The 144,179-nt window shown below is 38.4% G+C and overlaps 2 protein-coding genes, 2 long non-coding RNA genes and 1 pseudogene across 8 annotated transcripts in view; 2 read left to right on the top strand and 3 right to left on the bottom strand.

Annotated features, from left to right (window-relative positions):
- LOC118238626 overlaps positions 1–3,916 on the bottom strand; it is a 5,310-nt gene extending 1,394 nt beyond the window's left edge. The window contains exons 1-2 of the long non-coding RNA XR_004769445.1: positions 3,789–3,916; positions 822–899 (exon numbers count right to left, since the gene is read on the bottom strand). This is a non-coding gene — a long non-coding RNA (uncharacterized LOC118238626). The remainder of the gene's footprint in view (positions 1–821; positions 900–3,788) is intronic.
- A 70-nt stretch (positions 3,917–3,986) lies between these two features.
- LOC100752674 (zinc finger protein 431) lies at positions 3,987–34,072 on the top strand. 4 transcript variants are annotated; one of them, XM_035443046.1, is made up of 6 exons: positions 3,987–4,408; positions 4,615–4,821; positions 25,013–25,139; positions 25,337–25,397; positions 31,696–31,829; positions 32,586–34,072. In XM_035443046.1, exons 1-6 carry the CDS (start codon positions 4,295–4,297, stop codon positions 33,074–33,076), a joined length of 1,134 nt encoding a protein of 377 aa, XP_035298937.1. In that variant the 5' UTR covers positions 3,987–4,294; the 3' UTR covers positions 33,077–34,072. The 4 variants fall into 4 exon arrangements, with proteins under 4 accessions (XP_035298937.1, XP_035298936.1, XP_027265414.1 ...); XM_035443045.1 differs by having other exon boundaries at positions 31,696–31,841; positions 32,598–34,072; XM_027409613.2 differs by having other exon boundaries at positions 3,992–4,408; positions 31,696–34,072.
- Positions 34,073–55,927: 21,855 nt separating this feature from the next.
- Positions 55,928–58,404, bottom strand: LOC107977287 (annotated as a pseudogene).
- Positions 58,405–75,413: 17,009 nt separating this feature from the next.
- Positions 75,414–94,539, bottom strand: LOC100752373. Its single transcript, XR_004769444.1, has 5 exons — positions 94,223–94,539; positions 91,580–91,657; positions 89,689–89,777; positions 83,064–83,233; positions 75,414–76,330 (listed from the first exon to the last, which is right to left on the bottom strand). It is a non-coding gene; the product is annotated as an olfactory receptor 14J1 (long non-coding RNA).
- An 18-nt stretch (positions 94,540–94,557) lies between these two features.
- On the top strand, positions 94,558–136,134 carry Mfsd14b (major facilitator superfamily domain containing 14B). Of its 2 annotated transcripts, XM_027409614.2 has the most exons (12): positions 94,558–94,988; positions 110,877–110,972; positions 119,430–119,492; positions 119,860–119,987; positions 121,024–121,138; positions 125,240–125,458; positions 126,839–126,952; positions 128,413–128,484; positions 129,920–130,032; positions 131,570–131,667; positions 133,220–133,362; positions 134,333–136,134. In XM_027409614.2, the coding sequence occupies exons 1-12, from the start codon at positions 94,875–94,877 to the stop codon at positions 134,579–134,581; spliced, it is 1,524 nt and encodes a 507-aa protein (XP_027265415.1). In that variant the 5' UTR covers positions 94,558–94,874; the 3' UTR covers positions 134,582–136,134. The 2 variants fall into 2 exon arrangements, with proteins under 2 accessions (XP_027265415.1, XP_027265416.1); XM_027409615.2 differs by lacking the exons at positions 94,558–94,988; positions 110,877–110,972 and adding an exon at positions 111,444–111,530.
- Positions 136,135–144,179: the final 8,045 nt, after the last annotated feature.

The raw sequence follows: 144,179 nt of genomic DNA, 5'->3' as shown, positions 1-144,179 counted from the left end.
TCTAACTGTTACATTTATATTAACCCATATTACTTACCTCTGATTTGTCACATGTCTAGGACACTTTTCTCAGTGTGACATGTGTTAGGATGGACACCAGGATGACCCCACTCCTTGACAACAGGAGGGGTAAGCACAGGGACTGCTATGCCATCACCATGTCACCCATCATGTATTATGGGCCTGTGTGAGGACTCTTCATATGTGTGGAACCTCAGTGCACATGCACAGTCTTCACTTTAAAAATTCTAATCCCCCCCGTCTCTTCTTGGGTTGGCTGACAATCCACTCCCATCCCCCCCCCTTTTCAATAAAAACTCCATCTAGATTGTTGATCCAATGTTTTGTATTTCTTCACCAATAGCTGCAGCAGAAGTCTAACACCATGTCCATCTTGCTTCTCTCTGCATCTCTCACTAGTCCAGACTCTACCCTCCTTCTTCCTAAAGGCCTTCTAGTCTGGCTCTCCCACCCAATGTTTTCCAGTCCAGCTATAGGACAGTCAGTTCTTTCTTAACCAATGAGAGTAATACATATTCACAATGTATGGAAGGATTATTTTACAGCAATCAGGTCCACAGGATTCTAGGTAAGTCCTCTACTGTGTATGTTACTTTGAGTTTGGACAGTGAAAATGTCCTGAGATCCTCTCTAAGCTGTGATTGACTACTTCCTGTCTCTCTATCTGTCCTCAGTCCTCTAAAACGTCTGTGGTTAATTTTGGTCAGCTAGTGACTAGCTCTGCCCACCTATTTAAATCCAGCTTTATTGTCAGAATACAATCAAAATATCCTACAACTGTTGGCTGTTTTGGCACATACCTGTACACAAAGTAATTGGATGGATGAAGCAAGAGGATTTCCATGAGTTTCAGGGCAACATGTGATATATAGTGAATTCTATTTCAAAAAGAAAAAAAGGAGGAAAAAAAGCACAGTGCTAAGATTAATTACAAATTTAGGAATAAAATAAAGATGTCATTTCATTAGTGTCATGTTAGAAGATAATTTTCTAACAAGCTATCTAAATATCTTTAGAAAACTTTTATAACAATTTATCTTTACCAATATATTATTCATTAGGCCTTGGTATTTAGCATCCATGAATATTTTGAAGTTAGTCAGAATTGATGTGTTAATTGATTGTCTTTTCTGTGGTAAAATCTTAGGTGGTAAATTCTACAGTTTAGTCAACTAGGACTGCATCTAATATGGCAGTCATTTCTTAGATTTCAAATCTTGGGCTGGAGATGTAGCTTAGTGGTAGAGCACCTACCTAACATGCAGGTACCTATGTGTTGAAATTACATCATCACAGATTGAATTCAATTCAATTATGCAATATGCTTTTCTATCATGTTTGTATTAACTTTAACAATCTTAGCTTTCAAACTTCTTTCTCTCCAAATTTTAAACCAGCTTAATGGGTTCTTTTGTTTTTTGTTTTGTTCATTATTTTTGTTTGTGTTGAGACTAGGTCTCACTATCTAGTTCTGGATGTCGGAACTCACTATGTAGATCAGGCTATTTTCAATTCCACAGATATATGTCTGCATCTGCAGTGCTAGGACTATAGGCATGAGCCACTACACCTGGCCTGGATTCCTTTATTAATGAGATAAATTTAGTGTAGGAATATGCTCAGTCTTTTTATGTGCATTTTTCTACCAAGATGTAATTATATTAACGTTAATGAAAAATCTTATAAAAAGTACACGGAATATGCAAGCATAGGGAAGGTGATACTGAGTGCTATTGTTCAAAGATCTGGTAGGAAGGTACATGAGTCAAGTACATGTAACAGGAGTTGTAGCCAGGGTATAGAGGAAGAGAGAAGGAGGATTTAAAGTGAAAAAGCATCATAGGGCAAGGAAACAAAATGGCATAGTTACAGAGAGTGTCAAATGAGGCTGAGAATCTGGAAGAAGTCAGATTCTAAGCTGCACAGGTCATAATGATGAGCATCCCTATTTTGCATGAAAGCATAGATGTGACACAATAAGATACCTTTGTTTTAGGAAGACCTAGTTTGTCTGGAGAGTGCATGCTTATGTGGAAGTGAATGTAAAGATAAAGACACTACATAGGTAAGTAATAATGCCATGAATTAAGACAATGCTGTAGTGAAGATTAGGCACAGAATGATTTGTAATAAATAGGGCACTGTGGTTGCTTGTATATAGTATCATGGGGAAAATGGGATAGGAGGTGAATGAGGTGTATGCAAGATTTGATGAGTAATCATGAGGGGTGGCTAAGGAGGGGTTGACCTACATTAGCACCCATTCCTGCTTTGGGCATAGAGATAGTATCTCTCCTATTGTAAATAATGCAGGGACAACAATTAGCAGCTGCATCTATTTCCAAGATAATAAACTAGGACTATAGCAAGAATTTCCTAGCTCTTTACACAGTTTGCACAATTGGAATATTAACTCTTTGTTTACCTGGGCAATTCAAACTTCTGTCTTTCCTTTCTTTAACATAGGGTCTCAGTATGTGGCCCTGGCTTTCCTGGAACAACCTAAATTTACCAGGATAGCCTTCCTTGACCTGCCTCTGCCTCCAGAGTACTGGAATAAAAGCCATGTATCACCAAGCACAACCTATCTTCTCTTTGTTTGTTTGTTTGTTTTTCGAGACAGGGTTTCTCTGTATTGCTTTGGAGGTTGTCCTGGAACTTGCAATGTAAACCAGGCAGGCCTCAAACTCAGAGATCCACCTGCCTCTGCTTCCCAATTGCTGGGATTAAAGGTGTGTGCCACCGATGCCCAGCTAAACTATCTTCTCTTATGAAATGCTAATTCACTCACTCTAGGAATCTCCCCAGCCCTTTTATGCTGTAACTGTAAATAAGTATATTTCTATAGCTTCACACCCATCCTTAAAAAATAAATGTAATCATTGCTTTCCATACCATGTCCTACACATTCTGGAAGATATTAATCAGTGTGGCTTAGGGCTGGTATCATGAACCCCACCTTAGGGAGAGACAGCTGCTGATTTGGCTCTGATTTGTGCCCAAATACATCTCGATTTAATGTGGCCACAATTTGGATGGGTGGTCTTTCTCCTCACATCCGTGAGATTTAAAATATAATTTAAAAAACTGTCATGTGCCCACACAATAATATAATTTACAAAAAATGTGCCTGAGTTCTTTAACATATCATCTCCAGTTATATTTAAGAGTTGAGAACAATGTCCTGTGTGGTGGCTGAAACCTACACCCAGCAAATGGGGAGAATGAGGCAGGGTCATCATCATATATTTAAGAACTGCCTGGCCTGTATATGGGGAATATCTAGGGTTTTTTGTTTGTTTAATTGCTCTCTCTCTCTCTCTCTGGGGAATATCTAGGGTTTTTGGTTTGTTTAATTGCTCTCTCTCTCTCTCTCTCTCTCTCTCACTCTCTCTCTCTCTCTCTCTCTCTCTCTCTCTCTCTTCTCTCTCTCTCTCTCTCTCTCTCTGTGTGTGTGTGTGTGTGTGTGTGTGTGTGTGTGTGTCTTGTGTGGGTTTACCGATGGCTGAACCCATAGCCTAGAGAACCTGCAAATGCTCTACCACTGAGCAATATACACTGTGGAATTTTCTCTTAATCAGCACAAGGTTGGAGGCTTTTGAAATCCTCCTTTTGCATATCACTTTCCCATTTCAGGATTCGAGATCCAGGGTTTGTGTATCCGGTTGTGCAGTTTTATAGTTATTATCGATTATCATTTCATGCTGGAGGGAAACAACTCACTTCCTAAGGTGCCTGAGGACCCAAGCAAGATCCCTAAAACCCACACAATAAGGAAGGCGTGCACTTGGAATCCTAGTCCTGGATAGAAGGAAACAGGCGATCTCTCACGTTCACTGTCCACTCTAGCCAAATCAGGAGGCCTTGGGTCTTTTCAGTCTCGGGAAAAGCAACAGGCCTGCAGTCCCTAAGAGATGACGTATTTTCGATGCGCTACGCAGACGGGGCGGAGCTTGGTTGCGCTACTTGGGAGGGGTGGGCGTTCTAGGCGGGAGCCGCCTTAGCTTAGTGCTTTGGGGGGTCGCAGTCCCCAGACTGATCCGGAGCTGCCGGTGTCGGGGATCTGTGTTCACGGACCACGATCGCATAGTTACGGGTCCTGTTCGCTTCCTGCACGGCTGCAGGCTCGGCGTGGCCACTGGCGCCGCCGCCTGAGTGTCAGGCCGCCGCGGACCGCTGAGCCCATGAAGACGCGGGCGCCGCCGCAGCCGCCGCCGTTGCGGCGTCACCATTGTCTTGGAGCGACCCCAACCTGCTCGGACATGACAGCGGCATGAGCACGGACAGGGAGTCTCCGGAGGAGCCGGGGTGGAAGGCGGTGGCCTCATCCAAGGCGTCAGCCATGCCTGAGAAGCGCGGAGGCGCTCAGGCCGCCAGCGGCAGCTGGGTAAGTTTTGCCTGGGCTCGGGCGGGGGCTCAGGAATTTCGGCCTTTTCGAGGAGAACCCAGGTTCATTGAAAAGCTAGCTCTCCTAGTAACTTCCCTAGAAGCTCTGGGAGAGTTTGGTATTGATTCAAAAGCCACCAGACATGGGACAGGAAACGTAAGTAATTTTAATATCTCAAGAGCTCTCCGTTCTGTGTCACTTGACAGAATCTTCTGGGCGCAGATTTTGTCCCAAGCAATTTGGACAAATGGATCGGGAGGTCTTTAGAAACATTATTTGGCTCAGTCTCCCCAGTAGCCTACAGGGATGCTGGAGGTAGACGTGGGAGGCGCCTTTCTCAACCTTCCTCTTCTGAGCTGCAGAACAGAGTGTGGTCTACTGAGAGTAAGCTGATGGTATCTGCAACTGAAGGAGTAAGTTCAGCCTAATCTCCTCTAGGGATACTTATGTGGAGATGACTTTGACAGCAACATGGGAAAGCTTATTTTCGTTTGCATGGATTCACAGGACAGGCCTAGATCAGTGTCATCTTGACTTTCTATGGTGGGAAAATAAACAGAGAAATGTCATTTCTTTAGTCCTAAGTATAAAAAGAGATTTGGGGGAAAGGATATATTTAGGGCCTAAAACATAAAAATGAGTTGCAGCGAACTGAGTTCAAACTCTCACTACCATAGGAAAGTTTGTGCAATGAGAAATAGGAATTTCAAGAACGATATATGCAATCAATTTTGTCAATTTTTAATGTTTAAGCTTGCACATTTAATTTCTGTGAAAGAATACTAAGTGGTGACAAGTAAATATTTGGTTTATGTGAATTCACCTTTGGTAGAGTTGGGAGGGTGAAGAATTAGGAGCAATATGAGGAATGAAATTTTAGGGCATTATTGAAACATGGAAAAATATGGAGGTAAAGGACAGCTGTTTATTACTTAGTAAGGGTTTACAAGTCTGCAAGGTACAGGTCTTAGAGTTTCGTTTTGTCTGCAGTCTTGTGATTCATTTCGTTGATGTGTTAGACCTAGACTAGAGCTGGTTTCTAGGCTAATTCTACAGAGTGTTGCCACTCAGTGCCTAGTGTGTAAATAAGAGTGTATTTAAGAAGAATGGAGGGATCTTGTTTTTTTTTTTCACATCTAAGGCCTTTCTAATGTGGAAAGCTTACCCGGTAGAGTGAGCTGTATAAAATTGGTATTTCTCATTAAGTATGTAATACATCTTCCTACCCTTTAAATGAAACTAAATCACCAGTTCCCCTTTTTGTTCTCCACCAGTGGATTGACAGTAATTACTAACTAGTGGCCAAGCCAGTAGCCTAAGAATCGTCTTCAGCTTCCCAGATTTACAACTTTGCAACTATGTCTACAAAGTTTAGCTTCTTGTTCTCTCCTTTGTGTCTCTAGGATTCAGTTCCTTAGCTGTTGGGCCTAAGGCTCCTGTGCCAGGCCCAATGTAACCTCCTGTGCCTGTTTAGAGTTTGGTGACCTGTCTCTGGCCTGTAACCTCCTCGTGGGGTGACTCAGCAAGGCCTGATGTAAGACTGCCCCCTGTCTAGCTACCTGCCAGCTTGGTGGAATGTTATTGGCCCCTGCTCACATCACCTTACCTCATCCTAAGGTCTCAGCCCTATATAAGTTCCTTCTTGTTTGAATAAAGCTAGATCTTGCTTTGGCAAGTCTCCAGACTCAGTGTATATTTTCTGCCTGGTAACTAGTAGCAGGGAGTTTTTGAGTCCTCCACTCACCATCCTGGTCAGCCACAGAAAGGACCTGCCCTTCCACTGCTCTACCTGCAGGAGGACCCAGCCCTCAGCACTTTTTGCCCCTGTTGCTTGAGACTTAAGTGTGCCCTCCTCCATATTGCTGGTTAGTGAGAATTTATCATGACCCAGTATGTTTCAGCCTTAATCCATGAGGTTCTTCCGAGTGAGGGTTTGTGGACCTGGAAGCTCCTAGCAACCCAGTGGTGATAAAGACCAAACACAGGCATCTTGTCATCTTTAGAGAGCTCTCAATTCGATGTTGTCGAACTAGAGTAATTTCTTTATTAGCCATCTTTTCTGGTGTTTCTTAACTGTTCTGTCATGACCACGAGGGAACCATTTCTGTCCTTGTTCTCTCTGCTCTGGTCCTTCATCCCTAACCTCTGTCTTCCCTGGTCACTCACACACCTTGCACCTCCCCCCAGTTCTGGGCCTATTCAGGTGCTTAGGCTAACAGAGATGCAAATAGGAGGCATATTACCCTGAGGCCATGGTAAACAATAGTAGCCCTACAGGCAATTAACAATACAATAGTGGGCAGGAGCTTTCTGGTGCCCCTGTTTGCTGAAGCTGGAGGCTGGGCCCCAAAATATTTCATAACAGAATTGTTTGGTCCCCCACAAGAATTAGCATGTTAATATGATTGGTAGTGATATTTCCCAGTCCTGTCTCCATTTGATATTCTGTAGCCCTTTGGAATACAGAATAGGAAGGAAACTTCCAAGGGGAAGAATCTTATAGGTGACCATGGTTGGAATTCCAGTTTCCATCTTTATTGCCCATGTTACTTTGGTTGAATTACATAACTTGTAGTGTGTACCTAATAGTGTGTACCTCATAGGTTGTGAGAGTTACTGTGACCTAGTACCTGATGAGGCCAGAATAAATTTTCAGGGATATTCTTGGTATTTCTTATGTGTAATTTTTTTTTAAGTTTATAGTGCATTGGTATGTGTATGGTTATGTGTGTGCACATGAGTGCCAGCCAGGATCTTTTGTAGGATATTTACTCTGTTCCCTCTTAATCTTTCTTTGGATCCTAATGCTTATCCTATTTTGAGCAAAGGTAAATTCTTCCTGATCTCTCCTCATCTCTGGGTAAAGTCTATTGATTGATGAGAATACTGCTTCTTCTTGCTTTTTGTTTTCCTATAGCAAATGAGATGACTAGCATATGCAGTGCATGAGTAATTTTCTTTTTCTTTTACTCCTGTATGCTCATACTTTTGGATTCTTTGGTATTACTACTAATCATAGGAAAGACTGCCTGGGCACAGAACTCTTATTCCACCAGCATCTTTTTTCTCTCATTTGGCCGAAAGATATGTGAACTTGGAAAACATTGTCAATAAGACATCTGAGAAATAGATGAGATCCTTTTTCTAAAAGAGAGGTCAGTTAAGCTCACATTTTATTATTCTTTCTATCCTCTTCTTGCTATGAAGTCACACACAATTTGAGGTGCTTTATCAAGCTATTTTAATTATTGAATGTAGACTTTTATATACTTTCATAGCCAAGTAGAGGAAGTTGTTTTGCAATCATTTAATATTTTTATTTTATTTATTTTATGTGTGTGAGTGTTTTGCTTGCATACATGCATGTATGTAAGTGTTTATGCACCACATGAGGGCCTGGTGCTTGCAGAGGTAGAGGAAGGCATTGGATCCCTTGGAGCTGGACGCATAGATAGTTGTGCATCATCAGATCAGGGTATTCTGGAAGAGCATCAGTGCTCTTCACAGCTCAAGCCATCTCTCCAGTTTGTTTTGCAGTCATTTATTGTGGGGCATCTGATGACAAGTAATGATTTATTCGAGAGAAAGTATACTGTTGAGTGTAATATTTCAAGATGTTCATAGAATGGACTTCAGAAGCCAATATTGGATTTCAGTAAAGAGCACTGTTGAGGAGATTCAGAAAATCAGTAATATTCTGGTGACAATTGTTGTTTCTTAAGGTGGCTCAGTAGGAAAGCGTGTTTGCTGCCCAAGCATGCAGACCTGAATTTGTGTTCTTCAGCCTAGGCATTGACAATAATAAAGTCAATATATAAATCAACTCTGCATAATGGAATATCATATTCAGCCAATATTTAATACTTTAAGTATAAGTAAAGCATATAGTAAAATTATATATATATATATATATATATATATACATATGTATGATGTACAAATTATATATTTCTACAAATTATATATTTGTACATCAAAGGTTGGTTTTACAATAAAATTATTTATGATTTATTGTCAGTAATATTTGATTTTACTCTTTTCTTTTTTTTACACTTGTGTAACAGTTCATCATGCCAAGAGGTGTCTATATATCATCTCTGGATTTAGTAATAGTTAATGCAATATGAATTCTATATAAATAGTTGCTATATCTCATTATTTAGAGAATAATGATTAAAGGTTTTTGAATTTCTGATATTTTCTAAACATTTTCAATTCATATTTAGTTGAGTCTACAAATGCATATGGAACTTACCAAGTTATGGAAGGTTGGCTATATATTAAATACAATATTAGCTATAGGCAACTAGCTTAGAATAGATTTATATAACTTTATATTCCTATAGTTTAATTTTTTTATTTTATATTACAAAACTGGCAATCAAACAAAATTCAGATTTCTGGGGACAGGTTTTTTTTTTCCTTTCCTTAAATTAATATAGGCTACTTCAAGGGACTATAACATTTCATCTAGCATTAACAACACATTTGTACCCTCCTACCACCTTTAAAAAAGAATAACCTTTTATCTCATAAAATGCATATAATTTATTCTCTAACTGATGTGGCCATGCTATCTGCCCTTTAGTGTTGGGCACCCTGTAAAGAAAGAAAGCAGGCTCTGACATGGAGGACAAATAGCTGTTGGCACATGCTGCAGAAATGACAGCATCTCTCTTGTCTTCCATGCTGGTAGGGATTGGTATTTGCTGTATACTTTTATCTTAAGTTGGGGATCATGGGTGAAACAATAGTCTTTTCCCAAAAGACAGATAAGATTGAGAAAAGTCAATGCCCCACATCTTCTGAACTTTTCAGGTTATATTGAGAAAGGTATAAAAGCATTGTTGGGGGCTGATCTTTTGCCCATTTTCACAGTAGCCAGGCCAGACTTCTTAGTGTAAGAAACAAGGTTGAATGGTAAGTGGAGATCTGAATTTCTCTTTACTTGAGAAGCTGATTAATATTGATTTCTGACAGTTCTTGCTCAGGTTTCTGGGGTGCAGGTTACCTGCCACTGTGTATGCTGAATGTATTTGTAGATAATCAAGCTGTATAAAGAAAGCAGCATACTGTAACTGAAAGGAACACACACTCTGCAGGTGCATGACTATCTTCATTGAGTGCCAGCTCATTTATTGTTTACACCTGAGTTTTCTCATCTGTAAAATGCAGGTAATTGCTTCCATTTCAAAAGGGTAAGATAATTGCATATATTATGTGATTTGTTTAGGGCAAGGTCTGTCTCTTTTGCCTGGATTTTTTTCAGTGCCTTTCGTTAATACTGTCACTATCCTATATTTCTTTTACTTCAGTGAGTATATATGCTTGTTAACTTTACCTCCCAGGAAGTGAGAGCTCGGATCATTTGTTTCTTTGTGCACCTTTGTCCCCCTATGTCTAGCTAGTACTGTTTGAGCTCAACAAATAGGTGTTGGGTTAGTCACTTGCAGGTGACTATTTTTACTGGTAATGAAAGTTCGTAGAGAGGGAATATTGCCGAAAGTAATCTTGATATGGTTTGCTTAAGTTTTTGGTTGTTGGTAAATGGTTGGTTTGAAATGTTGTGATGATTATAAGTATTTAAGGAATACATTGTCTATCCAACTTTATAAGTACATCTAACCAAATACAGTGTGAGAAAATGTTTGTAGAAAAGATAATTAATTTGGACAGATAACCAGTAAAATTTCTTTCCTTCTTTTGTTTCTGTTAATCTCATGGCAATTCTATCTAACTGTGGAGTACCTAGTTTCTGTCAGAATATACTTACATATTTCTTAATGTCAGAAGGACAATAGCAGTACTATACCACAATCGGGATATCCTTCTGACCCCCTAAATGTCCTTTCTTCTTTTTAATTGGAAACCCAAAGTTCAAAACTTAGATGACTTTGCCACAAAATTCTTCCTTTTTGGACAAAGCTAAGGCATGTCAGCAGTTTTGTAAACCTAATCTACTTTAAATTTACATTGTAGCAGCTATATGCATTAGTTGAATTGTTTAACATGAAATATATGGCATAAATAAATAATCTTCACCATAGGTCAATTAAAGATAAAAATATTAATATATTATAAAGAAAGGAGATTCATTTGATGTGTCTTTCGGTGTGTTTTGGATGGAACCTGGTTTATAGAGTGCCAGCCTATCTTACCAGAAGACCTGGGTTCAATCCTAAAATAGGGTGATGGAAATATTCTGGTCTATAATGTAATATTGGCCACAGAGGAACAGGTGTTCAAACTCATCTTTGGCCAGCTTGAGGCCTGCCTGTACTTACATGAGGCCCTGTCTCAAAACAGCAAAAGTAAACTTAGATGGTTGTGCCTACATTTGGAGGAAGAACAGATAAACAGGTCTTGTGTCCCTCTTATCTATTTTCATTTCCTGACATGAATTTTAAGTTTAAATAAAAGCAAAAGTTATCTGGAAACAAGCAGTCCTGGTCAAGGTGCAGTCCTGGTCAAGTTATAGTCCTGCCCATCATTGTCTAATTTCAATTATTCCTACAGGGTATTCTGACAAGTCTTATCTTTATGCAATCTCTTCCTGAGTGACAAGTTCCTCCTGTGGTTGGCCACAGACTTTATTTCCTTCCCCCCCCCAAAAGATATTTGTGCAGACATTTTGATCTCTTTCGAACCATTGTTTCAACAGCCAAAAGGAGGAGCCAAACTGTCTCAGAATAAATTCGTTCCTTCTAGGTTGGTTACAGTACTTGGGTAGCTTGAGCACCTGTAGAGAACATTTCTCCGAGAAACTTCTATGATGAGTGACTTGGTTATATGTTCCAGGTAGGGTTTCTGTTTCTCTGATAAAACCTTAACAACAATAGAACCCAACTTGGGAAATGTCTTAGTTTTCTATTGCAGGGACAGAAAGAACACCATGACAAGGCAGCCTGTCAAATAAAGTGTTTAACTTGGCTTATGGTTTTTGAGGATTAGAGTCTATGATAGTAGAATGAAGGCATGATGAGAGGAACTCCTGAAAGCCTACATCTCAGTCCAAAAGCAGGAGTCCAAGAGAACACATTGGAAATGGCATGGAATTTTAAAATATCAAAAACTGCCCCCAGTGACTTACCTCCTAATCCTTTCCAAATAGTTCCACCAACTGGGGACCACGTGTTCAATTATCTGAACCTGTGGGGTCATTCTCATTCAAATCACCACAAGAACAAAAAATTTTATTTGGTTTGCACATTTCAATCACAGCCCATCATTTTGAGAAGGCAAAAACTCCAGCAGGCCATAAACTTGTTCTCAGGAACTGAGGCACTGACTATGAGGAATGCTGCCTAATGAATTGCTCTCCCTGGCTTCCTAAACTTGAGTTTTATGTAGGCCAATACTCCCTGCTCAGTGTGGCACCATCCATAGTGCTGTGGCCTTTCATGTCAATCATTAATTAAGAAAATGTCCTGTAGACCTACCTACAGACCAGGGTTTTGGAGGCATTTTCTCAACTGAGATTCTGTCTTCCCAGATGATCCTAGCTTGGGTCACGTTTATAAAAAATTAAAAAGCATATTATGGTACCTGGTTTATCCAGTCTACCTCCAAACCAGACTATATGTTGACATAAATTTCTGCTTTGAACTAAAATTGCTTACACTCAAACTTAATGTAGGTGGAAAGCAACTCAGATTCTGTGAACTGTCCTGTTCTGAGGCTGCCCTTCTGTGGACTTGGAATATTTGTACTGATCGTAATCATGACATTGAGTGGTATCTTGCAGAAACACAGGACATTTCAGCAACAGCAGCATAGAAGTAAGGAGGTACAAATGGAATACTCTCATGCCTTCTATAAACCTTCTTTCTTCTCTCTGTAGTCTAGTTTTTCATTGTTTATTAAATTTTATTGGAAATTGTTGGTGTCACAACTGCAGGTGCTTCCCAGTCCCGCTGAGAACTCTTATACAGTCAGCCTTATTTGCAGAACCCTGAACTGTATAATTCGTTGTCACATTAATAGTGTTTAGGGGGTATTTCCCTAAGAATTATGTGACCCTACTACCTTGAGGGAATAACCATCCTATATCACCAGAATCAGTGTTAGTCGATCTCAGTGTCTGTGCTACTGGTGTTGTGTTCTGGAAGTTGTCTCCTGTGACAATGCATTCAAGGCTGTTTCCTAAGCTTTCTCTTCTATGAGGTTCAGTATAACTAAATTTATGCTATAGTATTTGATTCACATGGTCTTGAGTTTTGTGCAGAGTGATAGATATGGATCTATTTGCATTGTTCTACGAGCCAAATCCAGTTATGCCAGCATCATTTGTTGAAGGTGTTCTCTTTTCATTGTATAATTTTGGCTTCCTTGTCAAAAATCAGGTGTTCATAGGTTTGTGGATTTATATCAGGGTCTTTAATTTTGTTGGTCTACCTTTCTGTTTTTATGCTAATACCATGTTGCTATAGCTCTTTAGTAGAGCTTGAAATCATGGATGGTAATACCTCTGGAAGTTCCTTTATCTTACACAATTGCTTTAGCTATCCTCGGCTTTTTGTGTTTCCATATAAAGTTGAGTATTGTTCTTTCAAGGTCTGTAAAGAATCAGGTTAGAATTTTGATGGAGATTCCTATGAACCTGTAGATTGCTTTCAGTAAGATGGCCATTTTTATTATGTTGATCCTACTGATCTATGAGCAGGGGAAGTCTTTCTATCTTCTGATATCTTCTCCAATTCCTCTTTTCAAGGACTTGAATTATTTTCCATACATGTTTTTCAATTGTTTGGTTAAAGTTGCCTGAGATATTTATATTATTTGGGGCTACTGCCAAGGGTGTTATTTTGCTGATTTCTTTGTCAGCCCACTTATCCTTTGTGTACAAGAGGACTACTGTTTTGTTTTTTGTCAGTTAATCTTGTCTTGAGCCCGTTTTATAAAGGTGTTTATCAACCTTAGGAGTACCCTGATATAATTTTTGGGGTCATTTATGTATTACGTCATATCATGTGCAAATAGCTATCCTTTGACGTCTTCCTTTATGATTTGTATCCTCTTGATTTCCTTTAGTTATTAGTTTATTAGTTATTACTCTAGCTAGAACTTCAAGTACAATATTGAATAGATATACAGATATATATCTATATCTATATATCTATATGTATAGATATAGATATATAGATATACAAGACAACAAGCCTTGTCTTGTTCCTGATTTAAGTGGAATTGCTTTGAGTTTCTGTCCATTTAATTTGAGCTCGTCTCTCAGCTTCCTGTATATTGCTTTTATTATGTTTGTGTATATTCTTTGTATCCCTGATCTCACCAAGACTTGTATCATCAAGCGGTAGCAGGCTTTTTCAGTATTTATTAAGATGAGAGATGATCATGTGGGTTTTTTGCTGTTTTTGTTCAGTTTGTTTATGTAGTGGATTACATTGATAGATTTTGGTATGTTGAATTATCTCAGCATTTCTGGGATAAAACCTGCTCGATCATGGTGGATGATCTTTGTGATGTGTTGCTTTTGTTTTGGGAATTATTTTGAGTATTTTTGCATCAGTGTTCATGAGGGAAATTGGTCTGTAATATCCTTTCTGTGTTCAGTTTTTGTGTGGTTTGTGTATCAGGGTGACTGGCCTCATAAAAACAATTTGACCGCATTCCTTCTGTTTCTATTTTATAGAATAATTTGAGGAGTATTGATATTAGTAGAATTTGTGGCTGAAATCATCTGGCCCTGGGTTGGTAATTTTTTGATGGGGATGGGGAGACGTTTAGTGACTGCTTCTATTTCTTTGGGGTTAAATTATTTATTTGGTCTTGATTTAACTTTGGTATCTGGTACCTATCACAAAAGTTGCCCATTTCTTTTACATTTTCCAATTTTGTAGAGTACAGGTTTTTGAAGTGTGATGTCAATTTCCACAGTGTCTCTTGTTATGTCCCCCTTTTTATTTCTGATTTTATTAATTTGAATATTCTTTCTCTGCCTTGTAGTTAGTTTGGATAAGGGTTTAAAACTTATTTAAAAGTTTCATCTTTATCATGATGACAGAGATAGGATTATAATAGTTAATAATTGTTGCACAAACTATGCTTTGACTTAGCTGCTTAAATCAACCTCCCTTTTAAATTGTTCTTTTGGAGGTACCAATTTGAGTGGATTTCCGATCAGGATTCTGCTGTTTCATGTGATTCTGCATTATCTGGAAGCTTGATAGGAATGAGTTGTTACGATAAATCTTTCCACCAAAAGCCGCCGAACCCCACCACCACGTGTGTGCTTTACACCAGCCACCCACATGAGTTAGGGCCCAAATTAATACACAGAAACTTGTATTGGGTTCAAATGCTGCTTCGTCAATGATTAGGATTCTCAAGTGTTAGCTCAGTCTTAATTATCATAAATCTGTATATTTTATAAGACTTATCTTATAGAGGATGCCTTTCACTGGTGCCTTCTCTTGCCGGTGGCTCTCTTCCCACTGCTGGAGGATGCGAAGGGGAAAAGGGACATTTCCTGTTTCTCCTTGCTTAAATATGAGTCTCCTTGCTATGTCATTTCCTGCCCGGATCACCACTTCTCTACTACATTTCCTGTGATCTTCTTTGACTCCTAGTCCTGTCTAACTTGCTGTCTCTTTGGCCAAACAGAACTTTATTTAAAAATCAATAAGACAAACATACACGGTACATTCCCCATCAATGAGCCATTTTAGATCACCACCTCTAAAATATGACAACTTGATGGTTGCTAATGTAAGCTTTAATGGGAAAAGTCTTCTGTGCCTTCACCTTCCTGTGACTACAAGACATTTTTTCTTCATGATGGTCTTGAAGTAAACATGTTTAAGTTCATAAGCCTATGTTATTTCCCTTAACTTATGTTGGTCACAACATGTTGCTGAGCCAGCCTCTATCTAAGGTAGTAGAAATACAGACTTCCACAGTGTAATTTTCTCTTTTAAGTTATGCTGGAGATGGAAACAAAGGTCTCATTCCAGGTTAAGTATTTGCTTTGCCACTTTGTTACATACATCGCCAGCCTTAGATGTCCTTTTAATGGAATCAGCCAGAGTCATTTTGTAAAAAGGTCCATGGATGGCAGTAAGTTGTAGATTATTTTTTAAGCTATTCAGTGGAGAATAGGTTGAGTGGAAATATCAATGAGTGAATGTTTAAGAAAGATATGAAGGATAAGGAGGGGGAGGAGTCAGCTGACCCAGAGAGGCTGCCCTAGATCAGGCTCAGCTGATAAAATTGGCTAATTAGCTCCATGGAAAATGAGAGTCCACTTTGTTTTCGGTATGGCATCTGGTAGCTTGACCACAGTCCAGTGTTAGGCTTCATGCTTGTGATCATATCTGTAGCACATTTCTTTTTTTGAAGAATGACAAAAAGGAACACATTGTAATTGAGTAGGATAGGTCCTTAGTCTGCTGGGAGGCACTGGTCAGTGGGCAGGCCAGTGCTGTTCCAATTTGCACTGCTTGCCCTTCTGGGGGAAAGAGAGCATGGCACTATGGACTGGTGTTAGGTTGCAGGTGCAAAAGAACACATCAGAGAACACACTGGAGAGAAACTCTTTGTGTGTAAACAATGCGATAAAGCTTTTTCACACCAAGGCAATCTCATAACTCATAAAAGAATGGATACTAGAGAGAAACCCTATGAATGTAATCAATGTGGCAAAGCCATTTCACAACACTGCAGTCTCGTAAATCATTAAAGAACACATACTTGAGAGAGACCCTGTGAATGTAACCAATGTGGTAAAGCATTTGCATTTATCATCAGTCTTTAAAGTCATGAAAAAAATCATACTGCAGAGAAACCCTATAAATGTAAGTAGTGTGGTAAAGTTGTACACATGGTATATCACAGTAATCATTGAGGGCATGAGAAAATTGGTACTGAAGGGAATCTTACTATAAAGGATATGGTAAGATCTTCAGCCAACACAAATTTAGTTACACTAGATTCTGGAGAGAAAAATATCTGGGAAATGTGAACAATCTGTTCAAGCATTGTGATGTCTCCATTTTGTTTGTACCTGCAAACTCGTAGGGACAAATGTCCTTGGTATTCATTGATAAGGTAACCCTTTTGATTTCATGCTTTTCTTTAATTACATAAAACCCTCATTCATATCTGTCGATTTTTCTAAATTCAATCCTACATGCTTGCTTTCTGTTTGTTACATGAACAAAGTCATGATGAAGGGAAACTGCTAAGACATTAAATGCTTCAACACCTGGTTTACAGGAATGAGTGCTTATAAGAGAAAATATTCATGTGTGAAAATCTGTTTGGTTAGAGATTTGATTTTAATTATGTGATGTCTGTGTGTGGGTTTGTGACTGGTGATGCTTGTTCCCAAGAAGGTTAGACCCTCGAATATTCCTGTAGCAGGAACTCTTAAAAGTTCTCAGAAACATGACGTGGGTCCTGGCAGTGAAGTTGTTATAATTTTGCTCATCCCTCTCTAATGCTGTACATTTTTTAAATCCTTTTTATATCATATTGATATCAGATATGAGGGAAGAACTCATGGAAGAGAATGTGCAATTCATGTAAACAACTGGTAAAGACTTTATACATAATATTTGTCTTTAGTTTAGGATCAAGGTCAACTGCTATATAATTGATAGGTAAAATAAGATTGTTTCGAATTTAAATAAAATTTATAAAATAAAAAATAGGAAAAAACTGCTGGTGCCATGGAAGATTATGGACACTGTCCCGAACCAGTCACACTCTCCCTTTATTCTGTGGTCCTCCAACCATAACCCATTGACCATTTTCATCTTGGATGATTTTGAAATCCTAAAATTCCTATCTCCACTTTCCAAGTACCATGATTACAGGCCTCTGCCACCATGCCTCACTTAGGTGGCTTTAACTTCACTTAATGAGGCATTAGAATGATAGGATGAGTAATATGAATTGTTGTACTTAATTATATTCAAAATCTACTTATCTCGGTGATCCTGGGTTTCACTATCTGTAGAATAAGGCAGAACTCTTCCCAGGTTCTTTGATGAGTTATAACAGACTCAATGCTAAGGAAAAATAACATTTGTCATAAGTGGAAGACAGTGGACTTTAAGGCAGAAAGGCTGCATTTGATGGGTACCTACTTCTGTTACTGGAGTTAGGACCAGAGCCTGTGTCCTGGCTACCCTAACCAGCCAGGCTCAGTCACTCATCCTCAGTAATCCAATTAAGTGAGCCAACTTATCTAGTGACATGCCCAACTGTAATGCAGGCTCTCTGGAGTCAAGATGGACAGATCTCTCTTATGACTTAGGACAGCCTTGTCTATACTGTGAGTTCCAGGCCAGACAGGGAGTCACAGTAATACTATTCTTAAAAGAGGAAAAAAATTACAAAAGTGAAAGTTTAAAATTAATTAAAATTTAATTCATATTTATTCAGGTTGACTAATTCAGATCATTTAAGAATATATAAAGTAATCTATCCCTTGGGTCCTAACAGGCTTTTTACCAGGCAAATATATGGAAAACTAATAATCTAATGATGCTAAATAATGAATTTTCCCCATCTCTAAAATTCTCCCGCATTCTCAGTTCCTGTTTATCCTGTAAGGTGGTCAGATTTGAAGTAACTGTTTCTTCAATGGAGACATTCTCATTTGCAAGTATTTTCTCACAATGAGATTCCCAGGGAAATTAGAATTTTATGTGTCTACTGTTACACTAGTTGTAGTTCAAAAGGAGACCCCTCAAAGTTGACTTCTGGTGTCCACATAACTGTATTGGTCTAAAACCTATAATCACATTACACACACACACACACACACACACACACACAGAGAGAGAGAGAGAGAGAGAGAGAGAGAGAGAGAGAGAGATTGTTTCAATTTGTTTTTGATAAATCTCATTGCCATTATCTTATAAAGCATCTCTGGATAATCCCCTTTGAAGGCATTACTTCAAGATGAAGTGCCCCATGGGAAAATATTGGCAACATGAAGAAGCATGGAGTTTCACATAATAATTACTTATATACATATCAATAGTGAAGCGAAAGTGGAAATGCCAAGAGTGGCAATTTGGACAGGTATTTTTTTCAGTCCCAAAAGTCTCATTATAGGAGTCCCTCCTGACATCTGGTCTTCCATGTTGTAAGACGATCAACTCATGGAGGCAATTGCCAACTTGAGCCCAATTTATCTCACTTATGGTCCCTTCTTGAGGAAACCAGGAACAAAGATCCCCAATAGAAAGGAAGAATTTTCTCAGTTGTTTTTTCTTAACCCAAGTTACCCGTGTCTTGAGGGATTCCTTAATCCCAGAAAGATATAAATCTTTCTCGCTAAATGCTTGTCCCATTACTTACCTTTTCTACATAGGTTGTGCTCATGAACCAAACCCAAACGCTGAAGAGGCTGCTGGGTCATCCTCCAACTGAGGCTCACTATTGACCTTGTCGTGAACACCTCACTGCATGGATGGGCCCGTCCCTCTAATGATTACTGAAGCTCCCAGATCCCCAACTATGTCGAGCCCCACATTGGGCGCCAGTTGTCCGGACCTGCAGAACATCAACCTGGGGCAAGAGAGTCAGGGATAGGGTATGGGGACAAGAGATGCAGAAAGAACGACCACAAGACAGGATTCTGATCAAGTGGCAAACTTTATTTTTCTCAGGCTAGCTTATATAGTCACCAGAGCAGGATATGGGGAGGGGTAGAATGGGTTGTTTGTGCACCAGGTGTTAGTGTAGGCAGGATATTAGGAAACCACAAAGAGAGGATGTCTGGTAGGGTAAAGAGTTCATGAGTAAGAGGAACAGGAAGTATTGCCTAGGTGTCTGAGTCTGTGGTTGGAACGTAGGGTGGAGTACTGGGTCAAGTTTTTTCTTTTCTTGAGCTGAGGTTCTAAGGAACTGCTATGTAAAGGTTAATATATAACTATGTGGCCGGCCAAGCATGGCCTAGGATCTCATGCCAAGCCCTGATATCTTTGGCTCCCAACAATAAAGGACATTGAAAGAGGGAGCTCTGTCTCTCTTTGGCTGGTTACCTTAGCTCTGGGTACAAGTCCATTCATTTACTAGCATTAGAGTCTACTACTTTGGAATTTTGGCATATAATAAAGACCAGCTTAGACATCCAACCTAATGAACTAAAGAACTACTGGACTCTTCAAATTTCCATTGGTAGTCAGCCATTGTTGGACTAGCTAGGCCAGAACCTGTGAGACATTCTAATCCACTTTCTACATACATGGAGAGATTCATTCTACCAGTCCTGTTCATGTAAACAATCACAGTTGTTTTTGTTTTCTTATCATGCTCACTGAGGAAGATTTGCTGGCTAACAATAGTGATCATAAACACAGTTTTCCTAGCTCCATTACTCTATAAATATTCAGCTTTCCATGAAGACTACTCTTTTTATTATTATGCATTTGCCAAGAGTTTGCTCTGAATCTCAGAAATAAAACTCCTATAGCAATGGAGCCATCATCCAGTTAGCTGATGGAAGAAAGACCTATATCTTGTTTGTGATCTGGTTCCTACTTGTCTTTCCTGGTTGTCTGTAGTTGCTGTGAAAACCAGGTAAAAAGCACCTTCAGTTTACCTGACTTCAGTGTAAAACCACATAACAAACATCTCCTTTTGTATCCTTAAATGTCTCTTTATTAATTAATATTCTGGGCACCCTTCTGGTTTTTTTTTGTTTTTTTTTTTTTTTTTCGTTTTTTTGACAGAGAATGACAGTCTAGTCGGCTGTACAAGAAAGTTAGTTACATTGTGTCCAGGAGGAAGAAGGGGAAATGCCTATGGAGGGCAAGAAGATAGCAGGGTCTGCTATTAGAGCCAAAGGCAAGTGCTATAGAAATGCCTATCTCTGCTAATCTAGAAAAGGTCTTTGTCTGGAGTGGAAGGCAGGGTCAGGAACCATTGGGCTGTGTCTTTAAACAAGCTGTAACCCCCTTGGAGGTGCTCTTGTCACTCAGGCCTTACTAGTCAATCAGGGCCTATGGGCCATTACAGCCAGTTTACCAATCAACACAGGGCAGGTCGTACAAGCATGGAAGTACACCAATCCTGAGACTGTTGCTTACCCCTAGACACTCCCCTTATGCTATCTGATATATTCTCTGCCTTGTGGTTTCTTGGGGTCTATCTCCTTCCATCAGGTGTGGTGTATGGATGAAAAGCCCAAGCTAATGGGGTTAGCTCTTTAAACAACTATAATAAGAGACTCTTTGCTCTTTATCAAAAAGGGTCTCTTGATGATTTTGGGGTTCAGAACATGGGTGCAACAGTATACAAGATGCTATTCTTCTTAAGAAGCTTACTCGGCATGGGACGTATCTTGTGCAAGACCTCCCCATGCCAGCTTTTAAAAATCTTTTCTACCTTCTGCATTTCCTATCTGTCTCATCCACCACCACGTTCACCTCAGGATCCTGTCAGTGAAGGTTCCCATCTGCTGAAGTAGCTAGACATGCTGTCTCCTGTCTCTAAATTGTTCAAAGTGTAATCTGGAACATGAACCTAAAGGACACTTAAGGATGACAGCGTATATGAAATGCAAAATGTGTCTAGGCTGTCTCCTCTTTGAGTATTAGCCATAACATTCCATGCATGTTATCGTGGAATGTATTTTTCTTTCTGAATCTCCTAAGTGTGAAGTGATTTCTTCCTGTAAGGCATATTAATATTAGAACATTGGCCATTACATTCTTTTAGAAAACTTTTTCTGAGGCAGGCTTTTTTTTTTTTTTTTTTTTTTGGTGTTTTGAGACAGGGTTTCTCTGTGTAGCTTTGGAGCCTATCCTGGCACCCGCTCTGGAGACCAGGCTGGCCTCGAACTCACCGAGATCCGCCTGCCTCTGCCTCCCGAGTGCTGGGATTAAAGGCGTGCGCCACCAACGCCCGGCTGAGGCAGGCTTTCTTATGTTGACTCAGGTGGCCTTGATTCTAGTGTGTTGCTCTCCAGGGCAATGACCTTGCTGTCCTCTGTACTACACCTTCAAGATTCTTAAATGAATTACCATCTCAAAGATTTCAAATTGTCCATCTGAGTCATGTAGTGGACTCTCCAGTGCAGTCACACGATAAGGATTCCCATGAGAAGCATTGCTTCTGCTTTCAGACCAAAATAGGAAGCATAGTTTATACTGTAGGAAGATACAGGGTAGGCAGCTAGCTGCTGGAGTCACCATTATGAAAAGGGACCTGATTGTGGTGGTGGGAATGATTTTGTAATTTCCCAGATTGTTTTATTTCATGTCATGTGAATAAACACAGACTAGATTGTGTACAGTTTGAGAAGGTTATCTTGAGCCAATGAATATTGAATTTGCAATTAGGTAATTGCCCGGTGCAGATATGTTCTGTCCTGCTTGACAGTTATGTCAGTTCAGAGGTTTGAGAAGCAGGTCATTGACTGTAACTATGTGTCAGATTACAGTGCTCAGTAGCCAACATATGCATATAGGCACCATCAATCTATCTCTTAGTAATGGCTGTAGTAACATTTTGTTTGTAATGTAACAAATAAGGCTTGCCTGAAGATCAGAGTACAGAGCTAAGTCACTAGTTAGCTACACACCTGGTTAAGTGCCAAGCCAGTAATTAGGCACATACACTAAGTCACTAGTTAGCCACACACCTAAGCCACTAGTTAGCAATAGAGGCAGTACAATCTCCTAGTAGTACTCAACTAACTAGTACTCAAGTACTCAAGGTCATCCCCGACCAGGCAGTGCTAGGGCACAACTTTAATCCTAGCACTTAGAAGTCAGAGGCAGATGGATCTTAGTGAGTTCAAGGCCACTCTGGGCTGAGAGAGAGAGAGAGAGAGAGAGAGAGAGAGAGAGAGAGAGAGACTAAAAGAGAAACAACTCACACAAAGGTTATCCCAGGACTTGGGATCAAAAGCCTTTAATCGAAGCACAGGTTGGTGGGAACAGGAGTGGCATGGCTGGAAAGAGAGAGGAATATAAGGTGGGAAGAGACAGGAGGACATGCGGTGAAAGGAGTCATTCTGAGCATTCAGTGTGAGGTTTGGTAGAGACAGCAGTCAGTCTGAGGAGGCAGTTTGAGGACAGGATCGCTCCTTGGTCTGAGCATTGGTTGAGGTAAGAACTCTAGTGGCTGGGCACTCTGCTTCTGTGATCCTTCAGCTTTCATCCCCTGATAGCTGACTCCAAGTTTTTATTATTAAGATGTGTAAGTTGTGCTGCAAATAATGCTCTCTCTAGGGAAGTGCCTTTTTTTCTAAGTCAATATAGCTAAATTTTTTTAATATTAAAAATACATTATTTTAATTTTTAACAAATCACTTATTGGTATCTTTTTAAATGTTTTAAGTGTATTACTGCTTCTATCCCTATTCATTTCTGTTCTCCAATGTTTGTAGGCCTTAACTAGTTTCATTACTTTTCTCTCAAGAGATTCTGATTATTGATTTCTGTGTAGAGCAAAGTATCCTGTGGCTCAGGCTTGCCTCATGCTGTGTAATTGAGAATTGCTTTGCACTCCTAATTCTGCTTCTCCTGCACAGTGCTGGGAAGACACTCCTGCACCTCCTTCCAGTCTGGGCCTTGACTGGTCAGTGAGAAGGAAAAATAGACCAGTTAATGAGTATACTCCAAGCTCTCTGATTTTAAGTGGGGACTTATAAAGAGGGACCTGTGCAAGAATTGAGTTCGTTGACCAACTTTGAAACGGGTGGAGTCACAGAGTAGAAGGGGAGAGGCAGGATGGAGGTTGAGCTTTCCTACTTCAACAGTAGTTGAGATTATCAATGTGGAATTAAGGTAATCAATTCTAGATGATCAATAATTATCGTGATTGGCCATTTCTTAGGGTCCACAGATGATGGGAATCAAAAATTTGGATAAATGACAGTTCCCAATGATTATTTACTTCTTTATTTATGTAGGCTCTAGTATTCTTGTTGTTTTTAATCTATGAAAGACTTTTAGTGTTTTGCCTAAAAAGTACTATGGGGCTTGGGAGGTTGCTCAGCACATACTCTTCTAGGAGATGACCTGAGTTCATATCCCAGCACCCAAATTTGGAGGCTCATAACTACCTGTTACTCCAGATCCAGGGTGTCCAACAACTAACTGCCTTCTCTGGTATGTCACATGTGCACACATGGAAAACCTCTCTCATAGACAGTATATACAAAACATTGAGATAAACTTGTTTTCAAAATTCTTGTTACATATAGAGGAAATAAGAGCAAAACCAGTCACTTTGGATGCATAATACAAATCATACATTGTTACTTTTTAAATATATTTAAAAAATTTAATTTTCATTTTACATACCAACCCCAGTTCCCCTCCTTCCCCATCTCCTGCCCTCTATCTCTCTGCCTTCCCATCCCACAGTCATTCCTCAGAGGGGGTGAGGCCTTCTTTTGGAAGTCAACAAAGTCTGGTATACCAAGTTGAGGAAGTATCAAGCTACTCCATGCTGTATCTGAACATAGGAAGTGGGCCAGTTCATGCACCTGGGATATGTGCTGGTTTCACTGCCAGGGACCCCCCTTCATATCAGGTAACATTCAGAGATTCTTCTTTGGTGCCATGAAGTTTCCCCATCTATCAGTCCGTAGTTTGTGAGCTGCCACTAGTGACAGTAATAGGAAGTGTGGCTTTATTGGAGTGGACATTTCTTTGTTAGAGGAAGTATGTCACTGTGGGGTCATGCATTGAGGTTTCTTACATTCGGGATGCTGCCCATTGTATCAGTCAACTTCCTGTTGCCTCTGAGTCAAGATGTAGGACTCTAACCTTTAGTAACCACATCTTTGAGTATGCTGCCATGCCCCCTATAATGAAGATGATTAACTGAACCTCTGAAATTTTAAGTGAACACCTAAATTAAATGTTTTCTTTGTAAGAGGTGCTATAATCTTGGTGTTGCATTACAGCAATGAAAACCTAACAAAGACATTGGTACTAGGGATGGGGTATTGCTGTGATAGGCTGTGTTAGGTTTTTATTTAAATTAGAAATGAAGAAGATGGGCACAGGATGAGACATGAGACAAAGAGACATGTTAATGAGTTTATTATAGGGCAGGGAAGCTAGCGAGAGAGAAAAGAAGAACAGAATAGGACAGAGAGTGAGGAAGAGAGAGAGGCAGAGAGAGAGCAAAGCAGGGAAGTTGGAACTTTTAAAGGGAAGACTGTGCATGCTCACTGAGGTTCAACGCATGGCCAGAGTCCTCACGCAGGGTGTAATGCATGGTGAGTGACATGGTGATGGCATGTCGCTGTGCATGCCCCAAGTGTTGTCAGGGGGCTGGGTCTGTCTCTTAAAGCCTAAACCTTTCAGGCTATCCCTATCACAAAATTTCTCTGATGTTTCTCAGTAGTGTTGATCTGCAAGCTTGCCTCTCTCTTTATGTCTAGTCACTCAGATTTCTTCCTCAAGGATATATGCTACTTAAAGGGCCAAGAAATGGGTCATGTGAACCTCCTATTCTTTTTCCTTCTTATGTGACTAGGTGAAAATATTATAATATCCTTGTCGTGAAATAAGTATGGGAAGCACCAGAATTATGTGATTACATTGTCAAAGAAACATACATATACACTGTGTGATCACACTTTATGTTTTTCACATGTATGGATTATTTTAGAATGCAGTGACCTATGATGATGTGCATATCAACTTCACTCAGAAAGAGTGGGCTTTGCTGGATTTTTCTCAGAAAAGTCTCTACAAAGATGTGATGCTGGAGACCTACAGGAACCTCATTGCTGTAGGTAAGACTGAATTTTCCTTCGTGTTTTAAAATAAGGGGACAACTGTTTCTTGGTTATTGATACTCTTCTCTAAATCAATTAAGAACAGGGAAATTTAGGTGAATAAGGCATTGTTCTAATGTTCATTGAAAATATTAACTTAAGTTTTGTACAGTTTCAAGTAATATATCATATATTTTCTGGTATTGTTTTTTTAGGTTACAGTTGGGAAGACCATAACATTGAAGAACATTGTCAAAGTTCTAGAAGACCTAGAAGGTAATTTTCCTGTGCAAGTTTATACAGATTTGGCTCTGAAGAAATTCTAGTGTGTCATGGAAATTTTAAAGAAAAGCAACAATGCAAATAAGCACAGCTTAAAGTATATTCGTGATTCTTTTTTTTCTTTTTTTTAATTTTTATTTTATTTTATTAGTTCAAATTAGAAACAAGCTTGCTTCAGATGTTAATCCCTTCTCCCCCGCCTTCCCTCCCCCCAACATCCCACTTGCCCCTAGCCATCTCCCCTCCATCCCCAGGCAGGGTAAGGCTCTCAAAAGGGGCTCCCCAAAGTCTACCATGTCACCCTGGGCCACGCCTAGTCCCTTCCCCATGTGTCCAGATCAAGAGAGTACCCTTCTTATTGGATGGGCTCTCAAAATCCCTTCTTTTTTTTTTTTTAGATCTTACATATTTAATACATTGCGTTACTCCTGTACAAATGGAAAAATATTAAGTTCAACATTTCTAGGACAATATGGCTGTTAATATTTGTACAATGCCAACTGAACGCGGTAAACTGGAATAGTTTTTTCAATGTTGACAGCACAGCTAAAGTTTCCAAAAATTCAAATTATATATATGTATATATATATACATATATATATATACATATATATATATATTTATATTTATATAAAAAGACCAATTATGGCAGTATGTTATGCATCAATTGCAGCAACAGGTTTTCCAGGTTCTGCAGTCATTTAAACAAAATTGTAGAGACATCCAGCACTCTCCATTTAAGAAAAAAAAAAGGTAAAAAACAAAATGCCAGAAAAATAGCACAGTTCTGTTACCCTTGTGGTACCTGGCACCATTTTTTTTTTTCTGCAAACTGCATTAGGCTTTATTGTTTTTTTTAACGAGCTAACCCCATGTTAGCTCGGGTCTTTCACCCACCCTCCATGGCTGATTGCTTGCAAAAGACAGCTCGAACCGCTGTAGAAAGAGATCTTGTAGGGCAGCGTAAGGGGAGTGTATAGGGGTACGCAGAGGCTCATGATTTGTGTGCCTCCAGGCTTGGAGGGCTTGCCCTGTGTTGTTTGGACAACTGGTTGTTATGGCCCATAGACCCTCCCAGGGTGGTTTCCATGCTCTGTGCGTTAATGCTGTGTGCTTGTCCGTAAAGTACATCCAGGGTCATAAAGCATAGCGCCACCAGCTAACTTCTGATTGGTTCCTTGTCACAAGGCAGGCATCTGACTTTCTAGTGTCTAGGACAAGGTCAGACAAGCACATGTTTGGCTCCTGAAAGGTGAGCTGGTCCCTTCATTCCCCCATTTTCTTTTTTGGAAGTTTTAATCATGGAATTGCTGTCTCTCAAGCATCCCCATCAGGTAGTGAGAGATATTGGCATCCCCATGCAAGGGAGTCCCTCCTGACTTAGCATTTTAACCAGGGAAAATGGGTGGCGAATTCTTTCCCAAGCTACTTCCAGCTGACTTTGGGACGAAGTTAGGGACCCCAGAAGGTTGAAATGCTAGTCAAAAGCAAAAAAGGAATTTAGGCAATGGGGAATCCATCAGGGGCTCTTGGCAGACTCTGTTGCTGAGACAGGGGTGTCCACATCAGCTGGACTGGTTCACGTACACAGCAAATCCATGGTTTGCTGTCTTAGAACAGCCTGTAGTCAGCAACTGATACTCAGATGTCTGCCAGAAGCAGAAACCTGTTTAAGACATGTAGGAACAGAAGTTAAAACTTATTTATTGAAGCCCACAATGCAGAAAAAGCAGATATCTGGATATCTGTTCAAACAGCTGGAACATATTTATAACTTTGAGTCCTAGCAAAATCTACAGATTTGGGCTATAAGCATGTCCATTTTTCTTCTGTCCAGAGAGGGATTGTATAGAGGTGCCTTTTGCCTAATGAAAAGCCCTTTAAGTTTGTACTTAGATGACAACCAAAATAAACTTAAAAGCCTTGAGCTTGTGCCTGAACAGTAGATAGTCATTATTTTACTAGCTAACATGCTGACTATAGTCTATATTGGATCTGACTGTCTGATGCTGTCAAGCTGACAACCATTAATACTTTAGAGATCTAAGAAGGGTATAGTCTATCTGAATCTATTAAAAAGTGACAGAAGCCAGTCCATATACAGTTAGCCATACCCAAGTTTCTCCATTACCACTGGAGGCAGATGTCTCAAAGAATGACAATCTTTGCCAGGCCTATAAGGTGAGAGGTTTTTTTTTCCTCTCTGTGGAAGAGGGGCATGAAAAACACTCACCTTGTTTTGTCTAGGCAAAGGGGGTGCAATCAATTTTCCAGTGTCCAGCAGATTTGTCCACAGTCTCGGCCAGGTCCTGGCAGGCGGCAGGTATCACATCTGAGCATCTCGCTCACTGGTCCAGGTGCAGGAACAGAGGTGCCTCACAATCTTCTTTGGAGAGTTTGGGTCACTGTCAGGATTTGGCAGTCTGTCTGACATTATAAACTTTAAAGATAACAATTTAAATGCCATATTCTGAAGATCTCTGAAGCATTAGAGGTCCTTTGTCTGTTTTAATTACTTGCCTTCAGCACACAAGAAGCATAATGTGGCTAGGTAAGGTCTTATTTCTGTAATTAATTTTCAGCCTGACTGTAACTGGTTTTAACTTAGTAAAATATTTGAAACTTAGCACAGCTGAATTTAAGACTGCATAGGGTTACCTTATAGTCCTTAAATAGTAGCTACATGTACACATTTTAGCTGGTTTGTTTAAAATTATTTGTGAGACAAGGTCTCTCTGTGTAACAGTCCTGGCTGTCCTGGAACTAATTCTGTAGACCAGGCTGGTCTCAAATTCACAGAGATCCACCCGCCTCTGCCTCCAAGTGGTGGGATTAAAGGTGTGTGCCACCAACACCCTAAACTTAACTTCTGAAAACATAAACTGTAACATCTTATAATAGATTAGCAGCTTTTATAAAACAAGAACTTTACATTGTCAGGCTTTGCCTAAAAATGATTCTAAATTGAAGCTCTTTAAGTACAAACATTAAAAAAAAAAAACTGGTTTTAAAATGAAATTTAAATTCCCTTAATGTCTTTCTGTAATATATAGAAGCATTAACATTTTAAATCTTAACTGAAAAACTTGTTTCTAAGATGGTACCTCTAATTTCCATGTGGTCACCTTTAGTCAGGATGGTGGTTTAAGTATTTTTTTTTTTAACTTTAGCTAAATGGCTACCAGTCAGCCATGTGACCAGTTTGCCATGTGGCTGGCTACAAAATGGCAGTAGCTTGAACCATTTGTTAAGCTACATGCTTGTAACAGAACTTAGGTTATGCCAGGAAACAGAACATTTAAAAATAAGTATACATAAATTATTTGAGAAATAAACAGGACTTTTTAAACAAAATTAGCTTAATATGGCTAAAATTTTAATTTATATTACGATTTTTAAATTTATTATTTGTAGACATGAGAAACCATAGCAGTTTACATTTTTTTCTTTTAACAACTTTTTTTCTGACCTTTTACAACTTGCTTTAACTCTCTATAATTTTTTATATATCTTTAGTTCATTTCTCTGATTTTCTAAGACATTCTTAGACAAATTTCTCCTTCCCTTTCTCTCTTTATTATTCATGTCTCCTACATTTTTTCTCATTTTTCAGTCAACATAAAAATTTTTATCAAAGTCCCTTTTATAGTTTTCAATAACTTTAAGGCCGTTTTGTTTTTTTGTTTGTTTGTTTGTTTGTTTGTTTTAACATCTAAATCAGACCAGATAGTTCACCCGCTCGAGCTCCACATACTCAGGGAAGAGACCTGGGGTGGGGGTGCTGCTGGTAACCCCAGACCCTCAGCCAATGCATGGGTGGGGAAGAAAAAAAAAAGAAAAAAATACCCGTGGTTTCCCTGCATACCATGTGTGTGGAGCACAGAGAAGGCTGGGCAGCTAGGCAGATGGCGCCCCTGCAGCCATGTTTCCGCAGAGCAGGGAAACCCCTGCCTCAAGCCAGGACCCATGGCAGAACGGCAGCTGGGGCAGAAACAGCCCCACTTGGCATGCCTCAGAGACCTGCTGGTGGGGATAGAAAGAGGGTGGCGTGTTGGATCCTGAATTGAAAACCAATGATGATAACACAGAATTGACAAGAAAGAACAGATGCCCACCCAATCCGACCGCGCCGCTTATAAGGCAATGGCGCCGGGAAGACGGGCGGCAGAACCCGGCAGCTACAATAACTGCTAACTGAGGCGGGTCCAAGTGTCCTTGGCCCCCGTCCGTACCTCCTGGGTCCTGGGTGTCCTCAGGGCAGCAGTCTGAGATCCTTTGAACACATCTGCCAATCACAGTTGAGGTGGAATCCGGGGATGAGAGTGGTTAGTATGGAGACAGTCACAAACAGCAAAAACAGGACAGACATCAGACAGGACAAACCGCGCAGAAAAGAAATGGTGCCCCAAACCAAAATTACAAACAACCCTTGGACTTTCGTCCAGGGCAGAAACAAGGGTTCCAGACACACCTGTTTTCTGGGCACGTCTGCTTTCCCTATGGTCCAAATTACAAATTCCAAATACCAGTACAAATTACAAATAAAAGTCAAGAGTCCTGCACAGGCTCAGGTCAAATTCAAGTCACCAAACCAACAAAATAGCAAATTCAAGTGGCACCAAAACAACAAAACAGCAAGAGACATAACAAGCAAACATAGAACATTGAACATATAAGTTGCGAGCTCGAATAATCTTATCTCCAAGATCCAATCCACTCAGGTGAGGGTGGTCGCAAATCACGGACAGGCCCCCAAATGTTAGACCCCAGGAAAACTCAGGTATCCGGGGTCCCAGGCCACGACCTCGGGCACCCCAGTCACCAGGTGGATTCGAGAGCTTGCTGCAAACTGCATGAGGCTTTATTGTTTTTTTTAAACGAGCTAACCCCATGTTAGCTCGGGTCTTTCACCCACCTGCCATGGAGGATTACTCGAAAAAGACCCCCCCTTTTTTTTTTTTAAATTAGCTTCTCAATCATCATCTGGAAGGAAACCATTCTGTTCAACATCATTAATTTTTTCACAAAATCATGTACCTTAGTTTCAGGTAGCTATTCTGTGTTTACAAGGCGTTCCTGTGAAAAACAAGACAAGGAAACAATGCCTTAACAGATACTACCATTTAAATTAAAGCCCCATTAGAGCTATGTTGTAGAAATGCCAAGCCCTTTTGTTTCACACCACTCAGATATTTTAAACAGTATACACATTTATATGTATATATAATGTGATACATATATGTCCAAGACTTTCTACGATAAAAGTGTCCGTAGTAAAGCTGGCATTACTCACATACTTGTGTCTTTGCTGAGTATATTGAATGGGTCAATTTATGAAAGTCAAGATCGTTGTTGTGGAGAAACATTAATCCATATTCCTAATGTCTGTGAGGAAAAGAAAGGAAAACTGTGTGAATGCAATGTGGAAACTTTATTTGTTATTATTCCTTTAATAAGAATATCATGTGTAGCTGGGTTGTGGAAGTGCACGCCTTTAATCCCAGCACTCCATGGGCATAGGCAGTTGGATCTCTGTGAGTTGGAGGCCATCCTGGTCTACAGAGTAAGTTCCAGACAGGATCCAAAGCAACACAGAGGAAACTGTCACAAAAAAAAAAAGAAAAAGAAAAAAAGAGTATCACATGTAACTACAAATACAAGCCAAGTGAGCATAAAATAAGGAAAGAAGCAATGTATCTTTCTTCCTCTCTCTGTGAACAATTGTAAGATATGAAAGTTCTTTGTAGTTCTCACTTTGAATAGATTTGTTGAATGTGATACAAGTTTACAATTAGTCAGTTTTCCAACATCATTTGAAAGACATAAACAAAGTCACATTGCAGAAAAGTCCTATGAATATTGGAATACTGCCATTTGTTCTGGTACATTCTGCCAATGCAGTATGAATCACACTATAGGAAAACTTATGCATTCGATAAGTATGGCAAAGCTCTTATTTCCCCCAGTTCTTTTGATGTGAGAAAAATCTCATAGCAAATGATGTAATAAATGTGGGCCATGAAATAAAGGGTTTTACTATCACAGGTATCTTCAAAGTCACAAAACAATCCCTCATGAAATGAAGCATCATGAATGTAAAACTTAAGGTCTGATTCCTCTTTATACTTAGTCCATATTATGAAATTAATTTGTAGACATATAAGATTCTTCAGTATAATCCATGTGGTAAAGCTTTTACATGTGCCAGTTATCTTTCCAGGAATGAAAGAAGCCATATAGGTTACAAAACCTCTGAATATACTCAATGTGTGAAAACCTTTGTGTGTTACAGGCATCTTCAAAGTCATGAAACAATTCATACTGGAGAGAAACCTTATGAAACTATTCAATATGGTGAAGTCTTTCCATGTCACATTTGTCTCCGACTCCATAAAACAACACATACTGGAGTGAACCCGTATGAATGTAATCAGTGTGGTAAAGCCTTTGCAAATGTCAATAGTCTCCGAAAACATAAAAGAACACATACTGTAGAGAAACACTATGAATGTAATGAATGTGGGAAAGCTTTTTCAACTCCTGGTCAGCTTGAAGTACATAAAAGAACACATTCCGGAGAGAAACCCTATGTATGTAATCAATGTGGTAAAGCCTTTTCACAAGTCAGTAATCTCTACACACATAAAAGAATACATACTGGAGAGAAACCCTATGAATGTAATCAGTGTGGTAAAGCTTTTTCACAAGTCAATAAACTCCAAAAACATTATAGAACGCATACTGGAGAGAAACCCTATGTATGTAATCAATGTGGTAAAGCCTTTTCACAAGTCAGTCATCTCTACACCCATAAAAGAACACATACTGGAGAGAAACCCTATGTATGTAATCAATGTAGTAAAGCTTTCTCAACTCACATTCAGCTTAAAGAACATAGAAGAACACATACTGGAGAGAGACCCTATGAATGCAATCAATGTGGTAAAGCCTTTTCAAAACCCTGTGGTCTCGTAAGTCATAAAAGAACACATACTGGAGAGAAACCCTATGAATGTAATCAATGTGGTAAGGCCTTTGCAAACCCCAGCGGTTTCAAGAGACATAAAAGAACACATACTGGAGAGAAACCCTATGAATGTGATCAATGTGGGAAAACCTTTACAAATGTCAGTAGTCTCAACACACATAAAACAACACATACTGGAGTGAAACCGTTTGAATGTAATCAATGTGGTAAAGCCTTTGCAAATGTCAATAGTCTCCGAAAACATAAAAGAACGAATACTAGAGAGAAACACCATGAATGTAATGAATGTGGGAAAGCTTTTTCAACTCCTGGTCAGCTTCAAGTACATAAAAGAACACATACCGGAGAGAAACCGTATGTATGTAATCAATGTGGTAAAGCCTTTTCACAGGTCAGTAATCTCTACACACATAAAAGACTACATACTGGAGAGAAACCCTATGAATGTAATCAATGTGGTAAAGCTTTTTCAGAAGTCAGTAAACTCCAAAAACATAATAGAACACATACTGGAGAGAAACCCTATGTATGTAATCAATGTGGTAAAGCCTTTTCACAAGTCAGTAGTCTCTACATCCATAAAAGAACACATACTGGAGAGAAACCCTATGTATGTAATCAATGTGGTAAAGCCTTTTCACAAGCCCGTAGTCTACAAACTCATAAAAGCACACATAATGTATAGAAACCCTATGAATGTAATCAATGTGTTATAGTCTTTGTATGTGTTATCAGTATTTAAAATCATCAAAAAAGTTATACTTGAGAGAAATCGTATAAATGTAAGCAGTGTGGTAAATGTGTGCACTTTGTGTATCACAGTACCCTTTGAGGAGCTGAAAAAAATTCATACTGAATCTTACTATAAAGGATTTGTTACAATTTCTGCCAACACACATTTAGTTACACAAGGTTCTGGAGAAAAAAATCTGTCAAGTGTCAATAATCTGTTCACTATCTGATGTCACTATTTTCATGTACCTGCAAACTCATATGGACAAAAATCCTAGGAATTCATTGATAAGGTAACCCTTTTTGATTTCACAGTTTTCTTTAATTACATAAAAACCCTTATTAACATTGATTCCTATGTGCTTGCTTTCTGTTACATGAACCTACTTATGATGAAGGAAATCAGTTAACATTTTACATGATTCAACACCTGGGTTACAGGAATGAATGCTTACAACAGAAAATATTCATGTGTGGAAATCTGCTTGGTTACAGATTTCATTCAATTTTAGTTATGTTTTGTCAGTGTGTGTGTTTGTGAATGTTCATCCTTGTTCTCAAGATGATTAGACCCTTGTGTTTTCCTGTAACAGGAACTAAAGAAAGTTCTCAAAAACCTGACCTGGGTCCTGGCAATGAACTTGTCATAACTTTTCTCATCCATATCTGTAACTTTGTATGTATTTTAAATCTTTTTTTTTTTTTTTTGGTATCACTTTGTTATCAGGGAATGGGGAAGAACTCCTGGAAGACAAAGCCCTATTAATGTAAACAATTTTGTGAAAACTTTTCTTTAGTTTCAATAAAAAGATTGATTCATATCTTTTTTTTCATAAAAGATGTTAATTATTTACAATGGTCATTGAAGACTGATGTTGGAGATTACTGCATTGTGGTTTCTATTTTGCAACATTTGAGGTAGATATTAAAGTGAGGTATGTTTGGCAAATCCATCTTATGAAGTTTATTTTGTGGTCTTTATATTTCTTCTGAGGCTTTTGTAAATTTTCTATTGTGTTTGACTTTGTGATAGATATTTTTTCTGCCAAAATGTTAGAGTGAGGTGGCCATTTTTTTAAGTGGTTTTTTGTTTGTTTAAATTTCAGGCATTGTGTGATCATGCTTTTCAAATAAGTATGTCTGTGAAAGTATGGTGGGTTGCTGTTCCTGGTTTTGTTTTTCATATTTTCACAAATTCCAATGAGATGTTTCTTATCCAGCCTGGCATGCATGTCAGTTTTTAGTTAGAGGTGCTTTTGAACTCAATCCTCATCCATCAGCCTGTTGAGTATAAGTCCTAGGCTAGATGATATATCCCAACATTTGCTGTTTTGTCAAAACATTTTAACAAAGTTAATTGTTAAGCTGGGTGGTGAAAGCCTTTAATCCTGTCCCGACCTGCAGGACATCAACCCAGGGCAAGAGAGTCAGGGACAGGGAATTGGGACAAGAGATGCAGAAAGAACAACCACAAGACAGGATTCTGATCAACTGGCAATCTTTACTTTTCTCAGGCTAGCTTATATAGTCAGGATATGGGGATGGTTAGAATGGGTTTGTTTATGTACCAGGTGTAAGTATAGGCAGGATATTAGGAAGCAACAAAGATGCTTGGTAGGGTAAAGAGTTCATGAATAAGAGGTCCAGGAAGGGGTTACCTAGGTGACTGAGCCTGTGGGTGGAATACTAGGTTAAGTTGTTTCTTTTCTTGAGCTGAGGTTCTAAGGAGCTGCTATGTAAAGGTTAACTATGTGGCCTGCCAAGCATGGCCTAGGATCTCATGCCAAGCCCTGAGATTTGGCTCCCAACACTCGGGATGCAGAGACAGATGAATCTCTGTGAGTTCGAGGCCAGCCTAATCTACAGAGTTAGTTCCAGGACAGGCTCCAAAAACAATACAGAGAAGCCCTGTCTCAAATAAATAAATTAATTAATTAATAAAAAGTTAATTGTTGCTGGAATTTCTTTTCAGCCTGTTTCAGTAGCCATTTGTCCTCAAATAAATACACAGAGATATATTAATTATTAAATTGTTGGCTGATGGCCAGAGCTACTGGCAAGCTCTGCTTTGATGACATGTCTGCCAGACACACTATGGCAAATGGGCTGGAGATGAATGCTCCATTGTTACAGAGGATCTTTGGGTGACTCACTGTCCAGGCAGTGAGTTTTTATATTGTCCTGTGGTCTTTGATGTAGTTGAAGACAGATAGTTATAATTTGCCTTTGTTATGATAAAGTATACGTCACTTAGAAAACTTTAGACTCACAAAGATAGGCTAGACAATAGAATATTTTCTTTAAATTTTGTCAAATATTAATGGACGACATATTGTTAACTGATAACTGTTTTGTTATATGTTATTTTACTGTTAAAGTTAAAACCTTTCTTTTTATGTAGACAGAAAAGAGGATGAACATGATGGGTAATGTCCTTCTGTATATATGGTTCTCTTATTGGTTATTGAATAAAAGAGTGATTGGCCAGTAGATGCAGAAAGAAAGGCAGGTCTCCTCTAAGACAGGAGGAGAATGCTGGAGAGACAGAGAGAAGCGGCCAAGGAGAGATGCCATGTAGCGCAGAAAGGAGTAACAGGTCTGGACACTTCTGTAGTAAGACAAGACCACGTGGAAATATTTGGATTAATTTAAATGGGTTAACAATTAAGAGAGAGCTAGCCAATAAGAAGCCCAGCCATTGGCCAACTCTTTTATAATTAATATAGAGTTGGTGTGTTTATTTGGGACAAATTGGCTGTGGGACCAGGCAGGACAGGAACTATCCATCTTCAGAGTATATCTCCTCAGAGGTTATAGGTCTATTTACTTTCTTTTGTTTATGTGGTCTTGATTTAAGTTTGATGTGTGGTACTTGATTTACTTTTGATACTTCCAAAACCTGTGAGGAATGACAGAAACAGCTGGCAGCCTGAACAGTCACCCAAGGTTCTTCTGCAACTTTGAGGCATCCTTCTTTGACCTACAGGCCTAGCATATTTGATAGACTTTTCTGTGAAGCAGGATTTTCTAAAGGGCTGTTCCTCCTTGTCTTGGAAAGGTTTTGCAGTCACTATCTTTTGTGTCCTGCTTGTCCAATTTGGACAGAATGCTGTCATTATGTCAAGGTAAATGTACTTTCTTGCCCAGTGGCTTACTTTTGCCACAAAGAAAATAAACTCCATGTGAGTCTCTTGAATATCCTCCATCTTTTCTCAAGCAAATATGGGTCATTGTCATCAAAAAATTACTTATGTTATTTAAACATCTTAAATGCTATATTCTTTCTAAAATATATCTGTTTGACTTTGAAATGATACATAATGTGATTACAAGTTTGATTGTAAGTGACTTATAGCTTATTCTCTTATATATTTGGTAATAATAACTTTCAAACACTAGAAATTTATTACATTGTCAAATGAGATGTATAGGTATAGTAATTAGTATCAATATACAATATTTGTCTACAATATACAAAAGTCCAAATCAATGTAAAATATGTAAAACTAGTAGTTGCTTCATAAGAGTTGATTCAGTAATCTACTCTTTTAATCCTATCATATCTCTATCCCCTACAGTTTTTTCAAAGCAAAAGCCATGAGTCCAATCCCCTTTGTTTGACTTTCTTCCTGACCATAACCAACAACATTTTGTAACCAATTCCTCTAATGAATGACAAATATCCATAACACAATGTGAAAAGTCCAGGCATTATGGTGGCCTGGACCTTTACCTGGCAGTATCCACTCAGGAAGTACCCTGGTTAGTCCAGGGTTCCATGGGAACTAAGTCTGCATGAGGCGTAAAGGACCCCTTTAAAAGTCAGAACCTCTGCCCACTTACGTTCTTTTTCCTCTCTTAGATTCTTTTCTCTTTACTCTCTATTACCTCCTCCCTGCTCTGTGCTCTCTCTCTCTTCCTCTTCTGCTTCTCATCTCATCCTCCCTCTCTGTTATTGTGACCAGTAACAGTATCCATAAAAAGTGGATGGATATTTACATCATAATCTCCAACAGCCCTGGTTAACATACTACATATCTTTGAGTTATTTTAGAGACAGCCCTCCCTTAACTAAACTCTGCTTTGTGTGACTATGGCCTAATCATTGGTAAATCATTTATGTTACCAGTCTACTCTTCTACATCACAGCTTAGTAGTGAATTAGTACCCAGTATATGAGATGCCACTTACAAACTCCACAAAGTTAACTCCAAATGAGTCTTATGTCTAAAAAATGTTAAATTCAAAATGCAGACTTTTTAGAAGACACTTGAACCTAGGCCCCTATGCAATGTGCATAGGGCTTGAAAATTTTCTCTAAGGCCCTGATACATTGGAAAAAAAACAGAGATCCTTCTCTAAAACCAGGAACTTGCTTGATAGAGCTGGAAAAGTCTGGAGCCATGATCTTTGGGCAGGGTTGTATTCAGATCCTGAGAACGCACCTCTTTCTACACATGGTGCTGTGGGGTCTGGAGCCAGGATCTTTGGGGAGGGATATATTCAGATCCTGAGAACCCACCTCTTTCTACACATGGTGCTGTGGTTATCAGTCTCAAGGTCACTGTGGACTTTGTTTGTAATGTCCTTGAATTACTCTGTGTTCCTCTAACCCTAACCTACCCATAACCTGAAATTACCGTATAACAGTGCTAAAATGTAGACAACTAGTACTCAAAGCCTGTATCTCCAATCCTATTAGGTATAAATAAAACACTACATAGAACAGTGATGTTAAAAGAACACAAAATTTAAGAATTTAAGAATTACCAGTTTCCAAACATATAATGCTTTATTGTATGTTAGTTGTGCCATAGGTCTACACAGCTAACTCATTTTATATGAAGATATGTTGAATTAAATCATGTGATATAATGCCTCAGCCAACAGGGCACCACAATAGCTCACACCCGCATGTGCCATAGCACTAGAGAACCTGGAATGAAAGGGTCAAAAGACACAAAGAAGACAGCAAGACAGGTTTTCTGATCAAGCTGCAAATTTTTATTTTCCATAGAGACCTTATATAGGGGTTGGGCGGGAAGCTTGGCAAGGAGGGAGAGGCCATTTGCCTGATAACCAAACTGCAGAATGTCCCTGTGCGTGAGTCCTTGAAGGCAAAAGGAGAGTGCAGGATGCTGGCAAGGTCAGAGAGTGCAGGTGTTAGATAAGGCAGAAAGCTAGTTGGGTTAGAGAGGGAGGGTTGCTAGGTAACCTGACAGTGAAATGTTTCTTTCTTTTCTGTTAGCTAGTTCTGTGAGCCCAGATGCTATTTATCAGGAAGTTGGGGACAGAAGGATTGATTGGGACTGAAGGGAGCCATTCTTTTAACATAATGGGTTACTCTTAAAATGCTAGCAATCTTCTCTGAAGCAGCACAAGTAGCTTACAGGTCTAAGGTTATTTTTGCATGGCTCCTGGCAATATAAAATTTATAACTACAATCTATAAAAGGCTTAAAACAGTCATATTTTCCTTTTTCTGGAGAAGTTTGTCTGAAGAGTTTATTCAGGAAGATACTCTGAAGGCTCCTCTGAAGAGGCTCTCCTGCTTCCTCCCTGCAATTCCTCTCATGGATACTATTTTTAAAAGAAAGTCTTTCATTGGCTTTTAAGGCCCCTGGTGTATAGACATCCATATATTGTATTGTTTTTGTCTAATGCTCTCATTCTTACAGCAAGGTTATACTGTGGCCTTGAGATCCTATCATTCTAAGAAATTTAAAAGCTTAGTGGAATTATGAATTAGGTTTAGCTTCCTTTTTAGACTGACTTCCATTACTATCTCTCATTTAACATTTGTATGGAGTTGAATAGTAAGCTAGTAGTAATTTTCCAGCCCCCATTGATTTATTCTTTTTCTCTCCACTGGGCTTTTGGCCCCTAGGAGCTCTGCTTATACATTTTCTTTCAACAATTGCCCCTGATTTCTTCTTTCACTCTCCAGACTTTTGTTTCATAGAACCACTTATAAATGTTTTCAATCCTACCCCACCCCACCAATGGAATTCTAAATTTTGACTGGCCATGAACTCTTAAGGTAACTTATTCCTTTAATATGATACTTTCGGGGCTTCTGGGTCCTTCCTCTGGCCCATTTCCTTGGAAAAGGCTTTTCAGAGCTGCAATTTGGTTGCCTTGACCTGTTCCAGCCAGACCCAAACGAGGTTCCCTGATTCTGTGGCAACATTTAGATATTATGAAGGGGATCACCATGTGGACTTTAAATCCTGGTACTGGATCACTTTCTGTCCTCAGAACTCATGACTAGTAGCATTAATCTTTCCAATACTGAAAAGAAACTGCACTTTCAAATGTACAACATACTCTGAATTCCATTTTCTCGGGGTTGATTCATCAATCAGTCTCTTCCATATTTCCAATCTCTTTTTCTATCTCTGTGGTCAAAGGTCTCCAGGCACACCTTTCTCTACCAAGAGCAACATATAACTTGGAGACTCAAGCTGGTCACCTGTCTCCAGACTCTTTATTCCCCTTTTCTCTTCTAGCTAACTCATCACAAATTTCAAAATCACCTTTATGTTACGATAAATCTTTCCACCATAATCTGCCTGAGCCCCACCGCCATGTATGTGCTTTACGCCAGCCGCCTGCCCAAGTTAGGCCCAAATGAATACACAGAAACTTGTATTAGGTTCAATGCTGCTTGGCCAATGACTAGGATTCCTCATCTGTTAGCTCAGTCTTAATTATCATAAATCTATATTTTTTATAAGACTTATCGGATGCCTTGTTGGCATCCCTCCTGGCTGGTGGATCACATCATGCTGCTGGAGCAGGAGCGGAGGGGAAAAGAGGGACGCTTCCTGTTTCTCCTTCGCTTAAATATGAGTCTCCTTGCTATGTGACTTCCTGCCTGGATCATCACTTCTCTGCTACATTTCCCAGAATCCTCTTTGACTCCTAGTCCCGTCTACTTGCTGTCTCATTGGCCAAATAGTATTTTATTTAACAATCAATAAGATAAACATACACAGTACATTCCCCATCACCTTTGTCTCTCTGATCCTTCCTACCAACATTATGCCTCTTAGCACCCATGTCTTGACACTTCAAAGCAAAGCCTCTGTCCCATCCTTCATAATAAACTGCATCTAAAAACTCAAATCTGAGAGCAAGAAGCAAAGCAACTTCCAATTCAGCTTCTTTGAAACATTATAAGCACTCATTCAAAAACTTTTACTCAACATCTAAATGTCCTTCAATCGATAAATTAATAACAAAAATGTGGAACATATACACTATGGAATACTATTCAACTGTACAGAAAAATGAAATCATGAACTTTGCATGTAAATAGATGGAATTAGGAAAGAGAGGAGAATAGTGTGATACAAGTGATCTGATCAAGAAAATGAGAAGGAGGGAATATAATTACTTAGAGTGAAATAGATAAATACAGAAGGGGGAATAAAATAACATTAAGTATATTTGAAAAGTCATAATGAATCATACTATTAGCTACTTAACTTTTAAAAACTATAATACATGTTAAGCTAAAGTTATAAAATGGAAAAAGAAAACATCTTCAACAAATGGTGCTGGCACTACTGAATTCTGATATGTAGAAGATTGCAAATAGATCCATATCTATTGCCATGCACAAAACTTAAGTCCAAATGGATCAAAGACATCAACATAAATCCAACCACACTGAACTTCTTAGAGGAGAAAGTGGGAGGTACCCTGAACAAACTGGTACAGGAGACCTCTTCCTGAACATAACAGCAGTAGCACAGACACTGAGATTGACAATTAATAAATGGGACCTCCTGAAACTGAGAAGTTTCTGTAAGGGAAAGGACACAGTAAACAAGGCAAAATGGCAGCCCACAGAATGTGAAAATACTACAACAACCCCACATCTGACATAGGGCTGATTCCTTGACAGGAGCCAAGAAAAATTCCATTAGAGAATTTCTAGGGGTCCAAACATCCAGAACTCTGGTCTGCATCTGTATTCCAGATGCTAGGTAATTCTCTGTTGAATGGCATAGAATCAATGGAGAATGTCCCCTATTTTTGCATCTCTACAGAACTAAGCATTTGAATAGGCCTGCACCAGGGCAGAGGGCTAGGTCTTCATGAGAAGTGAGGACAGATGGTTAGGGGGTACCTGTGGAGAGGTCTACAGGAGTAGGGACTGTTGAGGGATATCTGCTGATAGGGTCTAGGAAGAAAGGAGAGAAATGGTCTCAGGGTCAGGGAAGAAAGGTTAGAAAGCAGCCAGGAAGATGCTGACTAAAGGAGAGACTCCAGTTTTGCAGCATGGGGCTGAGAGGTCTTTAAAGATGACAAGATGCCTGTGTCTGGTCTTTATTGCCATTGGGTTGCTAGGAATTTCCAAGTCTATGCTCCCCCACTCTGGCAGGACTCGTGGCCTCTGTGGTTTGGGACTGAGACATGCCAGGCCACAACAAAATGGCCCCAAATGCAGGATCTGAGAACGGGGGAAGAAGCCATGGACACCACAGTGAAATGGACAGCAAAGAAGTAATGGACATGGCAGAGGCGTGGACACTGCAAAGAGATAGTCGTCGCAGATGAACAGGTTGGAGAAGAAGCAGGCGCAGAAGAAAGAAAAAAGAAGTGGTCGGGTGTGGTGTGTGAACAGTGTTTTTTCAGGAATAAAATCATATATAACTGTAGAAACAGGAAACAGATATTTGTAATATAAAATAGGAAGATGTCAGTCAACAGCTGACAAAAAAGGTAAAGTGGGTTATTTAACCCTAAAAGTGAAAAGGTGCACAAGCATAAATATGGACAGAGAAAGGTCAGGCAGCTGCTGACAAAAAGGTAACATGTGTTATTTAACCTGAAAAGTAAGAAGGTGCACAAAGTAGATGTGAGACTCAAATGTCAGTCAGAGGATGAAGAAGTAAAATGTAATGAGTTAGACCCCAGAGTGAAAGATGAAGGTAATTGTAGATATGAAACAGTAATATTGTCCAGATGATAAAGGGAAGTAAGTTAGTCTAGAAAGTAAAAATTTATATAGTTAGAGAAATGAGACAGATAACTGTTAGTCCAGATGATTGTATATTTACTTGGGTATAGTTTAATAGCCAGGAGAGCAGAAACAAAGCAAAAGCAAGTACAGAAGATTTTAGAGTTTAAGAGTTTTCAAAGGATCCTTGCTGCTCAAAAAAGTCACAGCCATGACTCTGTCAGAGTTGCGAGTTGCGCCAGGGCTTGGGGAGACAAGTGCAGCCTCACATATGTGCAGGACCTGGGGGGATATCTAGAAAAGTAATGGAGAACAGAATTCTCCACACCTACTAAAGGGCTACTAGATGATAAAGAATATGCAGGGCAAATGATTGGGTAGAGCTTGAAGAGAGAGTTAATAAATACTAGGATGGAGAGTCTTCACCTCCTTCATTTTAAACTGGGAATATAGAGAGGTAAATACCCAATGGTAAAGTTCAGCAGGAGCTAAGAGGCTTGAAAGATTTAGCGAAATTGCTCTCACAGGAGATAAGAAATTCACAGGTTTCCTCAGATCAGAGAGAGGCTCAACGAGGCTCAGGGGAACATAAGCAGGATGCGTTTGCCAATACCATTCAAATAGCTCAAGGAACTAAAGATGGCTTGTGTCCAGTATGGACCAACAGCAATTTGTACCCAGATGCTGATAGGGAATATTGCTGTAGAAGACTCACCCCTAGGAAATTGAAAGCAGGTAGCAAAGGCCTGCCAGTCAGGAGGAGAGTATTTGTTATAGAGAGTGAAGGACTTAAAAATTAACAAAGAAATAAAATAAGGAGACTTAGAAACACCTCCCACACTAAAAGCAGGGCAGCCTGACTTAGAAATCTAACCAAGATCACAATTACCTGAGTCCCTGGAATTTCCTAGCCAGCAGCAATAACTCTCTTACAAGGCCACAAGACAACCAATCAAAATACCAAGAATTTCTAGAGGGTCACCCTGCCCTGGGGTTATGAAGATAAGAACATGAGTCAGGAGACCATCTGGCCCCAAAGATAAGAGACCTCCAAAGGACCTGTGACTCTGATCACCTATCCAAACCCCTAAACGCTTATGGTTTTCTCCTATAAAAGAAGCCTATCTTTGAAGAAAGGGGCTTCCTTTGTCTGTCAGACTGGGAGGCCCGTTTGCACAAATGTCCCGCAATAAACTTACCTCTTGTTTTTACATCAGCTGGACTGGACATTGAGTTTTTTTGGGGGGACCTTCCGATTTGTGGAGACTCCTAGGTCTCTGAGAGTCTAGGGTCTTTCAAGAGCAGGCAGGAACCTAGGGAGTTAGTTCAGAATTTCTCTCTAGGCCTATGTGGATATTATCCAAAAAAAAAAAATGTTAGAGACATAGGTGTTGAAACTTTGATTGTGAAACAGCTAGCTTATGAGAATGCTGGGACTGCAAGCCAGGCTGTAGGCCATGCTAAAGCCTCACAGGAAGAGGGCTGACATAGGCAAGTTCATTAAGATTTTTTAGATAGTGGAACTAGCTTACACTCAGGGATTTGCGATGGCGACTGCCTTACAGGAACTTCATTTAAAAATATGTTATTCCTATAGAGAAAGCAAGGCATAGGGAGGAAGAAATACACAGAGCCTTCTAGAGGTTACTTTGGACATGATCAGGAAGGACACTGGGTCAGACAGAGACCCAACAAAAGAGGAAATAGGGAATCAGGTTTATGCCCAATATGCAGGAGAGGAAAGGAGTCACAGATTATCTACAATGAGCCAGATGGCATAAGTCAAGGAAGACCAAAGTCAAAATTTTGAAAACTTGCAGCTTTGGGAGATGCCACCATGACTGATGCCCAGTCACATGTATAGAAAATGCTATTAATACACCCTGTCAGGAAATGTTTGAGATTTTATGGAGAAGAAAGGGCAACATATTTAAGCTTAGATCTGTTCAAAATTTGGATGCTCATATTTCAAGGATTGACTGTAGCTACTGTGTTAGGAGAAATTACAGTTAAGGATTTTTCTTTTCAACACACTGATCATAACCTAGGCAAAAGGAGAAATGTGAGATGTATGCAGGTTATGAATGTTTGGTGTGGTCACATCAGGATGCATGATATGATTGTGAACTTGTGAATGTGGATGAAAGGAACTGCCAAAATTGCCTTGGATATGATTAGAGAGATGCTTACATTTCCTTGGATATGGTTTAAAAAACTACCAAAATTGCTTCAAATATAGTCAAAAAGAGCATCCAGTCAGTCAGTCAGTGTCTTCACAGGAAAAATTAATTATTTGAGCCCTAGGAGATAGTCAGCGAAAAAGATAGCAAAAGCCTATAGCGTTAACTTAGGGATATGGGGAATCTGTGGATGATTCTGTAAAATTTGGCCGAGGAGATGATACAGATCCTCCTAAATTTTTATGGTTAAAAAAGGAAAATCCAGAAGTAAAAATTGATATGTGTTTTTAAAAAGGGTTTGTGAGAAGAAGCCTCAGGAGACAGTAGCCCTGTTAGATTCACAGACTGAGCGTGTAGCATAAATGCAAATAAGGCCTTATCAGCTTGTCAGCTTCAATGGTTAGATTAGAAAAGACTGCTCAGAAACTTTCAGTAAATCTCAAAAAACGTTTGGCACATATGTTGTATTCTAAAGAAATTAAGGCTTAACCGATAACAATTAGAAAGGATAGTTTACAATCTTTTAGTGAATTTTTTTAGAAGTTAAAAATATTCAATGTTTGAGTCCCTTTTGGGAGGCATCTAATGATGATTTAAAACTTTTAAATGAGATTCTTTAGGGAGGTAGTCATCCCAATTTACCCAGACAGCTAACGAAGAAGGTAGACAAGTCCTTCTATAATTAGAGGAGGCGATTCAGCATCAACAAATATATTATACTGACTATGCAAAACAATTGGAGACTTATGTACTCTCTGCAAAGCATAGTCCAACTTCTGTTCTATGTCAGGAGGGTCCATTACTGTGGTTGCACCTGCCTGTCTCGCCAGCCAAAGTATTAAACCCTTATTTTAAAGCAGTAGCCTGTAAGGTACAGAAATTCTGTATGGATTCTAGGAGATACTTTGGCTGAAAACCAAGTATGATACATGTTCCTTATTCCAAGCAACAGGTTGACTGATTGTTTCAGAACAGTGATTCATGGGCAATTGCCTATGCTCAGTTATCAGGAAAAATTGATAATCAGTTTGCAGCTTATAGGCTATTGCAATTTACTCTAATACTTCCTTATATTCCCCAAAATTGTAAAAAATAGTCCTGTTAAAATTCTATGTTAGTTTTTACTGATGGCTCTAATGGGAGAGCCACTTGCTTATGTTATTGATGAAAAGGAATATGTGGAGCAGACAGCTCTGGCTTTAGCACAAATAGTCGAATTTCAGACTGTTGCAATGGTCTTTCAGCTCCTAGTAAATAATTCATTTGATTTATATACTGACAATCACTATGTCTTCAAGGCTCTTCAGATAGTAGAGATAGTTCCATGCATAGGGCCCAGTAATAGTCAGGTTAGAATATTATGTGAGCAAATTCAAAATGCCATTCACCTGAGAAAATTGCCATGTTTTGTGGGTTATATAAGAGCCCACTTGAACCTTCCTGGGCCACTAGCCAAAGGGAACAGATCCACAGGTCTGCATTGTATTGCAGATGCTAGCTGATTCTCTGTTGAATAGGCCTGCACCAGGACAGAGGGCAAGGTCTACATGAGAAGTGAGGACAAATGGTTAGGGGGTACCTAGAGAGGTCTACAGGAGTAGGGACTGTTGAGGGAGTACTACTGATAGGATCTAGGAAGATGGGAGAGAAATGGTCTCAGGGTCAGGGAAGAATGGTTAGAAAGCAGCCAGGAAGATGCTGACTAAAGGAGAGACTCCAGTTTTGCAGCATGGAATTGAGCGCTCGTTAAAGATGACAAGATGCCTGTGTCTGGTCTTTATTGCCATTGGGTTGCTAGGAATTTCCAAGTCTATGCTCCCCCACTCAGGCAGGACCTAGTGGCTTCTGTGGTTTGGGACTGAGACATGCTAGACCATGAAATTCCTAATGTATACAAAGAACTCAAGAAACTAGTCACAAAAACACCAAATAATCAATTTTAAAAGTGGGGTACAGAACTAAATAGAAAATTCTCAATAGAGAAATCTAAAATGGCTGAAAGACATTTGAGAAATTGCTCAAATCCTTAGCCATCAGGGAAACAGAAATCAAAATAACTCTGAGATACCATGTTATACCCGAAAGAATGACTAAAATCCAGAACACCAAGGACAGTCTATACTGGAGAGGATGTGGAACACTCCTCCATTGCTGGTGGAGTACAAATTTGCACAGCCACTTTGGAAATCAGTATTGCAGTTTCTCAGGAAAATGGGAATCAGTCTACCTCAAGATCCATCAATCCCACTCTTAGGCACATACCCAAAGATGCACATTCTCACCAGAGGGACATCTGTCCAACTATGTTCATAGCAGCATTATTTGTAATAACCAGAACCTGGAAGTAACCTAGGTGCCTTTCAACCAAAGAATGGATAAATAAAATATGCTACATTTACACAATGGAGTACTACTCAGCAGTAAAAAACAATGAAATCTTAAAATTCGCAGTGAAATGGACGAAACTAGAAGAAACCATCCTGAGTAAGGTAAACCAATCACAGAGAGACAAACATGGTATGTACTCAATCAAGTATGGATGGATATTCTACATAGAGCAAAGGATTACCAGCCTATAATCCTCACCTCCAATGAAGCTAGGAAACAAGAGGGATTGTAAGATAGACATACATGTTTATACATGGCCTCCTGGAGAAGGGAAATAGGACAAGAGCTCCTGAACAAATCAGAAGATTTAGGAGAAAGAGGAGGGAGAAGAGGAGGGATGAGAAGAACATGAGGTATCAGGAAGATTTAGTCAGGGGAAGTATAGAGGAGGCCAAGAAAAGATATATCTTAAAGGAGGGAGCCAATACAGGTTTTAAGAGAAATTAGGCACCAGGGAATACCCAGAGATCACAAAGATGACCCCAACTAGCAAACTAAGCAATAGTGGAGATGCTACATTAAATTCCCTTCTTCTATAATGAGATTGATGACTACTTTAAATGTCATCATAGAGCCTTCATCCAGTGGCTGATGGAAGCAGAAGCAGAGACCCACAGCTAAGTAGTGAGCCAAACTCCTGGAATCCAGGTGTAGAGAGGGAGGAGTAATGAACAAAGGGATCAAGACCAAGCTGAGGAAACCCACAGAATCAGCTGGCCTTAGCAAGTGGGAACTCATCGACCCCAGACTGACAGCTGCGGAACCTGCATAAGAACAAACCAGGGCCCTGAACATGGGTATGAGTTAGGAGGCCTGGGCAGTCTATGAGGCCTGTGGTAGTGGAACTAGTATTTATTCCTAGTGCAGGTATGGACTTTGGGGACCCATTCACCATGGATGGATACTCTCTCAGCCTAGATACAAGGCAGAGTGCCTAGGCCCTACCCCAAACAATGTGACAGACTTTGATGATCCCCCATGGGAGGCATCACCCTCCCTGGGGATTAAATGAGGGAGTTGATAGGGAATATGGGAGGATGGAAGGGAGTAGGAACTGGGATTGATATGTAAAAGAAGATTGTTTCTAATTTAAATAAAATTATTAAAAAACAAAAAACAATAATACATGTTAAGTCTACTTATGAATCTGCATGTATAGTTTAATTAATTTTTTTAAGCTGGGCTAACAATCCTCTCTCCAAGAGCAAAAGATCACCTAACAAAATCCCCAACATCACGCAAGAGAAGCCTTCTTTTAAGTTATTGTTTAAAGTTGTCCAAGAGTCTCTGAAAACTTTGGGCCTATTGTATTGCCCTTGGTTGTTCTCCAGAGGTGGAGGGTAAATCCCTATTGCTAAAGACACCATGTACTTCAGACACACATCTAAATGACCCTACTTAAACTAATCTAAATGTCTCCTCCCTGAGGACTAGTTTTCATGGCACCAGAAGATATCATGTAAGCTTCCAAAGGAGGGAAAAATAAACAACAGTCCTACTCAGCTATGACGCTTATGAACCACAACAAAGACCAACATAGGATGATAATCCTAAAGGTGCAATAGTGCCAAGAATAATTTGGTGATGACCAAGAAATCTCTAATCTACTTAATACCAGCTCAACAATAGGAAATCTATGCCTGGCACTGGAACCTCAACCAACTACACAGGACTAGTTGAGGTCTTGGATGAGAAACTACAACCACCATTTTACTAAACTAGCCACCTAATACCTAACCACCCTCCAAATATTTGTCCTTATATCTACAGATAAGTGAAGTCTTCACACATCATAAAGGAAACTTCTTTTTGCAACAGATAGAGACCATTACAGAAAACCCCAGCCACAAAAATACTGAGCTATGGAGTTTTGTCACAATGGGTGCAGCTACAAAACAATTCTGGCACATTGCAGAAGAGAGTAAAAGATTGTTAAGAGCCAGGAGATCAGGGGGTTTGCTGTGAGGCTGTGTTTTAGTAATGTTAGAAGCTACATCCATAATATCTCATTGACATGACTGTCGAAAGATGAGTTGAAAAAAGACATTAATAATAGACATGCCTGGGATTGACATGTAAAACAATCGTGTTTCTAATTCAAGTAAAAAAAATTAAAATAATAGACATTCCAAAATGGAATCCCACAATGCCTCAAACTATACAAAGAACTACAGACAACAAAGGAATGTTGAATGTGAGAAAAACAGTTTTCCTGAATGAAGAATACACCAATTTATTACCTGATATGGAATGTTCATCCCTGAAACATACACACAGGTAACATTATATAGACTAAGCTCGGTTATTTAGAAGTGTGTGTGTGTGTGTGTGTGTGTGTGTGTGTGTGTGTGTGTAAACACATTAAGGGAAAAAGAGGGAAAAAGATTGAGTAAAGAGAAACATATAGAAAAGAGTGAGGGAGGAAGGGGAAATGGTATATTATATTCTCAAGAAAAATGGAAAATGTCAAAAATAATAACCCATCTTTTCCTCTTTTAGGGCCATCTATGACCAGCAAAATTCTACTCAGGAATTTCAAGATTCATTCCTTATACTTAGTCTCCGAAACCACCCACCTTACAACCCAGGCCCTCTCCTGCATTCTTCAGTCTTCCCTTCATGCTACAGTTGGAATAAAAAAGCCTATTACCCAGGTCCCTCATCTCTCTGCTGAATCAGGTCCCCTCTTGTGATGCATAACACTCATATTCTCAGAAAAATAATACATACAGGGAAAATTGCCAACACACTATGTACTCATTCAATCTAAATTTTTCAATGTCTATGTTATTAAAACCTCCTGTAGTACATTTGAAGAAAAGAATTGACTATAGGTCTGAGAAATGCTGAGCAATGGCCTTTTCTGACTTGCTCCAATCCTGGGGTACTAACAGGTCCCCAGACTGGTAAAGAGGGGATGTAATCTATAAGAAATAAATCATTGTGTTCTGTTTTCACTATGGAGAATTTAGAGATCATTAATAAATCATGATAGACAGGAGGTACTGAAAAGTTCAGGCATTATGTTGGTCTGCCCCTGTTACGTGGTAGAACAAGCAGTACCCTGGACAGCCCAGGGTTCCATGGGAACTAAGTCTGCACACAGGTGCAGAGGACCCCTTTAAAAGACAGATCCCTGCCCGTTTATGCTCTCTCTACTCTCTCTACTCTTCTCTCTACTCTCTCAACTCTTCTCCTCTTTTCTGTCTGCTTCTGCTTCCCCCCCCCTCTCTCTCTGGCGACTGGCTATGGCGGTCAGCCATTAACCCTGTTTCTCTTCTCCTTTAGTCTCCCTACTCTGCTGGGCCTATAATAAACCAGTTAATATGTCTAACATGTCTTGTGTCTCATCTTATACCGCCTTCTTCTTTATTTCTAATTTAAACAAAAATTTTACATTATTTAGGTTCTCCCAGAAACCTCTCCCACCAGGGGCAAGGGAAATTTTGGGGGGTCCTAAGATTCAAACTCATAACCCACTTTCCATCTCGGTTTTTCCTGGCACTTCCTCCTTCCTGCAGCAGCCTGAGATTCGGGAACTCTGTACACTTCAAGTCACCGCTTTTCCAACTCACCATCTTTGGAACCCACTCATCTGCCTGCTCACTGCAATCTGGTAAGATATCCCTTGAATTTTCCATGGGTCAGGTTTGGAATACCACTCCAGGAAGGTGCTTTTTTGCTTTTTCAGTTTGGAACCTGGGTCCTTTTCGGTTTCAGGACATCTGTGTCCCCTTCAGGGCCAGGCCCTTGGAAACTCCCACGGGTGGACGGGCATCCGGAGAGGAGCTTTTGCCAGTTTTTCCACTTGCCTCATCCATGGGAAATTCATAAGGAACCTTTCTAGTTGCAGCCAACAGACGGGTAAACAGACAAAAAAGTGGCGACATCTTGGCCATGTGGTCTGACCTGGGGGCTGTCATCTTGGCCATGTGACCTACTTATAGGCATGCCCACTCCAGTGGCCTGTGCCAGCAAACCTGGATATCAGATCTTTTTGCCTTTTATTTTATTTTATTTTATTTTATTTTTTTGTCTGTGATTTCTTCTTTCACTGGCTCTGTTGCTCATGGCTTGTTTACAGAATACTGTGTCTTTCTAGGGCCCTCTGTATAAGTCTACTCTGTCCCTTTAAATCTCCAGTCTGTTTGCTGCAATGTACAGATTAGAGATTGCATTCTGGTTCCTCTTTTTACTGTTATCCAGTCCTGCTTGTCTCTGTACCTGTAAATTAACTTTATACCTATCTAACTTAAATTAAATTAAACTGTGCTAAGTCTTATATTTCTAAATTGCTATGTATCTTTAAATGATGGTAAACATTTAAAGTCATAAAGGTCTAATTTAACTATACTTAAAATATAAGCTAAATCTATACAACTTAAATTTAACTCATATATCTTTAAATGATGATGAAAGTTTAAAATCACAAAGTCTATTTCAAATTAACAAAATATTTATACCACTCAGTCCATCCTGTAAGCCATTTACAAAGGTACAGCTTTTTTATTACAAAAAGGGGATTTTTCTCTAACTAAAGGCAAATTTTTGACTGCTGAGATACTAAACAGACAGACAACCCTCAAATGCTCAGAGATCTAGAGAAAATGGCATTTAAAATGTTTTGTTAAAAAGCTTTTTATAATAGAGAGAGACATGCCAGCTGATGGCCACACCCCATTTCCTCCAAGAAGACTGATGAGCACTGAAGAAACTCCATGGAGCCTCAGTGACAACGCTAGTCACTGAACAAGCCTGCCCTTCACCTCAACTGTTACAAAGTACTGCAGACCGTGAACAAGGGGACAGTGGAATTGACTTTCCCTGCATTGCTTGGGCCAATGGTAGGGAGCCTTCCTGTAGTCTGTAATCCACAGGTCACATGCTATCAGCAAGAAGGCAGGTGTCCTGCAGGCAGCTACTATGGATAGAGGATCTTGGGGGTGGCTGTCCATGCAGTCTGCTGGCAAGTCTCTGTTATTCTTTAATCATTAATTCAGGTAAAATCTTATCCTTCTCAAGAACTCTGATGCTTTTGATGACTGGTAGTCTTGCCAGCTTAAAGCAAAACAGATTTCAGGAACAGGTATTTTAGGGTTTATCTGTGTGAAGATAGGAAAATGTAAGATGTATGAAGGTCTGGGAATGTAGTTACAAAGGTCTGAGAATGGAAAAGTCTAACACGGTGGATAAATGCAAGTTATGAAGATCTAAGGATGGAAAGGCCTAACACAGTGGATACATGCAAGTTATGAAGATCTTACAATGTAAGTTACAAAGATCTGAGGATGGAAAGGTCTAACACAGTGGATACATGCAAGTTATGAAGATCTTACAATGTAAGTTACAAAGATCTGAGGATGGAAAGGTCTAACACAGTGGATACATGCAAGTTATGAAGATCTTACAATGTAAGTTACAAAGATCTGAGGATGGAAAGGTCTAACACAGTGGATACATGCAAGTTACAAAGGTTTGAGAATGGAAGATATAAAGGTCTAAAAATGGAAGGTCTAAGATGGTAATGTAAGGTGTATGAATTAAAGTTATGAAGGTCTGAGGATAAAAAGGCTTAAGTGATCATAAAGTTAGTTGAGATATTAAACAGAATGAAATATGTTCCTGATTTCTCTATTTCTCATGATACTGTGCATAGTAAAGTTCTACAATACCACTATAGGATCATAACTACAAGGTCAAGACTAAGATGCTTTTCATTGTCGTAAAAATGTCAATTCTAAAATTTTAATGCTTTCAGCCAAGTTATTTCTAACATGAATATGCTGCTAATGTATCTAATACTTATGTTTCCACAAACTCTAAGGATTCTTGTAAGTTCCAGGGAGCTGAATTGGATCCAAACAAACAGGTCAGATTCACTCCAGTTATTCAATCTTTCCCTGGTCCCAGACTCCCTTCCCTCATGTTGGGACTCACTGGGAACCCTTCCCTTATCTTACAATCTTCCCCTCAAGTGACATGGCCTAAGAATTTTTTTTTCTAAACTTAACCTTGTCCTCTGCTCTGTCAACATCTTGTCAGGTCTAAGAGGCATCAGGGAGTTCCATACAGCCTGGATAGTGATGAAATAACCAGATACCCTAGGATGTGGCAGCACCCCAACATTCTCAGGTCCCCAAAAGATGGTCAACACCCCATGTCAGCAGGAAGCAGTCTTGAGAATTCAATGCCCTTATTCCTTAGTCTGCCATGTCTAACACCCTACCTTCTTTTAATAATAAGTAAAGGTGGGATCAAAAGATTCAGGCATTACGTTTACCTGCCCCTGTTACCTGGCAGAACAGGCAGTACCCTTGGTCATCCCAGGGTTCCATGGGAACTAGGTCTGCATGCAGGTACAGAGGACCCCTTTAAAAGACAGATCCCTGCCCATTTATGCTCTCTCTACTCTCTCTACTCTTCTCTTCTCTGTCTGCTTCTGCTCTCTCTCTCTCTCTCTCTCTCTCTCTCTCTCTCTCTCTCTCTCTCTGGCAACCCACCATGGTGGTCAACCATTAAAACTGTTCCTCTTCTCCTTTAGTCTCCCTACTCTGCTGGGCCTATAATAAAGTGGTTAATATGTCTAACATGTCTCATCTTGTGTCTTATCTTGTGCCACCTTCTTCTTCTTCTTCTTCTTCTTCTTCTTATTATTATTATTATTATTATTATTATTATTATTATTATTCTTCATTTCTAATTAAACAAAAATTTAACAAGTACTAAGTCCCTGACTTCCCTAGCTAGCACCTGGCTCTAGATATCCTGGACAATTTTTAGTGTCTATTAGGGTTGAAAAGTCATAATTAGCTACACAACCAAGCCCGGTATCAGGAAAGCAAGGGGATTTGGAGCCCAAGAGGATGCAGGATGTTGAGTGAAGACTGTATTACAGAAGTATGAAAGAATGCATTTTCTAGATGCACTCACTAAAAAGGAATTTGGGGAGCAGGGAATGAATTTAGAATATAAAATGCTACTGTCTTGTTTGAAACAGTATGCCAGCCAATTTTCCTGCAGAACCGTAGAATAAACTATTTGACTTGCAACTCTTAAGTATTCAATGATCTTATTGTAAAATAAGGATTATATTTCCCCCAAATTAGTGGGCTTGTTCAGGATTTTTATATTTGGGAAGAAAACCATTGGTCTTGGGAAAGTAGGAGATGTGCTCTGCCTCACATGGACCATTGGGGTTTTTCCCTCCATTTTTTATATAAATTAGAAACAAGATTGTTTTACACATCAATCCCACTTCTCTCTCTCTCCCACCCTCCCCTAACCCCCCACTAACACCCTACCTATCCCATACCCTTTCTGCTCCCTAGAGAGGGTGATGCCTTCCATAGGGGGTATTCAGAGTCTGTCATGTACTTTGGGATAGGGCCTAGGCCCTCCCCTGTGTGTCTTGGCTCAGGGAGTATCCCTCTATGTGGAATGGGCTCCCAAAGTCCATTCCAATGCTAGGGATAAGTACTGATCTACTATAAGAGGTCCCATAGATTTCCAAGGCCTCCTCACTGACACCCACATTCTTGGGTTGTGTATCAGTCCTATGCTGGTTTCCAGCTATCAGTCTGGGGCCCAAGAGCTCCCCCTTGTTCAGGTCAGCTGTTTTTTGGACCATTGTTTTTAAATGTCATGTTTCTCCTATGTTCTTTAGATTTGGTCTGGAGACTGTTCAGGAATTTTGACACACTGAAAAACTCTCTACAGAAGTTCCTCTGAGCCTCACCAATTCTTTCATGTGACTATCTCTATTTCTCTTGTTTTTATTACTATGAAGCAACTTCCAGATAACTTTAAAGGGAAACCTCTCCTCTTTAATGCCCATCATATTTAGATCTGTGTATATTTTATTGTTTCTTTCTAATGCTCTCCCTTCAACCTTGAGGCCACATGATAGACTTTGAGCCCTTCCATCTAATAAACATCACAGCTAATGGAATTATGGATTATGTGTCAGCTACCTTTCTGGGATGGAAGCTGTTGTTATCTATTCTTTTAATTAACAAAAGTCCTCTATAATCAAAACCACAATATGTAGTGTTGGTGTAAAAGTAAACAGTTAACAGAACCCAGTAAAAAAAAAAAAAAACCTCCTGGAAATAAAACCTTCATTCATATAGAGATAACTAACCTTCAGACCCAAGTCCAAACATAATCCAGTGGAAAAAATACAATTGAAGTTTCCATAAATAGTCCTGCAACATTTGAAGTCATGTGAAAAGTGAATTTTTGAGTAAGGCTCATAAAATTAAATTTTAAAATATAAAACAAAATTAACTAAAACTTATCTTGGATGGAACTATCAACTTGCAACTGTAAAATCTATGGGAAAATAGCAGAAAGTTTTCGTGAGTTTGAATAGAGCAAAGATCTCTTTTTAAATTTTATTTTTTGAGGCAGTATCTGACTATATGTTAACTAACCTTCCCTTAAATTCACAACCCTCCTACCTCAGCTTTCAGAGTGCTTAGAGTGTAGGGATGTACTATCATGTCAGCAGCAAAGCTCATTTATTTAAGACAGTGGAAGTACAATCAGTACATGAACAAATTAATACAATGCATTTAATTAAATGTCTATTCTGACAGGGGAGTTATTAAAACAATGAAATGCCAAGCTACACCCTGAGTAAATATTTTAATCCTCATATTCCATAAAGGACATCCATTGGAAATACACAAAGCAATTCAAATGTCAATAATAAAAAATACACACATCACAAAGCAAAAGCATGGTGAGAGAAAGTAAGCACATGAAAAATACACTGGGTACCATTTGAAATTTAGCAAATGCAACTTAATCAAAGTAAGACACCATACAAATTTAATAAAATAATTTACATCAAAAGGGGAGAAAATACCACTTGTTAATGAAAATGTAGAGGATATGAAACACAAACTGAAAATGTGAACTGCTAAAGACTGGAAAAATACAACAATTTTCAAAGCATAAAATATGCACTAACTCTTCAGGTATTTATTTCAGATAAAGTATAGGCTCACATGTGCGCACACACACACACGTGCGCATGCATGTGCGTACACAAACCCCCCCACACACATCCATAGTAACTGTGTTTGTAATGCCCCCCAACTGAAAACAGTTCAAATATTATTCAACACATGAATGATGAGCAAATTGTAGCACCCTCATATAATATATTCATATTATGAAATGTTACCAAAGAATGAAGTATAATAAACTACTGATAATACATTATATATATACATACATACACACACACACACACACACACACACACACACACACACACATATATATATATCAATGTAGCTATTAAGATAGCAATAACCTTCTATGTCCTACTATGTGACTACTGAGGGAATGCAAGCTGGTCTAGTTATCCAGAGTGAGGCATGGTATCATAAGGAAAGTGATAGAGCATTAGAAAGGCTCTCTAAGGAAATACATAGCAGAAGGCACACGTTTGTTATCTTGACGATAGGATGATCATACAGGTATATGCATGTGTTGAAACATATTTTTATAATACAACTGAACGACTTGATAGATGTTGATTATACTCCATAAAGGCTGTTCAAAATAATTTATCAATGACATTTGTCTAATTTATTATTAATTTTGATATGAAAAATAACAATAGCTAATTATACATTGCTGAAATTATTGAAGCACTTTGGTTTTCTTCACTTTGGGGAAGGATAAGGTTTTGTTTGTTTTGTTATTTTTTGTTTGTTTTTGAGATCCCAGATCAAAGGCATCAACAAGTGAACTATTGCTACAGCATAAGTGACAGGAGTAGCTCTGAACTGGACTAAAGCCCAGGTTAGTTTGTGAAACCCAAATCTGCAGAATCAGGTGGAGAATTGCTGCTTGCTTCTTATCAGAGCTTGCTTGACATCTTTGTTCCTCAGACTGTATATGAGGGGGTTCAACATAGGAATGACAATAGTGTAGAAGATAGACACCACTTTGCTCTGCTTCATGGAAGAGACAGCACTGGGCTGTACCAAAAAATAAGCACACACCAATCAGGTGGGAGGCACATGTAGAGAAGGCTTTCTGGCATCCCTGCATTGGGCAGGTCTTCAATATAGTTGAGAGGATATAGATGTATGAAACAAAAACCATCAAGAAGGTACTGATGATAATGGAACCACATAAGCCAAGAAGAACCAGCTGGTTCATAAATGTTTCTGAACATGAGAGAGTTAGTAGTGGTAGGACATCACAGAAGTCATTGATTTCATTGGACCCACAAAAGGACAAAGTGAAGGTCATTGTGGTTTGAGTGACAATCAATCATTGCACCCCAATAGTAGGATCCAGACACTAATAATCCACAGACCCAGTAAGACATACTCAGAGAGTATAGAAGAGGATTGCAGATGGCAATGAAGTGGTCATAGGCCATGGCAGCCAGGAGAAAAGCTTCTGTAGAACCAAAAAGAGACAAAAAAAAAGAATTGTTTGACACACCTGCCAAATTTTATTGTGTGGTCCTGTTACAAGCAGTTCATCAGAGCTCTGGGACCAATTGTGGAAGAATAGCAGATGTCCAAAAAGTAAAGGCTTTGGAGGAAGGCATACATTGAGGTGTGCATTTATCCTAATATGTATAATCATGCCAAAATTTCCCACCACTGCTATAACATTCAAAACTGAAAAAATCAGAAATAGCACTGTTTGTATCCAAGGACCCCCTTTGAATCCAAGTAGAACAAACTCTGAAGCATGTGTAAAATTTGTCATTTTATGATCACACCACAGAAGGATGGAAGAGAAGGAGAAAACAAAGGAAATTGAAAATTTGCAAACCCTATATACTTTACTACCTACAAGACTAAATTAAATTATAGACATCTGTGTGTCATTGAAATCATTCTGTTTACAATATTGGCATACTGTGTCCCATATGCCATGAAAAAAGGAAAAGGTACAGCTGCAGGAGAAAGAAAGTGGAAACAAATAAGAATTGGCATACAAATAGTCAGCTTCTATGAACACATCGATATTATGCTCACCTCATCTTACCAGCAAAACACAAGAACTGAAACTGCGAGGTATTTTAAATCATGAATTTACTTTATTCCCAATTTAGAAAACTATGGATGTCTCAAAATCAAACTGCAATGATAAGGACTACAGAAATAGCTCAGTGGTAAAGTGTTAGCTTGTAGTCCCAAGGCTGTAAATTTAATCCCTAGCAATACAAGAAAGCACAAAGACAGACATGAGCATACATTACACATAACTCTTGATTCAGTTCTGCATTATAACTGCTATGTTGGATATGCTGGGAGATGTTGGCAAGTCGTCAGTACTGTGAAAAATCATTTCATTCAGAGTCCTGTGTCTCAATATCGAATTTTTTACTTCCTCCATAATATATTATCTTAGATACATATAGGTTTTAGACACAAAACCCTATGAAGACATGACTACAGAATGAGCTCCACTGCTCACAGTGTGCATGCTGTCCTTTCCCTTTAGAATTCTTGGTATGTGATGTTTCTATTTCCTATGCCAGCTACTTAGCATATTCTCTTTCTAACCTCTCTGGTTTTAGTATTTCATATTTTGTATTTGTCTATCCTAATAGCACTTATAAGGGGCCTTATGATGACACTAGATACTTTTACACATTCCAGAATAATCACATTTTCTTATTTTTAATGATTATGTCTGACAATTTCCTTTTATAATGTAACATGACATATTCACAAGATCCATAAAATAGGATATATATATCCCATGAAAATATTTTTGTACATATTCCAAGCAAACTAATGATTTTTTGTTAAAATATAAGACAAAATAAATCAAACAATATGTAAGTATCTTATAAAAATTAGACCTGTTCATTTCAGTTCATGTGGTGTCTTTCCTAAATATATCATTGTTAAACAAATTTTCCTTTACTTCTTTTTCATCTCTAATACAAACCTATTCATGAGGTAATACAGAAATAGCACATAAAATCCATACTTTATTTAAGCATCCTCTCTTAAGAAACACTTGGACTATAGATAATTGGGACTTTGTTGTAGAAATGAAACTTCCTAAAGAGATACTTTCTAAAGCATCAAGTAAGTGATGAAGCTATGTATGTGTGAGGCAGAAATTTGTATGTATGGGGATATATGAAATTTGGAAAAGTTGTGGCTACTCTTTTCTTTGTTGTTTACATATTGCTATGAATCTCTAATATACAAAGCTGTAAAAAATATGCCACAGAGAAATAGTTCAGTGTACTAGTTAATATAAAGTTCTGGTATCAGAAAGCCAGGGATCTCATGAACTAATGTCATATTATTGCTACTTTTGTAGTAGCTTGACCTGTCAGATGTAGGTATTAAAAGTGACGGTAACTGTAAAGACCAAAAAAATTTTACATGAAAGTAGTTTACAGATTCTTGTCACGTAGTAAAAGTACAACCTCAATGCTACTATTATTAATAGTTAAGAATGCACTATTTCTCCAATGCATTTGGATTGTTTATGAATCAATTGTAAGTCTCTGAAAAATCATGATTGATTTAGAAGTTCAATCAACTAAACTACAATTTAAATATATTTAATATAATTGGTCACAGGGACTTTGAGAAAACATTTTTTTTCTACAAAATAGACCTCACCAAAATGTTTGGTTCCTTCCTTCCCTTTATAGCTGATTATTGAGTTCATCTTCAACTTTGCAGTAAATTATGTTCAACACACAAAATTTCTACAGACCAATTTTATAAGAGATAAGTTGAAGAATATATAGTTTCCTTGGTGCTGATCATCAGAGATTTATTCCTCAGGGTTATGTATTAACAAGAAGACTTTGCTCACTTAGGCAACTTGGGAAAGTAGCAAAAAGAAGTCCTAGAAGTAAGGATTTGAAAGCAAAACAAAACAAATTCAAATCATAAAACCTGTTTTTAAAAATAGGAGCAGTCCTTACTCCTATGGAGGGGGAGGTCAATCCAACACATATGCTATGAAAGTGGAGAGGGAAAAACTGGAGATAAAGGTTACAGCAGAACAAAGGATAGAAAAATATATGGAGGTGTATGGTGCAGAGTCAGACAAACTAATCATTTATTAAAATGCCATATTGACATCTGTTATTATGTAAGCTAATTTTAAAATATACAAGTAATAATTAAATAAATAGAAACATAAAATAGAAATGTCTTGCATTTTACCAGACCACAGCTGACTGAAATCAATAGTAACACCAACTTAAGATCCTAGACAAATGCATGGAGCATGAGTAATGTACTTTTAAATGAGGAATCACTGAAGAAATCAGGGGATGAGTCTAGAATAATAATAAGAAAATATTGGAGGGGTAATAATAAGAAGGGAAGAAGTCGTTATTCACATTTGTAGATGCGATTATTTGATACTTAAAAGACCAAGTGGAATTCACCAGAAACATTTTTTCTAATAAATTACATTTAGTAAAATTTCAAGATACAAAAAGTAACACACAAAATTAACAGATCTTATGTATATCATATATATATATATACTTGCTGAGAAAAAATTGAGAAAAAACACAACATTCACAACAGCTCAATAAATACTTTAGAGTTTAATGTAACCAAGTCAGTTAAAGGCATCATTAATAATTATTTTAAGACATTGAAAAGAGAAATAGAAGTTACTGGGTGGTGGCACTTGCTCCAGGAGGAGGAAGGAGGATGCCAGGGACCAACCACACAGCCACATGGCCAGCTAAGGAGTAAAAAATAAAGAGATATATAGAATAGAGAAAGTTAAAAGCCTAGAGGCAAAAGATAGACAACAAAATTTCAGTTAATAAAAGCTGGATAGAAACAAGCCAAGAAAAGGCTGGGCTTTCATAAGTAAGAGTAATTCTCTCTATATTTAATTGGTAACTGGATGGCAGGTCCCCAAAGAGCAAAGAGTAGAAAAACCAACTACAGTGAGCCACAATGTGGGTGATAGGAAACAAATCTGGGTCCTCTGCATGAGCAGCAAGAAATCTTAGTGGCTCAATCTTCTCTCCAGCTCCAAAAAAATTTCTGATGAAGGGTGTGAAAGAACAATAAAATGCATGAATGTGAAAAGGTTCATACTGGGAGCAGACAGGTATGAGCAGGAAATGGAGGCAGGGAGGTTAGAGACAAGCGAGAAGAATCAGCTACAACAAAGTAAGCCTTTCCCTTTTTACCTATCTTCTATTCTTGGGAAATACTCATATTTGTCCTTTATTTTCTAACTTTTCTTCTTTGACATCTCATGGAAATAGAAATATAAAAGTGTTTTTTTGTTGTTGTTGTTTTAGGTTTCATTTATGCAGGCTGACATTGTTAAGGCTCATCTGTGTGATCATATAAATCAATATTTCAAGATTTTATGATTGAATAATATTGTTTAGTTATTAAACAAACCATACTTTTTGGGTTTGTTTTTTGTGTGATTTTTTTGAGATGGTTTCTCTGTAGCTTTGGAGCCTTTTCTGGAACTTGCTCTGTGGAACAGGCTGGCCTGGAACTCACAAAGATCAGCCTGTCTCTGCCTCTCAAGTGCTGGGATTAAAGGTGTGTGCCACCACCACCCAGCCAGATCATACTTTTATTCAACCACCTGTTAATAAACATTTAGCTTGTATCTTAGTGAATTTTCTATTGTGAGGACACCAATAGTGACAAATACCAATTTTGTTTTTAAGGAAAGAGTTTATTTCAGGTTATAGCTTATAGTTTACCATGAAGAAAATTCAGGACAGAAACTCAAAGCAGGAACCTGGATGCAGGAATGGAAGCAGTACCCACGGAGGAACTATGCATTCTGGCTTGCTTTCTTATACAACCTAGGACCTTCTGCCCAGTGGAGGATCTTATAATACCAGTAATTATGAAAATTCTTTACAACCTTGCCTACAGGCAAATTTGATAGAAATATATTCTCAATTGAGTGTCCCTCTTCCTACTAACATGGGTCAAGTTGATAAAACTAAAAGAGTTCAGTTGGAGTCTCCCTACACAGGAGATGATAATACACTGGAATGTAATATTTCTTCCAGATGCCACAGGTTCCTTTAACAACACAGTACAATGTATGGGATATCTCTCCTCAAGTTGTTGATTATAATTGTTCAGGAGAACCCCAAAATAATACAAGCTATTGTCATTACTGTAGTTGTCTTATAAAACTTGATGGTACAGTTTAATTGCTGAAAATATCACACACTTTAGACACAGGACATGGTGAAATCAAGTTGGTACAGACTGGAAAGTTTCCTCCATTCTGACTAGCTTTCATAGTCTAGAAGTGATATGTAGGCATTGATAAATGCTATGAGCTATACCAACAGCCAATGTGACAAGATATACCATGATGCAAGTATAGCATGGATGCTATGGAGTCACCAAACCACTTTGCAACTGGATTTAAGACATGCTCCATTGGAGGAAATATATGCTTTATACTATAAATCTTGCCAAGAAACTATGGTTAGTGAGCTCACATGTCTTATTAATGGTACAGTGGCTGTACCCAAATATATTACTAATTCAGCTACTGAATGTAGATAGCAATCACTGCCCTGCTGCACAGTCTGAGGCCCAGTGAGACTTCTGCATCCTTCCAGAACCACCTCTGCTTCTTCAGCCAAATGGAGTTTTTAAATAAGTTTCTATCATCCTATCTTCCCAATAAAGACTCAAGAGTCAGATACTGGGGTCAAAATCTGCTAGTTCAGAAGAGCGGACAAGTAAGAAGCTGACTTTCCTCCTTAACTGGTGACGCAGTGTCCCGACCTGCAGGACATCAACCTGGGGAAAGAGAGTCAGGGATAGGGAATGGGGACAAGAGAAGCAGAAATAACAATCACAAGATAGGATTCTGATCAAGTGGCAAGCTTGACTCTTTTCAAGCTAGCTTATATAGTCAGGATATGGGGAGAGGCAGAATGGTTTGTTTGCAAACCAGGTGTTGGTATAGGCAGGATATTAGGAAGCCACAAAGAGGATGTTTGGCAGGATAAAGAATTCATGATTAAGAGGTCCAGGAAGGGTTTGCCTAGGTGACTTAACCTGTAGGTGGAGGACCGGGTTAAGTTGTTTCTTTTCTTGAGCTGAGGTTATAAGGAACTTCTATGTAAAGGTTAACTATGTGGCCTGCCAAGCATGGCCTAGGATCTCATGCCAAGCCCCTGAAATTTGGCTCCCAACAACCCACGACTAGTGTGTCAATTTATCATCCTAAACCAAATATATATATATATATATATATATATATATATATATATATATATATATATATCAGCCAAACTCAAAGTTCCTCTATTGTGAGATTCCCACCTGGGTCCCTTCGTTGCTTCAGAGCTCCCAAATAAACACACTAGACATGTTAGTTACAATGCTGTAGGCCATTGTCCAGGGCATCTCATTGGCTAGTTCTGTCATAAGTATTAACCCATAACTACAAACATGTATGTTTTTACAAGGACTTATCTTAAGGAGAATCCTTGACTCATGTTTCCTCTCCTCCCAGGATCACATAGCTTCTTCTTTTACTAGCTTTCCAGAATTCTCCTGGACTCCTAGCCCCACCTAACTTGCTTCCCTATTAGCCAACAGTGCTTTATTCATCAACCAATAAGACAAATATATACACAGAAAGATTTCCCCCATCATCCCTTCCTGCTACTTCTCATGCTTTATCCATTTTCTGGTCTCCCTCTAACCCTCTATAGATGCTTCCTGTCAACTAGTTGCTGATTCCACCTCCTGACCCCAGATTTTGTTTAATTAACACAAACTCAGGGTTCACAGTGTGGTCAAATATCTCACAATATTCACAGGCCCCAGGAATGAACCTACTACTGTTATTTTGCTAAATGGACATAGTTTAAAACTAACTTCTAAATTCATATCACTATACCCATAGATTAGTGTCACTGTCAATTCCCATCAGAGATGTTTCCCTGTGCAGTAGATAGTAAATGAAGACAATAATTATCTATGGAATGCCCAGCCATAAATGGCATAATCTTTGACATACACCAGCTCCCACCCAAGAATCAGGAACCGTCACCAAAGAGGCTGCCTAAAGACTGTAAGAGCCACAAATCAGAATACACAGATGAAAAACTATCTTCTAAACATGACAGAGCACTGCATTTATAACCTCATAACAGCTATAGCTGCCTATCTAAGACTTGAATACGATCAAGCAAGTTGATACTTTAGCAAGGAGGAGGGAGGGTTTCACAGTCCCATACCTATAATTTAGACAGTTGATGATTTTTAGGTAGACATGGCTCCTAGTGGATCAACCACATAAACACCTTCACACCTAAGAGTAAATGGGCAGCACAATTTGAACTTAGTGGTATAAGAGTGAATTGCCTATTCGTAGCCAGGTCAAGATTGGTATATTTTTTAGGCTAATGCCTTGCTTACAGAGCTCCCTAGCTATCTGGCAGGAAACGAAGTAAGAGACCAAAGCCAAAGTAGCAGGGAAAGAATGAGCTCCTCGTGAGTGCCCCTCATGCTTAAGCCTCCTTCAGGTCACCGTTTCCTCACCCTAGGGGGGATGGCCAGGTACACCTATAGCCAGCTGCAGGAGGCATGGTTAAGGTGACCAATACATAGTAGGTTATTTAAAAAAATGAAGAATACAGTGTTGGGAAGGTGTGAGTTGATAGGATGTGGGTCTGGAAGGAGTTAGGGGTGAACATGATCAAAGTACATTATATGAAACAATAAAAGGATTCATAAAATTATTATAGTAACAATTAAAAGCATGAATAAAAATCCATAAGAAATTTGTATTTTTATATGCTAATTTATAAGAAATTATAAAAGAGAAGATAGTACTGTGGATACACTGAAAGAAATTACTTGTGGGGGAATTTGATATTTTGAAAGTATGAATTGTTTTTTATAAGTCCTATACTTAGTTTGTCCCTCTTTTCCTGTCTTAGTATTTTATTGATGCTACTTTGTTTTTATTTCATACAATGTTGGGCCTAAAAAGCCTCAGATGTGAGGCCCAGTGTAACCTCCTGAGCCTGGCTAGAGTTTGGTGACCTGTCTCTGGCCTGTAACCTGTTTGTGGGTGACTCAGCAAGGCATCAAGGCCTGGTGTAAGACTGCCCCCCCAGCTGCCTCCCAGCTTGGTTGATTATTATTGGCCCTTACTGCTCACATCACCTTACCCCATCCTAAGATTCCCATCCCCTACCTCGACCTCCTCCTACCTGTTGGAATAAAGTGAGATCCTTTGACAAGTCTCCTGACTCAATGTGCATTTCTCCCAGGTAAGTAGGAGGGGGAAGCATCAGAGACGTTGACATTCACCATCCTGCTCAGCCCTGGGAAGAGACCAGCTGGATGGGCCCTTCCCCAGCACTACCTGCTGGAGAAGCCAGCAGTATAATAGTTCATAGTTCATTTCTTTACATATATTTATAGGTGTTTTATTTTATAATTATGGTGATGATTACAAAAATGTCTTGAAGTTATAATGAATTTTAATTGTTAATTATTCTTCAATCACATGCTAAACCTGTTTCATACATAATCCCATTCACCTTGGCATAATTGATGTCACACTTAATTTTTCATATTATTTATCCATTAACCTGAATTATAAATCAGTTATATGCATTTATAAATCAGTTATATGCATTTATCTTTTGAATTTTATAGCATAATTAAAATGATTTGAGTCTGACAAGATGTTTCAGTAGCTAAAGGTGTTACCAACCATTTTTAACAATCTGATTCATAGGACTTGTTTAGTAGAAAGAGAGAACCAACTCCCACATGTCTTCTGACAACACATGTATACCATGATATGTGTGTACAAACACACAATAAATAAATAAATGTGATTTTTAAATCTCAGATATAAAGTTATTTTCATGCCATTGTAATAAAATTATATTTAGTATTTAGCATTTCTTGTGAGGAAGACCAAGTTGGAATATATTCTCTCATCCTTTGTTTTTCTAGGAAAGTATTACCTTCCCAACACATTTGGGGAATAATGTTGCTATATGCAATTTTCTTGTTGGAATATACTCTTCTTTTAAAGCTCATAATGTTTTATTCCTTTCTCTTTTGGTATGTGCGATTCCTACTGAAAAATAGGCTGATAAGATAAGAACTCTTTTGTACATAGTAAGTTGCTGTCTTCTTCCCTTTTAAAGATTCTCTGTGATTTTTGCCTGTTGATTGCAATGTGCCTTGGGGTTAGCTAATTTGGATTTCTTGTTTTGGAATTTCTTAAACTTCTTGAATATGCCTGAAGAGTTCGTCAAATCATGCTTCTAGCCATTATTTGTCTAGGATACCTGTGTCCTCTTTCTCTTTTCATTTGGAATTCCTAAAATTTATGTTTGCCTGCTTCCTGATATATCTTTTATATCATGGCTCTTTTTCACATTTCCATTTCTCCTTCTACTTTGATAATATATAATTTCCTATCTTAGTGGTGATAATTCTTAATGTTTGAGTCTGCTCTTTAATATCTCTAGAAGAATTATCATTTAACCATATACATGCAACTCAATAATTTATTTTTGAATCTTACTAAAAGCACTTATTATTATTTATAGCATCATTTTCCTGATTTTTTTATATCTGTGCGTGTTCTCTGAAAGTACATTGAACATGTGAAGAATGTTTTTCTCTATCAGGTAATTCACGGATTTATGTGTTTTTATGATTATCTTCTGGATATTTATTTCCCTTGTATTTATGGAATTGCATTTTTATAATTTGTTTTATTTTGTTTTGATTGTAGTTGTTTTATGCTGATATTTGAACATTTTTCATTTAAAAAACAGTCACCCCTTAAAGTCTTCCTGACTGTCTTCACACAGGGGAAGGCTCTATCAATCATGCTAGTTGGAGATTTGGGGGACTTTCATTTATTTCTGAGGCTATACATTCTCTGTCATGTGTGTTTTCTCAAGTTTGGTCCATTACCAGCCAATGATTTCTGCCTCCTTCTGATGCCTTATTATTTTTCAATCTTCTTGGTAATGACAAAAAGCAATTGTATTAACTTTGAGATCAAGGTCCCAAGTCAAACTATTGCACTTACCAACCTTTCTCTAATTCAATAAAGACACACAAGCCAACGTACAGTTCTCCAAAGCAAGAATGCTCAATATATGTTAAACACTCCCATTTCTCTCCAAGGGAGAAGCTGCCAGTTGGGATTTTTTTCTCACAGCAACTAGTTCCTATCAACTAAGAAGATGGGCCCTAGCGAACAAATAGAAACCCTTGCCAGTCAACTTTTATGTCATCCATGGTTTGTGATCACCTGGGCCACTGAATACTGTTATCTTTCATGACAATATCTTATCTGATATTGTCATGAAAATTTTTAACTCAACCTGTTCATAGAAGAGAGATATCTGGGCTATCCTATTGTCCGTCTTAAAGTTTGGAGACTCTAGAACTTTCATGGAGTATTAAAATAATTTACATATTAATTCACATTCTTAAGAAGTCCATAAAGCTCCAAGTACATATCAAAATTTAGAATCTGAAAAGTTAGGTTTCTCAAGCTTCTAAAGAAAAAACAGTGGCATGCCCATAATCAAACTGGTTAGTAATCACAATAAAAGAATAGATAAATATTGAATACCTAATAAGGTATTAAAAGGACCATTGACACATTCAATGTAACCACCATTAAGGTAATTTTAAATAAAATTGTGATTTAGAATTAAAGAATAGTTCTGTGATGAACCTATCATCTACAAATTCACTAAACTGAGCATATTTTCTTCTCTTACTATTTCATGTTTAGGCTATTAAAATATTAATTTCATTTTGTTTGGAGTTTAAAAGGAGAGAAGGTACAGATGTGTTCAATCTGCCATGTTAAACTTTAAATTCTTAAAAACATTTTTATCATCCATGGATATTTTATTTTTCAATTTTTGGAATGCATAACACAAACACTGTGAAAAATGCAAGTATTTCATACATTTGCAAATATTTATAAGGACTCTAGCAGTTTGTCTTCTCTTGTGATGTGTTTATTTCAGAAACATTTTAGGTCAGAAGACATTGTATTTTTTTACAGATTCCACTACTGTGCAGAACATTGATGATAGGTGAAAGCATTTCCTTCCTCCCTCAGATCAGTGTATAACACCATTGCTTTTTCACATCTACAACTGGAAATTGTCATTTCTTTTTTGTCTTTCTGTTTTCTTTAAATTAGAAAGAATCTTATTTTTTCAAGCCTCAAAGTTCTTGCTATACAGGTCTTTCACTTGTTTGGTTAGTGTTGCCCCAAGATATTTTGTTGTTTGTGGCTGTTGTAAAGGGTGATGTTTCTCTGATTTCTATCTCAGTCTTCTTATTGTCTGTATATAGTAGGGCTACTGATTTTTTTAGTTAATCTTGTATCCTGCCACTTTGCTGAATGTGTTTATCAGCTGTGTGAGCTCCCTGGTAGAGTTTTTTGGGTCACTTATGTAAACTATCATATCATCTGCAAACAGTGAAAATTGACTTCTTCTTTTCCAATTTGTATCCCCTTAATCTCCTTTTGTTGTTTTATTGCTGTAGCTAGCATTTCAAGTACAATATTGAAGAGACATGCAGAGATTGGATAGCCTTGTCTTGTTACTGATTTTAGAGGAATTGCATCAAGTTTCTCTCCATTTAGTTTGATGTTGGCTGTTGGTTTACTGTATATTGTTTTTCGTTATGTTCAGGTAAGTTCATGTTATTCCTGATCTCTCCAGGACCTTTATCATGAAGGGGTGTTGGATTTAGTCAAAGGATTTTTCAGCATCTAGTGAAATGATCATGTGGTTTTTCTTTTTCAGTTTGTTTATATGGTGGATTACATTGATAGATTTCCGTATGTTGAACCAACCCTGCATCCCGGGGATGAAGCATACTTTATCATGGTGGATGATTTTTCTGATATGTTCTTGGATTCAGTTTGTCTGTATTTTTTTTTGTTTTTTTGAGACAGGGTTTCTCTGTGGCTTTGGAGGCTGTCCTGGAACTAGATCTTGTAAACCAGGCTGGTCTTGAATTCACAGAGATCCACCTGCATATGCCTCCTGAGTGCTGGGATTAAAGGAGTGCACCACCATCACACAGAAGAGTTTGCCAGTATTTTTGAGTATTTGCCAGTATCATTGAGTATTTTTGAGTCAATGTTCATGAGGGATATTGGTCTGTAGTTCTCTTTCTTAGTTGTGTCTTTGTGTGGCTTGGGTACCAAGGTAATTTTAGCCTCGTAAAAAGAGTTTGGCAATGAACCTTCTGCTTCTATTGTGTTGAATTAAAGAAGATACAAGAAAATGGAAAGATCTCCATGCTCTTGGATAGGTAGGATCAACATAGCAAAATGACAATCTTGCCAAAAGCAATCTACAGATTCAGGGCAAACACCATCAAAATACAGACACAATCTTCACAGAACTTGAAAGAACAATACTCAACTTTATATGGAGAAACCAAAGACCCAGGATAGCCAAAACAACCCTGTACAATAAAGGAACTTCCAGAGGCATCACCATCCCTGACTTCAAGCTCTATTATAGAGCTATAGTCTTGAAATCATCTTGGTATTGGCACAAAAATAGACAGGTGGACCAATGGAATCAATTTGAAAACCCTGATACTAACCCAATAACTATGAACACCTGATTTTTGACAAAGAAGCTAAAGATATACAATGGAAAAAAGAAAGTATCTTCAACAAATGGTGCTGGCATAACTGGATGGTGATATGTAGAAGACTGCAGATAGATCCATGTCTATCACCATGCACAAAACTTAAGTCCAAATGGAGGAAAGACCTCAACATAAATTCAGCCACACTGAACCTCTTAGAAGAGAAAATGGGAAGTACCCTTGAACGAATTGGTACAGGAGACAGCTTCCAGAACATTACACCTGTAGCACAGACTCTGAGATAGACAACTAATAAATGGGACCTCCTGATATTGAGAAACTTCTGTAAGGCAAAGGACACAGTCAGCAAGTCAAAATGGCAGCCCACAGAATGGAACAAGATACTCATAAACCCTACATTTGACAGAGGGCTGATCTAAAATTTTACAAAGAACTAAAATAGCTAGTTTGAAAAATACCAAATAATCCCATTAAAAAGTGGGTTACATAACTAGAGAATTCTCAATACAGGAATCTAAAAAGGCTGAAATACACATAAGAAAGTGCTCAACATCCTTAGCCATCAGGGAAATACAAATCAAACCAATTCTGAGATACCATCTTCCTCCTGTCAGATTGGCTAAAATCAAAAACACCAATGACAGTTTATGCTGGAGAGGATGTGGAGAAAAAGGGACACTCCTCCACTGCTGGCGGGAGTGCCAACTCGTACAGCCACTTGGGAAATCAGTATGGCAATTCCTCAGGAAAATGCAATTCAGTCTACCACAAGATCTAGCAATTCCACTCTTAGGCATATACCCAAAAGAAGCACATTCATACAACAAGGACATCTGTTCAACTGTGTTCATAGCAGCATTATTTGGAATAGCCAGAACCTGGAAGCAACCTAGATGTCCTTCAACTGGAGAATGGATAGAGAAAATGTGGTATATTTAGACAATGGAGTACTACTCAGAAAAAAATAATGGAATCTTGAAATTCCCAGGCAAATAGATGGATCTAGAAGAAAAACCATTCTGAGAGAGATAACCCAGTCACAAAAAGACAAACATGGTATGTACTCACTCACATATGGATTTTACACATAGAGCAAAGGATTACCAGCCTACAATCCACACCACCAGAGAAGCTAGGAAACAAGGAGGACTCTAAGAGAGACATACATGGTCCCCCGGAGAAGGGGAAAGGGACAAGATTTCCAGAGCAAATTGGGAGCATGGCAGGGGAGGGAAGAGGGAGCTAGGAGAGTGAGATGGGGAGAAGAGGAGGGGTGAGGAGGACATGAAGGATCAGGAATGTTGTGTAGGGGGAAAATAAAGGAGAGCAAAATAAGAGATACCATAAGAGAGGGAGCCATTATGGATTTAAAGACAAATTGGGCACTAGGGAAATGTCCACAGATCTACAAGGATGACACCACCTAACCATCTAAACAACAGAGGAGAGGCTACCTTAAATGCCCTCCCATGATAATGAGATTGATGACTAACCTATATGCCATCCTAGAGCCTTCATCCAGCAGCTGATGGAAGTAGAAGCAGTTACCCACAGCTAAACACTGAACTGAACTGGAATCCAGTTGCAGAGAAGGAGGGGTGATGAGCAAAGGGGTCAAGACTGGCCTGGTGAAACCCACAGAAACAGCTGACCTGAACAAAGGGGAGCTATTGATCCCCAGACTGATCACTGGGAAACAGCATTGAACTGATCCAGACCCCATGAATGTGGGTATCAGTGAGGAGGCCTTGGAAATCTGCCTCTTGGAGATCAGCTCTTATCCCTAGCATAAGAATGGTCTTTGGGAGCCCATTTCAGATAGAGGGATACTCCCTGAGCCTAGACACATGGGGGGGGGGGGCTAGGCCCTATCCCAAAGGATATGACAGACTCTGACAACCCATCCCTAGGGCCTTACCCTCCCTAAGGAGAAGAAATGGTAAGGGATAGGCAGGGTGTTAGTTGGGGGGGTGGAGGGCAGGAGCAGAGCTTGAAGAAACTGGGATTGACATGTAAAACAATCTTGTTTCTAATTTAAATAAAAATGGAGAAAACAAAAAGAAAGGACTTTTGGAGCCCATTCCACATGGAGCGATGTTCCCTCAGCCTGGACACATGGGGGAGGGACTAGGCCCTGACCAGGATGACATGACAGACTTTGGCATCCCCCATGAAGGACCTTACCCTCACTGGGGAGCAGAGCTGGGATGTGGTGGAGGGCTGGTGGGGGTGACGGAGGAGGTGAGGGAGAGGGAGAAGGGATTGACATGTGAAGCAGGCTTCTTTCTAATTTGAAATAATAAAATAATAATAATAATAATAATAATAATAATAATAATAATGTTTTTAAACTTAAAAAATCTCATTTTAAATATCAATCCCAGTTCCCTCATTCTCCCATCCTCCAATTCTCCCTTCCCTCTCCTATCCCATTCATCTTCTGCTCCATAGAAAGGGTGAGGTCTTCCATGGGGCTCATCAATGTCTGTTACTTCATTTGGGGCAGGGCTGAGGCCCTCTCTCCTATGTTTAGGCTGAGACAGTATGCTTCCATGGAGAATAGGCTCCCAATATCCATTTGTACACTAGGGATAAATATTGTTACACTACCAGAGGCCCCATACTCTGCTTAGGAAGACACCCACATTCAGGGGACCTGGTTCTGTTCTATGAGCTTTCAGTCTGGGGTCAATGAGCTCATCCTTGTTCAGGTCAGCTGTTTCTATGGGTTTCTCCAACCTGGTCAAGACCCCTTTGCTCATCACTCCTCCTTTTCTACAACTGGATTCCAGGAATTCAGCTCAGTGGAAATTGTTACGTCTTGAATGACAAACTTTTACACAGAACTTTCTAATGTGGCATTTTACACTTTTTATTTACAAACTTATGTAATATTTCATTACATTTTACCTAAAAATTCATACTATCAATATTGTTAATATTATAATTAATTGATTGGCTCTTATGAACTATTATCATCATAATCCAGGCAGTATTCTCATAAATATAAGTACAAATATTGTATTTATGAGATAATAATAAAAACATCTTTATTTAATAAATTAATCTCTGAATGAATTAAAAATGTTTCTAGTTTAAAAAGACACAGGACAGGCCGACCTGATCCATAAGGAGGTGAGTGACCTTCTGCTATTACCCAACTCCTGTCCAAAGCCCCATTTACCCAGAACTCTCTGGTCCTGCGACTGCTTGGAGTAGACCTACCCAGGCAGGGAGGAAGTCCCTGAGTCTGGAAACACCCCACTCTTCCTTCCCATTCTGCCGACCTGACCCCTATGGAGGTCTAACTCCTTCAGAGTGAGGAGACTACCAGGAGAGGCAAGACCATCCAGAGCTGCAGACATTGAATCCCTGGCCCACACACACCACTGGGTCACAAGGGGAGATAGAGAGACCCCACCTGCACCCACTGGAAGAAGATATGGGAAGAAGACAGAATAAGAACCCACTCAACAACAGAAAGACCAATACGATGCCACCAGAATCTCAGGACTCCACACCAGCAAGATCTGAAAAACCCAACACAGAGCACGAAGAAGAGATGGACCTCAAAAATTATCTCGGCAAGATGATAGAGACTTTTAAAGAGGAAACAAGAAAATCCCTTAAAGAAACAGAAGAAAAAGCAAGCAAAAAATTACACTAAGTGGAGAAAAAGACAAACCAAAAAATTCAAGAAATAAACAAATCTCTTAAAGAATCTAAAGAAACCCAAGAAAAAACCATCAAACAAGTGAAGGAAGCTCTTGAAACAGTTCAAAGCATGAAAGCTGAAATAGACGCAATAAAGAAAACAAAGAATGAGGCGATGCTGGAAATGAAAAGGCTGGATAAATGATCAATGGATAAAAGATCTGAGTATAACTAATAAAATTCAAGAGATGGAAGAGAGAATCTCAGTTATTGAAGACTCACTAGAGGATCCACATTCATCAACCAAAGAAAACCTCAAGTCCAACAAATCCCTAACACAAAATATCCAGGAAATATGGGACACTGTGAAAAGACCAACCTAAGACAATAGGTATAGAAGGTGAAGACACGCTGCTCAAAGGTACAGAAAACATATTCAACAAAATCATAGAAGAAAACTTCCCCAACCTACAGAAGGATATGACTATGAAAGTACAAGAAGCTTACAGAACACCAAACAGACTGGACCACAAACAGAAGTCACCCTGACACAAAATAATCAAACATCAAATCTACAGAATAAAGAGAAAATATTAAGAGCAGCAAAGGAAAAAGGCCAAGAATCATATAAAGGCAAATCAATCAGAATCACACCCGACTTCTCAACAGAAACTCTAAAAGCCAGAAGGTCTTGGATAGATACCCTACAAGCACTAAGGGAGCATGGATGTCAACCCAGACTACTGTACCCAGCAAAACTTTCAATCACTATAGATGGAGAAAACAAGATATTCCATGACAAAAACAGATTTAAATAATACATATCCACAAATCCAGCACTACAGAAGGTTCTGGAAGGAAAACTCCAACCCAACGAACATAACTACACTCACAAAAACACAGGCAATAGATAATCTAATTTTACCAAACACAAAAAGAAACAGGAGGGCAAAATCCACACACAATGACACCACCAACAATAAATCCAAAACCAACAAGGACCAACAAACAATGGACACTAATATCCCTAAATGTCAATGGTCTTAACTTACCCATAAAAAGATACAGGCTAACAGAATGGATACGAAGACAGAATCCATTCTTCTGCTGTTTACAAGAAACACACCTCAACTTCAAAGACAGGCATTACCTCAGAGTAAAAGGATGGGGAAAGATTTTCCAATCAGTGGGCCCAAGAAACAAGCTGGTGTAGCAATCCTAATATCTAACAAATTAGGCTTCAAACTAAAAGCAATCAAAAGAGATGAAGAAGGGCATTTCATACTCATCACAGGAAAAGTCCATCAAGATGAAGTCTCAATCCTGAACATCTATGCCCCAAATACAAAGGCACCCACATTTGTAAAAGAAACATTACTAAAGCTCAAACCACAATAAAACCACACACACTTATAGTAGGAGACTTCAACACCCCCCCTTACACCACTAGACAGGATCACCAGACAGAAACTTAACAAAGAAACAAAGGATCTGACAGAAGTTATGACCCAACTGGGTTTAACAGATATCTATAGAACATTCCATCCAAACATAAAAGAATATACCTTCTTCTCAGCGACACATGGAACCTTCCCTAAAATTGACCACGTAGTTGCCAGCAAAGCAAACCTCCACAGTTACAAAAGAATTGAAATAACACCCTGTATCTTATCAGATCACCATGCATTAAAGCTAGAATTCAACAGCAATACGAATTGCAGAAAACCTACATATTAGTGGAAATTGAATAACACCCAATTGCACCATTCCTGGGTTGAGGAAGAAATAAAAAAAAATAAAGACTTCCTAGAATTTAATGAGAATATAGACACAACATATCCAAACCTATGGGACACTCTGAAAGCAGTGCTAAGAGGAAAGTTCATAGCACTAAGTGCCCACATGAAGAAACTGGAGAAAAGTCACATTAGAGAATTGACAGAACAACTGAACGCTTTAGAGCAAAAAGAAGCAAACTCACCAAGGAGGAGTAGATGCCAGGAAATAATCAACCTGAGGGCTGAAATCAATAAAGTAGAAACTAGGAAAACAGTACAAACAATCAATGAAACAAAGAGTTGGTTCTTTGAGAAGATCAACAAGATAGACAAACCTCTAGCAAAACTAACCAAAAGGCAGAGAGAAAGCATGCTAATTAACAAAATCAGAAACAAAAAGGGGAATATAACAACGGACACCGAGGAAATCCATACTTTGAATCCGAGGTCATACTTTGAAAACCTGCACTCCACAAAATTGGAAAATCTAAAGGAAATGGACAATTTTCTTGATAGATATCACTTACAAAATTAAACCCAGAACAGATAAGCAGTTTAAATCGACCTATTTCACCTAATGAAATAGAAGCAGTCATCAAAAGCCTCCCAACCAAAAAAAGCCCAGGGCCAGATGGCTTCACTGCAGAATTCTACCAGAAATTCAAACAAGAGCTAATTCCAGTACTCCTCAAACTGTTTTGCACAATAGAAGCAGATGGGATATTGCCAAACTCTTTCTACGAGGCTACAATCACTTTGATACCCAAGCCACACAGAGATTGGAGATTTTTACTGTTGAGCCTAAATATGCAACAAATCCAGAAGACAGAAATAAGGTCACAACAGTAAGATGGGGTATGCACGTGGAGAAAATTTTAAATCTCCCTTGTATAGAAGGAATTCTTAGGATAATAGTGAAAATATGAACATAGGAAATAACCATCAATGTAAAACATATGAAAGCAAAACAACTACTAGTAATGATAAACACAAATCCTAGAATTTGGTCTCTAAAACAAGCAAATCTGAGAAGTGATATCACAGAAGAATTGATGCACTACATTTGGACCACAGAACTAGACAGCGATTGTTACTGTGGCATGGAGGGACCCATAGATACACCCACTGAGCCATGCTGCCACCACCATCTCAACACAGGCACCTCTATTCATGATGGCCTAATAGTGTAGAGGGAAGCAAATGGCAGCATAGCGGTCATAGGACATCACCAAAAGCAAGGCAAACTCTGTCCCTGCCAAAAATATAACAAAGAAAACCTGTAAAACACATCCCAGGAAGGAGATAGAATGTGTGTTCATCACAGAGTTCGTGATGGGTTTGGGAACCGTGACAGAAATATAACATATCAATCAGGGGCAAATTCTTCAGAAAGAAATGCATAGGGGTTTGGAGATGCTGTTCTACAGTGATGAGGGCAATAATGAGGAAGTTTCCCACTAGTGCTCCTAAGGTAAGTCAAGAAGAAAAGTGTGGTACACAGGGTCTGTAGCACTTGCCCATCTGGGTATCCCATGAGTAGGAATTCCATGTAATCTGTTATGTTGTTTAGCATCTCAGTCATTGTAAGTCTTGTCTGCAGAAATAAAGGAGAAGTTATTATTGCTTCATTTACTTATATCTCCCTCTTTAAATTTTGTGAGATTTTTTTACTTAAGTAATTGCTGATTTGTTTTATTTTGTTCTTGTTGATGTTTTGTGATATCATATTATAGGGTGAATGACATCCTGCAATCTGGAAAGCTATCAATTACATAAAATAAGTTTTTAAAAAGGTATTCAAATGATATCATGAATTTTATGTAGCAAATAGAAATACTCTAACTGGTCTATGACTTTAATAAAATGTTTAAAGTAGTAGGATTTTCAACATAAAAAGTTCAATGTTACCATACTTACTCATCTGATTTCCTTCCCAGTAAAATAAGATGAAAGGTCATGTGAAAAATGCAACCACTTCTTTATTTTTCTCTACTGCATTATAGTACAGATAAGCCAGAAAACATACGTGAGCACAGGAAAGATTCTTTTTGCAAAATTAATGTAGGACAATAACAGGAGTGGAGAGGGAAGTACATGAGAGGGTAATGGGGTGAATGTGGCCAAATAAAAATGATATACATCTAGGAATGTCCTAAAAATATCACTACTTTCTGAATCAAAAGAAAGAGATATAATTGTTATCTAAACATGTTAAATATGCTAACACAATTTTTCAATAATGCTTATAATTCTTTTAATTTGATAAAAATAAAATTTTCCATAGTAAAGAAATTTAAAACCCTCATAATTAAAGTGGGAAGGTAAAAGTGGGTAGTAATATCCAGAAACACTGTACAAATAAATAAACCAGTCAGAAAAAATGAGTTTATTACTTGTAAGCACACTGTTAGTTATCATGGGAAATAATGACATGACAACAAAGCAATGGGGAGGATGTATATAGATTCTCCACAATGAAAGTTCTTCACCTATAATCTATAGACACCAAATATTTCCTTAAAATAAAGGTTACCCTAAAATTTCTTCAAATGAACAAAAGCTGAGGATATCTATGAGGAGCTATGATAGTTAATATTCATTTTCAACAGGATCTATAATCACCCATGAGCCTCTGTGGCATGCCTGTGAGTGATTTTCTACATTTGGCCAAGTGAAATGAGAAGGCCCACCCTGAACGTAAAGACAGCACCATTTGATGCCCATAGGTTTCTACTGTATAAAGAAAGCTAGTAGAATATCAACATTAATCACCCATTCCTTCCTGCCTGCAGAAGTAATGTCAATAGTTGCTTCCTCAAGTTCCAGCTACCATCAGTTCTTTTCATGTTGGACTTCAGACTTTAAACTATGAACTCAAGTAAACATTTTTACCCTAAAGTTGATTTTGCCAGGGTATTTTATCATAGCAAAATGAGAAAAGTAACTAATACATATTTTTTCTTTAATATTAGAAACCACATTCTTCAAACATATTTAAAGACTAAAAGTGGATATTAGGGTTATACATAAAATTGAAGTCAACAAGAAGTCAACACATATGGCAAATAAAACGTCCTTCAGATTTGCTATGTAATATTAAAATTTTTTACAAGAATTAATTAAAAGTATTCTGTATCAATATCTAAGAAAATTGGCATGTGTGAAAATGATTTTAAAATGTTAATACATAGTACTATAATGAAATGTGTTTTATGTTATGTAAAATGACATATCATTGAATGTAGTCTGTGACATGCTATAGTCATATAGCAAATCATGAAATCATCAGATAAAATTAAAGTTTGTAAGAAAATTGTACAGTTAAAATGAAATAGGAATATTTAATTTATATAAAAGAAGGATAAAGCCTGGTGCACACCTCTAATCCCAGCACACAGGAGGCAGAGGCAGGCAGATCTCTGTGAGATCAAAACCAGCCTAGTCTACAAAGCTAATTCCAGGACAGCCTCCAAAGCCACAGAGAAACTTTGCCTCAACCCCTCCCCCCACCAAAAAAAGAAAGATAAAATAAGGGCTATTGAAGGACACATCAAACAGAAAACAAAATGAGGAATTCTAGATTTCGGTTCAAACACGTAAATACATCAAAATAAATGCACTAAATAGCATTTCATTGTGTATACACTGCATTTTAACCATCTATTGATCCTTTGATGGACAATTAGTTTAATATCTTAACTATTACATGTAGTTATATAGTATACTTGCAAATGTAGATGTCTCTATATCATATTGATTTAAGGTCCTTATGATGTGTGAATGTATGTGTGTGTATACATTGTATCACCCACCATACATACGAATTTCAAATACTTTCCATCAAATTAAAAAAAATCTGTTTATATATCAGGAAAAATGCTGCAAATCTTTAATAATATGTAAACTATAAGATTTTTTTGGTTTTTTTAGACAGGGTTTCTCTGTATTGCTTTGGTGGCTGTCCTGGAAATAGCTCTGTAGACCAGGGTGGCCTCAAACTCACAGTGATCTGCCTTCCTCTGCCTCTGTGCTAGAATTAAAGGTGTGTGTCACCAACACACAGCGACTATTAGATTGTTAGTTTAATAATCTAATAATCTGAAGTAGAAATAAGAACAATACTTACTTGAGATTCAGTTTTGGAAGGAATGGAAGGACATTGTTTCAAGTGTACAAAGTTGCAGTTGAACAGGTGGAACAAATTTATATTTTGATATTTATGGATATATTGATTAGCCTTATTTACTAATTCCATATGAATACATATATTACAAAAAGTAATATGTACTCAAGTTATATGTGATTATACATTGTATAAATACTTAAATCCAAAATGAATGAATAAATAAAGAATAACTGAACACTCTAACAAAAAGATCAAAATTATCAAACTTTATGAAAATAAGACCTAATTGGGTTCTAAGACAAATGCCATAAATGGATGAGTAAGTAGAAAACTAATATAACAATAATAATATAACAAATGTTATCAAACAAGAGAACAAATTGAAAAAAAGAAAACAGTTCACAATTCAAGGTTGAGACAAAATTTGAAAACAAAAAAAACCTGGAGTCAGGATTGTACCTATAAATACAATTAGAAATTGATAGAATAATCAAAAATGTAAGTAAATGCATTAGGCTTAAATATTATAAACCAGCGTTACAAGTTATACATAGAGACTACTACACACATTTATTTCTTTGGATGCCTATGTGGATTGCTAATGAATATAGACAAGTTAATAAACCACAAAGAAAAACTATTTAGAAGAATCTCAAACCATACAATCATATTTTAGTTAAATTAAGAATCAGTATAACTATATGAAAATTATAAGATATTAAAAATTAAGAATTTTGACCTAAGTAATTCAGAGATGACTGGCATTCTCAAAAACAGTCACAGATAATTTGAAATAAATTAAATGGAAATGAACAAGGATTTTTGTCTAATCTCTCTAACAAAAACCATTATCACATGTAATTTTATTGTTCCAGAATTTATATTACAAAAGAAAAATTGTCAAAATTTAATTTTCAGAATGAAATGTGCATTTTATTTTTTAAAAATGATTCCTCTGGTGGTTTCTTTTTTGTTTTGTTTTGTTTTTTTTGTTTGTTTGGTTTTTCCATGTTTATTATTTTTAATATTTTATTAGTTGAAACTAGGAACAAGGTTGCTTCCGATGTCAATCCCTTCTCCCTCTCCCTCCTCTCCCCTCCCCCCAACACCCACTTGCCCCTAGCCATCCCCTCTCCACTCCCAAGGCAGGGTAATGCCCTCAAAAAGGGCTCCCCAAAGTCTACCACATCATCCCGGGCCAGGCCTAGGCCCTTCCCCATGTGTCCAGGTCAAGAGAGCATCCCTTCATATGGGATGGGCTCTCAAAATCCCTTCTTTTTTTTTTAAAGACCTTACATATTTAATACAGTGCGTTACCCCTGTACAAATGGAAAAAAATTAAGTTCAACATTTCTAGAACAATATGGCTGTTAATTTTTGAACAATGCCAACTGAACGTGGTAAACTGGGATACTTTCTTCTTTTATGACTTAAAAGACTACAAGAACATTGTAAAGAATTAGTGCAATTTCTTGAAAATGAAAACAGCAACAGAAATAATGCATATATACTATCTACACTGATGAATGAAAAGTACAAATTAACAATGAGGGTTTTTGTTTTTTGGTTTTTCGAGACAGGATTTCTCGGTATAGCTTTGGAATCTGTCCTGGAACTAGTTCAGTACACCAGGCTGGTCTCAAACTCACAGAATTCTGCCTGCCTCTTCCTCCTGAATGTTGGGATTAAGTCCTGCCTTCATGAGAAATTTTTAAGCAGCCTTATTCTAAATAAATATCCATTCAAATAAAATAATGACATTAGTGAAAAATTAATGATATATGTTCAATGGACAAGTTTCAATCAGACTATAATAATCAAAATAAGAAATGGAAATTTTAAATATTTAATAAACTAAATAATTTAACATTGAGAAGAAAGTAACAAATAAATTCGAGGTTAGAAAAAAACTGACTCAGAAAACAAGGGGTCTCATCTAAAAAACTTATGATTATCAAACATTTGGATAAATGTTAGACCAAATAAAAACTACAAAGTGGTGGGAATATTAGAGCTACTAGAAGTTTTCTATATTACCTTGAGACAGATGTGCCATGAAACAGTTTTGAGTACAATAGTAGAGACTGAGAGAACAGATGAATCCTGTGGATGCTGGATTTTAGATTTGTAATAAACCAGACAGCCAACATGGAGCACTGCAAGTGTGGCAGGAAAGGAAAATGTTCCTCTCAGTGGGACTATGAGCAGAAGAGAGAAAACATTGGTGACTTCCATAACTGCAGAATTCAGTACTATCCACATACAAAGAAAGCAAACAGGAAAACTAGGTTTCATTCAGTGGGCAGGTACAGAAGGTATCATGACAGTCAGGAGTCCTACTGCCTTAGCTCATAAGATAAAAAGCCATGTCCCTACACTTTGAGATCTCCTATTCCCAATGGTCCCACATTTTCAGCAGGTAAGGGTGCAAGCACCTCACAGCCAATGTAGGCCCTGAAAACAGACTGTAAATTGAACACACATTTAAGGATACGGGTCTGTTTAATTGAAAAAGTATTACTAGATATATGAGAATTTTAGCATGTGAGGCAGAAATACATAAAGAAATATTTACACTGGCAATAAAGATCACTTTAATTAAAATTAAGAACTATCAGTATAACCATATACCACTTATTTAATAAATAATAAAATGTTGCTGACTATCTTGGCTGATATTTGGTCAAACCTTCTCAGTTTCATGGAAAAGATGAGTTAAGAGCAGTTTCAAGTACTTCGGCAAAACCTTCATGAGTCCCAGATCTCAAGAATGGCATACATGTTAAGGTTGGGAAATGACTTTTGCAATTTAAAACAGAGTACATCAAGGCAATTTATATCTCTTATCCAATGTTTGTATCAAGCTGTTATTTCTCAAAGATATTGCCTGAAGCAGAAAAAAATTGAATGATGAGATGGGAAGAAAAAGGTTTTGGCTGTTGGTGCTGAACAAGCAACATGAGCGAGAGTCACACAGTGCTATGTATGGACTTGGCCAGAAAGTGGCATTAATCAAGAGCTCTTCACAAACCTGCAAATATTAAAAAATCATCAGTATATCTTTATTGTCTGTTCATTTGCTTTGGAGAATTTAAGACTAGTATTTTGTTTTGTTTTGTTTTGTTTTTGAAAAGTCACAAATAATCATCTTAAAGTATCTGTGTTTTGAATGTTTCCTCCAGAGGCCTACTGTTTAAAGATACTATACAATATAAATACACATTTAAAAAAAACTAAAGGCATGGGCTAGAGTTGTAGCTCATAATAGAATACTTGTTTTCAAGTCTGTTCAAGAACCTGGGTTCAATTCTTAGTGCTGCCCAAAACAAATATAAATAAATGAAAGAATAAACAATATGAAGTCAAAATGATGTGAAGTAAAATTTGATACAATCTGCTTTTAGTAACACCGAAATTGATGTTTTATACCTTTAGAAATATTCTGTGATTGATTGACTTCAGTTTTTTTTTTTGTTAAATGAAGAGTTTTGGCTTCATGGTTGCTAAAAATATTGTACCTCTACGAAACAGTTGTTGTTTTATGTTCATAATAGTTGGTCAAATTCCATGCCGATACAACAATCTCTCCTGAGTAATTTGTATGTTATGCCCAGTCCTATCTAGACCCCAAATTCATTCAGCTTAGTACTGATACCAATGCCATAGCATACTTTTAAGGACAGTTTAAAAATCTTAAAAAACTATTCACCCCCACTCCATGGACATTAGAAAAAGGTTCCCCAGTTATCTGCATTTGTTCTTAGCTGTCTTTACTGTTCTGTATGCAAGATGGGTAATTTAATATTTTAATATACTTTTTGTAGGTGGTTGTGCTTGATGATTCTTAATTTTAAATATGATTAAATGTAGCCCTGTGCTCTAGTCAAATTTTTCGTGACTATGATTGAGCTTTGAAGCTTATTTGCTGAGCAGTCATTCCAAGAGAGGAGTGGATCAGACATTATGATTAGCAGCAAAGTTTTTGAATTCTGCCAATGCTGCTTCCAGATATATCCTGACAATGTATGGATGGAAAGAGATGTTTTGAAATACTCCAGCACAAGGAAATGTTTCTCTAGATAAAAACACCAATTAAACTGTTTTGATATGCAATAATTAATGGGAACACTTCAAAGGAAATTTAGATTTTGTGCAAATCTGCTCTCCTACAATCTCATGAAGCCCTGTGATTCAGACTCACCTTATACAGCTCAATGTGCAGGGTTTAATTATTTTCTTAGGAGCTCTTCTACTGTTCAGGGTGTTGTGGAAGACTTCAGTGAGTTTCATCTTATCTGAAGGGCTTGTCTTTATGATGAAGTGGGAATGATATTCAGTTGGTTATACTTCACTCCCTGGGGAAATCAGAGACTGAGAGCAAAACACAATTGTTGTAGGACCATGATTGCAGTGCTTTAAGAACATTATTTACCTAGGATATTAGTGCTGCGCAGTCTGCCTCTATCCATCACACAACACAATAATCTTCTCATGCTCTGGCTTTCCCTATGCAGAAGTTAATGTGGGGTACATTTTAAACATCATTCTCCACCTTTGATTTTTGAGATAGGCTCTTTCACTGAACCTGAAGCTCATTAATTTGCCTAGGCTCACTGGCTAATGAGTTTCAGGGATTAGCCTGTTCCTGGATCCTTAGTTGGGAGTTACAAGAACATGACACCATCTCTGGCTTTTTACGTGGATTCTGGGTATCCAGGATAAGGTCCTTATACTTACACAGCAGACACTTTACAAAGTAAGCCATATCCCTAGGTCTTATGCATGATGTATTTCACTATGCAAATAAAAATGAGTATATCAAATAAATTTCCATGGTAAGACATGATTTATAGCTTATTTATACAGAAAATAGTTTAAAGCTATTTAATAGAAGAAGAGTTCTAAAATATACATTTTGTCACATATTCCTCTTGCCATAAACAAGAGAATAAAAAGGAAATTAAAAATGTTATAAGAAAAAAAAGTAATTTGAGCATTGACACCTTCACTCTGCATGTATTCTGCTCAGTATCAAGATTATTTGAAAATAATTTTCTTGGATATGGGCATATATTTGTCAAACCTCTCATAAACAAAGGTTCTGTTATGGTGTTTGTGTGGGCTAATTTATCAGCCATATTGACTCCTTATAATAAAACTATGAAATTAAAATACAGCAGCCCTCTTCCAAGGTTTTGCCCTGATCCACATGCTATCTTCTGTCACAGTGTGATTTCTCAATAGCTTTCATTCTCTGTGTTCCTCACAGCTACTTCAGACCCTCAGACTGCTTTCTGCATACGTTTCCTCTATGGATTTTGTGTGCAGTTTCTCAGTTCACTATTTTTCCTTTAACTTTTAATTCATAATTTCTGTCTCCTGGAATTTCACTATGGAAATGCATTCTTTCTTGCAATAAAAGTAGCTATATTCATATTTGGGCTATGTCCAGACAAATTGTATCAGTTTCTAAAAAAGGTTCCAGTTCTGTGAAGAACAAATAATTCTTTCACAATCCCCAAAGACAGAGTGATAGATTCATGCTTCATTCTGTGTTTCAAGAATAGTAGCTATGGCCAGGTGGTGGTGGTACATAGTCCCAGCACTTGGGAGGCAGAGGCAGGCAGATACCTGTGAGTTCTAGACCAGCTTGATCTACAAGAGCCAGTTCCAGGACAGCCTCCAAAGCCAGAGAGGAACCCTATCTCAAAAAACAAAAAACAAAAAAAACAAAAAAAATTAGTAGCTACAAGTTGTTTGTTTCTATATCCAGTGAGAAATTTGGAACAGCAATATTTTATATCAGAGTTCCTCTTTTTATAAACATAACTTCAAAAATCCATTGATCGAATACATTCTACATACGGGGGTGGTCAGTAAGTGCCATGGTGTGTGTAGAGGTCAGAGGACAACTAGCAGGAGTTGGTTCTGTCCTTCCACAATGTGGATCCCTGTAATAGGATTCACGTCATGCAGCTTGGCAGCGACTGCCTTTACCTGCTGAGTCATTTGCCAACCCCTCACTACAGTCTAATTTCTATCATGAAATTAGACACTACAGTCTAATTTGTATCGTGAAATTAGACTGAACAAGTTATTACTTTGATATTTTCAACTTATCAAGTCTTCAGCTCATTATTATTGACATTCTATTTGTTAATAATGGTCTTTAGGGCTGCCAGATATTTTGTAACTATTTTCCAATTTATAGCTATCTTTTTGGTTTGTTCATACTGCTTTTCAAATATTTAAAAATATTTGTCAAACTGTAGCATAAATAATAAAAGCACAGAGATAGATATTGGGGATCAAGCTGAAGATCAGATAAGCAAAGCAGTCAGCCACTAGCTCTTACCAAGTTGAAATGGATGATCCTGTCACCAGGAATCTTCAGAGTACAATGCAGTCTACTCTGCTCTCCGCCAAGCCTCAGACTGCAATATCCTCAGTTCCTGTCTCTTTCTGCCATATATTCCTTTCTCTGCCCAGCCATATCACTTCTGTCTCCACCTCCTTAGTACTGGGATTAAAAACATGTGACCCCCAAGACCTGAGATCACCTTTGTGTGAGAAGTTTCTCTTTAAATCAGAAAAATTTCATATACCTCAGTGTGGCCTTGAACTAGCAGACATCCATCTGTCTCCTGAGTCCTGGCATTAAAAGTATGCACCATCATTATCTGGCTCTATGGCTGTGGCTAGCTTTGAATTTTGATCTTCAGTTGCTTTTATATATCATAAACAATATATCACCACATCAAATACATTTTATTATGTGGAAACATCAGCTTTTTCTGTGATTAAAAATCAGTTGAAACAGGGCTGAAGAGATAGCTCAGAGCTTCAGAGCACTGGCTGCTCTTCCAAAGAACCCAGGTTCACTTCCCAGCATCCACATAGCAGCTCACAACTGTCTATAACTCTATTCCAGGGGATCTGACACCTTAACACAGACATACACGTGGGAAAACACCAATGTACAAAACAAAAATAAATAAAATTCTAAAAATAAAATCTGCTGAAAATTATGTGCATAACCTTTGCTGAAACATCGCAGAGTGAGATCAGCTCTTAGAAGAATGTCTTCTCTGGAACACACACACATATATATCACAGTTTTAAAAAGTCTTAATAATAAAAACCCGAGTCGGAAATATCAGAGAAACAATACAGCCATCCACTAGCTATTACCTCTACCTCAGACTGAAAAGGTTATGCTGTCTCCACATATCATCAGACAATTCAAACTGTCTACATGAAACCTCAGTCGGACATCTCAGATTGAATCCTCAAAGTGCATCATTCAGACTGACCGCCTCTGACTGACTGCCTCAGACTGTGCTGCCTCCTGTCTACTCCTGTATTACATTCCTCTCTCTGCCCAGCTTTATCACTCCTGTTCCTCCTCTCCAGTGTTGCGATTAAAGGTGTGTGATCCCAAGTGCTGGGATCACCATTGTGTGAGCTCTGTTTCTCCTTTAGACTGGATCAATCTCATAGAGACAAGAGTAGCCTTGAACTCTGCCTCTGCCTCTGCCTCCCAAGTGCTAGGATGCCACCACATCTTCTCCAGCATAAGCTTTCATTGGTAGTTTTATTTTACCCTTTCTGACAGGTATAAGATGATTATCTCAGAGTTGTTTTGATTTGCATTTCTCTGAAGGCCAAGGATGTTGAGCAATTCCTTAAGTGCCTTTTAACCATTTAAGATTTCTCTGTTGAGAATTCTCTATTTAGAGCTGTACCCAATTTTTCAATTAGATTATTTGGTATTTTGGTGTCTAGTTTCTTGAGTTTTATTGTATAATTTGGCAATCAGCCCTCTGTCAGATGTGGTGTTGGTGATGATCTTTTCCCATTCTGTAGTCTTCTGTTCTGTCTTGTTGACTGTGTCCTTTGCCTTACAGAAGCTTCTCAGTTTCAGGAGGTCCCATTTATTATTGTTGATCACAGTGTCTGTGCTTTTGGTGTTATGTTCAGGAAGTGGTCTCCTCTACCTGAACTTCGCACTTTTTCTTCTATGGGGCTATGGGTCACTGAATTTATGTTGAGGTATTTGATTCATTTGGACTTGAGTTTTGTGCATGGCAATAGATATTCTTTGTATTATGTTTTCTTCATTTCTACTTTATTGATTTCAGCCCACAATTTGATTATTTGCTGGTGTCTACTCCTCCCAGACGTGTTTGCTTCTTTTTGTTCCAGGACTTTCAGATGTGTTGTTAGGTCACTAGTGTGAACATTCCCCAGTTTCATTGTGTAGGCACTGTAGTTGCTTTTTAAAAGTATATTCAATGATCTTCCTTTTATCTCAACATATCTATACTATATAGAATTAGATTAAATGATCTATCTTTCTTCCCATATATCTCTTGAAGTATAGACTCAATGATCTACCTCTTTATCCTATCATATCTGTATCCCCTCCCTTTTTTTCAAAAAAGAAATCCTTGAATTTAATGCCCTTTGTTCAACTTTCTTCCTGACTGTAGCCAATAACATTTGGTAACCAATCTTCTTAAACAATGACAAATATCCATAACCTATTAAATGACCAAAAAGCACCCACCCCATGTCCAGTCTCTGCATGATGTGAAAGTGCAGACCTTGTCTCAACTCCTGGTTAGAGTAGTCTGCAAGGCTGAACCATCTCAGATAGCTTCCTCAAAATCTTCTGAGAAACTTGTAGTCCAAAATCAATCTTTAGTGGGTATTGTACAGCTTAATGGTGTTATCATAGTCCTGGTGTAATGGTTTTGGGGCCCCATTCTCCTTTTGGAGACTTCAAAGGTCACTGTTAGGTGTAGTCATGTCTCATTGTAGAAAACTGGTAGAGACTAAAACTAGAAATTATATACAGGAAGGTAGATGAAACTTTTTTCTAGAGTTACTACTATAGATGAGCATTAATATCTTGAGAAAACTATAAAATACATAAATATTAATCTTATAGTATTTTATATAAGAGTTATGTTTATGCTTTAACAAAAGAAGTTAGAAGTAAATATAAAACCAAAGGATCAAGAGATTAGTGAAAATACAATAGTGCATAAATATTTGTTTTTATTCTGTTCCATATTAGGTGACTTTTGAGACATGAGGCAGATTTTTTTTAAAAAAAAATTCCTCTAACAGGAATGCTTAGGTTTAGAAAAGGAAAGGGTCACACTCCAACTCAAAAGCCACCTTTAGTCTCTATTTGGACTGGGACTACCAAAGAACCATTTGCATTATATCTGTAGAGAAAAGCAGAAACAAGTATTTGGGAAGATTTATGAAATTTTATCCTGTTAGAAATATGATACACCAATAGACTAATTTACTCCTTTCCTTTGGACTTTTCTGGACTATTTGTTCCTTTTCTTCAGATGTCTCAATTGCCCAGTGGTCTCCTTTCCTTAGCTGGATACTTTTATTCTCCAGAAAAGACAAAAATAAAACCCTTCCCTAGCCCTAAATTTTGGGGAGGTTCTCCTTTGGCAAGTTATATCTGATCAAATGAAAAACATTTGTTATTTTTGTAGGTTAGTTTAGATTAAATGACCATATTGATTGATGAACTATCATCTCTTCCAATTAAGAGGTATTGTGCTCAAATAGAATATTTGTCAATTTTGATGATATCCATAGCTTTTCTTCACTTGTTGAATCACAAGCAAAATCTCTTCCACAACCTAACACATGTCCTGGTTTCCATTTCAAGGTCAAAACATCTTTAAAGTATATCAGCTGATTTAATTCTGTAGTCTACAACATCTCTCCACAGCTGTTGTTTCTTTCTCATTAGCATTCAGACAATTCAAACTCAATCCTTTAGAGTTAGATTTGATCTTTATATAACTGCTTGCTCTGCAGGATTGTGTGGTGTACCTGTAATGTCATTTATATTATAGTAAGCAGAATACTGTTTCATTTTCTTAGAAACATATGCTGGAGCATTGTCTGTCTTTATTTGTGCAGGTATATCCACGGTGGCCATAACTTCTAGCACATGTGTAACTACACAATTAGCCTTTTCCAAACTCAAAGTAACTGACCATTGATAACACGAATAGTCATCAATTGAATGTATACATATTTTAATCTTCCAAATTCTACAAAATGGAACACATCCATCTGCCAGATTTCATTCCTTTGAGTACCCTTCATGGACCAATTCTGGCAGCTTTGGGACCCTGGTCTCGGTGGGCTGGCCATAGTGTCTAAACATGCGATCTTGTATCTGCAAAGGTGATTCAGTGTCCCGTGGAAGCATGCAAATATACCCTCTTCCTGATGTTATTAGGACATCTGGACCTTTCCATTTATGAGTGAGGAGATCTTTCCATTTGACTAGGATATGGGAGTGACATTTATGGTAAAATGTCTATGGAAAGCATTCCTATTATCACCAGAGTTATTCATGTGGCTAATTAAAAGCAAGTATTGATTCAAAATTTGATGGGGAGATGAGTAGTTAAGGTTTCCATTTCACAATTTGGATATCTGAGTTTTCAATGTATGATGAGCTCTCTCCACAATAGGTTGACCTTTCAGGGTATAAGGAATGCCTGTAGAGTGAGAAATATTAAAGTTTGAGCAAAATTTCTTAAAGACCTTAGAAGTATACACAGGGCCATCTTCTCTTTTCAAGGTTCTAGGCATCCCCAGCACAGAGAAGTAATAAAAAGTGATGTTGTATTATACATCCTTAAATGCCTCTCCAGTGAAGGCATTAGCACAAATAACATGAGCATATGTGCCTCTGTATATGTGAATAAAGGCAAGTATATCAAAGGAAGGAACATGAGAAACATACATTTAACAAAAGTCATAAGGACACAAACCTCAGGATGGAACTCCCATATAAAGAGAGTGTCTTGCTGTGGACGAGCAGAGCAACGATAAACTGAGCCGCATCAGGAGGTAGCTGAAACTGAGGGTAAAGATAAGTTTACATACATCTCTTCAATTGTCTTCTTTCAATTATTTTAGGTATAGATACAGAAGTACAATTGGTAGCTCTCAGGATTACTCAATTTTCAGTTTTTAAAGGAATCTTATTTTTTAAATGTTCACATGATTTCACCTTTCTAACCATAATGCAAAATCCTTTTAGATTTACCACATTCTTACCAAAATTCTTTAAGATGTTTATAACACTAGTCATCCTGATGGAAATTTGTGATGGCAGATGAGTTTCTTTTTGAGATATGGTGTCCCTATATACTTGGCATGGCTCAAAATCCTGATTCTATTGTCTCTAAGTCCTGAAATTATGGTCGTGTACCATTAAACACAACTGGCAATTGATTTTTGATAAAGGCATGAAAGTAATTCACAGAAGAAATGACAATTTTGCCAAAAATACTGTTGAGGCATTAGAGACCCTGCAACAACAACAAATGAACCTCAATGTCTGGTCCTGTGGCTGCAGGCTGGGCAGCATGTCCTGGTCTCTGCTGGCTGGATCTGTCTTTGCAGCAGTGCAGGTAGTATGAGGTACAGCTTGCTCCACCATCACAATGTTTCTAGTTCACAGGACTTGCATTGGTGCCTGGGATTACAAGCATGCACCACCATACCTAACCATCAAGATTTCAGTTTTTATTCCATGTATTATCGAGAAAATTCTACTGTATATATAATGGTCTATAAAGCAAGTTTCAGGACAGCCAGAGTTACAAAATGCCTTCTAATATTTACATCCCATTTTTTAAAGTATTCAAAATCCCTTATAAAGAATGGCTTCACCTTGTTTGGAAAGATGTTTCTACATCCATTTATGGCCATAGTGCAATATTATATGAACAGCATTGTTTTTCTTAAAAGCTACTTAAAATCTCATTCAGAAAGAACATTTTTATTCAGAATTTTTCTGAAATCAGCAAGCAGCGTGAGAATGTTTTTTATAATGTCATGACTGCAAAAATCTGAAATTGTGACCACAAATGATTGCAGCCTCAAGAAGCAGGCATTTCCTGTTTCTATGACTGTTGGGAAATTCAGAAGGTGGGGCAAAAGGCAACACCCTGGGCCCCAGCTCTTATCTTAACTGATATGCCAGATAATAAGGGCTGTTTCCAGGGACAGTTTGATATGGACTGAATTATATTTTGAATTGAATGTTTCCCAGGTGAGTGATCAGTCTCACTATCCAGGTTGGAAATAGACTACCTAGTTAACATTTGTGAATGCTTAGATTGCTTCCCCAGCTAGTCTCCTCTTCCTTCCTAACAGCCTTCTAGTCTGCTCTCCAACCTAATTTCTTCCTGCCCAGCTATAGGACAGTCAGATCTTTCTTAACCAATGAGAGTAATACATATTCACATTATGCAGAAGGATTATTTTACAGCAATCCAGGTCCACATGAATCTAGGTAAGTCATCTACTGCTGATATATATATATATATATATGTATATATATATATATATATATATATATATATATATATGTGTGTGTGTGTGTGTGTGTGTCTGTGTGTCTGTGTGTGTGTGTGTGTCTCTGTGTGTGTGTGCGTGTGTGTGTTGTTTTGAATGTGGAAAGCGAAAACTTCCTGAGATACTCTCTAAGCCATGCTTCACTACTTCCTGTCTCTCTATCTGTCCTCATTCCTCTAAAATGTCTATGGTTAATTTTGGTCAGGTAGTGGCTAGCTCTGCCCTCTGATTCCAATCAAGCTTTATTGTCAGAATATAACCGAATATCATACAACAGTTGGCTGTTGTGGACCATACCTGTACAGCCAGCACTTGGAAGGATGAAGCAAGAGGATTTCCATGAGTTTCAGGGCAAACTGTGACATATAGTGAATTCTATTTCAAAAAGAAAATAAAGCAGGAAAAAGAAAAACAGCACAATGCCAAGGTAAATTATAAATTTAGGAATAAAATAAAGATATCATTTCAATTAGTGACATGTTAGAAGATAATTTTCTAACAAGCTATTTAAATATCTTTAGAAAACTGTTACCTTTTCCTTTATCAATTTATCTTTACCAATATATTGTTCATTAGGCCTTGGTATTTAATATCCATGAAAAGTTTGAAGTTAGGCAGAATTGATGTGCTCGTTGATTGTCTTTTCTGGGGTAAAAACTTAGGTGGTAAATTCTACAGTTTAATTAACTAGGACTGCATCTAACATGGCAGTTATTTCTTAGAGTTCAAATCTTAGGCTGGATATGTAGCTTAGCGGTAGAGCACCTATGCAACATGCAGGTACCTGTGTGTTGAATCTGCATCATCATAGATTCAATTCAATTCAATTATGCAATATGCTATTCTATCATGTTTGTTTACCTTCCAAACTTCTTTCTCTCCAAATTTTAAGCCATTTTAATGGGTTCTTTTGTTTTTTGTTTTGTTCATTTTTTGGGTCTCACTATCAAGTTCTGGCTGTCCTGGAACTCACTATGTAGACCAGACTATTCTTAAACTCACAGATATATGCCTGCTTCTGCAGCGCTAGGGCTATAGGCATGAACCACTAAACCTGGCCTAGGTTCTTTCATTAATGAGATAAACTTAGTGTAGGAATATGCTCAGTCTTTTTATGTGCATTTTTCTACCAAGATATAATTATGTTAATGTTAAAGGAAAATCTTATGAAAAATGCACTGAAAATGCCAGCAAAGGGAAGGTGATACTGAGTGCTATAGTTGAAAGATCTGGTGGGGAAGGTACATGAGTCAAGAGTTGATGTAACAGGAGTTGTAGCCAGGGTGTAGAGGAAGAGAGAAGGAGGATTTGAAGTGAAAAAGCATCATAGGGCAAGGAAACAATATGGCATAGTTTCAGAGAGTGTCAAATGAGGCTGAGAATCTGGAAGAAGTCAAATTCTAAGCTGCACAGGTCATAATGATGAGCAGCCCTATGCTGCATGAAAGAATAGATGTGACACAATAAGATACCTTTGTTTTAGGAAGACCTAGTTTGTCTGGAGAGTGCATGCTTATGTGGAAATGAATGTAAAGATAAAGACACTACATAGGTAAGTAATAATGCCATGAATTAAGGCAATGCTGTAGTGAAGATTAGGCACAGAATGATTTGTAATAAATAGGGCACTGTGGTTGCTTGTATATAGTACCATGGGGAAAATGGGATAGGAGGTGAATGAGGTGTATGCAAGATTTGATGAGTAATCATGAGGGGTGGCTAAGGAGGGGTTGACCTACATTAGCACCCATTCCTGCTTTGGGCATAGAGATAGTATCTCTCCTATTGTAAATAATGCAGGGACAACAATTAGCAGCTGCATCTATTTCTAAGATGATAACCTACGATTATAGCAAGGATTTGCTAGCTTTTTACACAGTTTGCACAAGTGGAATATTAACTCTTTGTTTACCCAGGCAATTAAAACTTGTGTCTTTCCTTTCTTTCAAATAGGGTCTCAGTATATGGCCAATGCACCAATGTACAGCTCAACATAACTTCTCTTATGAAATGCTAATTCACTCACTCTGGGAATCTCCCCAGCCCTTTTATGCTATAAATGTAAATAAGTATCTTTCTATAGCTTCATACCTATCCTTAAAAATAAATGCAATCAGCCCGGCTTTAATGACACACGCCTTTAATCCCAGCACTTGGGAGGCACAGGCAAACGGATCTCTGTGAGTTGGAGGCCAGCCTCGTCTCCAGAGCGAGGCCAGGAAGGCTTCAAAGCTACACAGAGAAACCCTGTCTCAAAAACCCATAATAGTAGTAGTAGTAGTAGTAGTAGTAGTAATCATAATCATAATAATAAATGTAATCATTGCTTTCCATACCATGTCCTACACATTCTGGAAGATATTAATCAGTGTGGCTTAGGGCTGGTATCATGAACCCCATCTTAGGGAGAGACAGCTGCTGATTTGGCTCTGATTTGTGCACAAATACACCTCGATTTAATGTGGCCACAGTTTGGGTGGCTGGTCTTTCTCCTCATATCTGTGAGATTTAGAATATAATTTAAAAAACTGTCATGTGCCCATACAATAATTTAATTTACAAAGAAATGTGCCTGACTTCTTAACATAAAGTCTCCGGTTATATTTAAGAATTGAGAACAATGTCCCGTGTGGTGGCTGAAACCTACACCCAGCACATGGGGAGAATGAGGTAGGGTCATCATAATATATTTAAGAACTGCTTGGTCTGTATATGTGGGATTTCAAGTGTTTTTTTTGTTTGTTTGTTTGATTGCTTTTCGTGCGTGCATGCGTGTGTGTGTGGGGCGGCGTGGGGGAGCGCACCTGTGTGTGTTTACTGATGATTGAACACAGAGACGACAGAACCTGCAAATGCTCTACCACTGAGCAATATATACTGTGGAATTTTCTGTTAATTAGCACAAGGTTGGAGGCTTTTGAATTCCTCCTTATTGCATACCTCTTTCCCATTTCAGGATTCCAGATCCAAGGTTTGTGTATCCGGTTGTGCAGTTTTATAATTATTATCGATTATCATTTCATGCTAGAGGGAAACAACTCACTTCCTAAGGTGCCTGAGGACCCAAGCAAGATCCCTAAAACCCACATAATAAGAAAGGCGTGCACTTGGAATCCTAGTCCTGGATAGAAGGAAACAGGCGATCTCTCACGTTCACTGTCCAGTCTAGCCAAATCAGGAGTCTTGGGTCTTTTCAGTCTCGGGAAAAGCAACAGGCCTGCAGTCCCTAAGAGATGACGTATTTTCGATGCGCTACGCAGACGGGGCGGAGCTTGGTTGCGCTACTTGGGAGGGGTGGGCGTTCTAGGCGGGAGCCGCCTTAGCTTAGTGCTTTGGGCGGTCGCAGTCCCCAGACTGATCCGGAGCTGCCGGTGTCGGGGATCTGTGTTCACGGACCACGATCGCATAGTTACGGGTCCTGTTCGCTTCCTGCACAGCTGCAGGCTCGGCGTGGCCACTGGCGCCGCCGCCTGAGTGTCAGGCCGCCGCAGACCGCGGAGCCCATGAAGACGCGGGCGCCGCCGCAGCCGCCGCCGTTGCGGCGTCACCATTGTCTTGGAGCGACCCCAACCTGCTCGGACATGACAGCGGCATGAGCACGGACGGGGAGTCTCCGGAGGAGCCGGGGTGGAAGGCGGTGGCCTCACCCAAGGCGTCAGCCATGCCTGAGAAGCGCGGAGGCGCTCAGGCCGCCAGCGGCAGCTGGGTAAGTTTTGCTTGGGCTCGGGCGGGGGCTCAGGAATTTCGGCCTTTTCGAGGAGAACCCAGGTTCATTGAAAAGCTAGCTCTCCTAGTAACTTCCCTAGAAGCTCTGGGAGAGTTTGGTATTGATTCAAAAGCCACCAGACATGGGACAGGAAACGTAAGTAATTTTAATATCTCAAGAGCTCTCCGTTCTGTGTCACTTGACAGAATCTTCTGGGCGCAGATTTTGTCCCAAGCAATTTGGACAAATGGATCGGGAGGTCTTTAGAAACATTATTTGGCTCAGTCTCCCCAGTAGCCTACAGGGATGCTGGAGGTAGACGTGGGAGGCGCCTTTCTCAACCTTCCTCTTCTGGGCTGCAGAACAGAGTGTGGTCTACTGAGAGTAAGCTGATGGTATCTGCAACTGAAGGAGTAAGTTCAGCCTAATCTCCTCTAGGGATACTTATGTGGAGATGACTTTGACAGCAACATGGGAAAGCTTATTTTCGTTTGCATGGATTCACAGGACAGGCCTAGATCAGTGTCACCTTGACATTCTATGGTGGGAAAATAAACAGAGAAATGTCATTTCTTTAGTCCTAAGTATAAAAAGAGATTTTGGGGAAAGGATATATTTAGGGCCTAAAACATAAAAATGAGTTGCAGCGAACTGAGTTCAAACTCTCGCTACCATAGGAAAGTTTGTGCAATGAGAAATAGGAATTTCAAGAACGATATATGCAGTCAATTTTGTCAATTTTTAATGTTTAAGCTTGCACATTTAATTTCTGTGAAAGAATACTAAGTGGTGACAAGTAAATATTCGGTTTATGTGAATTCACCTTTGGTAGAGTTGGGAGGGTGGAGAATTAGGAGCAGTATGAGGAATGAAATTTTAGGGCATTATTGAAACGTGGAAAAATATGGAGGTAAAGGACAACTGTTTATTACTTAGTAAGGGTTTACAAGTCTGCAAGGTACAGGTCTTAGAGTTTCGTTTTGTCTGCAGTCTTGTGATTCATTTCGTTGATGTGTTAGACCTAGACTAGAACTGGTTTCTAGGCTAATTCTACAGAGTGTTGCCACTCAGTGCCTAGTGTGCAAATAAGAGTGTATTTAAGAAGAATGGAGGGATCTTTTTTTTTTTTTTTCTCACATCTAAAGCCTTTCTAATGTGGAAAGCTTACCCGGTGGAGTGAGCTGTATAAAATTGGTATTTCTCATTAAGTAAGTAATACATCTTCCTACCCTTTAAATGAAACTAAATCACCAGTTCCCCTTTTTGTTCTCCACCAGTGGATTGATAGTAATTACTAACTAGTGGCCAAGCCAGTAGGCTAAGAAGTGTCCTCTTCATCTCTTCCCAGATTTACAAGGTTGCATCTATGTCTACAAATTTTAGCTTCTTGTTCTCTCCTTTGTATCTCTAGGATTCAGTTCCTCAGCACTTTCTGCCCCTGTTGCTTGAGACTCAGTGTGCCCTCCTCCACATTGCTGGTTAGTGAGAATTAGCATGTTAATATGATTGGTAGTGACATTTCCCAATCCTGTCTCCAGTTGATATCCTGTAGCCCATTGGAATATGGAATAGGAAGTAAACTGCCAAGGGGAAGCATCTTATAGGTGACCATGCTTGGAATTCCAGTTTCCAACTTTGTTGCCAAGTTACTTTGGTTGAGTTACATAACCTGTAGTGTGTACCTAATAGTGTGTACCTCATAGGTTGTGAGAGTTACTGTGACCTAGTACCTGATAAGGCCTGAGTAAATGTTTGGCATATTCTTGGTATTTCTTATGTGTAATTTTTTTTAAGTTTATAGTATATTGGTATGTGCATGTTTATTTGTGTGCACTTGAGTGCCAGCCAGGATCTTTTGTAGGATATTTACTCTGTTCCCTCTTAACCTTTTTTGGGTCCTAATGCTTATCCTATTTTGAGCAAAGGTAAATTCCTCCTGATCTCTCCTCGTCTCTGGATAAAGTCTGTTGATTGATGAGAATACTGTCTTTTTCTTTTTCTTTTTCTTTTTTTTTTCCTTTTGGTTTTGTTTGTTTGTTTGTTTGTTTTTCCCTATAGTAAATGAGATGACTAGCATGTGCAGGGCCCTAGTAATTTTCTTTTTCTTTCGCTCCTGTATACTCATACTTTTGGATTCTATGGTATTACTACTAATCATAGGAAAGACTGCCTGGGCACAGAACTCTTTTTTTTTTCATATTTGAATTAGAAACAAGATTGTTTTACATGCCAATCCCTGTTCCCACTCCCTCCCCTCCTCCCCTATCAACCCCTTCCCCAACTAATACCCTACCTATCACATATCCTTACTGCTCCCCAGGGAGGGCAAGGCCTTCCATAGGGGGTCATCAGAGTCTATCATATCCTTTGGAATAGAGCCTAGTCGTGCCTCCTCACCCCCATCTTGGCTCAAGGAGTATTCGTCTGTGTGGAATGGGCTCCCGAAGTCCACACCTATGCTAGGAATAGGTACTGAACTACTACAATGATGTCCCATAGGTTTTCCAGGTCTTCTCACTGAAACCCACATTCCTGGAGTCTGGATCAGTCCCATGCTGGTTTCCCAGCTATCAGTCTGGGGCCCAAGAGTTCCCCATTGTACAGGTCAGCTGTTTCTGTGGGTTTCACCAGCCTGGTCTGGACCCTGGCACAGAACTCTTTTTCCACCAACAGCTTTTTTCTCTCATTTGGCAGAAAGATATGTGAACTTGAAAAACATTGTCAATAAGATATCTGAAAAATCGATGAGATCCTTTGTCTAAAAGAGAGGTCATTTAAGCTCACATTTTAATATTCTTTTTATCCTTTTCTTGCTCGAAACTCCCACACAATTTGAGGTGCTTTATCAAAACTATTTTTATTATTGAATATAGACTTTTATGTAACTTTTATAGCCAAGTAGAGGAAGTTGTTTTGCAGTCATTTGATTTTATTTAGATTATTTTATATATGTGAGTGTTTTGCTTGCATACATACATACATGTATGTATGTACTAAAAGAGGGCCTGGTGCATGCAGAGGTAGAAGAAGGCATTGGATCCCTTTGGAGCTGGAGACATAGATGGTTGTGCATCATCAGATTGGGATCTTCTGGAAGAGCATCAGTGCTCTTCACAGCTCAAGCCATTTCCCCAGTTTGTTTTGCAGTCATTTATTGTGGGGCATCTGATAACAAGTAATGATTTATTTCAAAGAAAGTATACTGTTTTGTGTAATATTTCAAAATGTTCATAGAGTGGACTCCAAGAAACCAATACTTGGATTTCAGTAAAGAGCACTGTTGAGGAGATTCAGAAAATCAGTAATATTCTGGTGACAATTGCTTCTTAAGGTGGCTCAGTAGGAAAGAGTGTTTGCTGCCCAAGCATGCAGACCTGAGTTTATGTTCTTCAGCCTCAGCATTGACAATTATAAAGTCAATATATAAATCAACTCTGCATAATGGAATATCATATTCAGGCAATATTTTATTCTTTAAGTAAAAGTAAAGCATATCTGTCTTGTATTAAATCTTTCACCATATATATATATATATCAAAGATTGGTTTTAAAATAAAATTATTTATGATTTATTGTCAGTAATTATTTGATTTTACCCCCCCCTTTTTTTTTTACAATTGTGTAACAGTTCATCAGGCTTGAAGTGTCTATATACCATCTCTGGATTACTATAATGCTTAATACAATATTAATGCTGTATAAATAATTGCTGTATCTCATTATTTAGGGAATAATGATGAGAAAAAATTTCTGATTTTTCTTAATATTTTCAATTCATAATTAGTTGAGTCTGCAAATGGATATGGAACTTACAAGTTATGGAAGGTTGGCTATATATTAAATACAATATTAGCTATAGGCAACTAGCTTAGAATAGATTTATAGAACTTTATTTTCTATAGTTAATTTTTTATTTTATATTACAAAACTGGCAATCAAATAAAATTCAGAGTTCTGAGGACTGTTTTTCCATTCCTTACATTAATACAGGCTACTTCAAGGGACTATAACATTTTATCTAGTATTAACAACACATTTGTACCCTCCTACCCCCTTTATAAAAGAATAATCTCTTATCTCATAAAATGCATATAATTCATTCTCTAATTGAAGTGGCTATGCAGTGTGTCCTTTAGTGTTGGGCACCCTGTAAAGAAAGAAAGCAGGCTGTGGCATGGAGGACAAATAGCTGTTGACACATGCTACAAAAATGACAGCATCTCTCTTGTCTTCCATGCTGGTAGGGATTGGTATTTGCTGTGTACTTTGATCTTAAGTTGGGGATAATGGGTGGAAGTACAGTCTTTTCCCAAAAGACAGATAAGATTGAGAAAAGTCAATGCCCCACATCTTCTGAACTTTTCTGGTTATATTGAGAAACGTATAAAAGCATTGTTGGGGGGCTGATCTTTTGCCCATTTTCACAGTAGCCAGTTCAGATTTCTTAGTGTAAGAAACAAGGGTGAATGGTAAGTGAAGATCTGAATTTTTCTTTACTTGAGAAGCTGGCTAATGTTGATTCCTGACAGTTCTTACTCAGGTTCTGGGGTGCAGGCTACCTGCTACTGTGTATGCTGAATGTATTTGTAGATAATCAAGCTGTATAAGGAAAGCAGCATACTGTAACTGATAGGAACACACACATCTTCATTTAGTGCCAGCTCATTCATTGTTTACACCTGAGTTTTCTCATTTGTAAAATGTAGGTAATTGCTTCCATCTCAAAAAGGTAAGATAATTGCATATATTATGTGTTTTGTTTAGGGCCAGGTCTGTCTCTTTTGCCTGGATTTTGTTCAGTGCCTTTTGTTAACACTGTCTCTAGCCTATATTTCTTGTACTTCAGTGAGTATATTTGCTTGTTAACTTTACCTTCCAGGAAGTAAGAGCTTGAATAATTTCTTTCTGTGTGTACCTTTGTCCCCCTGTATCTAGCTAGTACTAGTTGAGCTCAACAAATAGGTGTTGGGTTAGTCATTTGCAGGTGACTATTTTTACTGGTAATGAAAGTTGGCAGAGAGGGAGTATTGCCAAAAGTAATTCTTGATATGGTTTGCTTAAGTTTTTGGTTGGTGGTAAATGGTTGGTTTTAAAAGTTGTGATGATTACAAGTATTTAATGAAAACATAGTGTATACATCTAACCTAATACAATACAGAGAAAATGTTTGTAGAAAAGATAATTAATTTGGACAGATAACCAGTAAAATTTCTTTTCTTTCTTTCATTTCTGTGAATCTTGTGGCATTTCTCTCTAACTGTGGAATACCTAGTTTATGTTAGAATACACTTACATATTTTTTAATGTCAGAAGGACAATAGCAGTACTATACCACAGTCGGGAGATTCTTTTGACCCCTTTCTTCTGACCCCCTAAATGCCCTTTCTTCCTTCTTTTTGTTGGAAACCCAAAGTTCAAAACTTTGATGACTTTGCCAACAAAGTGCTTCAATTTGGGACAAAGCCAAGGAATGTCAGCAGTTTTGCAACCTAATCTACTTAAAATGTACGCATTGTAGAGGCCATATGCATTAGTTGAATTGTTAGACATGAAATATATGGCATAAATAAATAATCTTGACCATAGGTCAATGAAAGATACAAATATTAATGTAGAATAAAGAAAAGAGATTCATTTGATGTGTCTGGGTTGGTGTGCTGTGGATGTGCCAGCCTATCTTACCAGAAGACCTGATTCAATCCTAAAATGTGTGTGGGGGGATGCATAGTCTAGACAGGAAGCCATTGAAAAAGTTGTGATAAAGATGCTGAAGTGTATTTCTTCATAGTTGATGGCTTCTAGAAGGAGAGTGGGGAAGGACATCCACATGGCTTCTGGCAGCAACACAGACCATGGGCATCAATATGGCATGTGTCAGCAGCATGAACCACTATGAAGGTCTTTCAAGGAGGCCCAACTCAGAAAATGAATCAGTTTCCATGTCAGACATCCTCCACTGCTCAGAGCCAAACCAATTGTATGGATGTGCAGTACATTTTGGAGGCAGAACCTTTGTGATCTCCAACATGTTGAACACTACCCTGCCAGCCCTACATCTGTCACTCTCTCTGAGTCTTAGTTCTACCCCCTCCACTGCACAAGAGCCATGCTGCCATCTCCCTTACCACCCTATCACACATTTATTCATCAGAGTGGCACTGTAAACTGCTATGTGTCACACAGTATACTTTTTCCCCAACACCTTTACATACCTAATTCTAACCCTAACCCTGAGCCATTGGTCTGGTTCAAGGTTCCAGGTTTCTGAAGCCCCATAAATACTGGACTGTCACTGAAACGCCTCTCAGATATGCTGTTATTGCCCACCTACAGGGTGATCTTGTGGCTGGGCAGGGCGATTGGAGGAAGGATCCTCAAAAGGTCAAGATCACTGCACACCTCCTGCCTTCAGCACCGGGCTGCCCCTCCAACTCACCTGGCAAGACCCTTGCACGTGCAGGCTACCAGCAGTCCACAGAGCCATGCTCACCTTCCCCCAGAATGGCAAGCAGTGCAAGCTGCAGCAGCATTGGCTCCATGCTAGAGGCCTGCCCACTAGCCTGAGCCCTCCAGCAGACTGAGGACCTATCCTCAGTAATAGTATGGTCCTTTTTGTCCTTCTTCAAAAAAGAGATGTGCTACAAATATGATCACTAGCATGAAGCCAACCACTGGACTGTGGTCAGTCTACCAGATGCCATACCCAAAACAAAGTGGACTCTCATTTTCCCTGGAGCTAATTAGCCAATTATATCATCTGAGCCTGATCTAGGGCAGTGTCTCTAAGCCAGCTGTCTCCTCCCCCTTCTTTTCTTTCAAATCTTTCTTAAACATTCACTCATTGATATTTCCATACTCAATCTATACTCCACTGAAGAGCTTAAAAAAATAACCTACAAATTACTGTCATCCATGGACCTTTTTTTTACAATATGTCCTTGTGGCTGATTCCATCAAAAGGAAGTCTAAGGCTGGAGATGTATGTAACACAGTGGCAGAGCAAATGCTTAACCTGGAATGAGACTTTTGTTTCAATCTCCAGTGTAACTAAAATAAAAAATTAAATTGTGGAAGTCTGTATTTCTACTTCCCTAGATAGAGGTTGGCTCAGCAACTTGTTCTGACCAGCAGAAGTTAAGGGAAATAACACAGGCTTGTGACCTTAAACATTTTTAGTTCAAGACCACCACGTGGAAAGAAAAGATGTCTTGTAGTCACAAGAAGGTGAGAGCACAGAAGAAAACAACAAGGCTATGGTGGTAAATGCAGAGGCTTAGGCTGGTGGATACTTGTGAGTTCAAGGTCAGCCTGTCTACAGAGTGAGTTCCAGGACAGCCAGGGATATACAGAGCAACCTTGTCTTGGGGGAAAAAAAAAAAAAAAGCATCATTGAGGTGAAATCTTTTGGAAAGTGTTTCCTGAGAGTCACCAGAGAGAAGCTGTGTTCTAGACATGACATGGCCAAAGTTGTACCTTGTGCTGGTAGCTGAACTTAGTAGTCACCCAAGTGATACTTATAAGGACTGTGGAAATGTAAAATTATTTATGTTGTGCATTGTGATATTAATATTAATTTGCCGTCATGGGGATAAATAAGAAAGGAACAGTTTTAATTGAAAAGTGATGTGTTTGTGTGTCAAGTTGACAAGGGGTCAATTGTACTGGCTAGTTTTATATCAGCTGACACAAGCTAGAGTTATTAGAGAGGAGAGAGCCTCAGATTACAAAATGCCTCTGTAAGATTAGACTGTGAGAAGGCCTGAAGAGCATTCTTAATTAGTGATTGATAGGGGAGGTCCCAGTGCATTGTGGGTGGTGCCATCCCTGAGCTGGAAGTCCTGGGTTCTATAGGAAAGCAGGCTAAGCAAGCCATGAGGGGAAAGCCAGTAAGCAGCACTCCTTAATGGCCTCTACATCAGCTCTTGCCTCCAGGTTCCTGACCTGCTTGAGTTCCTGTATTACCTTCCTTTGATGATGAACTGTGATGTGGAAGCACATGCTGAATAACTCCCCACACACAAAGGAAAAAAAAACCATAAAAATAAAAATGAAGAACACAAGAGTTGGAAAGGGTATTGGAGTTTAGGGTGGATCTGGAAAGAGGGTGGTGTATATAATCAAAATACACTGAAGCATGAATAAAATTCTCAAAAAATTAATAGATATTAAAAATACAAAGTACATGCTTACATTTTAGGAGAGATATTTGTTAAAATAATTTCCAATTAATAATATTTTGATATACAATGGTAGTAAATAAGTTAGGTTTTTTCTTTTTTGTATTTTTTAAATTTAAATTAGAAACAAGCTTCTTTTACATGTCATCCCAGTTCCCTCTCCCTCCCCCTCTTCCCTCCCCCGCTACCCCCACTGACCCTGTATCCCAACTCCATGAAAATGAGGGTGAGGCATCCATGATGGGGGATCTTCAAAGTCTGTCATATCATTTGGAGCAGGGCCTAGGCCCTCCCGTGTGTCTAGACTGAGAGAGTATGTGGAATGGGCTTTCAAAGTCCACTAGTGTCCTAGGATAAATACTGATTCACTACCAGTGGCCCCATAGGTTGCCCAGACGTCCAAACTGACATTCTCCTTCAGGGGGTGTGGAATAGTCTTATGCTGGTTTCCCAGCTATCAGTCTGGGATCCATGAGCAACCCCTTGTTCAGGTCAGCTGTTTCTGTGGGTTTCTACAGCCTGGTCTTGACCCCTTTGCTCATCACTCCTCCCTCTCTGTAACTGGATTCCAGGAGTTTAGCTCAGTGTTTAGCTGTGGGTATCTGCTTCTGCTTCCATCAGCTACTGGATGAAGGCTCTAGGATGACATATAAGGTAGTCATCAATGTCATTATCAGGGGAGGTCATTTAAGGTAGCTTCTCCATTATTGCTTAGATTGTTAGTTGGGGGTCATTCTTGTAGATCTCTGGTATTAGCTGTTGTTTGAATTTCTGGTAGAATTTTGCACTGAAGCCATCTGGCCCTGGGCTTTTTTTGGTTGGGAGACTTTTGATGACTGCTTCTATTTCATTAGGGGTTATAGATCTGTTTAAATTGCTTATCTGCTCTTGATTTAATTTTGGTAAGTGATATCTAACCAGAATATTGTCCATTTCCTTAAGATTTTCGAATTTTGAGGCATACAGGTTTTCAAAGTATGACCTGAACATTCTTTGGATTTCCTCCGTGTCTGTTGTTACGTCCCCCCTTTCATTTCTGATTTTGTTAATTTGCATGTTCATTCTCTGCAATTTGGTAAGTTTGGATAAAGGTTTGTCTATCTTCTTGATTTTCTCGAAAAACCAACTCTTTGTTTCCTTGATTCTTTGTGTTGCTTTCTTTGTTTCTAATTCATTTTTTTCAGCCCTCAATTTGATTATTTCCTGGCGTCTACTCCTCCAGGGTGAGTTTGCTTCTTTCTGTTCTAGATCTTTCAGTTGTGCTGTCAGTTCTCTAGCGTGACTATTCTCCAGTTTCTTCATGTGGGCACTTAAGTGTTAGAACTTTCCTCTTAGTGCTTCTTTCAAAGTGTCCCATAAGTTTGGGTATGTTGTGTCCTCATTCTCATTGAATTCTAGGAAGTCTTTAATTTCTTGTTTTATTTCTTCCTTGACCCAGGAATGGTGCATTTGTGTATTATTCAATTTCCATGAGTTTGTAGGTCTTCTGCAATTCGTGTTGTTGTAGTATAACTTTAAAGCATGGTGGTCTGATAAGATACAGGAGGTTATTCCAATTTTTTTGTACCTGTTGAGGTTTGCTATGTTACCAAGTATGTGGTCGATTTTAAAGAAGGTTCCATGTGATGCTGAAAAGAGGTATATTCTTTTGTGTTTGGATGGAATGTTCTATAGATGTCTGTTAAACCCACTTGGGTCATAACTTCTATTAGTTCCTTTGTTTCTTTGTTAAGTTTCTGTCTGGTGATCATGTCTAGTGGTGTAAGGGGGGGGTGTTGAAGTCTCCCACTAAAAGTGTGAAAGGTTTTATATGTGATTTGAGTTTTGGTAGTGTTTCTTTTATGAATGTGGATGCCTTTGTCCTTTGTATTTGGGGCATAGATGTTTAGAATTGAGACTTTATCTTGATGGATTTCTCCTGTGATGAATATGAAATGCCCTTCTTCATCTCTTTTGATTGATTTTAGTTTAAAGTCTAATTTATTAGATATTAGTATTGCTATCCCCTCTTGTTTCTTGGGTCCATTTGGGAAAATTTTTTCCCAACCCTTAACTCTGAGGTACTCTTAAGTTGAGGTGTGTTTCTTGTATGCAGCAGAAGGGTGAATTCTGTTTTCATATCTATTCTGTTAGCCTGTATCTTTTTATAGGTGAGTTAAGACCATTGATATTGAGAAATATTAATAACCATCGAGTGTTCATTTTTGTTTGTTTTGGATTTGGTGGTGGTGGTGGTGGAATTGTGTGTGGATTTCCTCCCCTTTTTTCTTTTGGCTATTGGTAAAGTGGGATTATCTATTGCCTATGTTTTTCTGGTTGTAGTTAACTTCATTTGGATGGAGTTTTCCTTCCAGAACTTCTGTAGGGCTGGATTAGTGAATATATATTGTTTAAATCTGGTTTTGTCATAAAATATCTTTTTACTCCACGTATAGTGATTGAAAGCTTTGCTGGGTATTGTAGTCTGGGCTGGAATCCGTGGTCTCTCAGTGTTTGTAGAACATCTATTCAGGACCTTCTGGTTTCAGTGTTTCCATGGAGAAGTCAGATGTAGTTCTGATAGGTTTGTCTTTATATGTTACTTGACCTTTTTCCTTAACTGCTCTTAATATTCTTTCTTTATTCCGTATGTTTGGGGGTTTGATTATTATGTGGCGAGGAGACCTTTTTTTGTAGTCTACTCTATTTGGTGTTCTGTAGGCTTCTTGTACTTTCATTGGCATTTCTTTCTTTAGGTTGGGAAAGTTTTCTTCTATGATTTTGTTGAATATGTTTTCTGCATCTTTGAGGTGGGTTTCTTCACCTTCTTCTAAGCCTATTATTCTTAGGTTTGGTCTTTTCATGGTGTCCCATATTTCCTGGGACATGTTAGTGATTTGTTGGACTTAAGATTTTCTCTGGTCGATGAATCTATTTCTCCCAGTGTATCTCCAATGCTTGAGATTCTCTCTTCCATCTCTTGTATTCTGTTGGTTATGCTTGCATTTGTAGTTCCTGATCATTTACCCAGCTTTTCTATTTCCTTTCCTTCAGTTTGTGTTTTCTATAATCCAGTTTTCAGGTCTTGAACTGTTTCCTTCATCTGTTTGATTTTTTTTTTCTTGGATCTATTTAGGAGATTTTTTGATTTCTTGTATTTTTTGTTTGCTTTTTTCTTCCATTTTTTAAAGGGATTTTTCTCATATCCTCTTTTGAGTGCCTCTGTCATTTTCATGAAGTTGTTTTTGAGGTCATTCTCTTTGCTTCATCTGTGTTGGGATGTTCAGGTCTTGCTGGTATAGAGTCCCTATACTCTGGTGGTGTCATAGTGATTTTTCTATTGTCAAATGTGTTTTTATATTGTCTTCTTCCCATCCCTTTTTCCAATGGGTGCAGAAGGAGTCTCTTCCTCTCCTGGTGGGTACTGAGGTTCCTCTCAGGTGGGTGCAAGCAGGTCCAAGCAGGAGCTCTGATGGCTCTCCTCTTCCTCGTCCAGTGGGCAGAGAAGGGGACTAGGACAGTGGCAGTCTTTAGGTGGGCTGGACCCCGCTGGGATGGGATCCACAGCGTGCAGTCCCAGGCCTAGGTGGCTCTGAACCACCGGAAGGCAGTGCCCAAGCTTATCTCATCCCTTGGGTGGTGAAAGGGACTAGTACGCTAGCTGGCAGTCTCCGGGTGGGCTTGACCCCTCCAGAATAGGATCTGCAGTGCTCAGTCCCCAGTGCATAGTCCCCAGTGCACAGCCCCCAGGCCTTAGGTGGCTCCGAGCCAGGGTTTTTTTTTGTTTTTTTTTTTTTTCAAAGTGTTAAAAATAGCATGATAGACATAGACTTTTATGTATCTGCAAGTTTGGAGTTTTGCTTTTGTTGTTTGAGACAGGGTCTCAATATATAGCCTAGGCTGGCCTCAAACTTAAAATCCTGCTGTCTCAGCTTCCCAAGTGCTAGGATTATAGGTGTGCAGCACTGCAGTGTGTCTGTTTTTATATTCCGTCAGCATTGCATCCACATATGTGCTTTCTAATGGTCTTCTCATTAAGCAGAATCCCTGGTTAAAATGAAAATACACCACTGAAGCTGTATATAAGAGCTGGATAAGATATTGTCATCTCCCCCTGCTCCCATCTTCTTGCTGAGGGCCTTTTGAAGGATCTTTAAGCCAAACATTTTCAGACTGTAACAAAACTCTCTCAGAAGTTCCTTGAGTTCTGTGGTACTGGACAGTTGTTAGTGAACATCTTGACTGGGTCTCCATCCAAAACCAGTGGTGTGACAGGATTAAGGTAATGAACTATAGGAAGTGTCAAGTTACTTACATTACTATATCTAGGCAAATTTATAATTGAGTTGCCATCACAGTGTTTTTCTATAAACCTGGAGTTAATAAAATAACTATATAATTAGAACTTTTTTATATCACTTGCATGATGACCATGCCACTATGTGGGTGACGTTAATATACACTGTAGTTTCACTGGTCCTTTCTTAAATGCTGCTTCTAAAGCTGGTTTATCTATCGATTCCATAGAAAAGGTTAGCTGTTCCACCCTGGGACATGGCAAACTAAAGGTACAAACCAAAGGCCTCAGGACGCTTTGGTGCTCATTGTCTTTTAGAGGAAATGAATTTTTTTATTCTTGCAAAAATTTTTGTCTGGATACTCATTATCCAAGAGACCAGGTGGCATCAAAATTACAGTCAATGCGTGAATATACAGATAGTTCTAAGAATTATCTCCTACTGGGATTAAGCTTCATTGCTGTTCTTTAGGCCAAAACACTGTTAAATTTGATTAACCAAGAAGGTTGTTTCAGAACTAGAGGATATACTCTACATTCCAATTCATACCACTAATATTAGTTGAATACTTGTCAGATCCAAAGGAAACTCCATTCCCCCAAATTCTAGTGCTTAGACAAAAGTCAGCATTCCTCAGAAACTTGTGAAGCTGGCTCAGTTTCCCACTACCATAAGGAACCATTTCTCTTATCATTGGCAGAGGGACAACTGGCTATCTGTAGTGCCTATTATTAAGCATACCAAAGCTGGCTGTCTTTAGTGTTGTGTTGCTGTGAAGAGAAACTGACCACAGCAACTCTTATGAAAGGAAGCATTTAGTTGGGGCTGACTTACTGTTTCAGCAAGTTAGTCCATTATCATCATGGCAGGGACCATGAGAGCAGTCAGCAGGAAGAGAGAGCCACTAGGCCTGGCTTGGACTTTTGAAACCTCAAAGCCCACCTCCAGTGACACACTTCCTCTAACAAGATCACACCTAGTCCATTAAGGCCACACCTCCTAGTCCTCAAATAGTGCCTCTCCCTGATAACTAAGCATTCAAATATGCCTATGGGGGCAATCCTTATTTAAACCACCACACTGGCCTCTAGACTCTTTCAGTATCACAAGTATCTGTTATGCGTTTCTAGCTGGTGTACTAACTCTTCTCATCCCCCCATCCTAAAGGCCATCCAGCTTAGGAGCTTCCCTATCCCAGCCACTCATTTTCTTTATAACCCTGATGTTTCAGCTATGCCCTCTCTCTCAGATTCGGTCTCTCACTCTTTGTCTTCCTTTTGATCTCTCTAACCTTCTCTCTGTATCTCCCCCGCTTCTCCCTACTCTGTTCCTGCTTCTATCGTGGTCAGGTCCCAGTGTACTGACCATGTTTAGACTACTTTCTTTTTCGGCTTTGGACTCTTCCAGATGCCTCTGGCAATTCTCTTTGATATCTACAATAAAAAAAAAAACTTCCCCTAACCCATATCATGAATTAGTCATGTCTCCAGTTTATATAGTTCTAACTTTTACAGAGTAGCTGCTTAGGATGGATCAGAGAGTATAACAGGCAGAACACTTTACTTTTTGAGGGTGTTTCATTCCACAGAGTTAAATGATAAGTAGAAACAAGTCATAAATTTACTAGAAACCCTTTGGGAAATAACAGTGTAAAGGGGAACCAGGAATAGGAAGTTGAAAGGGAGGGAGCCCTAGAAAGCCTAATGTTATAGTAAAAACTTGTGCTGAAAGAGTAAAAGTGAAAGATTGTATCTTTATAAAGAAAGACCTCCTGCTTTGTTTGGAACTATGGAAAGGGTGCCCTGAGGGCAAGTGCCCCCCACTCCCCCATACTTTCTCAGCTAAACTAACAATTCCTGAAAGGAAAAACTATAGGGTAGTGGTTCTCAACCTTCCTGATGCTGTCACCCTTTAATACAGTGATTCCCCCCGAACTGTAAAATTACTTTTGTTGTTACTTCATAACTGTAATTTGCTATTGTTATGAATCATAATGTAATATCTGTTTTCCGATGATCTTAGGCTGTCCTAGGGTTTTTTGTTTGTTTTTTTTTTTTTTTTTTTTTGCTCCTGGAAAACAATTGTTTCTATTTACTAAACCTTCCACTAATTAAGTCAAAGGAGATAAGGGTTCATCCCAAACTAGCAGTAGAATTAGCACAAATTTAGCATACTGTGCTGGCTTTGGAGGTATGAAAGATACTGGAATGAGGTTGTTCTGAGTTCTTCCTCCATGATCAGAGCTACTGAGGCCAGGCAATATGTGGCAGTGTTGGAGTTGTTGCTGCAAGGAGTCCCTAAGAGGTTGTTCAATGAAGCTATATAAGAAGCCTGGGTTACAATAGAGACACTAAGATGTTGGAGATGCTAGAGCCTTAAGACATCGCCAAGAGGAGTCACTGAGATGGAGTGGAACCAGCCCTAGAGAAAGATTTCAGGTACCAAAGCTGGAAGGCTGAGCCATCTAAGCTCCTTGAAGCTAAAGCATGAGTTAAAGACATGGAGTTACAGGATGTGGTGTTGTTTGCTCTGCTGGGTTTGGGTCTTGCTTTGTTCCTCTCTTTTGGAAGGAATTGTATATTCTGTGTCATTGAATGTCAGAAGTGTGTAATTTGCCTTTTGGTTTTACAGAGGTCACAGTTAAGAAATTGCCCTGAGTATCAAAAGAGGCTTTGAATTTTTTTATGCTTGTTTCTCTATATTGCCCTGGCTATCCTAAAACTCTCCTGTAGACCTGGCTGTCCTTGAACCCTAGAGATCTGCCTGCCTTTGCCCCCTCAGTGTTGGGATTAAAGATGTATATACTATATCTGGCTTTGACTTTGGACTTTCATATGGTATTAAAACTGTTAAAGACTACCAGACTTTTGCAGGTGAACTAAGGCTATGAGCCTGTGAGGCTGACAGAGAGTAGCATAGTTTTGAATAAGAAGGGTCCTGGTAGTCTCTACAGCGATCTCTCAGCCAGCTGCTCCAGCTGCCTTCTGCCGTGCTGCCCCTTCCCACCTTCTGCAATTATAGACACTCTTTCTTCAACGATAAGCCAAAATAAACCCTTTTTTTTTTTTTTTTTGGTTTTTTGAGACAAGGTTTCTCTTTGTAGCTTTGGAGCCTATCCTGGCACTAGCTCTGGAGACCAGGCTGGCCTGGAACTCAGAGATCCGCCTGCCTCTGCCTCCCGAGTGCTGGGATTAAAGGCGTGCGCCAACAATGCCCGGCCAAAATAAACTCATTTTTATAAGTTGCTTTTGGTCATGGTTTTTATCACAGAGATGAAAAAATAACTAATACATAGCTGTATCCCTGGTCCCTAAAATATGATTTTATCTTTAGTGATATAGGTGGTCCAAAGTTTGTATATTTCCCCATGCCATTTCATGATAATATCTTAAGTCTCTTTAGTATTGTTTTTAACAGCTTGCTTTCTTTTTCAGCTACAAGGCTTTGGCCAACCAAGTGTTTACCATGCTGCTGTTGTCATCTTCTTTGAATTCTTTGCATGGGGCCTGTTGACAACTCCAATGTTGACTGTAAGTATCACTGGATTGTGTCTTTCATCTTTAGACATGTTGTATATTAAATACAAAGCACTGTTGAAAGTCATTCAGATGTTAAAGGCCTTTGATTTAAGGACCCAATAAATAGAATATTGTAAATATTTTATAATGATGAATGTAAGAATGATCTTGTACCTAGTTTTGATAACTTCTTTATAGCAGTTTCTTTAAATCAAGTTTTACATTTCTTTTTTAAAATTTTTTATTCTTTTAAAAAATTTATGTATATGGCTCTTTTGCCTGCATGTATATCTGTGATGGTTTGAAAGAAAATGGCCCCAAAGGGAGTGGCACTATTAGGAGGTGTGGCCTTGTTGTAGGTATGTGTCACTGTGGAGGTGGGCTTTGAGGTCTCATATATTCTCAAGATACCACCCAGTGTCTTAGACCACTTCCTGTTGCCTGCAAGATATAGGAATCTTAGATACTTCTCCAGCACCGTGTCTACCTGTTTGCTGCTATGTCCCACCATGATGATAATGGACTGAACCTTGGAAACTGTAAGTGAGCCACCTTTAATTAATACATAAGGTAAGTTTTAAATGTCTTTGGAATTAAGTTTCAGCTGTTTTTACCTATTTTAAAAAATTACTAATAGGCCAGGCGCAGTGGCACATGACTTTATTTCTAGCACTAAGGAGATAGAGACAGGTGGACTCTGATTTTGAGGCTAGCATGGTCTACAGAGTGAGTTCCAAGGTAGACAGGGCTGTGCTGATAAATACTGTGTCAAAAAAACAAAAAACAAAATCACTAACAGTTGTCTCTTCCCAGTTATTATTTTGCCATACCAGAAAGCTCCTTTTCATATGTGCAGTTTTTGTGTCAGTTAAATCTTGAACATACAGAGGTTTATGGGGTAGGTATTAACCAGTTAACCTTATAGAAGACTACCTTGCTGGGTATAAAGATCTTGGTTGACAGTTACATTGAAGGCTTTAAACACATCATTCCATGCTTTCCTGAGTTTGTAAGGGGGAACAAAAGCCTAAATCATTTATAAACAACCCTTAATTTTAATTTTATTTATTTCTTTTGTGCTTTGAACATCTTGACTATGATACATCTTATCAATTTAGGCTTCCATTTCTTTCTCTGTGTTAAGGGTATGTTCTGATGTGTTTTCATGAAATAAATTATCTTTACCTAAATATGTGGCCCTCAATTTCTTCTTCTGCCCCATTGATTTTTCAGCTTTGGTCTCTTGAATATGTCTTAGGCTTAGAAGTTTTGATCATATTTGTTGACTTTTTATTTGTACATATGTCTAAATATATTATTGTCTCAGCCTTGTTTTTCTGCTTGATCTTGTCTGCTTATGATGCTTTCCACTCTCTTCTGTTTCGTTTTGTTTTTTTGTTTTATTTAAGCAATTGTTTTTTTGTTTGTTTGTTTTTCATTTCCAAAGTGTGTGTTTAATTCCCTTTCAGCGTTTGAACTTCCTGAGATTTTTTTCCTTCCTGAGCACCTTTCCTGATCTTCCTTGCTGAGTTACAATGGTAATATTCTTGGGTAGGTCATCCTGAATTGATTCTCTTACTTCATTCATCTGCTTATTTGAGTCTTCTGAATGATCACTGATCATTTAAAAGTAAGAATCTGAAATCTTTTTTTGGCATTTGTAGCTATCTCCTTATCTTTTATCTCCAGTATAGAGGAGTTATGAGCCTATAGAGGGTTGGTTTCCTTGTAATTTGCACATCTGTTGAGATGGAGGTGTCCTTCAGTTTTGCCTCCCCTTGCCTTGCTCCACTCTTGTTGTTTGTTTTTGTTTTTGTTTTTGTTTTTGTTTTTTTTTACAGTAATCCTCCTGGTGTCTTGTCTTTATTTGGATATTTGTTTCCTACTGCTGTTTCAGGAAGAAGCTGACTGCAATAGCTTACACAATAATTTGACAACAGCTCTGGTGTTAACTTGTAGTAGGAACATCTGTGCACTTTACGTGTGTCCCTTTAAAGGTTGAGAGGCAGTTGTGCTTGGTTATTGATTGAGGAAACCATAGTTTATGGGTTTGGGGTATTTTTTTTTCACAGCTACTGTGAAAGACAATATAAAGTAAGACTGAGTAGAAAAATTTATGGGGCTAGAGGTATGAGAAGTAGTACACAGAATATTGTAGAGGAAGAACAGATGTAAGACCTTTTTCTAGCAAAAGTTAAAACACAATGGTGAACAAAGTATAAAAGTTTAAAGACATTGAAATAAGGGAAGAAATTAAATAAAAGTGAGCAATAAAATATATTATCTCTCAATATTTCTTCCTATTTGGGAAGATATGGTTTATCTCTGAGGAAAGGACTGTTGGTCTCTGTAATTCAAACAAGTTAAGTCAGTAGAGTTTCTATTACAAGTCTGCTTTCTGACAGAATTCCCCAGTATGTGCTCACCCCTCACAACTCCCAACTGCAAATTACAACCTTCTCTCTAATGTTTTGGGAATTAGTACATGTGCAGGGCTTTCTGTGACTAAGGCTCTGAGGAGGGGGTCTAAGGCCTTTTCTGACAGTTGCCTATGTTTTCCCTTTTCCTCCTACCCTTTTCCTTTTGTCACACTCAAGTATCATAGGATGCTGTCCATAATCCTGTGTAGCTTCTTTATGCAAATGAGGAGCTTGGAGAGAGGTGGACATAGATGATCTCTTAGCTTCAGACTCCTATACCACACTTACATTACTCTCTCCACTTGGCTATGTCCCACTGCCTCCCTCATATATCTTATCTAGCTTTTCTAATTTCCACTGTATCTTCCCTCTCATGTTCAAAGCAGATAATTTTGGGGGTGGTGGAGTGTGCCTGGCAGACACTGACACTGCCAGCTGAGAAGCTGCTCTACAGCTTCTCGAGAGTTTCTGAGCAGTTAATGCTGCTTGTGTGAATTTGCTTAAAATGTAAGTGTGAGGAGTACCCTGTTGCTAATATAATTTTATTGTTATTTAAGACATGTAGCTAAGTGAGTAGTTGTACTAATTTTTCATCTGTGAGATAAACTTGTCTTAATATGATCTCTTGTTTCCTGACTTTCTCCCTTACTATTCACCCCACAGTATGTTATCCCTATTCTGTTTTTTGATTAGGAGATTGAATTCCTCTTTAAGAAAAACATTTTGCGTTGGCATATACTGTTCACTTCTGTCTTTTTAAAATTCTTTTTACATGATAATTTGGTGTTCTTTGATAAGGAAGGAACAATATTAGGGTTTATTTAGTCACAGACAGTACTCATTTATCCTCTCTTATGTTTGTGTGTTACCATTCTCTTTATTCCTTGGCATCTTGAACCCATCACCCACAGTAATTTAACTATTAAGATAATAGCATATTTTTTTTTATTTTTTTACCTTAATGTATCGAGTGGACAGCACTAATTTATTCTTAATAAAGCCAAAACCCAAGAATCCAAAAAAGCAGTGTTGGGCTCTGTTACGATAAATATTTCCGCCAAAGGCCACCTGAGCCCCACCGCCACGTGTGAGCTTTACGCCAGCCACCCACTCAAGTTAGGCCCAAATGAATACACAGAAACTTGTATTAGGTACAATGCTGCTTGGCCAATGACTAGGACTCTCATCTGTTAGCTCAGTCTTAATTATCATAAATCTATATATTTTATAAGACTTATCTTATTGGACGCCTTATTGGCGTCTCTCCTTGCCGGTGGATCACATCATGCCGCTGGAGCAGGAGCGGAGGGGAAAAGAGAGATGCTTCCTGTTTCTCCTTCTTTAAATATGAGTCTCCTTGCTATGTCACTTCCTGACTGGAACATCACTTCTCTACTACATTTCCCAGAATCCTCTTTGACTCCTAGTCCTGCCTAACTTGCTGTTTCATTGGCCAAGCAGAACTTTATTAAACAATCAATAGGATAAACATACACAGAAGTACTTCCCCTATCAGGGCTCCTGATTTGGAAACTTAGAATACTATGTTCATATTAATATTTTATCAGGCCAGGTGTTGGTGGCGCATGCCTTTAATCCCAGCACTTGGGAGGCAGACGCAGGTGGATCTATGTGAGTTCAAGGCCAGCCTGGTCTCCAGAGTGAGTGCCAGGACAGGCTCCAAAGCTACACAGAGAAACCCTGTCTCAAAAAAAAAAAAAAAAATCAGTTTGACTAGCTCTTCATCTGAGAATAATTAGGATTTTCTTGGTGTAGTAAAAAAACAGCTTACTACTAGGTGCAGTCTTTGAGGTATGTTACTTATCTTAGGTAGCCATGGTTTAGCTCACAGTTTTAATTCATTTTTTTGACAATATGAAGGAAGTTTGCATCACTAATGTCTTGTAGCAGTTTTATGAAATTGCTTTCAAACAGTGAGGGCCTGCCTTCTAGTATTACTAGTAGCATAAGTTAGTGCATTAAAATGACCTGTCCCTATTTACATGCTCTTTCAGGGCCTAATCTTAATATAGTATGAATAATCTGATTAAACTAATACCCTAGAGTATATTTAAATCAATGGCTTAATTTAATGAACTATATTTAATAGGCTTAGAAACAAGAATTTCATTTCTTTTAGTTTATAAAATTTATGTTTCAAGATTTGAAATTCAGTAGACACTTAACAATTGAATATTCCTTACTCCTTTATCTTTATCATGTGGTGGTCTGAAAAACCCAGACTATTCTTTGAACACTTTCTGGTGACATTCAGTTCTTTTATCCTTTATTCTTAACTGACTCTCAAGATAATGTGCCCATTCATTCCTTCATTTGACAATCATAGATTTTTTCTGTCATCTGCCGCTTGATCTTTTGACTAGTTTTCTTGTCTCTTTAATAAGTGTGTTTTTCCAGGAGTTCCAATGGCCAGAATGAGGTACAACTGTCTACTAGACCTAGTAGTCACATTACATAGTCACTTTGTTGGATAATTACTCTTCAAGTGGGAAAAAAAACAAAACAACAGTAAAGTAAATGTTGTAACTAGAGTCACATGTGTACTCTCTTGATTTCTAGAATCATGAGATGCCACGGACTGACTTCAGTAGATGTACTGGATTTTGTAGGTTTGTTTGTTTGTTAAATAAAATTCCCAGAATGAGCCTGGGCCCAGGACCCTACAAGCCTCACAGCCAGTGGGGAGATTATCCAAGAGAGGTGAAGAATAAAACTTGAATTGCTACCATCTTTGCAGTTGCTGGATTAAAATTTCCATTCTGACCTTGTGGTTTTTTTTTTTTTTTTTCCTTACCCATTTAAGGGTAGTAAAGCTTTGGAAAAAGGTTTCTGCATGACAGCTACCACAACAAAACTTTAGGCAGAAACTCCCTAGCAAAGTGGCAAAGCACCTATGACCTTTACAATAAGAATGAGATCTATGGGCTGATAAGCTTAATTAGGGCTAAAGCCTAGAGAGGAAGGATTTGTAATAAGCATAAAGATAGATTCTGTTGAGGGGGGATGCAAAGTACATGGGACATCTTTCATAATGTTTCTACTCAATGAGAGACAAAGCTCAGGATTAGGGCCTAAACAATTCTCAGGATTTGGGAGAAATTCAGGTGGAGGCTAGCTCCTAATAGAATAGCAAAGGATCACTGGGGTGTTGGACTACTTCACTCCAGCATTCCAGGTGACCAGAAATCATTCATTTCCTTCCATTGAAGAAAATCCGCCCACATGACTGACAACCCTGATTTCTCTAATGCTTACTCTAAGCTGTGCTTCCTACAGACTCATTTATATAAATGATAATTATTAAAGTCAGTAAGTACGACTCACTAATTGATCAATGTTATTTGTTAAAACTTTGTTTACTATTGTATGGAAGACAGTGTGCAAAGCACTAATCTAATCAAACAGATGCAGTGAGATTTACTTGGCATTTATTTCTCTTACTAATACATTTTTGTCTGTCGCACGTGTTTTTGTGTGTACCAGTAGAGGACAGAAGAGAGGGTAGGATACCCTAGAGTTATAGGCAGTTGTGAGCCCTATGATGTGAATACTGAGAATCCAACCCTGATTCTCTGTAGAACAGTGAGCACTCTTAATGCTGAGCCATCTCTCTAGCTCTGTCTGTCATGTATTTTTATATATGTAAACAAGGTAATAAAACAAAGATATCAGCTGATTTCCAACTTCGCTAATCTACAATAAAATTATAAAAAGAAGTAACGGGGCATTGTAAAATAACTGTTATTTGGGATATTTGGGAATGCATCATTATACTGCCTCTGGCATCATTAACATCTGAAACAAAATTAATACAAATCACCATTCCCCATAAGTTAGTGATCTGTAAATGGTAGTCCCTGGGCCACACTAGCATGGTGTTTTGTGTGCTTAGAATGGCTTTTATAGTTGTGCTTAGTTGGTATAAAGCAGCTAAATATACCATTTCAAACAGTGTATTGTTAGTATTTTAAGTTGACTGATGTTTAGTTTGGATTTCCTTTGATTCTCCATTCTGGTGCTCTTTTTTTTTCTTCCTGGATCTCTATACTTCCTTCTGTAATTGATTTATAGACCTTTTTGTTTTGTGTGATTTTGGTAGAGTTCTGCCATGGAGAGTGTTGTTTGTAATACACAACTGATGGAGATCTTTAATCTGGTGGAGAAGAATCATTTTTATTTTACAACTTGTTATAATTGAACCTTTTAGAAGTGAGGTAGATTATCTTTTCCTTTTTTGTCAGTATTTTTGGTACATTTCAACAGCTTTTCTCAGCCTTTCTACTGAATTTAATGTATCTGTTTATATTCACAAGTGAGAGTAGATTACAATAGAAGAGGAATTGAGAGAGAAATGTTTTCTGGGACTAGGCAAATAATACAAATGTGTGAACTTGGGTGAGAGTATGCTGGTGTATAGTTCCAATGCCTGCTTCCTCGACAACAGTAATCATGGTCTTTTTACTAGTCAATTAGCCATAGTCTTTCAAACTTCATGTTTTAAAGTCTATGGGTTGCTATAATAAGCTGGAGAACCACATGGGACAGTGAGGAATTGATTAAGGAGACCTATACTTACTAATTCATATGGGTGAGGCACTTTGGGGAGGGTACTTGCCTGCACATGCCCAATCTGAGCCATACAGTTTTAGCTGAAACTAAAGGATATTTTGAAAGTGTATTAGCATAGAATCTGCCCTAGTAGAAGCTCCTTAACATTTAGTGCAAGGATTGATTTTAGGAACTCTTGATCTGGTAAGGGATAGGCTCTCTTGGGTTTCCTGTAACACAAATAAATAAAAGACCCAGAGACTGATATTGGGGTTCAAACTTAAAGCTGATCATAAGAAAAGCAAAGCCCCTGGCCACTAGCTCTCACCTCAAGCTCAGGCTGAAAGGTCTGATCCACGAGTGAACTCTTCACCAAGCCTCAAACTTCTGCCTCTCCTCAGCATGGCTGCAGAATGAATGCCTCTTTCTGAATACTGAATACTGTAGTTAACAGTGTTTTTTTGCTGCTTTGAACAGCTCTTAAGTAATCTGTTTGGTTTGAATTCCACCCCATTTAATTCTGTAAATGTCCCATTTGAGGACTGTGCTTGTGATTATTATCTTGTGGCCAACTACAAAGGTTAGTAGCATTGAAAACAATTTATCTGGGAGGTTTTTTTGTGACCAATTTTAATAATGTATTTTCTTTTTTTTGTTAAAGATTTTATTATGTATACAACATTCTGCTTCCATGTGTATCTGCACCCCAGAAGAGGGCACCAGATCTCATAACAGATGGTTGTGAGCCACCATGTGGTTGCTGGGAATTGAACTCAGGACCGGTGGAAGAGCAATTGGTGTTCTTAACCTCTGAGCCATCTCTCCAGCCCCAATAATGTATTTTCTTATAGCTGTTTTTGTTTTTTAAATTCCTTTTCCTTTCATTTAGGAGTTTGGGGAATCTGGAAAATTTATTGAAAGTTCTCTTTTAACATCTTCTGTTAATTCAATAGTAATTTGTAAAAATGAAACTAATGTGTATAGGGGTGGGAGAGGAAGAGAGTGACTGATTTATTGACTTATGTATATTCCTTCCTAAGAATAATTAAAGGAGGCTCAGCAGTTACAGGCATTTGTTGCGCTTTCAAAATACCTATGTTTGAGTCCCAGCACCCACATTGTAACTTAGAACTCCAGTCCTGGGGTATCAGATGCCTTCCACTGGACTTTGCAGGCACCATGCTCTAAATATTTTATGACAAAAACACTTATGAGTGCTAGGGCTTACCTTGTCTGGTTCTTGCCTTAGTGTTTTATTATATTAATGCCTTTTCATGGCTTCAAGGAGTTTTGTTTTATCTTGTTTTTGAGACAGGTTTACTCTGTGCTTTGACTAAAGTGTTTTTGTTGGTTTTTGAGATTTCACTAATATTTTATACTTTTTTTACAGTTTATCTTGTTTAGCCTTCCAGTTATAAAGGCAGGAATCCTTACTTTTAATTTATATTTGAGTGTGTTTGATGTTTGTTTGCTTTTATAGGTTTTACATGAAACATTTCCTCAACACACATTCCTCATGAATGGTCTCATTCAAGGTGTAAAGGTAAGAAAAGTTGTATGAAAAATCATAAGAACCAAAACCAGAAATCCCTAGTAAGATACAATACAAATACTTATAAGGCATAAAATAATTTAACATTAAAAATCCCAGTGAATACTCTAAATGACTTAGGTCGTTTTTATCTGCATATACTTGACAATCTGCAAATGTTTAATTCTTATATAATCCTTTAATTGCTCTTCCAGGTAACAGTTCTATTTAGCCCTTCAAGCTTATATAATATTTGTCTGTGCATTACACTGTATGTTAAACACCATAATTCAAATTAAAATTACTTCAGTAATTTAAGCAACATTAATACATATAGATCATATTTTAAATCTAACCTTTGTTTCTGTTTGTTCTCTAGGGCCTGCTCTCTTTTCTGAGTGCTCCACTCATAGGAGCTCTCTCTGATGTGTGGGGCAGGAAGCCCTTTCTCCTTGGCACAGTCTTCTTTACCTGCTTCCCTATCCCACTGATGAGGATCAGCCCGTGGTGAGTTGCTGAACTCTTCACTGTCATATTGGGATTGGAGTCACAGACAATTGTGAGCAGCCAGTGCTCTTAACAATTGAGCTATCTCTTTAGCCCTTTATCTCTATTTTACTCAAGGGTTTTCACTTTTAAAATAAAGATTTATTGATTAGATTCAGAATTTATTTATATCAAGAATTAAATTAGATGTTATTAGGTGGCTTTTAGCATAAGTGGAGGGAGGGTTTTTTTTGTTGTTGTTGTTTCTTTTGTTTTTGTCTCCTTAAGAATTGTTACGATGCACATGAGATGGCTCAGTGAGTAAAAACACTGGTTGTATAAGCATGAGGACCTGAGTTCAATCCCTGGAATCCATAGTGGAAGGAGAGAACCAACTCTTCTCTGATGTCCACAGCACGTGATGTCACATGCATGGCTGTACTCTGTCACACATCATATGTATAGAGAGAGATACAATAACAGTAATAACAAAATTTAAAAATTTTAAAGAACTATTAATATGATTAATTATGTTACTGAGTGTTACTTAGTAATTTTTTAATATTAAAACATCTTTATGTCATAGAATAAACTCCACTTTGTGTTATGTAATATTCTAGCTTTTGCTGTTTTAACTGGATGTTTTTTCAATGTATTTATGCATATTATAGAAATTTTTGGTTTGAATTATATTAACATTTTTTTTATACTCTCTTTCTTTGTATATTTTTAAAAAGGAATTTTAAAAAATTATTGTATTGGCTACCTTTAAAATTACAGCTTTACCTAAAACTATAGCTTTTATTTCATCCATTCTATTTTTTCTCTTCTGCCATTTTTTTCAGGCCAACATGTACTCCTTTCAATATTGAAAAATCTCCAGTTAATTTAAATGTATCTTTAGGTAGATAGACAGATATACTCGAGTTTATTTTTAGTTTATAATATTCACATATCTTTGACTTTGATTTAAGACTCTTGAGTAATTGAAATAATCTTCCAGTTAATAGGAGATGATGTTCTTAATCATATTCTTTTTAAATCCATCTTTTTATAGGTGGTATTTTGGCATGATTTCTGTATCTGGAGTCTTCTCAGTCACTTTTTCTGTAATATTTGCCTACGTAGCTGACTTCACTCAAGAACATGAAAGAAGTACTGCTTATGGATGGGTAAGATAGTAACTTTTTTTTTATTCTTTGTCTTGAAGCAAAAACTTACATAGGCCAAGTTGACTTCAAACTTAGAATCTTCCTTTCATAGTTTCTTGAGAGCTGGGATTATATTATTGTATTGACTAGCTATTTATTGTATTGTGTAGCAATTTACTTGTCTTAGAAACTTTTGTTATTTTGAGATAGGGTTTTAGGACAGACTAGGTTCAATCTCAGTGAGTATCTGAAGGTTACCTTGAACTTTAGTTCCTCCTCCCTCCACTTCCAGAATGCTAGGATTACAGGCATGCACCATCATGCCCAGCTCGTAGACTTTATTAAAAACAAAAGTAATAAACAGCATTGTTAAAAACTGACAAATTGATGTCTAAACATCAGAAATAGTTTTAAGAAATGTTACAGTCTCAACAATGTGTCTCAGGCATTCATTTGAGGCATAACACTATAGGAGGAAAAGGCTATTCGTTTGGTAGATAGTTGTTGAAAAACTATCAAAAGAATGAGACATTTATTTTTTGATAATTTGACATTAGACAATCTCATTTTCTCAGTTGTGATAATATAGTTATATAGGAGAAGAAAGAGCTATTAGAAGATCGCAGCAGAAACATTTTGGGCCAGCAGGGCAGAAGATCACATGTTTACAAGTTAATCTTTCTTTCTTCCTTTCTTTCTTTCTTTCTTTCTTTCTTTCTTTCTTTCTTTCTTTCTTTCTTTCTTTCTTTTTTTAAAGACAGAGTTTACCATGTATCTCTGGCTGGCCAGGCTGGCCTCAAACTCAGAAATCTACCTTCTGCAAGGTCTTTCAGATTGTTTAGCAATAAGATAGTATGTACTCATATTGAAGAGCAGTTGTAGACACATGTTCAGCATCTGGGATATATGTATACATTGTAAGAAGAAAAGTGATCTGTCTAGACAGTGGAGAGTTGTAGATTAAAGGAGGATAAGTGCCAGTAACCCAGATGATTACTTTCTTGTACCCTATTCTTTAAAATACTGCTTCTTAGAATAAAGTGCTCATTCTTGTTGACTGATTAAATGAGTACATTCATTGAACAGTTTTCAACATACAGGTAAGTTATTACTGTTCCATAAAACACTTTATTTTTTTTTTTTTTTGTTGGCTTTGGACACCTACAGTTAGAAAGCTTCTCTTTCCCCTCTGACTACTGTCAGCTCACTTTCTCCCTTCCAACCTCCTTGAATATTATTCATGTTTCATCTTAAATTGTAGGCACTTATGCAGTGCTGTGCAGGATAGGGAAAAAATAAGTAGGAAGGCTTCAAAGAAGGAAAAATATTCAAGGTGGGCTGTAGGTGTCAGCCATCAGAGCTGTGAAGAATACCAAGATCCTATATCTCATAGTAGTGCAGCTTTCTTCTCCATCTTCTCTAACGTGGGAAATGTCTATGGACATACTAATTTCCCCTATAAAAATGTTAATGAGTACATGAAAACATAAAAGTTGTACATATTAATGGAAGCTAGCCCATGTAAGGTTTTGATGTATATACATCATATTATGTCTGACCAGTTAGACATTTTGTTTCTTAAAAGGTTAATCATTTTTCCCTTTTTTGGCACTTATTTACTTACTCTGTGTGTGTGTGTGTGTGTGTGTGTGTGTGTGTGTGTGTGTGTGTGTGTACAGGTGCCATAGCATGTAGGTGGCAGTCAGAACAATTTTCAGAAGTCACTACTCTTCTTTTATCATGTCCTGGGAATCAAACCCTGGTTACCAAGCCTGTGCATCATGGACCCTTAGCTGCTGAGCCATCCTGTCAGCCCCATTTTTCTTTTCCTTTTGGTGGAATTTTCAGAGCTGTTTATTTTTTGCTTTTAATGGAAAAATAATTTACAGTGCTCCTGTGCTAATTACATAAAGGGTTTTGGTAATCACCAGAAGTGACTGTCACTTAATTAATTTAATCTCTAGCTCAGTTTCTCATCGTCTGATGGCAGTTAGGATTAGTGCTTACTCATGGGACATGGCAAGAAGCCAGTGAGTGAACATCCCAGCTCATACAGTGTCTTTTTTGAAGTGTGATCACATCAGCTCCTGTAGATCAGCAGTAGACTACTGGGTTTGTCTCAGGCCTAGGACTCTTGCCAGTAATTCCTTACAGTCTGTCTAACTTGCAGAGAATTTACTGTCGATTATTTCCAGGATGTGTTAATTCTAAACAACACTTTTGAGATCCATGCTTTAGATTAAAATATGCTTTCCTTTCTGAAACTCCTTCAGGAAACCAAGAAAGAGGTTCTTTAGGGGTTGTAGCAATGAATAATGCTACTGGTCGGTTCCTCCTCACTACATCTGGTAAATGAATCTATAGGGTGACTTCACAACAGCAGAATCTTAGCAAATGTTGTTGATTGTGGGTTTAGATATTTTTTAAAAAACTGCAAAAGTATTGTCCTTCTTAAAACATAAAGTAGCCTAAGTCACATTGTTTCCATAGCACTTGAGGATGCTATCATAGTGCTCACATAGCAACTGAAGAGAGTACAGCACTGTTTTCATAGCTGTTTGCCTGTCTTTGCAATCTGTGGTGCAGTTATGTGGCTGTCAGGACTTTTTCAAGTAAAATGGTAAGATCTGTGTCAACATCACATACTTGATGAATACTCACTTTGAGGAATTTTTGTTTCCCACACTAAAACTCTTCCTATCTTTATTCCTCACTCCAAAAGTCTTTATTCTATCATTTTTAGCTTTTTAAAGATTTTTAATATAAAACATTAGTTTTATATGTATTATATTTTTATATTCAGTTGTGGGATAATAGATGATACAAAAACATTTATTGGCTTACTGGAAATCATAGTCAGATACAATGATTTCTAGTGTTTCTTTTTAAATTACAATTTTACTTATTGTTTTCAAATTTCATACATGTATATAATATATCTTGATCATATCCATCCCACATCCCTCCCAAAAATCTCCCATCACATCTTCCAATTTATGTCATTATTTTTTTTTATTTTCTTAACTCACTGAGTCCTTATGTGATTTCTTTTGTTTCTAATAGGATCTTCTAGTTTTAATAACTTATCAGTGTGTTTTAGTACTCTAATCTACTTATAATTTAGAGAATGAATATTTATACTTTATTTCTAAATGGGGAACATAGGATGCAGTGTAATAAAGCCTCTAATCAGAAAGCTTCAACCTGTCCACAATTTATTTTTTATTTTATTTTGTGCAGGTGTTGGTATTAGTAGTGCTAATGATCACATCCAGGGTCCTGAGTATGCTAGCCAAACAATCTGTCCTTTAGCTATATATCCCCAGCCTTCATTCTTTTATTTTTATTAATGTATTTATTTTGGTTACAGCTTTTTCTCTTAAAACCAGATACCTCCCGCCCCCATGTTAATGAAATGGTCATAAAGAGATAAGTGGATATGTGGAAAGTATAGTGGGTTTGGATATATCAGGTGCAGTTCCGGAGAAATTTATAGATCTCAGCAGCAGCAGCTCTTCAGAGTTTTGGGGGGTTTTTTTTTTGAGACATTTTTACTATATAGTCTAGAACTGGCCTTGAACTCAGCAGTCCTGCACCAACCTCCTAAGTACTGTGATTAGAGGCACAAACTACCATGCCTTCTGCTAGGCAAGTGCCATGCCATGTAATCCATCCCTGAACAAAATCAGTGAATGTTTTATGAAAATAGCTTCTCCTGCATTAATTTATATCATAATTATAGCTCCCCAGAATATCTCCACTTAGTAAACGGTGGGTGAATACATTTTTAGCCAAAATTGCTTTCCTTCTCTTTTATTCTTAAATTTGGATGTGACACATTTGTCTTTTTGAATTTAGGAGGGGTCTGGAGAAATGGCTTAGCAGTTAAGAGCAGTTGTTCTTGTAGAGGACTGCTCATAACCATCCATACCTCCAGTTCCTCTTCTGACCCCTGTGAGTACAAGCATTCACTCAAGCAAAATACTCACCTTAAAAACAAAAAAGCAAAAAGGAGAGGATAGTTATAGGTGTACACCTGCAACAGGTGGGACTTGGAAAGAGCATGCTCCCTCCACTGATATTCATATTTAGGAACCTAAATGACTGTGCTTTTTCCCATAGGTCTCAGCCACCTTTGCAGCTAGTCTGGTTAGCAGCCCAGCCATTGGAACATACCTCTCTGCAAATTATGGAGACAGCCTTGTTGTGTTGGTAGCCACAGTGGTGGCTCTACTAGACATTTGCTTCATTTTGGTGGCAGTTCCAGAATCTCTACCAGAGAAAATTAGACCTGCTTCCTGGGGCGCTCAGATTTCTTGGAAACAAGCAGACCCTTTTGCGGTAAATTAAGACATGAAAAGATTTACTTCCTATATATTTCTTTTTGCTAAGAAAATAAGACTGTATATACAGCTCAAGGATCCCAACAATTGTTGATTCATTTCTTTTACAGTAAAAATAGAAACTTTAATTACAAGTAAGTGACTGAGAGTCTGAGAAATATATAACTAAGCCGTGTAAATCATAAGAGACAAAATTTTACCCTCAAGGACCTGGTTGTTTTTATCATTTAATAAAATGAATGAAAATAGTTATCACACTAACAAGAAATAGTGCTAGAAAGGTTTTTCTACCTCTCTCTCTCTCCCTGCCATGCCTGCTTTTTTTTTTTTTTAATACAACAATTGTACACCACATTGAGCTTGTATAGGCCAGTGGTAGATGTCTGATGTCTTCTTCTATCACAGTTGGCTTTATTTTTTGAGTCAGGGTTCCTACTGAACCCAGAACTCATCAATCTAGCAAGACTATCCAGCCAACAAGTTCCAAGAATCCTCCTGTCTCTGCCTTCCCAGTGCTAGAGTTACAGGCATGCACCATAATATAGGTGATGCAAATCAAACTTGACTCCTTATGCTTGTACAGCAGGCACTTGACCAACTGAACCATCTCCCCAACCCCTTGAAACTCAGAGTACTTCCAGGAGATCTTGCCTGTTCCTCTTGTGTGTTAGTTATATTGCCAGGTGGTGAAAGAGGAGTTTGGGGAAGGACTCAGGAATGGGCTAGAGAACCTGCAAGTTAATTTTTTTTTTTTTTTTTGCCTTGTAGTGATCAAGTTACATTCATAAAAGAAACTTATCTCTAAAATAGAACTACTGTGGCTTATTTTTCAGGGCAGCTGTAAGGACTCCAGTTAACTTGTGTAAGTTAACTGGTCTACTTGTATAGCACGGTTTCAGTTTGGGGTATTGATTATATAAAGTTTATGGATGGTGACCTAAAAGTTCTGTGACACTTGTCACTCCTGTTCAAATAAAAATTTTAGAACCTACCAATTGTTTTCCTGGTTTCAGGCAACTTGACTGTCATCAGTTTGAAGAGTAGAGTGAAATTATATATAATGAGAACTATAGAAGAGGCAGAAAGGAAGATCAGAATATCAGATTCATCCTCAGCTGAATATTGAGTTTGAGGCCAGCCTTGGCTACATGAGACCTTATGTCATAAAAAGAAAACCTTGTAATTAAAATCACTTAAAAGAAGTTACTTTACAAATCTAGAGAAAGAATTGATTTTTCTTAGAGAGTTCTGTAGAAATATTTTTTTCCGGACCTGTTTATACGGTGTTCAGGGTCTCTTGAAGGAGAGATATGAAAATGGTGTAGCCAGTATCACAAAAACACTGACATTTATGATTTTGCTTTCTGCTTATTCCCAGTCATTAAAGAAAGTTGGAAAAGACTCTACAGTCTTACTCATCTGCATCACAGTGTTTCTCTCATACCTCCCTGAAGCTGGACAGTATTCAAGCTTTTTTCTCTATCTCAGGCAGGTGAGTAGTAAGTCCCTAGTAGTCTTTAACATGTAGAATATCAAAGATTGAGATTTGTTTAAGATAGGTTGGGGAAACTACTATAAAAAAGGAAATATGAGCTTGCTTCTAGAGACTTTACAAAGCAGGAACCTATAATCCAATGATGATTTTAGTGATGGCCTCATAAATTTAACTGGAACTACGAATATGTATAACCATGCCTAGTTTCTTACTGAGACATTACTGAGACAGGATTTAAGAACTAGTGAGACATCTACTGTGGAATAGTTCCTTTAAAAGAGAGAATTGTCAGAAACAAAATTCTGAGGCTTTTGTGTATATTTATCTGGTTAGTTGGCCTAGAATTCACTGTAGACCAGCCTAACCTCAAAGTCATAGATATTGACCTACCTTTGTCTCCTGAATGCTGCGATTAAAGCCATCCACCACCAAGTCTGGCTTGAGAAGATAATAGAACTGTCATATCTCTCACAACTGGTACCAAAGAGACTCATTTGGTATGGTTTATGAGGCTATGTACTTTTATATATAAGTACTACTCAATCTATAGTTTGTGATAAGTTCACTCTTGGTATTGCTTCCATGCTTTAGCAGTAATGCATAAAGCTGATAAATAGGCTGCCTTTACCTCTGTAAGTGCTGAAATTATAGACATGAGCTACCCTATTAGTTCCAGATTTTGTAATAGAAGAGCCAGAGGGTCTAACCCTAGTATTTTTATTATTTAATTGTGATTTGGAGGATGATACTCACTTGTGAAGTAAGAAGACTATATAAAGTTGTTTTTGGTGTATTTTCCTATATTTTATAGAATTTCACTAAAAAACAAAGTAATGTATCCTTTTAAAAATTATTAGTCATTTCAGGGTTAGAGTTAGGGTTAGGTTTAAAGGTCAGTAGTCAATCAGACTTGGTTGTTTACATAGTAGAAGTATATGGGAGCTTTTACAGCACACCCATCTCCGGATCATACCTCAGAGTCTAATGTGATTGGTCTTCAGTGGATTCTGGTTTCCTATTGTTCTCTTTTCTCCCCTTCTTTCCTTTTCTCTGTTGTTCACATAATTTTAAAATACAACCAGACTCAAGAGCTGATAGTCAATTCTACCTTGGCAAAAGTCAAATTGCTTTCTTTTACATTCTCTTCATTGTATGTTTCATTGTCTCCACAATGGGATAGATTAATTAAGAGAGGAAATAAAAAAATAGGCATAATAAAATTTGCAAAAAAATTCACAATGTGTGCCTACTTATAATTATTTTATGTCAGATTTAGATAAAATTATGGGTTAATTTTTTGCAGCTTCTATCACTGCCCTAATTTCTATTGCTTTTGTGAACTTTCCTAAACTAATTTTTCCTCTCAGTTTTAATAGAGAAAAAGTCATTTATTAATTACATCTTTTATATCTCAATTACAAAAGTGATCTTTTTGTTTGCCTTTTTCATTTCTATAGGTCATAGGTTTTGGATCTGTGAAAATTGTAGCATTCATAGCTATGGTAGGAATTCTGTCCATTGTGGCTCAGGTGAGTGTTTTTTTACAGCATGTGGGTTAAAATGACAAGAGTTCCTCCACACTATTGCCTCAGCTGTTTAGCTCCTGCTGTGACACATCTTACTCATGTAGAGAACCTCACCAAATTCAGAAAGCTGACAGGGATACAACTCACAGATCTGGTTGCACATAAAATATTAAAGTCCTCAGGATTCAGTAGAACTTCATACAAATTTCATTAGGACATTATTTGTAATTTGTGCTAGATTCATTCTTCTTACTTACTTCCAAAACAACTGGGTTAAGGGGGTGGTGAAATTGTTTGTTGCCAAGCAATGACTTGAGTTCAGTTCCTGGAACCCACATGGTAGAAGGAGAAAACTGACTCCTGCAAGTTGTCCTCTGACTGCCAAATACATGTTGGGACATGTGTACACACACATAAGAAATATTTATAGAAACTATTTTAAAAGAAAAATGAAGTAGCCAGATACTGCAGAATAAAACCAGCAGAATGTATTTCAGTGTTTCCTTAGTGATGAAAATTAATTAGAAATAAATGTCTTCTAGATCCTGGTGTCTCCAGGACTAAATAAATAAGAATCAGCAATATATGGAGTGAGTGAATAGCAGTAAATACTTTCCAATCTATTATAATTTTCAATCCAGAAAGGCAAGAGTATATGCCGTGCTGTGCTTCAGGGACATTCACTGTGGTTTATGTGGATTGTCCAGAGGCCATTCCCTTGAAAGGACTATCTAAGCCAAGCTAATGTTCTTCTGTGATTAACTCTCTGTAGAGGAACTGAGAAGTCTGGGAAGGGATACATAGAAGCAAAGCCTGTTCCTTGCTGGTTTTGTTTTAGCTGCATTAGCATATGCAAATTATGTTAAGCTTCCAAGTAGATTATGATTTTCACTTTTTTACGTTAACCTTAGCTGTTTGTCCATAGGTGTCCTATCTTCCTTTTCATACTGTCCCCACAAGCTGTATTTAACAGAATATATATTTATTATTAAAAACAGAGCTCATATCATTCTTGATTTTTTGAAATTGTTAACTATGAATGAGAGTAGAAACCCTTGCTGAACATTTACAGGTGTGGGATTCTGCTGAACAGTGTTTGAATTTCTCCAAAGAAGCCTAAGTGTAATCCTCTCAGTCGTAACTGGAGTACAGGTGTATTTGGGGGATGGGGATAGTAGCAGTGCACCAGTTCAATGGGCTTGTTTGGAAGGATGTCAAAGGCCCTAAGCCCTAGTTCAGCACTAGAGCCCTTGAACTCCACCCCTGAAGAGTTATCACTACTGCCTGCCCTTGCTATAAATAGACACGTGTGCCCTTAAAAACCCTTGGCTATCAGTGAGTGGACTTCACTAAAAAAGCTTATGCTCTTAATTTGAGTTTATGATCAAATTCATGTGTGCTCATATGGCTTCTCAGGATTGTCTTCTTTCCTTTACAGACAGTCTTCCTTAGCAAATTGATGAGTTCACTAGGGAATAAAAATACTGTCCTCCTTGGCTTGGGTTTCCAGATGCTCCAGCTTGCCTGGTATGGTTTTGGATCTCAGGCCTGGTAAGCCTCCTCTAATTCACATATTATCAAAACATACAAGCAAAAAGCAGTGAATATTAACAGATGTGATGACCCTTAAAGGAGCTAAGGCTATTTGATTATGTTAAAAGAACATTTATTTCGCTCATTTGATATATTCAGCATTTCACCCTTCAGTAGGAGTAGAACTAAGAAGATTTAAGATGGCTTGTAAATATTTCACGAATCTGGAGTCATTACTCAATTGAATGTGTGTTGTCGTCTACCAGCCCTCCAATAAAGTTCTTTTGCACTCATGATCTCCCCTCTCTGTCTCCCTCCTTTCTTTCTTCTTGAGGGTAGGTGGGTTTGTGTTTGTTTTTTGAAATAATCAAAAATTGTAGCCCAGGCTGGCCTCAAACTTGGAGCAATTCTCCTGTGTACGCCTTCTGAATGCTGGTATTATAGGTTTGAGCCACCATGTCTGGCTTTTGAGAATGTCATACATGTATCTATGTTTTGATCAGATATATTCCCCATTTCCTCCTTTCCACTTTTTCCCCTGTGCCCACCACCATTTTTCCCTAACTTCATGTGATCTTTTGTTTTTAAACTCACCGTGTCCACTTGGTACTATTTGTTTATGCAGAGAGATATAGGGCATCTACTGGAGCATGCATAGCAGCCTCTGGGGTTGCATCCTCAAAGAAAACTGACACTTTTTTTTCATTTGTTCTGTGTTACATTTTACCTAAGATTAACTAGGTTGATGATTTTTGGGGGGTGGGGGTGGGGTCCTGTGAACTCTGGTTCAATATCTAGCTAGTCTAGTCAAATCACTTTAAATGTTAAAAAGACTTTATGATAATAAGATTTTTTTGATTGTCAATAAAGACCACCCCAAAGGAAGTATAGCTCAGTGGGGCACAAGAGCCTTTGGACCTACCTTAACTCTCATACATTGCTGTGACTCACACATAAACCTTTTTTTTTTTTTTCCACTGAGAAAAGTTCTGAAGCAAACATTCTTTGTTCATTCATTTGGTAACAGACAGTGCTATCAAGCCTGATAGACCATACAGCCCAAGGGCAATTATGAAAGCTGAATTTTCAAGAAATGTAGAAAGTCAGTGAAGGGGGCAGATGGAGATGTGGTGTTTATCTAAAACAAGTAGAAAAATAGACATCCTTTTTAGAACTTGAGGCTACACTTGGAAATGACAATGGGTCATCCTGGGAGAAGAGATTTTTGAAAGAAATAAAAAATAAGGAAATAAGGTATTCTTTGATCTGAATCTCAGTCTGTGGTCAGTCTTAGTAGTATGAATTATTTCACACAGAGACTTACAATGTAGTCCAGACTGGCTTTGAACTCACACTGTTTCTCCCTGAGCCTTTTGGATGCTGAGATTTCTGCAATTACCGAGAAAACTGTGCCTTGTCCAGTAAATCCACTTTTAAGGAGGGAAAAATAAATAAAATGGAACATGAGGAAATACAAAGCATTTGCACTGTTACACTGACCATATTGATCAAAAGTATCTTAAAGCATTACTGCAGCCTTCCTTAATCTTTTCAGGATGATGTGGGCAGCAGGAACTGTGGCTGCCATGTCCAGCATTACATTCCCAGCAGTCAGTGCCCTCATCTCTCGGAATGCGGAGTCAGATCAACAAGGTGAGATTTGTACCCCTTGCATTTTGTTCCTTCAGCTGGAACCTCTCTTCCCTGAAGTATGAAATCCTTTATTCTCCATAACAATAACAATAGATAGCAGTGGGCCCCTGTCATAGGAGCATACCTGCTTATTTTATCAAATACAGTTCTACTTTCCTCCTTGCTCACACTCACATTTTAGCAATCCAGACTTAGTCATTCAAGTTATTAGAAATAATAGTTAGAAATAGAAAAGATCCATCTCTAGTCTCAATTTTGATTACATATTGCCATCAGAATTAATCAGCTTATAGTCTTATTTCAACAGATTTCTATTAAATAATAATAGCAAATTAGCAATGTAATATCCACTTAGTCACTAAAAGTTAACTTGAAATAATTCAGTCTCAGGAACTTATCTTTGAAGAGATGAAGAAAACTCTGGTTGTTAGTAATTGGATAGGGAGAGAGGAAGTAAGTTAGAATTGCTGTGTAGAAAGCAGACTTAATTCTTTCTTCCAATGCCTGGTTCCTTCATTTCTAATGCCAAAATTAACCTCTTTTTTCCCCCATCTTCTAGTGGCCCACCTTACTGTAAGGAAGCAGGAGATTTTTAGTTTGTTTATTGTTTTTTATTTGTATTTCATTGTAATATTCATTTGTGTTATAGGAAAATGGAGAATTTTAGAGGGTGTGTGTGTGTGTGTGTGTGTGTGTGTAAAATTCTTAAGAAGACTTTTAAAAATTTCACCAAAAAATAAATTTTAAAAAGATAGTTTATTCATTATCATTATGCCTATTTTCCCACATAATGAATTTGCTGCTGTATGTATCCATTTTTAGATTTATGGACTTAAGTGATGCCCTTTCTATTATTACTAGTAACTGCAGTAACTCAGCTAAGTATGGATACTATTATACTTGCCTGTTTTTAACTTACAGAAATATCCATTTCATATGTTTTAAAACGATGTTTTGCTTATCATATTAGAAAGTTGAGCTATCTAGAAATTGGTACTTCCAGAATTTTTGAGTAGACATCTGCATGAGATGGAAAGTGCAGATGGCAACCCAAGGCCAGGGGGAGCCTCTTTGTATTTATTCACATGTGACCAAGGATGTCTGAATGGGGGACATTTTTATTGTACACAAATAATTAAATGAGCCAAGTCTTAATCCATAGAAAAATTGAAATTACCTGATAAGGAAGTAGTAGTTTGATATTTTCTCATTTCCCATTAAATGATAGATCTAGTCCAAAAGGTTTTCAGAAATTGAATTCATTTTTTTCTCCTTATAGACTTTTGAGTTTTGTACATTTTTTTCTCCTTATAGTACAGAGAGAACTATTAAATAGACATAGTACAAACAAGAAACCATTTGTATAATGACTGAAAATATCACCATGAGCTCTAATGACTGTAATAGATGCTATAAGATAATTAGCCTAAACTGTGATGACTCAGTACAGCCAAATCTGTGTGTCATAATGTGATGGAGAGGACTAGATAAGCTCTGTATATTGAAGCACATTTCTAAGAAGACTGACTCCCTTCTCATTGTTGTGGTTTAGGGGTTGCCCAGGGGATCATAACAGGAATACGAGGGCTCTGCAATGGTCTAGGGCCAGCACTATATGGCTTCATATTCTACATGTTCCATGTTGAACTGAACGAGTTGGGCCCAGAATTGAATTCTGATGATGATCCCCTACAGGTAACTTGGTGATCTGTGTTATAATAATGGTTGTGTTTGATTATGGCATAATCTTGTAGCTTTAGATTCCTATTTATTATTGTTGTATTTGACAGCAGCAAATTCTGTGTTCATTGCTTGGGATCAGAAAGGGTTCAGAACAGATTTAATATCTTAGATAAAAGTGTTGTATCTGTACCTTATTTAGATTCTCTTTTCACTTATATAATCACTATGAATAGTATGCTATTATCTGGCTAAGTTTAACCTAAATAAGAAATGAAATTACTTAAAAATCTAGCTAAAGGGACTTGGAAGATAGCTCAGTTGGTAGGTGCTTACCTAAAATGTACAAAACTCAAAAGTGTGATTGTGCATGCTTGTAATTCTAGCCATCAGAAGGTAAAGTCAGAAGATCTTGAGTTCAAGGTCATTCTTGGCTACATAAGTTTGAGGGCAGCCTGGGATACAACAGACAACAGTAATATAGTAGATATGCACAGGTGGTGCTCTTAGTGGCTGCAGCTGAGGGCGTATCCCGTCAGAGCCCTAAGGACAGAGCCGTACAGATGTCTGAATATTAACAATTACAGGAAAAAAATACTGCTTTTGTAGTTTATAGGTTAGTTCTATTAATTAGGAATGATATAAAAAGCAGTGATCACTTGCCTTGAGTTATTTTGCAAACACTAAATTCTATTAGAATTTGCCTGGATTAATGAAATACAGGCTTATTAAAAAACAATTAACTATATAGTGGCTTTTTAAAAAATCATTCAAAACTAGCTTGGAGTTTTAAAAAAGAGCCTGACCATGCTGTTATAGTAATGTATGCATATGATCCTGCTAGAAGAAGGGTTTTGATGTCAAGACCACTCAGGACTAAATAGCACAAGACTCCTTCTTTAAAAAAGAAAACAAAATGAAACTTAACCAAACTTCTGTCTTCATTTGTTTTTTTGTTTTTGTTTTCTTTTGTTTTATCCATCAGGGAGCTTTCATCCCAGGCCCGCCGTTTTTATTTGGAGCATGTATAGTTCTTATGTCTTTTCTGGTTGCCTTATTCATCCCCGAATACCGTAAAAACAGTGGAGTTCAAAAACATAACAGCAGCACCAGTGGCAGTCCAAGCACCCCCCCTGAACGGGGCAATGATGAGGACATTGAGCCATTACTGCAAGACAGCAGCATCTGGGAGCTCTCCTTTGAAGATCCTGGAAATCAGTGCACTGAACTATAACCTAGCACTAAAGGAGGTTCTGCAGACACCATCTCTGAGAGCCATGGAGGAAGCTGCACCACCTGGATACTTCATGGTGCTGGAGGGGCAATGCTAGCAGCATCTTTTGGGCCAAGTTAAATAAGTTACTTTTCTCATGCCTCTGCCCTTCATTCTTCTGCCTCTTTCTGTTCCTTTACTCACATTCTTTTCTTTCCTTTATATATATTCTAAGAAAGACTGAAAATGTTTCACAGAAAATAATATGAAACTCTCAAGGTTATCTGGAATCTAGACCTTAAAACTTTAATAGAAAAATCATGTCTGATAAGTAAGGTCTTTCCTTCAGTAACTAGAATAAGAATGACAGCAATTTTTCTGTACCCCTTTTGGTAGACAGTATAGAACTGCCTTCTTTCATTCTCTTTCTGTAAATTATTCCTTTTATTTCATAGGTGTTGATGAGTGGCCATTCTTAAGAGTCACTTGATATCAGGGATCTACTGACTATATCCAAAGGTTGGATGAAAACCTAGTTTTGGTTTCCCTTTATTTCCTTTCCTTTTTTCTCTTTAGTTCTTAAGCTTCTTGAAAATGAACCTTAATAGTGTTGGTCAATGTCACCTTTATTACATAAAGGAAATCTTTCTTAGGAAATTCAAATCATGTTGAGCAAGCAGTTCAGATTCTTGATATACAAAGTGATTTTACAGAAGAAGAAGAGGAAAAAAAAGTCAAGCCTATAGACCAGCTACTTAAGACTATAGCAGGAGGATTGCAAGTTTTGGGGCTAGCCTTGGCAACATAGTAAGATCCTATCTCAAAGCAAAGCAACCAACCATGAAGCATTCTAGTGGTAAAAAAGAAATCAGATTATACTTAAAGAAAAGTTTTTTGTTGTTGTTTTGTTTTAACAATTTGAACATTCCTAAAAGGGGGTGAGAGTAACAGATAGCAGTGGATGCTCCTTCCCCTTCCCATATCTCCTTTGTCCTACTTCTGTTTTCCTCACCATACTCCTGCCTTAACTGTTAATGTAGAATGTGTTTGTTTTCAACTAGTCTGTATCTCAGTCTTTTTTTCTGAATTTAGAATCTCATGGGAATGCACACATCAAATTAAAAAAAAAAAACATGAGGGTTAGTGAAGCTCAGTTTCATGATAAGTATCTTGCTAATTTTTTGAGATGTTTTATGGACAAAGAAAACTTTGCAGATTTTATATTTTACTGCACAGTAAATGAACCATTAACTAGGGTCTATCTTTAACAAAGCACTCCTTTGAAAGTTTTATAGGTATGAAAACATGTAGATATTTGTAAGGATTTTAATTTTTTGATGGGGGTACTGTGTAAATCTTGTATTTATAAATAATGAAGGTATTGACAGAAAAAATATATACAACTTTTATAAAGGATTGTGTACTGACTGAATACATTTAAAGAAAAATATATTTTGAAGCCTGTTCTGCCATGAACAGATGTAACATATCTTTTTACTATGCTGTTGGTTTTTAGGTTAAGCTTCTTAATGCATAATAAATTTTCAATGATACTTTCATGTCTTAAAAACAAATCCTATCATTGCTCTCCTGGGTTCTTTTTTTGGTAGCTATCCACATAACTGAGTTAGTAATCCTTCGGCTAATTTAAAAAACAAAACATTTTAAATGATGGTTTGAACAGTTCCTTGAAAACCTCCCATCAAATGTAAGTCATACATGAACAATGCTGCAATGGGTGTAGAATTATCTCTTTTGTTTCTAATAGGTAAAAGGTACATAAAACAAAACAGGAGGCTCTAGACAATGCTTGTTGCTCTTGCTGAGGAAAGAGTTCTTTTCCCAGCATCCAGCAGTCATATTGAGAGGCTCACAACCACTGCAATTCCAGCTCCAGGGAATCTGATGCCTTCTAAACTTCCTGGGCTCTGCACTCACTTCCACAAATCCATACTTGGACACTCCCAATATAAATTTATCATGGCTTGCTAGACACCTTTCTATCACTACCATATATAAAACTTCTTAGAAATCAAGACCTTTTGGAGACTTCAACCTAAGTCCACTATACCAAATACACTGTAAGGTGTCAGGTCCTGCTGGATACTACCTGTATTAGTCAGGGTTTCTATTGCTGCAATGAAATACCATGACAAAAAAGCAAGTTGGAGAGGAAAGGGTTTATTTGGCTTACACTTCCATATCATTGTTCATCATTGAAGGAAATCAGGACAGGAACTCACACATGGCAAGAACCTTATAGATGATTACAAAGTGGAGTCAGAAATAGATTGATAACAGGTAGTTTATTAAGGAATAGTACGCAAGGGAGCCAGTGACCAGGTTTGTTCCGGAGCAGGTGGGGCCCACAAAGTGCTTCCTAGTCAGCTCAGCCATGCGAAAGAGAAAAGGGCCTGCATGCATGCCTCCCTCCTACTTAAACCCTTGTTACATCATTCTGACCACGCCCAAGAGGATGTGGTCAGTGGTACCTCTTAATCAGGGTTTCTCCCTATAGAACCTAGAGGTAGGATCTGATGTAGAAGCCATGAAGGGGTGCTGCTTACTGGCTTGCTCCTCATGGCTTCTTAAGAACCCCCGGGACCACCAATCCAAGGATGGCACTACCCACAATGTGTCAGACCTTCCCCCATCAATCACTAATTTAAAAAATGCACTACAGGCTTGCATATAGCCCCATCTTATAGAGGCATTTTTTTCAACTGAGGTTCCCTCCTTTCAGATGACTTTAACCTGTGTCAAGCTGACATAAAACCACCCAGCACAACTGACATCTTGTCAGTTTGACACAAACTAACATATTACTATGACCATTAAGCCACAGCCATTCCTTTCTCATTCATCTCCAAGATCTTACATTAAAAAAATAAGTAACTTTAAAAATCAAAGTCTTTACAAATTCAAACATTAGTGGTTCAGTATCTGTAAAATAGCCAATCTCTTTTAAAACCCAAAGTCTTTTAAGGTTTGGTGTCTCAGCTGAGGGCTCCTGTAAGATAAAAATAAATAGTTTCTTACTTCAAGAGGGAAGAACCAGGACACTGTCAACAATCAAAGCAAAGCCAAACTCCAAAAGTGTAAATAGCACAATGTTCAATGTCTGGAGTTCATGTACAACCTGCCCTCCTCTAAAGGACTTGAGTCCCTTCTCCACCTCCACTCTGCAGCACACACAGCTTGTTTTCTAAGCTCTGGCTGACTCCACCCCACTGCTGCAGCTTTTCTTGGTGGTCATCCCATAGTACTACATCTCCAAAATAATGGGCTTAATATTAATTATAATTGTTTATCCAATGGCTCAGGCATGTTGCTGACTAGCTCTCACAAGTAAATCAACCCATTTCTGTTGTTCTTTGTTTTACCATGGAGGCTCATAGCTTGTTACCTCACATCTTGCTTCCCCTGCAGCAACATAGTGTCTCCCCAACCCTACCTTCTTTCACTCTGTATCTCAGGATTTTTTGCCTGGCTCTGTTCTGCTTGGCCATTGGCCAAATCAGCTTTATTCATCAGCCAATAAAAGCAACACATAATTGCAGCAAACAGAAGGTCATCCCATATCAGGGTCTTCTGCTGTAACTGGGCAGAAGGAGTCCATCAGGGCCTCATAGCTGGCAATATATATGGAATATGGGCTAGAGGGCAACAGAACTTGATACCTAGAAAATTTTATGTAGCAGAGATGGTATCCAGCAGAAGTTGATACCTCAAATATATGTGGAGTGGGAGGTATCCTACAAGAACTGATACCTAAAGTTTGTATGTTCTGGATACACCCTTCACTATTGCAGCCCCATATTCACTGCTGGTTTTCATTCTTACTGAACACTCCTATCTACCACATAATCATGTATACTACAAGGTAAGAGGCCCTTTGGGCCACCAATCTACCATTGCAGATCAAATATATTGCTAGGAATAAGACTCTGCTGGATACCCAGTAACCCTCTGAAGCCACACGTACAGTGCTGTTTCAAGTCCAAAAGGACTCCATGATGGGGAAGTCCTTCTGTGTATATGTTTGTCTTATTGGTTGATAATTAAAACACTGCACTGTTGGCCAACAGGGAAGCAAGATAGGCGGGACTAGGAGAGAAGGAGGATTCTGGGAAATGTAGTAGGGAGGAGTCGCCATGTGATCCCAGGAAGTTTGGATGCTAAGGCCAGGGTCCTCAATAAGATAAGTCTTTATAAAATATATAGACTAATAGATTAATGGTTATGGTTAATATTAAGACAGAGTTAGCATATAAGAAATCCTAGTTGTTGGCCAGAAGCATTGTAACTAAGATAAGACTCTGTGTGTTATTTGGGGCCCTAACATGGCAGTGGAACTCAGGTGGCTGGCAGAAAGACTTACATTACAACACCCTCTCCCCCAATACACATTGTCCTACATAAAGAGCTTAAGTAACAGGCTTTACTAGATAACCCCACCTTGTTGCTAAGCATCTCTACTATTCATCAGAGTTTGTAGGACATTCCCCCTAACTCACCACCTACACTCCCTCACACCAAAATCAACCCCCTAATGTTTTGTATTAGGCCCGGCCAATACCCCCAACCCTACCATACTCCAGGGTATTTGGTCCAGCTGAATACATAAAGTGTAAAGTATTAGATCATGCTGGATATGCTTCATTTGTTGCCGACCAACATACACTGATAACTTAAAGTTCATGCTAGACACTTTTCTGTCACCATCTCTTACAAATGTTTGGGTATCAGGCCCATCTAGATAATAGCTGTGGATCAGTAACTCACACACAATACTACATAACATACTCTACAGGATATCCCATTGCTGTTGCTTCCAACCAACATATACTACTATATATTAGGCCCTGCTGGCTACCAACCAACAGCCACTGCACCACTACACTGCTAAGGATCAGGATACATAGGGTTTCCATGGCAGGGGGATGGGGTGGGGTTCAAGCAAACCCTGATAACTATGTGAGATGGCAACCCAGAGGTAAGATGTCCAACAGGGCTTGATAATGTAGAAGCAGTCTTGAGGATTGTCTAACTTGGCCTAATACCTCATGTAGGAAGGATGGAACTACCCAGTTGTAACTGATAAATACTGGTGTATATGGGACATCAGAGGATGGGGTCTTTAGAAGGCCCTGATAACTAGAGGTAGGTTGTTCAATGGGTTCTGATAGCTATTGCTGTATATGGGACAACAGCCTGGGAGGCTGGATAGAAAGCCAGGTACCCAGAAGTCTAGTGAGGAGTGGCAGGAGTGTGTCCAGCATGCCCCTAAAACTAGAAGTATATGTGGAATGGTAAAGCAGGGAATTGGGAAACATATGTCCAATAGAACCAGATCCTTAGCACTTTATGTGAAGATATAGGAGAGGTCTAGCACAGTAGTTCTCAACCTTCCTAATCCTGCAACCCTTTAATACAGTTCTTCATGTTACGGTGACCCCCAACCATAAAATTATTTCATTGCTGCTTCATAACTGTAATTTTACTACTGTTATGAATTGTAGTGTAAATATAATATGTGATGCTCAAAGTATCTGATATATGAATCCCCAAAAGGTCCTAAACCACAGGTTGAGATCTGCTGGCAGAACCTAACACCTAGAATGGCAATAACATGGTGGGTATCCCATATGACCTGATTCCCTAAGAGTATAAATTGGATGGTAATCAAGTCTTATCATGGCCTAAAACCCTAACAATGTATGGCTGGCAGATGCTGGTTAGAAGTCCAGCAAGTCTGGGTTTCTAGAAATGTATATATGATGGTGGTCTGAAAATCTAGTAAGGCTTGATACTTAATATAGAGAGACTGTTGTGTGACAGAGAGTTGCATGCCCTGATCCCTAGGAGTATGAGGTAGTTTGTGGTGGAGGTGGGAAGGTGTCCAGTAGTGTGTGACACCTAGCATTGTTTGTGGGGTCGGGGCTTGGGAGTTTCTTTGCTTGGCCTGAAAAAGCAGTACGTTTATGGATGGTGGGTGGTGGAGGATGTGTCCAGCAGGACTAATATTTAGAACATGTAGGAGGAGACTAGGGGTCCAGTAGGGCCTGGTTCATGGTAGTGTATTTAGAACTGCAGGGTGTCCAACAAGGTCTGAAATATCAGTGTATCAGAGCCTAAAACTTAGAAGTTTATGTGTCCCACAGGGTCTGATCCACTAATGTATGGAGTGGTAGAAGGTTGGGGTAATCTGTAGAGGTTTATTCCTAGCATCTTATATGGGAAAACAGGGCAGAGGGGAGGATTTCCAGAAAGGCCTGAAACACGGCAACATGGCTACAAAGGAATGTGCCTGATGGAGCCTGATTCCCAAAAGTTCATATTGTCCTGGACATGTCCTCTCCTATTGCCACCCCACATACTGTGCCAGTTTTCATGCCATGCCGGGCACTCTGCTAGTGTTCCGTATAAAAGTTTAGATATCAGGCCTTGATAGGCACTTCACTTACCGCCCTCCATATTACCTACACTGTTATGTTTCAGTCTCAACTTGATACCTCCACTTCCTCCACATTTTGTGTGAATCATCAGGCCCTGCTTGATACCTACCACCTGCTGCCAACCAAAATACACTGCAATTTATCAAGTCCAACCAAACATTTCCCCTATTCCTGTCACATATAAGAGTATAAATATCAAGTGGTACATGTAATGTCAGGTGTCAGGCCCCTTTGGACATCCTTTCTATTCCACACAAAATGCTAAATGTAAGATCATGCTACACACCACTCTGCTGCCACTGTTAAGAATCAGGCTCCTCTGGACACACCCCTATTGTTTTCCCCAAGACATTACTGTTAGGTTCTACTATCCTCCACCCTACACAAACTGCTAGATTTCAGGCCTTGATAAACATCCCCACATATCAGTCCCTACTTAACACCCCCTGCCCTAACCCACATATATTGCTAGAACCTTCCCCATCTGTGTTGTTCTTTTGCTTAAGTGATGAAACACAAACCAAGAGATTCATTAACTACGTGGAGTTTATTAAAGGGGGGAGAGAGAGAAAGTGGAGAAGAGGGGCAGAGAAGTGAGAATGCGGCGCAAAGAGTGAAAGGGAGCGAAAGAGCAAGAGATAAAGGGAGAAAACAGAAAGAATAGCAAGAGAACAAGGGAGTGTTAGGGGGCAGGTATCTGTCTTTTAAAGGGGTCCTTTGCACTTGCTTGCAGACTAGCACTCATGGAACCCTGGGCTGACCTGAGTGCCTTCTGCCAGGTGACAGGGGCAGGCCAGCATAATGCCTGAATCCTTACAATCTCCAAATAAAGTGTTAGTATCAGCAACTGGACCTTTCTCCATCTCACACACTCTGCAAGGTAACAGGCTTTTACACACACACACACACACACACACACACACACACACACCACACACACACACCACCCGCCGCGGCCGCCGCCCCCCCCCCTCCTCACAGACTGCCTGATTTTAAACCATGCTGGATACCCCTCACAGACTCTCCTCTACCCTCACTGCCAACAGGCATGCACTTCTAGGTAACACTGCCATCTTGTGGCGGACCCAAATACTATGTGCTTCCTGGTACCACCTAGCACATTCCACTGGACTTCCCTCTCTACCCAACACTAACTGAAAAGTATCAGGACCTACAGGGCAACCCTTCCTGTTGCCCCATATACACTGGTAGGTATTAGACCCCACTAACCAGCTGACCAGCACCCCCACGCACTGTTAGGAATTAAGTTGTATCGGATCCTTTCCCTTTCTGCTAATAATGCAGTCTTAGGTATCAAGCCCTAATAGGCATGTCCTCCATTGCTATTACTGCTACTTTTCAGGCTATTCTGGATACCCCTATAAATGCTACATCACATATTCCGTTAGATATCAGACCCTGCTGGATACCACACAATCACTGCTAAAAATCAGTATATGTGGGGCTTCAATAATGGTAGAAGAGTATCTAGCAAATCCTAACATTCAGCAGTATAGGTAGGTGTCACCCTGAATGTAGGGTGCCTAGTAATCCCTAAAACTTAGAAGTTTATATGTAATAGTGACAGGAGGGTGCTTTGAAACCAATGCCTCATAAATATAGCAGTGTGTGTTTAGCAGGCCCTTTGCATTAGTTAGGGTTACTGTTGCTGTGATGAAAAACCATGATCAAAAGCAAGTTGGGAAGGAATGGATTTATTTGGCTTACTGATCCACAGTACTGTTCATCACTGAAGGAAATCAGGACAGGACTTCAAACAGGCCAGGGACCTGGAGGCAGAAGCTGATGGAAAGGTCCAGGAGTGTGTGGGGTGTTGATATGGGGTGGGGTATCTAGCTGGGCTTGATACCTAGCAGTGTACTCTGGGGAGGCAAGTGAGTAAACACCAGGGCCCATATATTATCGGGGTTCTCTAAAGGAACAGAATTTCTAGAATGAATAAATACATGTATAGGTATATATGTTACATTATATTTTTACATTTATTCCTTTTATTGGAAATAGATTCCCTTCTCACAGAATATATCCTGATTCAGTTTCCCCTCCCTCCACTCCTTGCAGCTCCCCCAAACTCCCCTCCCATCCAGACCCACCTCTTAAACAGGCTTCTATGGGATAACAGTAAAACAAAATAAAGTATAATAAGACAAAACAAAACCAATACATCAGAATTGAATAAAACAGACAAATAGAAGGGAAAGAGTTCAAGAGAAGGCATAAGAAACAGATCCATTCAGGGATCCCACAAAAATACTAAACTGGAAGCCACAATTCAGAGACAGGACCCGTAGGGCAAAAAGAGAGAAGAAAACACATAAATAAAACAAAATAAAATTAAAAAATGCAGAAAAATCCCTGGCATGAAACTGAGAGACAAGGAACCTCCAAAGATGCCATCAAGTTCATTTTCTGTTGGCCATATACTGCTGGACATGAAGTCTAGTCTTACAAGTAGTTTGTTTTCCCAGTGAGACTTCCTTGGAGGAAACTAAAATTTCATTTTCAAGTAGTCATCAACTGGAGATAGTTACGAGGTTAGGAATGGGGGGCATGCATCCACTTCTTTCAGCTCTAAAACCCCAACTGGTACAGACCCATTCAGACCTTTTGCATGCCCAGTCTCTGTGAGTTCATATGTGCACTATCATGTTGATGGAGAGGTCCTTGTCTTCTTGGTGTCTTACAAATCCTCCAGCTCTTACACTCTGTACTCCTCTTCTGTGGGGTTCCCACAGCTTCGGGGAGGGATATGATGGAGACATCCCATTTAGGACTGAGCATTCCATGCTTGTTTACTCTTTAAATAATGTCTGGCTTTGGGTCTCTATTATTTGTTCACATCTGCTGCAGGATGAAACTTCTCTGATGATGGCTGAGCAGAGCACTGATCTTCCCCCCTGGCTGGAGTCTACATTATTGTGTGTATGTGCATAATCAAGAGGATATTTATTACACTGGTTTATAGGATGTGCTCTGATGCTTCAACAATGGCTGTCTTGCAATGGAGAGGCCGAAAATATGGTTGTTGTTCAGTTCTTGAGTCTGGATGTCTCAGCAGTTCAAACCTGATCCTAAAGCTACTGACCTCAATCTATGTTGGAATACTGAAGATGCTGTATTTAATACTGGTGGCAGTAACA

Source organism: Cricetulus griseus, chromosome 3 (assembly GCF_003668045.3).
Source record: "Cricetulus griseus strain 17A/GY chromosome 3, alternate assembly CriGri-PICRH-1.0, whole genome shotgun sequence".
Lineage (NCBI taxonomy): Eukaryota > Metazoa > Chordata > Mammalia > Rodentia > Cricetidae > Cricetulus > Cricetulus griseus.
Note: the sequence above shows the minus strand (reverse complement) of the source record. Positions and strands in the feature narration are given on the sequence as shown.

Bases quoted from the DNA above. Each gene is read 5' to 3' on its own strand.
- LOC100752674 (XM_027409613.2), top strand. From the start codon at position 4,295: ATGAGCACGGACAGGGAGTCTCCGGAGGAGCCGGGGTGGAAGGCGGTG. The intron at 4,409-4,614 runs GTAAGTTTTGCC...GTCACTTGACAG, and splicing joins AGGCCGCCAGCGGCAGCTGG to AATCTTCTGGGCGCAGATTT. The intron at 4,822-25,012 runs GTAAGTTCAGCC...GGATTATTTTAG, and splicing joins TGGTATCTGCAACTGAAGGA to AATGCAGTGACCTATGATGA.
- Mfsd14b (XM_027409614.2), top strand. From the start codon at position 94,875: ATGAGCACGGACGGGGAGTCTCCGGAGGAGCCGGGGTGGAAGGCGGTG. The intron at 119,988-121,023 runs GTGAGTTGCTGA...ATCTTTTTATAG, and splicing joins CTGATGAGGATCAGCCCGTG to GTGGTATTTTGGCATGATTT. The intron at 131,668-133,219 runs GTGAGATTTGTA...GTTGTGGTTTAG, and splicing joins TGCGGAGTCAGATCAACAAG to GGGTTGCCCAGGGGATCATA.